The sequence below is a fragment of the Cyprinodon tularosa genome, unplaced genomic scaffold (assembly GCF_016077235.1).
Source record: "Cyprinodon tularosa strain WSP-4 unplaced genomic scaffold, ASM1607723v1 ctg150, whole genome shotgun sequence".
NCBI classification, from domain to species: domain Eukaryota; kingdom Metazoa; phylum Chordata; class Actinopteri; order Cyprinodontiformes; family Cyprinodontidae; genus Cyprinodon; species Cyprinodon tularosa.
Window position 1 is genome coordinate 578,177 of NW_024038332.1, and position 121,896 is coordinate 700,072.

Sequence of the window (121,896 nt, forward strand, 5' to 3'; positions counted from 1 at the left end):
GAGCTGAATCCTGTGTACTGTTGAAGGCAATATGAAGCTTTGAAGACCAAAACAGGTTCCTAAATTGATTAAGTAGGCTACAATTTCATTTTAAATCACCTTTCACAGCAAAAAATCACAAAGAGCTTTACAGAACTCAGTGTTTAGACAGAAAGTTAAAGACAGATTCATTAGAGCGGCACTAAGTTACATTTTTACCTTAATAACTCCTCTTTTAAGTCCCTGTGAGTCTCTGTTAGAATTTATTAGACAATTGAGTGGACTCTCAGTTCACCCTACTGATTGGAAGCCTTTCTAAGGTAAAAGCTAGCATCAATAAACTTCCAATGAAGCTAGCTTCCATTCACAAAAAAGTGCTGTTATGCTGGAAACTTGGAAATTTAAACTGCTTCTATGCTGAGTTTAACACTGTCATAAACTCAAATCTGGCTGCAAACACCTCCTGCATCCTTGTCCAACAAAATGTTTCTAATGTAAGGGCAATAGAAATTTGTCCGCTCCTCATTCAGAGGAAAGCCCACCCCCAGAAGCAAGGAGAATATGATCCGTAGAGTAAAACGCAATTTGAAAAAGAATGAAATTTCTAAAAATAAATCTGAGGGGGGGAAAAGTACTTAAAACTTATAGATGTGAAAATATAAAATCTGTAAAAAAAAAAAAAAAAAAAAGATTTTTTTTGAAAATAGAAAATTAAGTATACAAAAAATAAAGAGAAAAAAAGGTTTCTCTCAAAACATTTTTCATCACGTTTTTCAAAGTTTTATCATTGAATTGCATTTCTTTAAAGTCCATACACAAAACGTGTTCACTATTTGCAATAGTAATAGATCGAAATTTCCCTCCAACTTGCATCATTAACAACCACTTATCGGTTTTCTACTTCTGAGCAACAACATTACTAACAGTCTCCATGGTGACCCCTGATCTTTCTGTGCTCCAGTCTTTAGCACTGTAAAATCTTTTCTGCATGGATGCATGTGGGACAGGCGTTTATAATGGCAAGAGCAGCTTCTTAGGACAGACATCCCTGTGGATGAAAAACTACTTTGTCTTTGTTTTCTTTTCTTGAATATCTCCAAAGGGAACATTACTTACTCTTACCCACACTGTGTTTTTGTGTACATGCCTCCCCCTACTTACTGTCATTCCTTCTCACTGTTATGCTGGCTGTAAGTGCGAGCCTCCAGGGAATATGAGGGATCCATCTCTCACAAAATACCAGGACAGTCGAGACTTCAGCGGTGGATCCAAGGATCTAAAGGAAGAAATAAGACTCATTGACATTTCTTCCTCTCACTTTGTTTTTGATGTCTCCCAGGAAGAAGCACTATAATTAAAAGAATGACATGAAGGCGTGCATGCAAATGAGAACAGACTCTTCTGTGTGTGGAAGACCCTGCTGAGAATCAAATCCAGCAACTCTAGAAAGCATTACAGTACTTCAAATGGATATGTGGAAAGGTAGACAACAAAGGGCCGAGATGGGATTCAATCCTCTGACTCCCGGATGAAAGTCAGGCTCGCTGACCAGTCAGCCAAAGGGATATTCCCCATGGCCAAGTCGCCGAGGCACATCATCAGTCTGAGGTGTAGGACCCCACACTATCACACACACAACTATTCAGAGAGAATTATGCTTTACTTTTGGTTTTATTAAGGCAACATTGAATTATAAATAATTACTGTCAGGTAAGTAGTAAAGGCTAACATCTGGTTTGTCCTAATAAGAAAGTGCTGTACTTAGTGTAGATTTATTTTACTAAATGCAAAAAATAATGTGAGTTAGGTATGTAGCTACAGTTTTATGAATCCCAGATGACTAGCAGAGGCAAAACTTCAAGCGCTGAATGATCACTGTTGCACTTGCACACATTGAGAATTAGTGTCAACAAAGTCAGCTGTGACCTGTTGGTGATCAACCTTATTCTATATAACCACGTGACATCATGAGTTCAGTCCCTAAATATTCTTGGTAGCCCATCTGGGTTCATAGAACGATAGTTATATACGTAACTCAAGTTCTATGTCATCCTTAACTGATCGGCATAGGCAGTGCTTCAAGCACTGAATGACTTATGGCAACAGGGTCCCGAGGGATGCAAAGAAAACCACCCACCAGAACCTGGTAGTAGCAACAGCACCTACCTCAGCAGGACGCATGATGTGGTTGCTGCAGAGCACCATGAAGAGGATGAGGTGTGGCCATGTTCACCTGACAGAACCTGGTGAAGGTGCTCGTCGCCAACCAGAAGGCTGCTTCGGGATGGACTCCAGTGGTGGCCCCGTAATGGCAGCCCAAGACATTGACAGGCCCCTTTGGCCTTGTGTTTATTTAAAAAACTAACAAAAAAAGATAGGCAATGACAAATAAAATAGACCTACAAACATATTTATGGTACTTATATTGACATTGTTTTATGAAAAAAAAAAAAAAAAAACATGTCTCTAAGAAACATGCTTAAGCTTCAAAGATTGGTATTTGTTATTTACTATATTCTGGCTTATTTATCAGTTTTAGCTACTATTAGGAGCCACGATAGAGGGTCTAAAGAGCCAGTTGCAGCTACTGTACAGTGCAACAGGTTTTGTTTTGTGCCCCATGAAGAAACCCCCCCCCCCCCCCCCCCCCCCCCTTGGTAAATTTTTTAGACAACTACCCCTAGATTATAATAAAAAAATGTAATCTTACTTTCCCTGTAAAGATGTTGCAGCCCTTAATCAAGAACAAAATAACTTTTGTCCTTGGTTTTAACCACCAACATCTATAGAAAGATGCTTGTATCACATAAGCTGAGGTGCATTCCTTAATTAACAACAATTTAACTAAACTTCTGCTGTAACTATGCTGCAGCTGATCATTAAACAGATCTATAACTCCAGAGTCTCTTTTAAAACCTCTTATCCATCCATATCCCACACTAATTCATAACACCTCACACATCTTTCCAGCCCCATGCTGTGATGGTAGTGCCGGTCTCCTAGCAACCAGCCCTCTTGGAGGAGGTGACAGCATTTGAGTGGGCACCCACACCTCTCCACATTCAACCCCTCCCCCTTACCCCTCTAACCCCCCAGTTGACTACGACCACCCTCACCATCCGAAGGCTCCTTGAGCCGAGTAAACACCTCGCTGTGCTGCGTTCTGTTTCATGAAATTCAAACCCGCCACCAGACAGATAATTAGGCTGAGCTGAGAGATCAATTTTTCAGGATCCGATGGGTTTTAGTTTTAAATTGATGAAATCAAAAACTTTCTGACCTCACTGCAGTTAGATTTTACCATATCTGCTTTACTGATGTAAGTCTTTTGGGGTTTTTCTCTAGCAGTCCTCCATACTGACAAGGCAAAAAGTTTTCACCCATTTCTCTTTTCAAAAAAGCTTAATCAGGTTTAGAATAGGTGGGATCTTTTTGGCCTTAAATTTCTGATTACATGTAGGTGTCACTGAAATATAAATCTGGTATATCTTTAAACTTCAGACTTTTTAGATTTTTTTTCTGATTTTCCAGATTTTATTATTATTATTTTTTTTGTTAAAATCTCTTAGAACATTTTTATAAAGCTAAAAGTTAATAAAAGAATTGCAATGGTGCATATTCAGTTCATTTTTGTATTATATCCAATTAATTCTTCTTCTGTTTCAGTTAGGATAAAAAGCATAGTCTCCGCTGCTCTCTATCAAACTATGTCACTTCAACAACTGATTGGTCCCTGATTGGTTGCGGCAACGATATTTCAAAGAAAAGTTCAGATTTTTTTTTCTTCAGCAGTGATTGGTCTGACCATATGGAATTGTTTTTTACTTCTGCATGTGTGGTGTTGAAAGCTAGTGGTTTGTGCTGTACCATAATGTTATATAGAGAGGAAAAGCTGCACAGAGTATAAAAAAGATGCAGACATTGTTTCTGCATGTCTTATTTCTGCACAGAACTTAGGTGTGTCAAGCATAACTGAGCTGTTACCCACTGGGGCGACAGTGGCGTTGGATGTTGGAGTTTGCCCTGAAATCGAAGGGTTGACACTCAAGCCCCGGCTCTGACTTTCACTGTCGTTGTGTCCTTGGGCAAGACACTTCACCTGCATTGTCTGCTGATGGTGGTCAGAGGGCCCGGTGGCACCAGTGTATGGCAGCCCCGCTTCTTTCAGTGAGCCCCATGGCAGCTGTGGCTATAATGTAGCTTGCAGTGTGTGCAAGCTACATTATCAGTGTGTGCGTGAATGGGTGAATGAATGTAGTGTCAAGGCGCTATATAAGTACATGCCATTTACCATTATCAGTCAAGAAACGAGCTGCTCAGCCCTATTTCTAAGGTGAGATCAGGGTCAGCAGAAACAGGTGAGAACCAATCAGATAACTCCAGATGTATTTAAAGATGTTAAATCAAAGCTGTTATAACAGCAAGTTGTTGACATTTCTTTAAAATGTCAACCTCATTCAGGACATAATAAAGGATATAAAACATCCATCCTTTAAAGCTGCAAGCTAGACTGTTATGATTACAGAAAAGCACTGTTACATTGTGGATTTCTGGATTCCTCTCCTGTGATTGGACAGGTTACAGTAGTTTTAGGCTCTGACCATCCCCAGACTGACAAGCTTTGTGTTTTGAATACACATTGACCAGTTTTATTCATTTACTTCCCCACAGTGCACTAGATTCTTAATTTTCTGGTACTTACAGTATTTTGAGCATTTGTTTCAAAACCTACATTACTGCAGTTTTTTGCGGGTCTGTCAAAAAAAAAATAAAAGCCATTCAAATGCATCAAACCTTTCAGTTGAAACAAGTAAAATGTAAGAAAAACTCAGAAAGGATAACTTGTTCTGTTGCTCCAAGTTTGAGCTGTTTTCAGAAATATGCTTTAGGTATGTTTAGCCTAAACTGTAGACCTGTGCTCTCTGATCCCCCACACAGAAGTGAATGAGGATGGCACCAGGGCTCTGAGTGTAACTAGTTCACAACTCTTTGTTGGCAGCTTTTATACAGAGAAGGATAGCAAGATTTTGGAGCAGCATATGCTGCCTCCAAGACATACTTTTTTTCCGCAGGGACATTCATATATTTTTGATGAGTCAATGCAAAGAAAAAACAAAAAGCAAATGCATTGGACAGAAGGCATGAACTGAGGAAGAACAGGGTGTTGGTGGTGAACTTTATGGACTGCAGCCCTTAACAATACATATTCTAAAGAGATTTGCAAAATGAAGTGCTGAAACACTGACCCTGCACTGCCTCAAACATTGTAAATCTCTTGCTGCGAGTGATAGAAGATTATACAGTGACATTAAACCTATTTTAATTAGGTTTCCACATTTGTCCTGCTTATGGTTGGGACTTCCCCCAGCCGTCAGAAGGGAACAGGTAAGGTACACCAGAACAAACATGCATACATGCTGCGGCTCAATGTATCACATGGTTTTGGATTAACAGGTCCTGCTCTCATCAGCAGCTAATATGATTAGAAATAAAGTCAATGAGTGTTAAAAAGGACATCTTCGCTTCACCTTTCATGAAGGTCCTGCTTTCCAAAAAGTTTTATTATAATGTGAGATTAGATGTGTTGTCCTTACATGTCAAAATTTAAAAAGCTTTTTATTTCAAACATGACTTTTGTCCAGTACTTATTTCATCTAGGTGAGATTTAAAGGTGATAGCTGCAAGTTTAATTCAGTAACTAGTTCTCCCTCGCTCTCGTACTGTACTCTTTGCCAGCTGGTTGCCGAATCTGCTAATGCTAAAATCATTACTAACAAATCATTAAACCTCTGCTTGACTGGTGAGCCCCTTGCTTCTTTAACTTGGCAGCAATGCTTAAATTATGTTTACTTCTTTATTTATTTTTAATTTTTTAATTTATTTTAGCTTGAATCTGAGAAATGTGACACAAAGATCAAGCAATTTCTAAGAGATATTACGACGCTATAGTATCTGGCCATGTCTGAACTCTGCCTGACATTTCTTTAACCTATTATTCTTATTGGTTTCTTAATCCTTTTGTTTTTATGTTGTCATCATAACCAGAACAAAATATCTTATATTTTGGACCTGTCAAAATGTATAACACTATTATTTTTATACTTCATTTTTTTTGTTTGTTTGTTTTTTTCTTTAAAATTTAAAGTAAAATTTATTTTTCTACATCAATCGGGACGTTCTGTGGATGTATTATTTTTTTAAAGGGAAGCATTTTGATTTAAAAAAAAGTTTAACTACACTGTAAAAAAAAATCCGTTGTTTTTACGGTAAAAAACTGGCAGCTGTGGTTGCCAGAATAATCCCGTAGAAAATACAACAAAACTGTTAACAACATTACGGAACAACTTGTACATTTTACTGGGATTTAATGTACAATAAATTATGACAAAATGTACATTTTGCAGTTATTCAATGTACAATAAGCAGTTTTAGGACGTGAAATTTACAAGTTGTTTTGTAATGTTGTTTACATTTGTACTGTATTTTTAACGGGGTTATTCTGGCAACCACAGCTGCCAGTTTTTTTCCGTAAAAACAACATTTCTTTTTAAAGATGTTTACATTTGTACTGTATTTTTAACAAAATCATTCTGGAAAAACAACAGGATATATATATATATTACAGTCTTACTATCTACATTGCTTCAAATTACTTCTAAATGAAAAGTCAGGCTGTAACAAACCACTCGTCAGACAATATACAATTCACAATAATGCAAATTTATTGTTGAAAAAATAATGAGAAAGAGATCATTAGTGTGTGTGTGTGTGTGTGTGTGTGTGTGTGTGGTCGCACTTGTGTTTGTGAGAGAGAGGGATTGTGAGTGAATAAATGTGAACCTTGTTAATATAGAGCCACGAAAAAAGGTGATATAGGTGTTCATCGGCTCCATCACTTTGAAGGAACACCTAGGGGAATAGAGAAGAGAAACAAACAATAATCTCCACTAGTTTCATTAGCAAAGTCAGCAATAATCAAAGATAACAGTAGCACTAGCACACACACCTTTTTAAACAGCTCGCCATTCATGGAGAGCTTGAGAATCACGGTAAAGGCTTGATTAACATGCAACTGCATTGCTTCTAGAAGAACATCTAGAGAAACATATGGGTGTTCACTGTCGCGGTGACTTGAACAACTAATGGAATAGAGAAGAGAAAGAAATACATAATCTCCATTAGTTTCATTAGTAAAGTCAGTCAATAATCAAGGACAACATTAGCATTAGCACACGTACACTGAACACGTGGGAATTATGTTCAATGCATCCAGAAAGTATTCACACCCCTCTCAATGTTTCACAATTTGTTGCATTGCAGTCATCTCCTTCAGTCAAATAAGTTTATTTTTTTCTCCTTGATCTAGACTCAGTGATCCATAATGACAGCTAGGGTGTGAATACTTATGCCCATGTGGATATTTCAGTTTTTTTAACGATTTGCCAAAACTTCAACAATTCTGTATTTTGCTGTCATTATGGGGCACGGATCCTAGATCAGGGAGAAAAAATAAACTTATTTGACTGAAGGACATGACTGCAATGCAACAAATGCTGAAACATTGAGAGGGGTGTGAATACTCTCTGGATGCATTGAACATAATTCCCACGTGTTCATTCATAGTTTTGATGCCTTCAACGAGAATCTACAATGGAAATAGACATGGTAATAAAGGAAACATTGATTGAGAAGGTGTGTCCAAACTTTTGGCCTGTACTGTACCTTTTCAAACAGCTCGCCATTCATGGTTGAAAAGGTCATGAACCAAGTTACAGAAGCTTAGATTAACATGCAACTGCATTGCTTCTAGAAGAACATCTAGAGAAACATATGGGTGTTCACTGTTGCGGTCACTTGAAGGAACATCTAATGGAATAGAGAAGAGAAAGAAATACATAATCTCCATTAGTTTCATTAGTAAAGTCAGTCAATAATCAAGGACAGCAGTAGCATTAGCACTAGCACACATACCTTTTTAAATAGCTTGCCATTCATGGTCTGAGAAGTCCTGAATCAAAGTAAGGACTCTTGGATTCACATGGAGCCATTTTGTTTTTGTTTGTTCCACTTTCGTCCCCTTCTCCGGATTAATAGAGAAGAAACATCTAGGTTAACAGAAGAGAGAAGAAACACATATACCACTATAAATGATACAACCATCTCAACCAGTCAAATCAGTACAAAGGAAAAGACAAAAAAGGTGAGAATATGGGTTACAGTTTTCCATTAATTAAAGTTTAACTGGTAGGCGGGGAGCTAAGGGGCCAACCGTGTACCCCCCACATAATGCAACTTTAAAAATATATATATATTATTAAAGGTCTCATCATGCTTAACATGAATCAGAATGTTTACATTGAAAATTTTGCACTACATGTTTCAGGTAGTCAGTGTATTTCCAAACATTGCAAATTGCATTGCATCTTCCCCTAGTTCATGGAGAGTCATGTTCCTGTAATACGTTTCCATTGCATTTTCAATGTACGGAAATACATTGACTACCTGAAACATGTAGTGCAACCCAAAATGTTCAGTGTTAACATTCTGATTCATGCTCAGCATGGTCAGACTTTGGTCACCAATTTAGGTAACATTTTAACATGTCAGTAAGCCCAGGCTCACACCGACTCCTGTCTTACCGTTGCGGTGCGGTGGGTGCGGCGCCGCAGTGATTCCAAGTCATTAAAAAGACGTAAACCTCTCTCACCGGCTGCTGAGCTGTCCGGCTGCGGTTACCGAGACACTCCGGCGCTGCAGAAAATTCCGCAAGAAAGCTATCCTTGCGGCGTGCCGGAGCCCTCCGCAACAAGCTCTCGCAAAAATCCTTTATTTGGGCCGTGTTATCGCGTGAAGTTACGTGAACTCAAGTGAACTTCTGTTAAATCTCCGGACCTGTTGCCGGAGCCGCAGAGCCGCACCGTAGTCAAAAGGGCGGTGTGAGAGGGGGTGTGCGGGAGTTGCGGTCTCCGTCGGCTCGGTAACTGCACCGGAGCCAGTGTGAGCAAGGGGTGACTCGTAGCTCAAGTGTAAAAACAAGTGTGTGTACTATATGTATGCAAATGAAAAAAAAAACATCTGAAAAAAACTGAAACAATTAAGAGATAGAGGTCAGTGTGTGAATGAGAGAGCATGTGTTCAGTCTTTGGAAGGCAGGTGTGTGTGTGTGTGTGAGAGTGTTCATGTGAATGTGTGAGTGAGTGTGTGAGAGAATGAGTGGGGGTATTTGAAATTAACAGCTGAGACAAAAACAATTACAGATGATGCATGAACATAATTTAAATTAGAAATGAAGAAATTTGGGATATATTTGTGAGTGAGGGTAACTTACCACATACAACAATGGTGGGAGTCAAGGGCACTCTGTTCATGTCCACTTCTCTAGCCAGGCAAGTGTCCTCCACATAATGGAACATCACAACCCTACAATGCAACACAGAACCTTTTAACGTGTGCAATGTTCTCCCGCAAAAATGACAATGAATCATGTCGTGGGGAGCTTGAAACAGGCTAAATAGCTATTAGCTGCTAGCAGCCAGTAGCAACGTGAAGTTCGCCTATCAGCCAGTGAAATCAATAAAAACGCGCCGTTTTGTTTCACAAAATTGTCTTTTGATTTAACCTGATGCTCGAACCAGAGACATTACTTACTGAATCATGGCGTGGGGAGCTTGAAACAGGCAAAATAGCTATTAGCTGCTAGCAGCCAGTAGCAATGTGAAGTTCGCCTATCAGCCATTGAAATCTATAAAAACGCGCTGTTTTGTTTCACAAAATTGTCTTTTGACTTAACCTGATGCTAGAACCAGAGACATTACTTACTCAAACTTGGTGTCTGTTAAGTGCCACTGCCACAGAGCCGAACACGCACGTGTTACCAACCTAGCTAGTAGCCACTGCGTGGGACGCTGACGCTGATGCGCAAATACAGCCTGTGAATGGGCGGAGCTAACATTTAACCAAAATAATTTGATATTCTCCTGCAAAGAACAAAGTATTTGTAAAATAAACTAACCTACATAGCAGGAATAAACAGAAAATAGAATTGTTTACTTACCAATGATTGGTTCCATGAAAAATTCCAATATATGTAGAGCAGCGAATCAATTCAATAAGTCCTCTTCCAGATGGCCATGGTTTGATTCAGCTGTGTTTTCCATTCAAATATCATGGATAGGCATCCCGTGTTAACTAGACCTACATAAAGCTTCCCTTTCCTAATTTATTCAAAAAAAAAAAAGTATTGTCTTTTCAACACATTAACAGTTTTATTTGGTTTAGAGTTTTACGAAATGGTAAACAAAATTAGGTTAGGGATCAGTCGAAGCGCAGCCCAAAGACCCCTTATGATGAGTACCATTAATGGACTCAGTGCTCTCTGACTTTGGGATTCCAGAGGTAGCTGATTGGTAACGGCAGTCCAAGCGACAAGCGGCTCGGGCGGTTGCCGAGGCAACAACTCGTTTTATGAAATGTGCCAAAGGGCCTAGGCCACTGACTTTTATTTAACAGGGCAATGATGTAATTTTAACTGTATGACTTTTTTTTGACATTACAGTTAATTTGTGTTTAAATTACATTAATTTGCTAATTATACAAAAAATTCTGATCTATTCAACATATTCTTACTGTAAAATGAACAGTTTTATTTGGTTAGGAGTTTTACAGTTTATCATTGTAAATTACACAATGCTTCATTGTTTTTGCATCTACAGTTTTTTTATGTCATGATTTTACAGGAATTTACTGTTAATTCTACGGATATTATTTACAGTGATAAGCCCTTTAAGGAATGCATGATCATCATCAGTCTAAGGCAGTTTAACTTATTCAAAACCAACTGTAAAGATTTAAAACAGGGGTTCTCAAACATTTCAACCTGTAAAAAAATGCAACAGCGTGGCCACCACCTAAAAATATGTACACTTAAATGCTTAGTTCCTTATGTATTGCTCCTTATGTATCCATCCATTTTCCGTCACGCTTATCCCAGGCAGGTCGTGAGGGGTGCTGGAGCCTATCTGAAGGCTGTCCAAGGGCGAGAGGAGGGGTACACCCTGGACAGGTCGCCAGTCTATTGCAGTGTTTTTATATATAAATAAAGTAAAGTCATTCATATTTTAATACAATTTAATCACTTAGTTAACTCACATAGTGTATTTAAAAATGTAATGTTTTAGATAAATGAAAGTAACATTTACTTTTATAGTACATACATAGTACATACAATGGTGGTGCAGTCCAATTTATCCCGTGACAATGATTTAAAAAAAACAAACATTTTATAGCCCTCTACTTTGTGACCCCCCAGGGGGGCCCCACTTTGTGAACCCCTGATTAAAAATAACTGCCAGTTTTGGTCCCTTGTGATGTATAGTCAACTAACTATGCTTAATTTATAAATCAGACTCATTAGGAATGGTGTATTGGTTTATGATTGGTCCATCGGCTAATAACAACTAACAATTGTCATAAAAACATGACTCCTCCACCTGAGCTGTGGATCTCTGTATCTCCTACAGTGTTATGCATGCTTGCTTTCACCCTGTTGTTTCACTCATGAGAAACATTAAAAAGAAAAACTCTATGCCAGAACAACTGTACTTATAAAGTTTTATTTATACATGTAAAAATATGATATCTATTTATCATCTCCTTCTAAATAATGTGCCAACTTGTCTCTAGCAGTTTCATGAAATAAATAAAAAACATAAACACATAAATCTGATGTTGCACAGTGATGTATTTCGGAGTTTTAAAGATGTACAGAATAGTGTGTGAGCAGAAATTCCTCTGTGGTTGGAGTGTATCTCTCAGCGCGCTGCGCTCGCTTTTATGCGCGCTGCAGCCTGGAGTCACACTGATAAAGTGACGTTAGTGGTTGACGATGCTAAATGGCAGCACTTGAAATAGCCCATACCTACCAGCCTGCTCTCCCACTTGCTTTTTCGATCGCGACCCCATTTGTAGCGTTTCAGCACTGCGGCGCGCTGGACAGCTCCTCCAATTTTGTATTTAGAGAAAATTCAGATTTAAGGAACAGAATTAAGTTTCACCAGACTTACTTGGATTCATTTAGGAGGAATAAAAAAAATAAATAAAATAAAATAAAAAACAGATTTACACGAGATGGATATTGATCGACCGGCAAATGTGTCTTTTTTTGATTTTGTTGGAGGAGTTCAACTTCTCCAGGGAGAGGACACCAGGACGGTCATGCCGGTCCTCCTGATTGGGATCTGCATTTCCGGCGCCCTGTGCAACTTGTTGGTTCTACTGATCTTCATCCGTGACTTCAGGGACGGAAGGGGCTCCGAGGTGAAGGCTCTTCTCGCCTCTCTGGCTTCCACTGACCTGGTGATCCTTTTGCTGTGCGCACCCGTGCGCGCTGTCACCTACTACAGGCAGACCTGGACCCTGGGGAATTTTGCGTGCCGCACTACGGACTGGTTCCAGCACTCCTGCATAGTCGCGAAAACCTTAATCCTGGCGGCAACCACCAAAGCTAAACATAATTTAATTCCACGCACCGCCGCTTCGGGGCCCCTCTACAACCCGACATGGATCCACGGAGCCCTGGCGTTCATTTGGATAGTGTCCATGATGTTTCCTATCCCGCAGCTGCTCTTTGCGTCGTTGTTGCCGCGTGGCAGCGACTTTGTCTGCGTGTCCGAGATGCCAGCGTGCGCGTCGGACTTTATGAGTTTATTCTACAAGATATACCCAACCGTCACATTTGTGGCTCCTGTCATCTTCACTATCGCTTATTATACCAAGACTCTTTACACAGCGGTGAACCACGCACCAAGTCCGCGACACCAGAGCAAGGTGGTTCTGGTTCTGCTGTGCCTAAGTGGTGCCCTGGGTCTGATGCTGCTGCCCGAGTGGGGCACGTTCACCTGGATAAGACTGGGCTACAACAAACCCCCGGTGGGGCTGCTGATGTTCGCCCAGTTCCTCCTTTACGCATGCAGCTCCCTGTCCCCGGTCATCCTTATGATCATGTACGACGACGTGCGCCAAGGCCTGGTAGCGATCTGGTTCATGGCGACCTGCAGGGGCAGAAAGCGCGCGCCAGCTATGAAGTCTCCGCAGACTGAGGGAAACGGGGCGGAGGTCGGGGCGAACGCTGTGGGTAACGACGTTTCACAGATGAAGGAGGCGAAGTTCCCCGACGTGGAGCACTTCTGGACAGGGCGCAGGAACACGCACGTAGAGGACGAGCAAGATCCAGTTCCGTGGGAGAAAGAGGAAAAGATGTTGTAATAAACTTTTTTAGCAAAAGTTTTTTGTTTTGCTTAGTTTTACTGGCTTTGCGGTGTTTCCATCCACCACTCAGACCGTCTTCAGTCGCCAGTTTGGTATTTTGCGCATGAATAAATGTCACTTAAGCTCATACACTGACATGTTTTTATATTGAACAGAGCCGGCCCAAGGCATTGGTGAACTAGGCAGCTTCTTAGGGCCTCCACACCAGCAGGGGACAGCACATAACACTAGAATTGTTAAGTAAACAAGAGCTAATTTTTTTAGTGTATGAATTGATAAACTTTGCTTAGATTGTTATTTTAAATACTAAATTTTCAGTATCTAAAATCCTAAACCATAACCAGTGCAGTCTACGAAGACATCATTTAGCAGTAAAATAGGTTCTGTCAATTTGTTTTTATATTATTTAACTTTAGACTTTTTTTACTGCTTTTTTTTTTCTGCTCCTTTTATTATTATTTTCATTACTGAGTCAAATTAATTTAACGTGGTAACTGAAAATACAATTTAAATATTTAACGGAAAAATTTACATGTTTTTATTACTTATTCTAATGCATAAATATACAAAGAAAATTCCATAGTGAAAGGGTTAAAAAAGTGAAAACAAAATACATAAAGCCTTATTTTTGTCAGTATATACATTAGGCAATGTTCCTCTATACGAGATATATTTCTAAGTTTGCAATTTATTTATTTGCTTTTCAATGCATACTGAGTTTTAAAACAGTCTCTATTTTACAAATAAAAAAAAATCTGTTTTTTTAGGTCTGCATTAATTTTTTTCAATGGATAGTCCTACTGAGGATATCTAAACGTGCATAGAAAAGGGTGAAAATTCCCATTTATGAGCTAAAGTAGCCACAAATAAATAAATAAATAACCTTAAATGATTTGTTTTAGAAATGTTGGACACATATACTTTAAGGTACAATTTATTATTAATTAATAAGGTTTAATTTTGGAGAAGAGTATGAATAATCAAAATATTTCTATGACATTCTTCATCACTGGTTAGATATTGTTTTTACTATGTGAAGTAAGTGCAATTCAAGTGATGCAATAATCTGTCAATCATTGTAATAAATAGTTTGATTGAAGCTTTTGTGGTAAATTATAAGGGTTATTTTATATAATGCATAATATAGGGGAGGGTATGTTAGTTTAGCTGCAGGGCCCCAGATGCGGATCCCAGGAAGCCTTGGACTGGCCCTGTTTTATTCAATGTTTTAAACATTTGTTGTAAATATTAATTCATGCTTGAAGCTTAGATGCTCTAACAGATTAATAGTCGGGGCTGTTTGTACAGAAAGAACGACTGTAAATATGGAAGCTCCAGAGATCAAGTTGTAATTCTCATTGTGTGACACATAACATGAGTATTAAAACAGTCTATATCAGGGCTGTCATTGTCTGTTTTTTGTTTTTTTCTTTCTCATGGCTATTAAAGGTTACTTTAATCAGAGATGAAATGTAATTCGACATGGATCAAATCTCTCCATTTAATGGAGAATGCTCTGAGGTCACATGTACAGTTCAGAGATCCTTTTTACCTTATTAGATTCACAACTAATCCACTGGTGCAATTTGGGTCACGTCATATATACTGTTTGTGTGAAAGCATCATTTCAAAGATTTGCTGAGCATGTGAAAGCTGCTCTTGCTTCCTCCAGTTTCAAACAATAGAATATATAAATATTTTCATTCCTTTTATTTTTATATTTTCCTTCATTCATTCTTTACTTTTAATCAGCAAACACACATGATTTATACACAATTTCATATTTTGTTGTATTTATATTTTTTTGTTTGTGTTGTAGAATTTAACATTTTTTTTGTTTGTTTGTTTTTGTGAGGTTAAGGGGGTATTTCTTTTAAAAAGTTCTAGCTTTTAACCTGTGATATTATAATAGCGCTACTGCTGGTCTGTGAGGACATTACCTATAAAAGCCTGTTAATCATTTGTAAAGAAATGTCTCATCCCTGCAGCTTCATTTGCAGCATTACAAGATTTTATTGAAAGGTGGAAGCTAATAGTTAATTGGGGTAGCCTGTTGGGGTAGCTTAGTGACATTATTTTGGATTTTTTATTATTATTATTATTATTAATAATAATAATAATAATAATAATAATAATAATAATAATAATAATAATAATAATAATAATAATAATAATTATAATAATTATAATAATAATAATTGAACTTTATTGATCTCACACCAGAGTAATTTACCTCTGCATTTAATCCATCCCCTTCGGGAGCAATGGGCTGCCATTGTGTGGCACCCAGGGAGCAGTATGGGGTTAAGGGTCTTGCTCAGGCTTTGGGGACCGAACCGGGTACTTGTAATCTTCTCAGAGCACGATCGCACTGCTCTAACCACTAGGCCACCACTCCCCCTACAGCGTCTTCCTTTTTTTTCTACTTTATGTAGTGGATCAGTGGATCTATTTAGGTGAAATCATCTGGCAGCAGGTGAGGATGTCTAAAAATGTTGCTCTATTAGATATAATGCAGTCATTGTCTCATGGGATGCAGTTTGATTCTGTCTCTTTTTACATGGTAAATACCATGTGTCTGTTTCCAGCTGCTTCGGATGTTGTCATCCCAATAAACGGTCGTTATCCCACAGAATGGCTTCAGATTGTGACAGTAGGCTCATTTGGTTATCAATGAATCCTAATCCTAATTCCTTTCCCCCCACATAATTAATTAATCTACTTATGTGTAATCTGAAAATAATTTCAGTAAAATTAAAATGATCCACATCTCGCTCATATTAAACAAACCAAAGACAAACCAAGAGCAATCTCATGCCCTATCAACTGAGTTGTAGAATCCTTTCCCTATAAATATTTAAATCTGAAAAAAGTGCTGATCATTCTTTAATAAGAGCGTCATCAAGCGGACATGCAATGTTTGTTTTTCAAAACTAATACGTCTAGCACAGCGTTTTTCAACCCTGGTCCTCAAGGCACACTGTTCTAAATGTTTTGGATGTTTCTGAGCTTCAGCACACCTGATTCAGATGATTGCAGTTTATCAAAGCCTGATAATCTGCTATTAATTGATAACAGGTGTGTGAAAGCTGGGAAACATCTAAAAGATGCAGGACAGTGTGCCTTGAGGACCAGGGATAAAAAACGCTGGTCTAGCGGACCTAGTGAATGATTTGTTTCTTTCTTTATGCCAAATTATCGGATAAAATCAGAAAATAAAATAGCGTGACTGGCTGTAAGGAGAGCAGAGACAGATGGCACTCTGAGTTTCCCGAAGAAAACCTGCAACCAATCAGGTTAGCTCTGGGGAGAATGTTACTACGGTGACTGAAACAGAGGTTGAGGAAACTCTCTCTCCCTCTCTTTTCCCATATTTCAAGTTTTGAAAATTTTAGTTTTCAGTAGTGTTGCACCGACACCGATACCAGTATCGGGTGGAGCCCCGATCCAGCACTAAAATGGTGGTATCGGCGAGTACCAACAAATAGGGCACCGATACCATGTTGAGAGATAAAAGTTTATTCAACTATTGTCACCCATTTCAGGTAGGCAATGAAAAGTTCTACTGGATTCACTTTGTATTAGTCTTTTTTCTTGCTTCATAAAGGCATACAGCAGCGTGTAAAGGCATGATGGCAATTATTTTGCATCCAAGTAGTATGCAATTCTTCATATATACACACTCACATAAATTTTTCAAACAGATGGTATCGATATAGTATTTGTATCGGCCAATACTGCACAGCCAGGTATCGGTATCTGGGCCGAAAAATGGCATCGTCACAACACTAGTTTTCAGTAAACCGGCTTTGTGAAACAGACTCCAGGTGTACAGCTAAATTTTTCTCAGAGCTGCTGGCTCTCAGCAAGGCGCAGCACAGGAGGGAAATATTAGCACACCAGTTACAGACTGCTCTTGTATGAGCCAACAGAACTGACAGAGTCCTGGATAGGGGATAAAACTTTTTTAGAAAAGCTGAGCCAGCGTCGGGTTGCGGCTGTTTCAAACCTATTTTGTGGTTGCCATGACCCTAATGACTGAGACTTTGCACAGACATTGTTGCAGTAAATGAGTTTCTACAGTGTTCTCTAGTACTGACTTTTTTAAAACACATTGCTTTTATTTTGAACTTTGTTGTTAAATGATTCTTTGGTGATAGGGCGATAATGCAAATGATGTTGCATTGGTAAAAAAAAAAAAAAAAAAAACCTTAGGAAACATCTGATTACTAACAAAATATAACTAGAAATATTCTGGATTCAAACTTGCATAGACAGAATCATTTCTTCCTCATCTCCTTTTTTCATTGCTTTCTGGCAGACTGTCAGATTAAAAGGTTGTGCCCACACCACTCCGTGCAGTGGTAGGAGGTCGTCTCAAAGCACCCAGACCTCTGTGCTCCAGTTCACAATCCACCTCCAGGATCCAATTAGAGGTAATCTCTAATGGTTGCTCTAACACACAATATTATGAACATCTAAACACACATCCAGGTTTTCATAGACTGGGCTATAATTAGGTCCAACAGTGAATGTCACTGAATAATGTTACAGCATTTAGATCAGTATTTAACATTCTACCTACGCAAGAAGGACATCTGATACTGTAGCTTTGCTAAAAATGTTTTACATATAACTTGTATGCTTTGTTCTTCAAATGCTGGTTATGATTTTCTATGTCACTCCAGGTGTGTTTTATTAGCTTCAGTTGAAAAAGCATGAAAAAGTATCAGTTAAATTTAAAATTTTCCATGTTGAAACCAAAATTTTCCCTTGTTTTAGTCTGAATGTATATAGAGAAGGCCAGATTTGAAGGCGATTACATCATGGCGTTGTGCCGAGGTCTGGTCGGTTTCCAAATTTCCTTGTTATGCAGCCAACAAATGCGTCCTTCTTTTTGCCCAATCTGAAGGGTGGGTCCTGTGTATCCTATCTATCCTTGGTTATCCCAGAATTCATTGCGTGACCAAGTAGGCCGGCTGCTCCCTGATCAGAGGAAAAAGGTTCTTGGCGCCGAACAGAGGTAAATATTGGAAGTTCAGTTTAATTTAATACAAGTATGTGAATAGTTCCCTCTGAAATTAATGAAAATAGTTGCTTTAAATGTTTATTGAGTCATATATGTGGCAGTAATGTTTGATTTATCTAAAGGTTTTTATCTGTTACTGTTTAAATGGGGTTGGCTGTAATTTAAGGACAGATTCTAATATATCTGCACTATGAGACTATAAATCTGATATGATTTGTATATTTTAATTGCTATTTTGCATAGTTTGCTTATCTGAATATTTTTGTTGTTGAATATAAGAGATTTTGCAAATATATTTTTTATAAATACATTTAGATTTACTTATATCTTCATACCCCTTTTATAGAATAGAATAGAATAGAATAGAATAGAATAGAATAGAATAGAATAGAAAATCTCTTTATTGTCCCACAATGGGGACATTCTGGTGCTTCCAGCAGGAAAAAAGATTATAGGAAAAAAATGGTCAGAATACTGCAATGTAAAGTGTTTTAACAATAAAAACTGTGCACCTGGAGAATAAATAACCAATATACAGGAAAGTTTGAGTGTAGACTTTGTTCACTTTTCAATAAAAAAAAGAAAAACATTTTTAAAAAGTTACAGTTTTGAAAAGTTTGAAATTCATACTTTTCCTGCTTTGTGTGTTAACTGTCATGGTTGCTAAAGGATTGCCGAAGGCTAGATCGGTTTGAATTCATGGCCAAAACTCTTCCAATCTCCTTATTTTAGAGGGCGACAGCGGCGTTGGATGTAGGAGTTTGCCCTGAAATTGAAGGATTGACGGTTCATTGTCGTTGTGTCCTTGGGCAAGACACTTCACCTGCATTGTCTACTGATGGCCCCGCTTCTGTCAGTGAGCCCCAGGGCAGCTGTGGCTATAATGTAGCTTGCCACCATCAGTGTGTGAGTGCGTGAATGGGTGAATGAATGTAGTGTAAAACGATTTGGTCAAGTCTCCTGACTTGAAAAAAGGCGCTATATAAGTACATGCCATTTACCATGCCAATTATTTTCACTGACTTCGAAGGATCCAGTCCATGTAGAGTGCTCCCTTGTAAAACGAAGCTCATAAATTTGAATGCACCCAAAATTTTTATTTAATTAATTTCACTCTCTAATTGTTCCTTGTTTTCTGTTTCATTCTTGCAGTCACGTTTAATTGTGCTTAGAGTTCTGACAATACGAGGCATAGTTTAAGAGAATGTGCCCATTTTAAAGAAAAACTGTATTGGACAGGCATTAGGATATAAAACTGTTATTTTCTAAAAAAAATTGTGTTAAATTTTCAGCAAGACAGATGTTTAAAGCCCTACAATGGAAAAAATAAAAGCCTATGCGTATTTTGAACTGTGAAATCAAAGTCCAGACTAATATTCAATTAACCGTAGTGGCGGAGCTATACCTGAAAAAAATGGCAAACTAGATATTTTCCCAAAATGTATTTACTCAAAAAGATTGAATACAATTTCTCATGGTGCAGCCCTTGGGTTCATTGCTGTGGCTGAATGGGGCTTTAGTAACATAGTCTCCGGGTTCTACCAACAGGGCTATCATCTGCCCATCAAGAGAGGGTTCTGCTGTCACCGTTTCTGCCCTCATTGTTTCCAATAACTATGGGGTCCTTTGGAAACCTGAGTATCCGTTGCCTTCTGTATCAGCCCTTTGCACTTTGGTGCTGGTCTGGGGCCCCTCACACCTGCTATTGAACAAACCTCACTGAAAGAGCCTTATAAACCTAATATACAGAAGCACACTCATGCATATACAGATCTAAATTACATTGTGTAATCTTCATAGGCTTTGCTTTCAGTGTTTGTATAGATGTATTTACTGAGCGTACATGGGATACTCCCTCTTTTGTGTTACTTAGTGTGTTTTTCTGTTTTTTGGGGTTTTTTTTTACCTTCTTGTTTCTTGCAGATTTGGAATCTGGCTTCTCGGAGTCGTTCTCTATTTTGTTTTTTTATCCTTTATTCCCTATCTCTCTCTACCTTGTGTTCTCTATCCTTTTCTCTCTTCCCTTAATTCTTATCTCCTCTTCCTTTCTCACCTCCCTTTCATCCCTATCTCCACTGCATATGTCTTATTTTTGTTTTTTAAAGCCACCTCCAATAACGTTTCTTGCACAATTACCATGTGGAACCTTATGGCAACACTCATAATGCTCTACTTGTGAAAGCAAATCTCTTGGGCTATTATGACATTGGTGCTGTTATACTGGCAAACAGGAAATGTAAAAAATATTCACAACATTTTTTTTCTGTAAACTATCCTGAAATTATCAATTATTTCCCCAGCCGTTCACAGAAAATCTAAATAAGATACATGGAAGTCTGTGGTTATTATGTCCTAAATGTGAATAGTTGGTATGACCATACCTAAGATATTTCTTTATATAAATTAAAGTAAAAGCATGTTTTAAATCTTTTAAAATTCAAAATGGCAAACCATAGATGACTTTTTCACTAGTAAATGGAAGTAAGACCTCAGTACTATAAAAAGAAATGCATGATAAAATAAATAAAATACAATACCTGCTGCACCTCGATAGCCAAAACCACAAGTATACACTTATCAGGTCTCTTATGAAAACATTTACTGTGTGAGGGAAAGTCTGTTACATAATGTGATGTTCTCCTCGTTGATGAAAACACTAAAAATAGAATGGATAATAATGTTGAAAAACCAAGTGACCAGAGGGCAGACATTCGTAGAAAGGGTCTATTCTTAATGAATTAATTATTTGTAGAAGTGAACTCATGCTGCAGAGCTTTGGAGGCCTTTTTCCCCCCTCTCTTGAACTGGTAACATTTCCATTCACCAGGGTGGACTAAAATGTCAAATCTGCAGGGGAGTGAAAGCCATAGGCAGCCGCTTCGCTGGTAATCACAGCTATTAAAGGAGATGGGTTCTTCTGGATTTTAAAGGAGGTAAAAGGATCTTCAAATCTTACTGTTAGACAGCTACTGCTGCAAGTGTTTTCTTAAGGTCACCAAGAACCTCTATAACAATATGTGATTCCATTTTAATACCAATTGGTTTGAGAGTCATGCCAGGAAAAAATATTTTTCTGTTTTTATATTTCAACTGTGAACACCTAAGGTTTGCTTAACTCTTCTGTGGCTTTCAAAGTGTGTTTTGGTGATATGAGATTAAAATCAGGCTTTTCTATATCAAACAATTGAGGTTAGTTTTGCATAAAACAAAGGATGGCCAGTAATTCTTCATGATTGATCTGTGAAGCTGTGGGTCGTATTATCTTCCAAAGGTCCAAATAAACTTGTGTTGTGCAACTTTAACACATTTATTGTGCATCCAAGTAGGGATGGTAAATATGTTATTTAATCAGACTATATTTGGAATGTCTTATATCATTTGTGTACACACAACCTAGTGACCATGTGTTAGAACAACTAAAGAAAGTGTGAATCGAGCTCAAATCATGATATAACTTTGCATACTGTATGTATGGAATAAATTCACCAAAAATTCTTTTCGAAATGCAGGTGTTTATTAACAAATCCTTCAGCTCTAATACAGCCATGTAAAAACAAGTCAAACAGTAGAAAACTCTTCACTAAACTAGTGACACTCAGCTAAACTCACATCAGGGGAAGGTTTGCTCTTAAAGGAATAGTACACCCAAAACATGATTAGCCTTCATTTTCTACTCACCCCCATGCTGATCAGCTCGGCAAAGAACTCATGCTCTTCCTCAACACTGAAGTCCTCAGACATTTTTCTTTCGTTGTTTCTTTCTTTGCACAGGTAAACAGCACATTTCTTCTTCTACGCTTGCATTATTGGCAGAGCAGACGCTGAATGCGCACTTTCATCTGGTTTGGTCTGCCGGCTTCCGTAGTGTCATGAACGCGCCGGCGCGCGCTTTCAGGAAATCCTATACACTAAATTCTGTATGCTACCCACTCAGGACACTTGGTATACATTGGACGAGCAGTATGGAGGAATATTGACACGTTTTTTGTGGACTTTTATGGACCTTTCTGCCTCGGGCGCTGGGCACCTCCATTATTTGAATGTCAGCAGACAGCAAGAAGCCTCCCAGATCTCCAGATGCATTTGAGATATCAAAAAAGTACTCCAGAGTGTTGTTCAGCATGGGGGTGAGTAGAAAATGAAGGCTAATCATGTTTTGGGTGCACTATTCCTTTAAGTCTCCCACATTCAGTGTGCATCTGGAAGTGCTGAAAACTCAGAGAGAAATTATGAAAATGTTTTTTTTTTTGTTTTGCAGCATGTTGGTGTTGAAGTAAGCATTTAGGTCCACTTAGCCTTTGTCAGGATGGAGTTCTGGCCCCTTGGCATGGAGCCATGATGGAGGCTCCCATGATGGGTTCTTCTCTGATGTAAACCTCCCAGAACCTTACAGAAAAAGAAGAACAGAAAGGTAGGGCAATAAGTGCATTAAGTGTGCATGTCTGCAACACACACACTTATTGCATGTCCAAAAAAACCCTGCAAATACTATTTAGTGTATCTTAATTGGAATATTGGAAGATTAGGCACAAAGTCACCTCAGAGAGTGTCTTTACATTTGCATGTATTTGGTTTCGCCGTCACTTCGTTTGGAGGAGCTCATCCATCTGATCAAGAAGTTTGGTCTCCAAAACCTACGCTTTTGTCAGCTCCTAAAGGCAGAAATGGCATCTTATCTTAGCTCGAAAAGCACTGGCCATACATAGATTAGACCCCATTGAAAAAACATTCAGCCACCACAAAGCTAGATTAGGCGCAAATCACAGGATCACTAGTTCTTCTCTACTCCAACACCTCCTGGTGAAGGCCAAGCCCTGGACAGCAGCAAGATGACCCCAAAGGCTTTCTGCCCATTGAGATAACCAGATGCCACCAGAGCCCACCTCAGTTCCACTCACTCATGGGCCGGATACACATCCAGAAAGTGACATCGCAGCAGGAGCCCCCAAGGTCTTCCCACCACCTGTCCCTATTCGACCAGTACATGTGCAGAGGTGTAAAGAGAATGGTTCTTCCACAGCGCACCCAAAGCTCTACACCCCCTTAACCTTGTGATCCCTTTCATGTAAAGTTGTGATTGATTGATTGTGATTTTCTAAAACCTGTTTGTGTAGCTAATGTATCATAATTAAGGATTTCAACCTCAGGTCCCTTAGGACCAGTATCCAATAGCTTTTAGATGTCTTCCTGGTTCAACACAGTTCAATCAAATGGCTTAATGAACCTCCTCCAGTTTTGCATAGACCTGCAAAGGACCTATAGTCACTGCATTTGATTCAGGTGTGCTGAAGCAGTGAAGCATCTAAAAGCGGGAGGACATCAGGCCTCCAAGACCTGATTCTGACATCCCTGCCATACAGGAGAAATGATCATGAAGGTTTTTTCGGTTTTAGCCATGAAACAGAGGGAAAAATGTGAGGAAGAAACTGTATTAATTCATTTGTTTAGTTCACAGCAAAGTCAAAATCTGAAAATGCAAACTGAAATAAGATAAAGTAACATAAAGGAAAGGAAACCACTGACTGGTAATGTCAAGAGTTTAAACCACAAAAGTGTCTGTGTGATATTAACGCATTATAATACTGACCTCAATCGTTTAACTCCTCTGGTAATCTCTTAAAAGGACTTAAAGCAAATCCTGGGAGCTGATTCCAATACTTCCAGGATAAAAAGCAGATTGTGTGACTTTCAGTATAATCCATAAATCATAACTAAGTCAAAGGTAGCTTTGTATGAGAGAGTGATTTCACTCTAAATCTAATTGAAAAGGAAAAATAAACATCTAAGAGCTGATTTTTCCTTCTTTCCAGATAAAGTGATCCTGGGTCAATATATATTTTTAACCAGTTTATAACATAGAATCCTGGACGTTGCTGCAGCAGCTCTTCAGAGTGAAGATCTTTGGCTGAAGGCTGAAAAAAACTGCCACAGGGCAACAACTCTGACCCCTCACATGTGTTATCTAAATAAAACCACAAGAATATCAGCAAAAAATACATCAACTGGCTCTGATTTAAAAGCTTAATGCACAGTAAGGATATGGTTTTATCTGACCAGTTTAATCTAACCAGCACACTACTGTTTAGGAGGCGGTCAGCGCCACTTGTGCCTTTAATTCTCAAAAGTAAATCTTTTTTTTTTTTTTCTTCATCACAAACAGTCATCTAGAGTTCAGGCCATCCTTACTAATCTATTATTTCTTCTCCTGTTTGTGCGTACAATTCAGTGCAAACATATTAAGATGTATATATAGAAGGCATGTGTACCTATTTGACTCCATTGTAAAAATGCAAACAGTGCCAAACGTGCCATTGGTTGCACATGCATAATACATACGCTATATGGTGCAAATATGCAGTATTTTTGGTTGGTGTTATCAGTGTGGTGCTGAGTCTGTGACATGATTTTGAGTTTTTTTAACAGTTCAGCTCCTCACCAGAGACACTGTAGCCTCCACACCACACAGTGAGACAGCTGGTCAGAACGCTCTCTATGATGCTTGTGTAGAAGGTTGTGAGGATGGGTGGGGGCAGGTGGGCTCTCCTCATTCTCCGTAGGAAGTACAACTGCTTTTGTGTCCTTTTGACCAGTGAGGTGGGGTGCACAGTCCAGGTGATGTTGTCTGTGTTGTGCACCGCCAGGAATTTGGTGCTGCTGATCAACCCCACAGCTGAGCTGTTGATGAGCAGTGAAGCGTGGTTTGGCCAGTTCTTCCTGAAGTCATACTCATATCATAATACATACTCATACTACATATGCGTGATACATACTCATAATACATACGTATGATACATTCTCATATGATAATATATACTTACAATACATATGCATGATACGTACTGATATCATAATACCTAACACATAATATGTATGCAAAATACATAATCATAATACATACTCATATTAGATACTCATAATACATACATACTCATATCATAATACATATGCACAATACACACTGTTTTTATTTCCTTTTATATATATATATATATATATATTTAAATTTATTTTATTTCTTTTATTTCTATGTATTTCTTTTTTAATGCTTTTTTAAATGCTTTTTTTTTGTAGCACTTTGAGGCCTTTTTGGTGAAAAGTGCAGTATAAATTAAATGAATTTTTATTATAAAATGAACTATACTCATAATACATACACATTATACATACTCATATCCTATTACAGACGCATATTACATACTTATATCATGATACATACGTATAATGCATATTGATATATCATAACACATATGCATAATAAATACTCATATCATAATACATATACATAATACATACTCATATCATAATTCATATACATAATACATACTCATATCATAATTCATACTCATAACACATACTGTATGCATGATAGGGGTACTTTTTAGGATGGCTTTGATTAGAGGCTCAGTGTCCTTTAATGTTAAATTTTAACTATGAAAAAAAGATGCTTTCTGAGTACTAACAATATAGCCTCTTAGTCATTTCTCATCTAAGTTTTAAGTTACTACCACTAATAATGAGTAAGATTAGTGTTTAAGATTTGTAGTTTGTTCATTACATTCTCTAAGTCAACACTTCTGTCGCATACATTGGAAAAAGTCAGGATTCTAAGATACAATAACATTTAGTTCCAGTTTGACAAATACAAAAGCAAAACTGGAATGGTTAAGTTTATGTTCTAGACTCAAAAATTAAAGTGTAAGCTGTGGGCATTTTATGAAACACATACAGCTTTGCATTTGTTTCTTTTCAATCTTGATTAATGATTTCTGACTCCTGTTTTTCTGCAGATAACTTCAGTTTTCAGGTTTTCTTTTGGCGAATGAACAGGTTCTGCTTGCCTGCTACTCGTGTGAATATTGTGTCTACTGGTGCGAAAACCCAAATGCTCAGTCATTACGATTTGTGCTCTAGGGGCTGATTCTTTGGTCCATGGAGTGATGTTTCACTCCTTTGGGTCATGCATGTTACAGTCCCCAGTCTGTCTTATATTCACGCACCCTTGAATCTGGCCTTCCAAAATCCTTAACTAGTTGCAGACCCGGGTCAACATTACAGTCTGATAAGAAAAGTGTTTGTTTCACTATTGAAAATAATTGATAAAATGCTAAAGAGCTGGAGTTTTAAGGTTAAAGCCATTGATAATAATGCAGTCTTCTTCCTACAAAGCAGTTCCCTTTTTTTCCTTCGTCACTGAACCATGATGCACTGGTGATGCTGCCTCAGGCTTTTGCCTTTGCTTTGTTGGCTTCTGTGTTTCCTCTGTCCCACAGAGGAGGGCTTGCCTGACAAGTTATAAAAGATTGTTTTATAAGCCTGCTTTGGGGATTTGTATTAAAATCTAGATTTGCGTGAAAGGAAATCCGGTTGCATGAAAAACACCTTGTTATATATGCAGCATTATGATGTTTCATGTTTCGAAGTAGATCGGATGAGAAAGGAAAAAACATCACCACATTTCCAATGAAATTTCATCAAACCTTACCAAAAATATCTTTAATACGTTAAAAAAAACAGGTGTTCTACCCTCTGCAGCTAAAAACACTCATCTGTGTTACATTCTGCAGCCAGCTCTTCCTCTTGTTACTTGTTTCCCATGGGGAAAAAAATCTGTTGGCTTTGACCTGTTTTTCTATTTACACTTCACTTGTTCAAATGAACACTGGAGACGAGTGATGGACCCTGTAGCTGAGCAGAAACGCAGCGCCACCTTCTTCGAGATGCAGCACAAAGAAATAGACAGTGCCTGACTCCAGAAGGTTTGTCTGGCTGAAAAGCAATGAGTCATGCCGTAGTACCGGTCCAGAATTTCATGGATAACCTTTGTGCAGTACATGACAAATCAAGTTTTGCTACATGTTTTAATTAACAAAATTCTGTTCCATTATTGTTGAAAGTAAAGAACATGTTATGTAGACTACATTTTCAAAAAAAGTGCAATCATGATTTGAAACTTTTAAAAACTTCTTAGCTTAATATAAAGTTTTGAGAGTACATTTTTCTGTCTTCAGATTTTAGTTTTTCAAAATTGTGTTTTTCAGACCATTTTACAAATTACATTCTTTTCTAATTGATTTTCAAAGATGACATTCTATTCATCTCTGGTCTGCATTGATGTGGAAAAACATTGGTCAATCTCCGTGTTGAGAGAGAGTTTGTATTGGGTTTCAAGTGAAGAGAACGTGATTTATAAAATGCAATTTGAAAGGAATGCAATTTGTCAAACTTAAATGAAAAACTGAGATATGAAAAAAAAGATATTTAAAAATATAAAATCGTGAAAAGAATAAGACAAATTAAAATAAAAAACTGAAAAAATAAATTATGAGAAAATAAATAACATTTTATTTTCTAGATTGTATTTTCTTTTTTTCAAATTCCCATTTACTATGTTATTTGCCTGAAACAGTGGAACAAATTCACTGCATAACATTGTTAATGAAGCAATCAGTGCTGTCCTACAGTAGCTCTTTTGACAATGCTCATACATCTATATAACTTTTATGTGCCAGAAAAACATCATATTCTTACTATCTGAACAATATATGAGACATTAAACATTGCTGTGGGTATTCAGTTATTGGTAAAATAATGATACCTTTGTAATCTTGCAAAAAGATAAGGGATTTTCACATTTATATTGTTAATAATGTTGTAATGTTTCATAATTCTGTTTGTTCTAGAATGACATATCAATTTAGAAGATCACAAGCCTAACAAACAAATATAAGATTATGAATACTAAAGCTACCTGCTTGTATCTTTAGCTGGCCTGTAAATGGATTTGCTCATAGTTAAATTGTGGCCAAGGGGTATATATGCATTGCAAATAAATAAATGCACAGAAAAAACTAGAGGTACTGCTAAGAGAAAAGTAAGATAATGCAAACACAATTATTAGACTATAGACAAACACACAAACATGCAAATGAAAAATACTGCAAAGGGAAAATGATGCATTTACAGAAAAAAGAGAGCAGCAAAGTGGAAAAGCCCTGTAAGCACATAAGCAATGCTAACAGAAACACACAAAAATGCAAAGGAAAAACGAGCCATAACTTATTACTTGTCAGGCAAGCTCTCAACTGCGGGACAGGGAAACACACGGGCAAACAAAGCAAAGGCGAAAGCCTGAGGCAGCATCACCAGTGCATCATGGTTGAGTGAAGAGGGCAAAAAAAGAGTACTGCATTGTAGGACTGCATTATTTTCAATGGCTTTAACCTTAAAAATCCAACTCTTTAGCATGATATTAATAAAGCTGCAAACTAGCTCCTCCTATCGGATGTACTCCAGATGACTAGGGGGACATAATCCTCACTTTATATGGGGCAAGACATAGAAATTGCTACAAATAAAAATAAATGTCTTATATCTAAATGTTTTTTTTTTTTTATTTAAACCTCTCTAATGTTCTGTTCCCAGTTAATTATCGTCTCCTCTTATTGGTCTGGAGCACTTCCAATGTACGGAACTAGTTAGTAGCTATTCTAAACTTGCAGTTTTTATCTGCAGCTTTTTTTCCTTTGCATGTTTTTCATGTATCTGTGTGGTGTTTGCATTTCTTTTTGTATTTGCTATGCATTTATGTATTTATAGTTATTTTACACCTGCCTGCACAAAAGACTGATTGGTTCAGCTCTAAGTCACATACAGTACTGTATCTGGAAGCACACCTCCCCTGACTAACACTTTCTTTGCTGTAAAGCATGACATTGGCAGAATAATTTAATGTAGTTTTCTTTTTGACATCAGTCTAGTCTCCCAGAGTTCTTCCTTCTGCCTCATATTTCATATTATCTCCATATGAGGTGTCATTCTCTACTTGTCCCTTAGTATTTAAGGTATTGGTTGGTCATTGTTCATTAGTGCATTGAATTGGAATTTTCTCAATTACATTTTTTTTTTGCTCTGCTAGTCTTCCACAACCTGCTTCAATACTCTATGTAACTTTTACTTTTTATTTTTTACCTTTTTTGCCACTGTCAAGCCCTTTTCAAAGCATATCATGACATGTGCAAATCACTGAGGGATACAAATACACACTTCATATCCTTTGATATTTTCTTACATTTTTATGTGATATGGTTCTGTTAACTGCCTCCTTTACTTTAGAAGGCTATATCATTGAACAGTTTAATGTTCCATTGTTATATAAATATTCTATTGTTGCTTTAGAAAACACCTTTAACTTTTTCCAAGCATCAGATTAGGAATAATTGCTTCTTTAAAGTGTGAAAAATGAAAGTGGCATAGTTTTCAAGGTCAATATCTTCAATTTATTGTTTACTACATGTTGGATTCGCAAGTTATTTTCATCTTTATTTTTTCAAAGGTGAAAAAGCACAAGGGGCAACTTCCAACACCGCCATGCAGGGAAAATTACATTTGTTATTACAGAGTTGATAAAGCTGTTATGAGAGCCATACAGGACAAAATGAAACTGTTTCACAGCCCATGAGGATTCCCTGGAGGAGAAAACTGATTCCAAGGTGTGAAATTGACGACACTTTTACTGCAACCATAACAGGTAAGGATCAGTTTTAGTTGTATTGTTGGATCTACTTTTGGAAAACAATCATGAAATGCAACTGAAAATGTATTAACTATGGACATATGAGAAATTAGGCAAGACCTTCTATTATAAACATATTTTATTGATCACTAACATAATAATGAATATACTTGAATCCTTCTATTTTTTTGCCAAATTCTTGTCTTTATCTATTTTACGTTTCAAACATGTAACTTGATAGCAGAGTGCTTTAGATACATAATACATGCAATCGCACTTTGTTAATAAACAAAAAGGATTCTAGGTTAACATCAGGCACATTTGAGGATTTTAACAGGAAATGGCGCCACCTATTGGTTAAATCGGTATTGTTTTATTCATATTTTCACTTTTGCTTTCCTGATGGAAACATGTTTTCCAGCTTTCATTTTCATTTCCACATCAAAATAGACTGTTGAGCCTCATGTTGATTATGGACTAAGGAAACTGGCACTTTCACTGCTGAAATCTGCAGCTACTGTCATCGACAGGCCAAATACCAGCGGATAAAAAATCTTGTAGTTGGATGAGGCAAATATAATCCTATTCAACCATAATAACAGAAAGAGTACCAAATCTAAAGCATAGAGATGGCTGTATCATGCTAATGGGTAGTACCTAAACATTTTTGGTTTCACTTCAAAATAACATTATCAATTGGAAGAAAAGAAGGTTAATCACCTTTTCATTGTTGAGTTAAAAAAAAAAAATGAACCCAAATAAGAACCTCTATTATCGTAGCTAACATGAAACTTTCCAAATGACCAACACCTAAGCCCAAAAACTAATTTTAAATGAAACACATGTGCAAGGAGAGCAAGCAAATTTCATGAACTCAATTATATCTGATAAGAATAGGGGTCACAATTCTAGCCAGTCTCCAAATGTTACCTAGGATACGTGGACAATGAGATTCCTTATATTAGAGCATTATGAAAAACCTTATTTATTTCAGAAACCAAACACAATAAATTGATAGATTACTTTCAAACTTTATGTTTTTGGATCTATATTTCTGTTAATTATAATCATTTTCAGCTTGCAGCTAATAAAACACAACATTTAAGATATATAAATATTGATATTACATAAAATCTAAACAGAAACAACTTTTTCTATCCCATAACTTTTGTCTTAGTAACATAGTTTAATACCTGCTTAGGGTTTTGTGTTTGTTTTTTAATCCAAGCCTCATCAGAACGCATCATTTTGTAGATCATGGCTGCATATGTATCTTATTACAGAATACCAAACATATTAACAATAAATTCAATCTGGCAATTTCTGTGTCAAAAATAAATATTTTGTTGTTTAGTTAATAATTTTAACATTTTATCAAATATCTTTAAACTCATTAAAGACATGATAGTCATACTCATCATTTGGATCATAGATAAACAAAGCTTACAAACTGTCACGCCTTAATATCTACTGTTGTCTTTCTGTATAGGTTCTATCCTCTAATTACTGAAGCCCAGTCTCCCTTTTTGTCTGTTTTGTCTCTTTTTGCAGTTTTTTAAATAATGTATGAAATAATTATATGACCATTGGCATGTATTTAGGTCTTATTCATCTTTAATTGTCCTTTATTTTTACAAAACTGAGATAATCAATTATTCTTTTTTTCACTTTATGTCACCCTGCCCCCTAGAGGCCTATCTTGGAACTGAAGAATAATCTGTAAAATTTAGTGCTGACCTTTCTATAATATTTTATCATAATATAATAGTTTAACTCATTTGTTGTACAATTTGTTGTAGATGAAGAGAAAAGAAAATCACATTTCAAATTAAGTATGTGAATCAAATTCTAAGTATAATGCAACTATTATTTTCTTTTTATAGACTGAGATGGGAAAAAAACACTGAATGTCACAATTATTTATAAAAGAAAAAAAAGCTGCAGTGGTTTGAGTTGTTTGTTTTGCTGTCTGCATTACTCTGGCAGTTAAAAGATTAAAAACATGAAAGGAGGATGGGACATGTGGTACAGTATGGATTATGAGTAAACACTTGACATAGGCCAATGGAGAGCTTGGCATTTGGAATCTTCTGTGAATTATAACAGATCTTCTTACATGAAAACATAGATGTTTAGGTAAGCGGGATGCTTAAAAAGCATTAGCACTCTTTGAACTTTTTAAATTTTATCAACTTTAGTGTATTTCATTGTGATTTTGTTTGCCAGACCTAAAGGAGAACATCATTGGGGAGGAGGGATTTTTTTCACAAGGTTAGACAAATGGCAAATTTGTTGTGTGAAACAAAAACCTTTGTCTTTGTTTTACTTAACTGCCTTCAACAACCAAATGTATAGATTAGAAAAGGAAGTACACTAATCACTTTGTGATTATGAATTTTAAAAAAATCACCTTTTTGGTCAAATAGCCCATCATTAATAGCTAGAGTTTTAGAGAGATATGCAGCATTCCAGAGGTTGAGTGGTTTCAAAAATGAATATATAAATATGTATTTTAAAAAAAGGCTTTGGTATAGGCTCCCTTATGGAGTAACCAAACATGTGATCTAATTTTTTATTTAAAAAATATTTAATCAAACTAACATAAAATCTTGGCAAATTCTAGTATTGTAAAAACCAAAATCGAAACTATATAAAAATAACATTCATGCAGGATAAACCATTTTCTGAATGTTTTTCCATGAGAGCATGAGACCAATAGTTACGAAAAATCTTGGTTAAAGCAAGATTTCTCAATTTAACATAAATAAAGCTGAAAAGAAATTTCATCCAGAACCAAAGCTCCAGCCAATCAACATCAGGGCCGCACCCTCCCCAAAGCAATCATTGTTCAAGATCTCCTTGTGTTCCTCATCCAGCCCCAAATAACCTATTTCCTTCGTGTCAATAAAATGTTTCTGATTCTCGTGAGTCTCTCCTGGTAGAAAAGTGTGTGTATTCGGTGCATTTTTGGTTAAAACAAATCAGTTTAAATTAAAAAAAAAGGCTGAGTTTCATGTATCATCATCGTAGTGGATGTATTTCCTCTTTAAAACTTTTAATTAGATTACAATATGGGAAATTAATAAATGATTTAATATACATGAGCATTGACCCTCTAGGCATATACCATGTATGCTCAATGGCCAGCCCAGCCTTGTGTGGTACACCTGAAGCATATTTTCAGCCAGTTTTAATATGCCTCAATACTCCTGTAATACAAATTATGGAGCACTACTGCATATCATACAATATGCTGATGACACTTAACTTTTCACCATGAAATTAATACAGGTGATGCTAAGCTGGTGAAATTCGCACCACGTAAAATCCCTCTCTACCCCCAACAGGAGGTTTCAGAACTTCTCAAACAGAAGATTCATAACATGACAGTGCCCCTTTGAGTTTAATATACTGAGTTTTGGACTGTGTAATAGCACAAGTACTATTCAGAGGCTGATTGAGTTGGTGTTGGCAGATGTGAGGTGGATTAAAAGCTTGGTGTGCCTAGATGACGTAACTGTGATTGGTCCCCCCTGTAAGGACCTCCTGTCTAGGTAGGAGGAATTTCTGATCAAACTGCATCAAGCTAATTTCAAGCTTAAGCCAGCTAAATGCAACCTGTTGTCACCACAGATTAAGTATTTGGGGTACATAATCTGACCTGAGAGTGTAGGGGTGGATCCTACACCATAGAATCAAACTGAGGTTCGGAGCATTGTGGGGCTCGCTTCTTAACATAGAAAGTTTATGAGAGGTTTTGCAGAAAATTTCTCTGCCTTAGCACCAACTTACAGAGAAGGGAATGGAATTTTAGCGGACGGAGCAGGATCAGTCAGCCTTTGAGAGACTTAAATTGGGCCAAATGATAGCCTCAATTCTGGCATTTGCATATCCTCACAAAGCGAGGATCTTGGATGCTAGTGATGGCGGTACCGGGGCAGTATTATCAAAGGAAAAAGCTGTATAGGAACAGGTTATTGCCTCCACAAGCAGGGCCCCGACAAAGCAGAATAGAATAGAATTCAACTTCAAGTACAGACCAACAAAGAACTCTGTGCATTCAACCCATCCCCTTGGGGAGCAGTGGGCTGCCATTGTGCTGTTACTGGGGAGCAGAGTGGGGTTGAGGGTCTTACTCAGGGACCCAGAGTAGTAGTCTGTGGGAGTGTGTGGGGCTTGAACTCAAAACTTCTTGGACCCAAGAGCAATACTCTAACCACAGGGCAACCAATATGCAATCACCAAAAAGCAATTATTGAGTATGGTGAGCCTTACCAAACATTTCAAGCATTTATTCCTGGGTAAAGAGTTTGTTCTGAGGACAGATCATAGTTCTCTGAGGTAGTTACATAAATGGGGTTGGGTGGGCAGTTGGCCTGCTGGTTGGAACAGCTAGTCAGTTCCCAGTACAAGATCCTGCACTTACCAGTCTGGGTTCATTCTAATGTAGATATGTTTTCTCGACTTTCTGTGTTTCTGCAGTCATCCCTTCCTGTGGCAGCGACTGGGGTATCAGAGCCACCGGCAACTTCAGTTATAGGTGTGGTTGTTGATGGCATATGGGAAAATGTGTTCATTTTCCTGTTGTAGATTGACCCTGAGGTTCTGGCGCCTATCCACTTTCGGCCACCTCCCAGCATACATTGGTTATTGCCTGGCAACCCTTACTAAAATGCTCTGGCTACACCTCTGGCCATGCATGGATGGATGGAATTGAAGCTGTGTCCATAATAGGGATGCATGATATATTGATGTTGGCATCGGATATCAGCTGTTATTCGTCATTTTTTATACATTAATGTTTTTGAGCCCTTAATAAATAATGCACTAAAGGCAGGCATTTGTCTATAACCTAAATATCAGTGCATTGTGGTTCTCTTGTGTTCTCAAAAATAGGAAAGCACTTAATAAATATATGTTTGAGCTCATTTTTGGAAAATATAAACCCTATTGAAATCCTATTCGTGTTGAGTAGCTGTAGGTCCATCCTCTTTAGAGCGTCCCCTCCAACTTTTAGCACAAAATTACACCCTTATTTGGGTCCAGTAAATCCTCAGGGTCAACTTATCAAGGTACAATCAATTTCAATTTAGGATAGACTGTTATTTTTGTTGTTGGTTTTGTTAAACGTGACAAAAGGTTACAAGGTGTATCGTTTTTTTATGCTTTTATGTAACGGCCATTACCTCCAAGACATGCTGTTCAGGTGAATAGCACATCTGAATTTATCTGTTACATTAAATTAAAACTGTGCTCCATTTTAGCAAACAGCCCTTCGCTTTGAGGTCACACAGTTGAGTGCAGGGTTCATCACGCCCCGCAATCACTCCGCTCGCTCCTATTAGACCGTTTTCTAACCGACGTCTCTCTCGTCCAATGAGAAGGCGAGGAGGGAGGGCCCTCAAAGCGCTACGCAGCTGTTAGCAGAGCTCAGCGCAGCAGGATCCAGTCACTAAAGGAAGAGCACTCGATAAGGAGTTCTTTATTACAAAGTGTGTCAAAAATCAAGGTGAGTTTCATTTTAAGTTTTTATTACTGTCATTTTAACAGCAGAAACAATGTTTAATCGTGTTGTTATTTGACTTCCTGGTAGGAGTTGGGTTGTGTCTTTATGCACTCATTCGTCGAACACCTTTTTGAGCCAATTCTTTTTAGCTAGCTATCCTTTTTATTCATAGCTACACGTCTGCAGTTTGTTCGACTTATGTGTCTGTTTTGTGCGTGCAACAATATTTTATGAACGCATAAAATTTGGGGGGTATTTCAACCCCCAAATCTGCCTTTCTGGATGAATAAAGTTGACTTAACTGGTTTTGACGAAAAATTTTTTATTTTTGTTCGCCTTATCTGTCACTCTAACATTTGTTTGATTTTTTGTTACCCTCAAAAATCTAACTTTTAACAAAACAACTAACTCAATCTGCCGTTTTAACTTGAAAGGAGTTTGATAGGTTTATTTCCTGATTCTTCTCTCCTGCCATGTCCCTCTACTGTCATGACACGTTTATAAAGCAGGAGTTATGCAGAAATCTGATCCAGGCTAGTGGACAGCCAAGGAGACTGGCAAGAAATGACATGACCTGGCAGTTTAGAGGTCATTCATTTAATAATTTGTCCTTGTGTCAAAGCTGCACTTTTGTCCCCTCTGGCTACCCTTACCTTGCCCTGTTAATCTGCAATCATTCAGCACTTTACACTTAAATGCTTCTTTGAAAATAATGCCCACTCTCCTATTTTTTTTGGCCTGCATACCAAGTATTATTGCTGTCAGACACTGTAAGGTTGTAAGGTAGATTATGCCCTATGTTGGCTAATAACACCAGGAAGACTTTGCCCCTGTGTTCTTCTAACTGCAGGTAAAACTACTTATATCAAAACTGAAAACTAAACATTTCATATATATATATATATATATATATATATATATATATATATATATATATATATATATATATATATATATATATATATATATATATATATATATACATTTGTAGATAATAAAACAAAAGTATTTACTTATATAATAGAGTGAATAATGAATGCATAGATGACAAGAATAACAAAAAATTAGTAATTAATGCACCAATATGGCTTTTCCCCAGCTGTTACTTATGTTCTGATGTTTAATGTATTACTTACCCTTTCTTTTTATGCAACTATTGAATAGAAAAAAATAAAAAGAGTAATGATTGGAGGATAGGAGGTGTGTAATTCTGATGTCTAGGGGATTTATGGGTGCATATTTCTGAATGCAACCAGATAAAACATTTAGACAAAAACAGTTATTTCAGTTGTACAATCTTAAAAGCAATGCAAGGTGAGACTAGGTTGAGGCAGAAAGCTGGATATCAGTTAGTTGTTATCAATCTAATGACAGCAGCTCAAAAACTTCATGTAAGGCTGCTTTTTGTAAAAAAAAAGAAAAAAAAAGAAAAAGATCCTTTTCAGCTACCCTCACTATCTGCTTCAGAGGACTGTTATCTGTAGGTTGTAGATGCAAAGACACTGCTAACACAGCTTAATTCAAAATGTCAGCTCTATACCAGACATTTCATCAGATTGCGTAGTTATGCTGTTTTACATACAAACAAACAAAGGGGCTCAAAGTGTACCCAATACAAAGCTTGCTGTCAAACTCTTGTCTCTGACCTTCTGGGTGTGTCTGGGAAGGAGAGTGGAAACTTTCAGCTGGGATAGCACGCCGTGGACATAAGAAGACTTTTAATAAGTTACCAGCTGAGGCTTTGACTTCTTGTTCTTCTCCTTCTAGATCGCTGTAACCTTGAACAATGAGGCTGTTTGTTTTTTTGTTTTCTATCTGAAGCTTAAAACTGTTTAAAGGCCAAGGAGCCTGCGCTGTTTATGCTTTTCTTTTCAGTCGGGGAAAAAAAAAGCTGTGTGATCTTCTCTTTCACTTTCAGTTTCCTTGAATGGAAAAAAGTCGCTTCTCCATCTTTGCTTTTAATCGATGTTCCTGATAAAAGGTTGCTTATGTGAAGTCATTTAATGAATGTAAATCAAGGCTAAACATTGACGTTCAATTTTAACCTCTTTTTCTCTCTCTTTATTTACCTTCCCAGATGCCCTTTGCCAGTGACAAACTTTATGACGTTTATTTGCGGCGGAATATGCCGACCATTGTGAGCAGGGTGAAAGTCAGGGAAATAATGCCCCACCTTTCCTGCCTGACGTCTCATGACAGGGTAAGTTTAATGATGGGTAATCATTCATGGCCGGAGGTGGAATTTTCTTCTTTGTTGTAATTTAATCTACTATAAATTATTATTATTGATTTTTTTTTTTTTATCATTGTCGGTATGTTCTAAAAAACACACACAAAATGTTTAGTAGAGTATTCACACCCCTTAACCCTATCTTTCAAACATCAGTGTATTTTACCTGCACAGACGAATGTGAAGTACATGTTAGTATAGAGGGAGAATATGTTTAAATATCCTACTCAATATAGATCTGGAAAGTGTGGCAGGCTTATAATTTTGATGTCAGGACGTCTGGTTATATGCAAAGTTTAAGGGAGGTAGCATTAGCGTCCTGAGATCCTGCAGCACTATCAGAGTGTCTGGAGCAGCGAGTCCTGTAGCATATCAAGCACTGGGAGTAGGGCTGGACATTGAATTTGCCATATAATCTAGGCCTGAAACAATTAACCGGATTAATCATGATTGATCGATTATTGAACTGATCGTCAACTAATTTAGTAATCAATTAATCGTTAACTGGAGTATAGAGACTGTAAAACATTCCTTTAGCTGACAGAGCGATCCAGTTAGAGCAGCAATTATACCAAGATTGTAAAAAGAAAAGTAAACATTTTGCATTTAAGATTAAAAAAAATTTTTTTTATCTGTGTGTCAATCGATCAGAAAAGCTTGTCGAGGAGCTTTCTGGGAGACAGATTCCAACTCATCAAAGCAAATAAAGTTTAGCAACTTTAAGTTTAGCAACCTTCAAATTATCAAACTTGAATCCTTTTTTAACTTTAAAAAGCATTCAGTGTGAACACACCCTAACATGGCGCATTACCCTGAATATGTCAGCCCCACAGAGACACAAGGTGGTGGCAGCATCATGCTGTGAGGAAGTTTTTGCAACATTCACCCCCTCTCTGGCGTCAAGTTGAAATGACAACAGGGTTTTGCATGAACATTAGAGAGAGAGAAGGGGAAAACACCTTAACCTGCTGCTGCCACTGCACAGGTCTTTGTGTTAGAGGAGTAAGGTCATCTTTATGTAACATGGTAAGAAAGTTATAGATCTAAGCAGAGCCTCTCCAATATTCCATCCCAATTAGATTTTAAAGTAGACAAATGTTTTGTTTTTTTGCTTGAAATCTTTGATAGGGCAGGCGTTTGCAACATTGACTTCAATTCAGCTAATAAAACTCATTGCATGACCCTTTTTTTTTTTTTTTTTTACAAAAAGACAACTTGTGTTTTTTCACAGTAGATTTGTCATTTTTAGACAAGCACTGTTCCATTTCAACTTTTAGGTTTTAAAAATAAGGAAAAAAACTTGTAAAAAGAGAATAAACAGATTTCAATTGGTTGATTATAGTTTGAAAATTATGTTTAGAACCAAAAATTTCCCTTCTAAAAAGATGGAAAAATAGTCCACTTTTAAAAATCCTTTTTAAGCTTTCATGTAAATGCTTTGTTTTTATGCACCTATAGGAAAACATAGAGGCGAAGCGGGAAACGTCTGGGAACTACGACGGCATGGTGCTTCTTCTGGATTGTCTAAAGAGAAGAGAAAACTGGCCGGAGCAGTTCATCCAGGCTCTGGAGGCGTGTGAGCATACAACCCTAGCAGCTGAGATCAGAAAAGAATACGAATCTCTGCAAAGCATTCAACGTAAGACACCTAATAATCTATCCTTCACTGCTTTCTGGGGTTTAAAGCATCTTTCATAATTAATAAAGATAATTTAATCAAACAATTAATGTCTTTCACTACAAAAATAATTTCTCTAAAATAAGTGTATTTTCCCTTTTTTTGAGCAGGTAAGATAATTGCCAGTTTAATAAGATCATTTATATCTAAAATAAATTTAAAAAATCTGTTGCATTATTTCAAGTAATATCAAAAAAATTTATTTCAAGGGCAGAAATTATCAATCCCTTGGCCAATCATGTTATTTACCTGCTTAAATGAAGGGTCAGTTACATTTATTCAAAGAGATTTTTTCCTAATTTTTAGATCATTTTTTGCAGAGTATGTTTATGTCTTGGAATATGTACGTCCTGCAGGTCATATGGTCACATGACATTAACTTTTGGCTCCTGTGCAATAAGGAAAATTATCTCCTAGTTTGGGAAAGAATATGAACCCAAGCACATTCCTTTGTTGTTTTTCTGAGCTCTTTTCTTGTTTTCCATCCATCCATGCATCCATCCAAGTGTTGGTCTGACTGTCTCTCCATCTATTAATCAGATGTATTTTCTCTTTAATTCTTTTCTAACTCTGAGAACCTGAATCTGAAAATTGGTAGGACATATGTAGGAACCCTGTCAATCAAACTGGAAGCTAGAAATTCACCTCTAATGTCTTTTTTTTGTTGATAGATGTTTATCAAAATTTGTCATCTTCTGAGGGGGAAAAACATGGTTCTGTGATGTTAGTAATTGTGAGAAATAATGAAATTTCTGTGTGATTTCAGGGCTAGCTGCATTTCACAATCCTCTTGTCATATACAAAGACGAATATCACTGTTTGCTTTGTCCTAGATCCCAGTGCTGACTCAGCTCCAAAGACTGTTGTCAGGGCTCATGTCCACCCAGCACCAGCTGCCAGTAAACTCCCCATTTCAGAGAGCAGTGGAACTGGTCAGGCTGCTGCTGCTCAGCCAGCAGAAACACTCCCACCTCCTGTCCACACTCCTGCACAGCAGCAGGTCCCCCAGGTGGCAGCTGTCCAGGCTTCACAGACTGTTTCCCCGCCAGAGCCCCCGCAGTCAGTCCTGCAGGATGAAGTTCCACCTCTCCCCTCCACACCTCCTCCTTCCCCTGAGATTCAGCACCCTCAAGTATCTGATGTCTGGCCGCTACTGGGGAGAAACGCTCCTCACCAAGAGCCAGAGGAAAACTCTGAATCAGATATCCGGGATGCTTCCGGCGATGCTAGCTCAGTCCCACTGGAGACGAGTTTGGGAGAGGAAGAAGCCGTGGTCGGTGTTGTGACCTCCCCTCAGCAACCTTTAGTCCCACACAGTGAAACAGCGACATTACTGGCTCCAGATCCTCTGCAAACCGGCGTCACTACAAATGACAAGCAGCTGCAGCAGCCATCTTTAACACCAATAAACTCTGACGAATCGTCTCTTTTTACTCTGACACCAGAGAAACATCCTGTCCAGGACACCACTCCACCAGTCCACCAGGTTCCTACAGCTGCCCTGCACCCTGAGGAGAGCCCAGAGCAGGCAGCTGAGCAGGTGAGAAAAACAGCACTTCTACATTTCTAATAACTTCGGTGTATATATGCGAGAAGAAAACTGATGATGGAACAGGTGTCAAAGGAAAGTGTTGCTTTCAATAACCAGTTTGCCTAGTCAATCTTTGTTTAAACTGAACCACTCCTCTGCTTTAGGATTTGTTGCCAAAGCAGACTAACATAAAGCTTCCCTCTGCTCTACGGCTGAAAGCTGTGCTGTCAGAGGTTTAACGTTGGTAAACAGCAATTAGCTTTTTCACTGTTTTAATAAGAAATCCGATGGACTGACAATGGATTTGATTCAGTACCTGTAAACATCTAAATTTATTTTTTAAAACCTAAGCAGTGTTTAATTTGTTTACTCTGTTTTAGAACTAAAACCCCTTTTGTTTATTAGTAAAATTAAAAACAAAACCAAGCCTGAACCACTCAGAGAAAATCTGATTGGAGAAAAAAAAAAAGTCCAGTGCAGCTGGAACAACCAGCTGCACTTTAAACAGGTGCATCTTCAGCTTATTTAGTTCTTTATAGTGGAGGATGTTCTTTTTCCGGGTGGATCATCAAAATAAGTGATCCTCCTAATTGTCAATCATTGTGGTGATATGACTATGTAAGGCCGTCCTACGTCCCCATTTTCATTTACCTGTAGTGGAAAAATTGTACTGGCGATACAAACAGCAACTTTTAAACAGAGCGTGCACAAGGAGAAATGGGCATGCTCTCCCATGCGTTTACTGGACGTTTCCTTTCGAGAGCACGTATGGGGTTCTGCATGTGCAGTGTTTTTTAAAAGTAGAGAGGGCGTTCTTATCAAAAAAAACGCAAAAATCCTCGACTATACCTTCAAATAAATCCGGCTTGCATATCCAGTCTCCAGCAGGTCAACATAACTTGTTATAGCGTTCTTAAAGACAAGATGCTATAAGAGCAAAAAATGAAAAGAAAATAATTTTTATGCATTTGCTATTTCTCTATTTTTTTAAGTGTATTCAAGTATGTTATGGCAAAGAGGAAAAAAAGGGAAGTTTATTATTTTATGAAATTAATTTTAAAAAAAATGTTTCTTGAATTTTCAATAATGAATGATGACAAGAATCCCCAAGTCTCAGGTTAAGAATACAGTTATTAAGAAATCAAAGAAAACATTACAATGGATAGGCATGTCTGCTTAATGCATTAATGAATCCATCACTGCATGCCGATTGAAGAAAAATACGCTGTTGGTCTACCTCTGAAATAAAAACTATACTTCTGAGAAGAAAGCGTTTAACATCTAAGCATTTGTCTGCAGCTCTTTCTAACGTTCTAACATTTTATTTTAAGTTTGAGTGTTAGTATCAGTGTTTGTTCCTCTAAACAATTTTCACAAACTGTACATGAAGATAGAAATTGAAATAAAAATGACATCTGTTATGCCCTTTTTTTCTTGCAGAGCGTTAAAAGCAAACTGCAGGCGGATGCTGCAGTTGGTACCTCTCCCGAGCCGCGTGTGGAAAGGAGGAACAGAGTTAATGAAGATGATGTCGAGAACACAATGTGCCTGAGCAAACCCACCCAACTCCTCAGCGTCTACCCAGAAAATACCCCCTCTCCTTCTGCTGAGGCATCCAACGCCCTAGAGCAGCCTTACTCCGGCAACAGCGGGCGTCTAGAAATAAGCGAGGCTGCATCGGACGCTGCCTCCACTGCTGTCGGTGCTAACCTTGGGAATGCAGTGTCAGTGCAGGAGAACGGGATCGCTCCCGACCTCAGCCAACCAGAGGAGAATCACTACGAGTCTCCCAATCAGAGCTTTGAGGTGAGGGAGAACGTGGTCCATCTGACAGAGATGCCTTCAATCCCTAACCTCGACGCTCCAGTTCAGCAACCTCAAATCGTCAACGGAGAACCGGCTAAAGCAGGCTTTTCTTCAACGCCGACGTCCGCCAAGGCTGCAGATGATTCTGAGGCAAGTTTAAGGAGCCATCACAGTGAGAGCTACACGCCAGCGGGTGCTGGTGCTTCTGACAGCGTTTCAGAGCAAAAATCAGTACCAAATCCCACTCCTGACCATGCAAATAGAAATTACTTGATTGGGGCTGCTGCAGGGGTTGCAGCCTTGGCTTTCTTTTTGATGAAGCTTAAGAATTGAGGGGTTGAATATTGTCAAAGACAGAGAATAAACTGTAAGAATACAGTCTGATACTCATCAGGGCTCAGTCCCTTCCTGTAATCCCTGCACTAAGGGAGCAGGGGGGGAGCAGTTTAATAATTACCAAATGATAGCTGACATGCCAGACCTTTGATCATGTCATTAATTTATATTGTGGTGTTTGTTGGTGAAAGACTTTGACTTTAGGTTAAAAAAGAGGAAATCCAAACTATCGACCGATGCATCTTGGGTTATTTCTGAATGTGCTCCATAAATGTTCACTTACCGTATTTTAACGACCATAAGGCGCACCGTAATAAAAGGCCCAGTCTCAGTTATGTGTCCCATTTCTGTATTTAACACACACATAAGGCGCACCGGACTATAGGGCGCGTTTTTTCTATACAGGTACATGTCCTTTACTACCTTTAAATACCTCTACTGCGTATTTAAAAATACAGCGGGCCCAAAACTGAGTATGATTGTGCTTTATTCATGTATTTATTACAAAGTATTAATCAAACCTGGGAGCTGGCCGTGAGACAGACACATCACAGATGACAGAGCGCTGTGATTACTCCTAAATTAACTTAAAATCCTGAAACCTGCCGACGGAATATGTTCGCTTTTATTGCCGGTATCCTGGTGCCTGCAGTTTAAATTATTTAGATGAAAAACACCTGCCAGCCACCGCGGTGAACCCGCAGGCTACCCGGCCTAGAGGCTGCTGCTGAAGGGATTTCTACTGTCGGTGCACCGCTGGTATGTCGGGGTCTGAGCGCCTCCGACAGAAATAGTAGCCTATAAGCAGGATGATAATCTGGATGAACTGACTGCAATGATTAAGTTTTCAGGTGGACTTTCTCACTTAAAAACATATTAAAACTACTTTATTCCCACTGATCACAGCAAATATAGCTGCAAGATTTAGATAATTTAGATGAAAAACACCTGCCAGCCACCGCGGTGAACCCTGCCCAGATGCTGCTGTTGAATTAAGTTTTCAGGTAGAAAAATAGAGCGGGAGCAAAACTGAGTATGTTTGTGCTTTATTCATGTATTTATTACAAAGTATTAATCAAACCCATCAAAGTCACCATCCTCTGTTTCTGAATTAAACAGCTGCGCTAAATCAGACATGCCAATTTCCCCTTCTTCGCTGTCAGAGTCACTTTCCGTGCCGGGCTCCTCAGAAATGATGCCGGCTTTTGCAAAAGCTTGAACAACAGAGCCAGCAGACACGTTAGCCCAAGCATCTGCAATCCATCCGCTAACGTGGCTTAACTTGCCCGGCGCTGCCTTCCACTTATCGTAAAACTGTGGTCTCCGTCTGTCATCCATCACTCCCACGCCGCTCGCAGCCTTACTTTGAACGGCCGGTTCACACCGATGTCGAGCGGTGGAAGTTCCTTTGTCAGACCCCCGGGATAACGGCGAGCACAGCTTTTATTTTTTTTCACCATGTTTTTCACATCAGCTGTGAGATGGGCACGCATGGAGTCACATATTAAAAGCGATGGTAATGCGTGGAAAAAACCACCTGTTCTCCTCACATACATCTGCCTCAGCCACGCTTTCATCATCAGAGCAACATCAGAGCGATGTGTCTGTCTTGCTGTCAGCTCCCAGATCAGCTTCTCTGATTGGTTGATGCAGCGCGTCCAGCAGCAAAACTTCAATTTTTCCATCTCGAGCAGCAGCAGCGCGTTGCCGGCGCGCTCCCGACGCGCTGCTTCTGCTGCACCTGCTGCGTCCGGTTCACAGCGAGCACAGCATTAATTTGTTTCACCATGTTTTTCACATCAGCTGTGAGATGGGCACGCATGGAGTCAGATTAACAGCGATGGTGTGGTGATGAGTGGAAAAAAAACCACCTGGTCTCCTTACATTCACCTCCCTCAGCCACTCTTTCATCATCTCCTCAATGAGGTGGTCTCAAAAGTCGCAGTTGCAACACACATAGGGCGCACCGCACCAAAGGGCGCACCGCACATTTTGAGGGGAAAAAAAGACGTTTATGTGCGCCTTATAGTCGTGAAAACACGGTATTTTGAATTGGTCACATTTTGAAACCTTATGACCAAAGACTTTTCTCTGATATACAAAAAAACCTGCATAACTGTATGTAGTTTCCTAATGAGACTCTTCACAGAGAAGCTGGATGTGAGATCCAAAGCATTGTTCTCCCCTGGAAGGTTGTTCTGCAGCCCTGCAAGGACCTGTCTTGACATTTTGTTGCACCAGCTTAAATTTTTATTTTTCAATCATGTTTTATTTGCCTCCCCCCCAAAAATACATGAGTGTTCTTTTCTTTTATTTTTGTTTTCTTCTAACTTAAGAAGTAGAATTAAGGAAGTTAGGTGTGGATTCTTTTTGCAAGCCACTGCCTGTTTTATTTTAATATTTGATAAACAGAATAAGGCCAGAGGAAGCGAGGTGGAGAGCTTAGTTTATAAAAGACTAGAGGTTTCTTTGAATTCACATTTAAATTCTTTTTTCTGTCGTTTTTTTTTTAAAGCTGGGTTGCAAATGTGCCTGCCGGACTCAATATTTATTTGTATATATTATAATTGTATACGCTAATTAGGTACTTTCCTACTTTTGGAAAACAAATGTGGTTTAAAAAAAAGGATTTGTAAAAAGCCTTTAAGTGATAAAGAATCTAGTAATCAGATTTTGCACCGAATGCTGCCTGAATATTTTTAACCAAGTGAATTAAGTAGAAAGTAAAACCTAGGATAGATGAATTGTAACTGCAACATACTGATATTTCCATTATTTTTGTAATCTTAAACGTTTTTCCATGTATTATAAAATGTTGTTACTGTATTTTTAAAAAGGTGCCTCCTTTGAAATGGGTAAATGAGGATCCTGTCTAACTTGGAGTATTTTTAGGCCACTGTGACAATCACTGGTTTGGTAACTTGTACCTTATGCCACCTGGTGCACATATCTGGTACTACAGGAGCTATAGATCACCCTCTTGTGTCTTGATGTACTGTGAAAGGGGAAATATGTAAATATGCTGGAGGTTTCTTCCTGATAAAAGGGAGTTTTTCCTCTCCACTGTTGCTACAAGCATGCTAAGTGTGAGGGATTGCATTCGAGTCGATGCAATCAACTGGTTTTCCTTAGATAGAAAATCTGGTGAACTTTAAAGTGCCTTGGGATGACGTGTTGTGAATTGGCGCTATATAAATAAACTGAATTGAATTAAATGTAAATAGCTTTTTGAGGAACAAAGCACACTTATAAAATAGTTAATTAAATGTTGCACATAGCTGGACATAAAATGTAATGTCTTAATGAACCTTATGTAGGTTTTGATCTTGTTTTAATTTCTGTCTGAAATTGCACTGTCTGTATCGATGCACTGTAACAGTCAAACATTAATAAAATACATTCATAAGATTGAAACAGTTTTTCTCTGTACATATTTTATGTGAGAAGAATCATAACTCAGTCTTTATCTGGTACTTGGGATGTGTTTTTCTAAAGATTGATGGTATGTAGAATTCAAATTGAACTACACGTATTGATCTGGAAAGCCTCCTGTAGAAGGTGTTCGCAAAAGGGAGAGACATTCAGTCAAATTCATCGAGCTGATTGGGTATTTATCGAGTTTTTTAGCCAATCAAAGCAGCAATAGCAGCTTGATTTATTGATTTTTTTTCACAACTTGCAGAGTTAACTGATAAATCAAGATCCTACCATATCCATTCAGGGGGAACGTACAACCATCTTCCCATCCACAAAGGCAAAAATGGTGTCCTTTTGCCAGTTTTTCAAAAGAAATAAAGGGTATAACAGCTAAAACCAGCGTGGTCATGTTTGTTTTGCTTTTGGTAGAGGCATTTCCATCATAGACATTACTGCATTTCAGTGGTCCAAAACATTTCTGTATCCAGGCTAGGCATCTGCTGGCTCCTGCCAGATGTAGGTTTGACATTTTGAATTTTCAAATCTCGCAACAATTCATCTTGCTTGCAAGGTAAGTGTTTTTCACTGTATTTTAGAAAAGTGAGAAGAGATCTTTGAAGAGATATATTTACTCTGCCTGATTTGTCATTTATTTTTTTTATTTTTATTTTTTTTTATTTATTTTATTTATTTCGAACAGACAGTAAAAACAATCAAGAAAGAAAAAAAAAAATTTGAATGAAACAAACTTAAGAATGAAAGTATAAAACAAATTATTTTGCCCATGTGCATGTAAATTTTATATTTTCTGTTCGAAAAGGAGCAGGTAGAAGATACATCTTATAATGTCCTGCCCCTTTCCTACTTGTCAATTTATCCTCAATTAAATCTCAAAACATCAAAAAACCAAAAAAAAAACACTTGTTTCCATTCCACATGATGTTTAGCCATGTACAATTATTTTAAGTTCTATTTATGTCATCAATTACATTATAGACTATTAAACAGTCATACAGTGTATTTTGAAATGAGCTCGGTTTTAATCAGTTTATTAAATTGGTTTGCATTTTGAATTTTTTTAAACTCGTCATTCAATCCATTCCAGATATTTACTCCACACACAGATAAACAAAAACTCTTTCTGGTTGTTTTAAAGTGTTGTTTTTTAAAGTATCCTTCACCTCTTAGATCATAACCCCCTTCTCTGTCACCAAACATTTGATCTGATCTGAAATATATTTTTAATAGGATTTGGTATGATAGACCAATAAAACCATCACGGAATCGTAAAGTAGCTGAAAAGGATAAGACATTCAATTATTCTTCCTACAGTAGCAGGAGCTGAGCTGCTCAGTAATGACCTCTAGTGGATTTGTGGTGGTACTGGAGGAGGGTCTTTTTGGAACCTTTTATTAAGCATTTTCTTTTGTTTCATAGTTTTGTCTTTGGATAAACATTGACCTAAATTTACATATATTCTGCAACATGCAGCAAATTGGAAAATTAAGGCATAATACTCGTTGCAGTCAGAAAGCATGACTACAATGCTTTATAAAGGCACAATATAAAATATTTTGAGATATACATCTTGAGCATTTTTTGTATCGTAAATCGAATAAAAAATGCTTAATATAAAATATTCAAAGGCTTTTTACAGTAGTCATAATAATGAAATAAGAAACCTGATTTTGTTTTCATGTAATTAGACTGAAACCAATGTGCTTTTGAAACATTATTTTTTCCAAAAAGTGCCCTCTATCTAAATTCTAATGTTTTTAAGTTCCAAACATTTAATTTGAACAAATTTTACATTGCACAGAGGGCTGCACAACATACAGATTCATCCTCACAATATTGCTATACGCGACATCAATATTTTAAACAAAATGCTTTAATATGGATTCAAGGAAAGAGAACATGCTGGGCATTTGATATTGGTTTTGTTATGAGAAATGAAACAAAAACTGAAAAAGAACCATATCTTGATTTCCAAATAAAAATACAAAATAGAAAAACCAAAGAAACAAGCACATTTTTTTTTCTTTTGACATTCCAGATGGATAACAGAAAAAAAAAAAAACGAGCTGTTACCGTATTATTCCAAAATTTAAAAAAAATTAAAAAACAAATTTAGATTTCCTCTTGATTCAGATACTATGCAATTGAATAAATAATAAATCATCTTATTTCATTACCAAATTGTCTGACCTACCTGCTTAAATAAATGTAATACAACTATTTCAAGAAAAATAGACTTTCATTTATTTTTTCATCAGTTTATGTTTTCAGTACAGGGGCCAAAATAGGAGCAAGGACAAGTTCTACAGGGGCACTGGCCTCCTTGGCCCCCACCTAGAACCGCCCATGGGTACCAGGATGTTGTTTTGGAACTTCCAAATAAAAAAACAAATTATTATCTATACCTCTACTTGAGTATAAACTGGAATACTTTTGACACCTCTGAATATTGTGGTAAAATCTAAGGAAAGTATAATTAGCTTGTTTGGCGGAGTCGCAATTCTATTGGTTGTAGGTTCCATCAATCAATCTCTTGACCCCGCCCACATCTCGCTTGACAGCCAACATAAAACGGACATGCAGCTCAGCCATTTATGATTCCAGTTATCCAGCTAATTATCTTAGCTGTCAGGCGTCTGTTTATACTTTCCCCATAAACACCCCGCCTTTTTATTTCCTACCCTCTATCAACAGAAATCATATGTAGCTAATTGGCTAATCCAATGGCGTTTAACGGCCGTCAACAAGACGGTGATGTCGAAGAAGACGAAACGCCCTCGAAGCTTCCGCGGTGCAACAAGGAGATGCCCGCCGGTCGCTCCAGCAACGAGCCCCAGAATGAGGCAGCAGCTTCCGCGGGGAGAGCCGCGTCCGAGCGGCGGAGCTCCAACTCGACTGCGAGGCTTCGGAAAGACTCGGTGAAGAAGACGAGGCCGCGTAGGTGTTAACAAAGCTAACGGGTATTTACTGAGGAAAGAGGGGGGGTTGCTGCATGTACACAAAATATAAGGCGCTCCCTTCAGAAATGTGTGATTAAATTAGGTGTAATTACTGCTGCTATATTGTGGGATGTTTTATTGACGTGGATATGTGTTATTAAACAGTTCTGAAGGGGAAACCATCGTATCCTTCTGGTTTTGGGGTTTGCTATAATATAATTGAGCCATAGAGGCAGTAAATAGCCAGAATCTATTTTGCACAAGATGGCGATCTCAGTACACACTGTACTCCTGGTAGCAAAGAAGCTGCTTATTGCTTCCTATGCCAGCTGCATCACATAAAAACAATCCATCCCCTGTGACAGTATGTCAGTCATTGGTTTATTCATTTATTTTTTGAAATAAAAATGACTGAACGAGTGTTTTATATCTTTTATACATTTCAGCCTTTCCTTGGTTTGGAATGGACATTGGAGGTACCCTGGTGAAACTTGTCTACTTTGAGCCCAAAGACATCACTGCAGAGGAGGAGCAGGAAGAGGTGGAGAATCTGAAGAGCATCCGGCGCTACCTGACCTCCAACACCGCCTATGGCACCACTGGCATCAGGGACGTCCACCTGGAGCTGCAGGACCTGACGCTCTGCGGACGGACGGGCAACCTGCACTTCATTCGCTTCCCCACTCATGACCTGCCTGCCTTCCTGCAGATGGGCCGAAACAAGCACTTCTCCAGTCTGCATACCACTCTGTGTGCTACAGGAGGGGGGGCGTTCAAATTTGAGTCTGATTTCCTTACGGTGGGTGGGTTGCATCTCTTTTGCAGCGCAAGCAGATTGCTTCTTTTTTAATACTACTTTCTCAATAGCTTCCTTGGTATTGCAATCATTTTGTCTAGTAGACAAATATAAAATGTTGGAGAAAAAAAAGATTTCACACATTTTTAAAATGAAAATAATCATTTTCAGTTGTATAAAGTTCCTGTTTTCAGATCCCTTCCTCTTTTTTCCCCTCCCCTGAGTTTCCTGCTTCTCTGTTCCCCTGACCAAGCTTGCAGATGGAGTCACAAGGTCTAAGTGATGGGTACTGACCTAAATCTGAATTGTTTAAATGTCCTTTAACAAGTTAAGAATAAGCCGGTCATAAACTTGTAATGGCTGCATCTTTGACCACTAATTTTATCAGAGTTTTTTAGAGCTCATTTAAACAGTCTCCCTTCCTGGTAAAGACTTCGGACTTGGCAAAGACCATGAATTTTTAATGGGAAGGAGTCCGTTCTAGAAGCTTAATTTTTGCTCGATCCGACCCCAATTAGGTTTAAAAGTATTTGGAATCCTTATATTTAAGACAATTTGTTGCACTAATCAAGCCCATAAATGAAGCCCCTGCTCCAAAATCATCACCATCTTCTAGGATGAGCCACTATTTCCCAACAGAATAAGCCAGCTGCCCCTTAGAGAAAACTTTTACAGGTATGAAAGGAGGCCAAAATGAAAAGAAGTATGATCTCATTCTGTTACTTTTTATTTCTACACCAGTAGCATACAAAAGCTTTACAACAATTTAAAAATATCCTGTTTGCTTCATATATTTTAGTACTGTGTTTTACGCTTCGTTTTGGTGCATTCGTTTTCAAACAAGCTTTTTGGGCATTTATCATCAAAACACCATGTAACCAGAGGCATGATATTGCTCATAAGCACATTGAATAAACAGGGAACTTAATCCATGGTGGAGTTTTCTAAATTAGAAAGAAAAGTCCAACATTAAGTGTTAAAAAAGATCATAGATAAGAGCGGAAACGATCCGTCTCTGTGGATCTAAGTGAGATTTATAAAGACATTGGTGGAAGTGTATTAGTGCTTTTTTATTATTCTAAAAAGGAAAGCTTTCAGTAAATTAACATCTCAAAATAAATGTTTTGAATTTAGAAGAAATGGCTGTTATTCTGCATGTTATATGGTTTTAAATGGCAGAAACTAAATATAAACATGTACATTTATGTGGTGAGATATATAAGAAACAAAGGTGTTTAAATTTAAATGGAGAATATTATTTTATATGTAGTGTTTTGTCTCATTTACTGCTGTAAGTAGGTTATTCTTTCAGCCTGTTATCTAGACTGTACTGTTATTCTAGACAACGGTTTGATTATGAAATGAGTTCATGATTATTTTAATAATTGATTAAATGGATTAATTCTTCCTGCACATATTTGAGTCTGCATATGTAGAGTATTTGTAAATTTGAATCTCTAGTGGGATTTTTATTTACCCTGAATTAATAATAGTTTTGCCCATACTGGATGTATGTTGACCCCTTTATGTCTCTTTCACACCAAAAAAGATGGCGGACCTGGAGCTCCACAAGCTGGACGAGCTGGACTGTCTGGTTCGGGGTGTGCTGTACATCGACTCGGTGATGTCCAGCGGCCCCTTGGAGTGCTACTACTTTGAAAACCCCACCGACCCGGACCAGTGCGCTGAGAAGCCCTACGCACTTGAGAATCCATATCCTCTGCTGCTGGTCAACATCGGCTCAGGGGTCAGCATCCTGGCTGTCTACTCAGAGAACAACTACAAGAGAGTCACCGGCACCAGGTGAGGCTCTGCACTTGTGGTGTTCTACATTTTAATAGGTTGAAGTGCTAATTTTAACAATTAAAGATCCCTACATGGAATAAACGAAACACTAGATTTAAACCTTTGATAAATATCAGGTAAATGTGTTTCCAGCCTCGGTGGTGGGACCTTCCTGGGCCTGTGCTGCCTTCTCACCGGCTGCTCCACCTTCGAGGAAGCCCTAGAGATGGCTTCTCAGGGGGAGAGCACGCGTGTGGACAAGCTGGTCCGGGACATCTATGGAGGAGACTACGAGAGGTTTGGACTGCCAGGCTGGGCTGTGGCCTCAAGGTGCGGTTTGCAGCTGCTGCTGCTGTTCCTGTTGTTGGCAACAAGCCTGTTTGTGGTGGATTTTACCATCAGAGGGACTTCTAAGCATCGTTATATTTGGTTTAATCTGTGAATAAAACAACAGTTTGGAGACTTAACATCTTATAGTCGCCCTTAGTGAGTACTAAAGATCAACCGATGAAGGATTTTACATTTTTTTCCAGGATGATCCAATGCAGATCATAGTCACGTCATTTGAACCAGTGTCAGATATGTGTTGCTGATTTTAATTTTTTAAGTGGGGGAAGCGGTTTTTGAGAGCGGCGTTCCTTTTTCCTCCATTTACATGATTAAAATCGCACAATGTTGAAAAGAAAATTACACAAGCCTCAATTTGACGAAAAAGAAACCTGTTTGAGTGAATTACTTTGTCTTTAATTATTTGTTTGCAATTAATCCAATTTTAATTTAAAACCATAGATTGTTCAACTCTATAACTCTTTTTGCTCCTAAATTGAATAAGTAAACCAGTGACTCTTTATTTGATTATTTGGGTCATTCAACCTTCAGATTGGTGGAAAGTTATCAGTTATTCTTGTTTAGAATCCTATATTTTATACAACTTCTTTGAAAAACAACTCCAGAAGCATGAAGAGTACATGAACATAAGTTATAGCACAAATCCATTCCATTTAATATAGTAAAAATATACAAGACATAAAATATTGTAACAGTTATACATTGAGGTTAACAGGAGTTAAAGTTCTAAAACTGACAACAGAACTATGACAGTAGATGCATCTTTTTTTATTTTCTAGTTTTGGCAACATGATGTCAAAAGAAAAAAGGGAGTCTGTGTCTAAGGAGGATCTGGCCAGAGCGACGCTGGTCACCATCACCAATAACATCGGCTCCATTACCAGAATGTGCGCTCTAAACGAGGTCAGTAATGCGCATGTTAAATCGAGCCGTTATCTCAGACCCTGGGGTTGGTTCTTTCTCCTGGGAAATGAAGGAGAATCAATAGAGATGAATCAAGATGATTTTTGTTTTACCAACATCCCAGCACCTGTTTTTCGATGGAGGTGTGACCAACCAGTTTTTATCGTTTACTATGCAGTATGGGAACGTTACAGATGTTTTCCCCTTGTGTTCGCACTATGATCTTCTGTCTTTATGGTGGAAGCAGAAACAACATCACACTGTGTTGTAACAGGGTTGTAACACTTTGAGGGGAAAAAATAGGAACATTTTCTGGCTCAGCTTCACCTCCTTCCAGACAGTTAGTGGATGGAAACAAAATTGGAGTAGGTTAAGACTCCAGCCACCTGTAAAACGAAGAGAAACCACCTTTACCGGCCAGCATATTCCACTTCATCAGTTTCCCTTTCATATGAACACAGAAGGTTTCTGAAGCCTTCATCTCTAATAAAGGAGTGCAGAACTGTCTCACTGGACAGTTTCTCAGAGAATCCAGACCTGTTCTAAGATGAGTTGGTTTTACTACGGTAACTAGGAAGCTGAAGTCAAACGGTTTGATTTAGGATGTGTGTTTAGAGTGGTTCTGTATAAAAAGACAGGAGAACAGTGTTATTCCTCTCTGCTTTCAGCCTCTTTACGGTGCTGCCTTGTGCCGTCTTGATCAAGCAGCATTGTACAGGGCTATGAAGGCGTAGAGGTCCTCACACCGGATAGCTTTGTTTGAAGCTGAGGTGGGGGCTGCTAAGAATACTGCCAATGAAATATAAAAAGAACCACAATTGTCCCCCATGTTTGTTGCTGCTTATTAAAGAGCATCAGTTTTTTTGTGAATGCAGATTCTTAGTTTCTTGTGTTTGTTCAGAACATAGAGAGAGTTGTGTTTGTGGGGAACTTCCTGAGAGTGAACACCCTCTCTATGAAGCTGCTGGCCTACGCCATGGACTACTGGTCCAAAGGCCAGCTCAAGGCCCTCTTCCTTCGACATGAGGCAAGTAACACCTGCAGGCTGTAGCATACATTTATTCTTCAGCACACAGATGCAGAGTCAGAGTGAACATTCATGTATTCATTCTTGCTGTTTTGGTTTGCCAGGGTTACTTTGGTGCTGTTGGAGCCCTCCTGGAGCTTCTGCATCCATCCTAATCTGCGGACTGAGGGGAAAAAATAAGAAATCTGCTGCAACAATCAGAAGCACTTTAGACTGTTCATTTCTAAAATCCCTTGTGAGCCACCCAATCCGCTGGTACATTTAGGTTATTTAAGTCAATGTTTGTTGGTTAGATGAGCGCTCCTTAAAACCATGGCTTCGGCTGGTTTCAGATGTTCAGGTTTGGTGATTCTGAAATCCAACGTTGCCTGAAGTACTTAATTTAAAAAATACCTGTGATCAGGTAGCTTTGTCCTTTGGAAGGTCTTTACCCATTTGTTGGTATCCGGTTCTGGGCCTGATACGTTTACTGAAGTACCTCCAGGCTGTTTGAAGGTACAATGATGATAAAAAGGATTCCCTTTATTAATTTTAAGCTTCACAGAGAAGATAAGTGGGGAAACATCAAGGCTTATGTTTGAAAGCAAGTTAAATCATAGCAACTGTCACTACAGGGAGACTTTATTTTTAAATAGTGTTTCCAGCTGTATTTATTCCCTTACTAAAACCCCTGTCTACATAGTCTCTGTTAAAGCTGAAACACTATTAACATCGGCTTCCTGTATGTGGTTAAATCAACTGGATGGCTTTAATAAAGAGGGGAAAATAGGTTTTAGTATGGAGAGAGCTTTGTTCCATATTTATTACATGTTTTGTGAATTGAAATAAAAAAGAAACAACTATATCTTAGAAATTGTAATTTGAACAAAAATGCAATCTGGAAATTATGCCTTTAGAAACTTTTTAACCAAAACTACGTTTTTTTTTAAGTTACCGGTATAAGTTTCTTCAGAATTCATTAAAACAATTTTTGAGATATTGTTACATTTTTCCACTTATGTTGCATTTTACAGATCAGATTCTTTTAATTTCAGGCTCGATACAAATGCTCGCTCTTAACTCATTTTATTGACCAATAAAATGTTGTTGCTAACGTCCATACGGGCCTCTAGAAATGAGTCTTCCCTCCTCACTTCCACCATCTGGAAGTGAGGATAATAGGATCTGTAAAACGCTATTTGAAAATTATGCATTCTGGTAAACTCAAAGCGAAAAAGTAAGTACAAAATCTTTTAATAGTGACATAAATACATTTTTTTTTTTTTTGTTCCAATCTTTGTGTGGAAATAATGGAACAAAATTCGCTCCATAGCTCTAGCAGCTTCTGCTGCATGGCCCATTCATTTTACTCAGAAGCTCCTTAAATATCACTTTTTTTTTTTTGGTCTGTTACTGCTTCTCCTTCATGGACTGTAAATGTGGGTGAAGTTGCTTACATGAACAGATAAAGTTATGTTCTTGAAGTGCCTTCAGGCCATTCCATGTCTGTCAGGAGAAACTAGAACACATTGAGAAATGTACGGTAGTCAGAAAGTCCAAAGACCGCGTCACTTCTTCTAATAATTTTTCTACGGTGAACCTCAGTGCTTTCCTCCAATGGAGGGGTTCTTCACACTTGTTCTGTTTTAGTGATCTGTTATTTACAAAAATCTTCCTGTTCGTCCATCTGTGATCGCAGGGACCAAGATCCGTCTCATGTTTGTAAGTTTGAAAACTAGAATAATGAGATTTGAAGTGCCTGTCTTGCTTTTTTTTTTTTTATAAAATCTGTTCAGTGTTACAGTCATCATTTTTTGAGATCTTTGTCATGTTTCTCATTTGCATTTTACCTGCATAGAATGTATTTTTATCTTAAAGAATTTTCATGTTGAATCTCCATTAAAATATTTTTTTTTCTGTACTCTATGTGGGGCTCGTCTCTTTTCTAAAATGAGAACTTTAGAAAGTACGGTACAAATATCATGAAGGCTAAGCAACAGACTTCAGTATCGATCAAAATTTTGCATCTAAGCATAAGATTTTTGCCTTTTGTTAAAATATATGTTAAAATATTCATCAATTTAATTATTTATTCAGAAGTACCAGATTGTGGTCACTAGAATTCCTTCCAGAAAGTAGAGGTTGGTAGTAACCACCTGCATTTACCAGTAATTTTTAAAAGAAAATGTGATTTTAGAAGTAGTTGCACTTCAACGTACTCATTGTTTTTTCTGAGACTATTGCTACTTAGGAGTACAATTTCTGATTACCCACCTAAAGTAACATGATCTACTGAAATGAATATGCAGAAAACTCATTGCTGAAATGTCCTTATCCCAAGACTTAAAGATACTTAGACACAATTATAATAAATAACATGAGCTGGATTTTAAGTTTTAATCATGAGACAGTACCTGATAGTCATATTAGTTCCAACTTGAATGACATGAAATATTGAGGTTTGATTAGCATCAATGAAGAATGAGAGTTTCCACACATGTGGCAACTGTCGGAATGAAGCACAGATATGTAACTGAGGAAGGAAAGGGGGGGGGGGGGACATGGAGTTTGGCTGGAAACTTTTCTCAGCACACGTGTACTTCATCAGATACACGTCTGTCTGAGAAAGGAGCAGATTCCAGCTTTTTAGCGTTTCGTAAGGAAGAGAGAGCCCTGTTACAGAACCAGACGTGAAAAGAGTCAGTGTCTTTCCAGGGAATAAATCCAGCCCCTTCAAGACTCAGCCTCCTCCTCCCACTCACTTACCTCCTCCTCCAACTCCTCGGTGAAAGCTGCACAGCTGGCAATTTAAAGACAGGAGTTGCCATAAGGAGTAAAAAGGGTGACCTGCTGCTCTGCTAATTGTACCAATACTTAATGGAGAACAAGAGTCTAACCAGGCACTGAGTTATTAATCAATCTTCTTTCTGTGGGGGTTCGGTCCATAAAGCTGTGGATCAGCACATCAAGCAGCCAGCACCCCTCTCTCCACTGGAACCATTATAACCTCCTTAATACTGCAAGCATAAGGTAAGAGGATCCAGTTCTATCGGTCTGTTAGAAGAATAACAGGAGAAAATCATTTCTGGTTATTATGAAATTAACATTTACAGCACTAGTTTGATTCAACTTTCATTTTTTTACTTGATAGACTAAGACTTAGATGTTTTTAAAAACTAATAAAAGTTCAAATAATTTTCAGTGACCCATTATTTTAATTATGGTCTTAGAATGGTGCTTAAGGGACTCATTGTTCATTTTGTGTGTCTTTATGCTGAATGCTAATCTGATCATATTAAGAGATGTTTAGATTAAAATATTTGCAAATTTAAAGAAATACTTTAATTAATTATAGAAATATTTCAATTTCCTATTTAATTATTAAAAAATATATTTAAAATTAGGAATTAAATGTCATGTTAAAATATGAATGCATTTAAAAAGTATTTAATTGCTTTACTCTATATTTGTATATAAATATAGTGTGAATATACTTTTATGGGGTCACAGGCTTAAAGATTTGGGAATAGCAGTAATAGAAAAATGATTCCACAAATTTGGGTTGGTGGCCCCAGTCGGGGTCCTTGATCAACCAGTATGAGGTCCTGGGAGCTTCTGCAGAAATTGAACTAAACAATAGTTATCTTAAAGTGCTGAACTAATAGTTTGGGTCATGAGTCGACTCTGGTAACATTTTGTGGGTCCAAAGCTGAAAAGTTCTGGAATCTCTGCAATAGATCAACGCATATCTGCCCTGCTGAGTCAATGCTGTTTAGAATGTCCTTTCACTGCAGTTACAGCTGCAGGTTTTCCACTGCCACTAAAAGCTGTGCATTTCCAAAGCAGCTAAAGCTCAGCACTTTGGATAGAAAATGTTTTTGTGCTTCAGTTTTCAAGTCTAGGCACTAGACATGAAAATTAGATTCATATGTAAAGTCCTGGATGATTCAACCATGTTTGTTTCTTTGAGTTGTTTTGAATTCTTTCACAACTTTATTCGTCTCTAAGCAAACATACTCAGGTTATGGGAAACAGGTGGTTTGTTTCAGAAAACTACTTATAGTTTGAAAAAAAAATGTTTTTTGGTGAGAAACATCTCCCAAGATTGAGCCAAATTTTGAGCTTAGAAATAGATGTTAGCATTAAACATTACTTTAATTTTAAGGATTAAAACTTTGCAGATCTGATCTGATAGCAGTAACAGTTTTCTGAATAGAAGAAAACTTATCTTTATGTGCATAAACACAGCAATTAGACTCAAACTGTAGCCTACAAACTGAAACAGTAATGAAAAAATTGCAGCACATTTAAACTAGATCAGTTTCCTCTTATGTCTCTGAGATCTACGGCTCTACTTAAAAAAACAGAAGCATTTTTCTTTGATGTTTTTTTGTTTATTTTCAGATATGCAGTTCTAAGTCACAGTAGCTCTACCTCTGGAAGCTGTTCCACACCAAAGCTTGTTGAACATATGTCTTTTTCCAAACGCAGTGAAATCAGACTCAGGCTATGTATTCAATCCCATACTGTGTTTTGGAAAGGCTAAATCTGATATGCGGTTCCTGTTCAAACACATCACACTACTGTATTTGTGCCATAAACTTTTTACCACTCACTAAAAGCTTAGGAGTCCTACTTCAGTTATCAATAGGAGTCCTATATGGTGCCCAGTTACCAACCTGCTACTAATGTAAAAATGGATGAAGAACATTTATTTGAAATTATGTGAATACTTTTCACCAACAGTAAAAAAAAAAAGAAATGTTTGATATTTTCTATTCAAGTTTTTAAAAATTAACTTCAACAACAAAACTCCGGAGCGTTCTTTGTTTTGGTTGGGATTCTGTATATACTGTAAACTCTCCAGAGCTGATGCAAATAAGCCTGAGACTGGACAAAAAATCTAATCACCAGGGGAGATCTACACTGGATTTTATAGATCAAATCCTATTCATGTGACAGAAAGGTGCAATTTTAATGTTTTTTTTTTCTTTTTAAAATCATCGATCTCTACCTAATTCTGCACATAAATTAAACTAAAGCTGAATGCAACAGGGAACCAAGACTTAAAAAAATGATCTCCATTAACACTGTGCATACATTTTGACAGTTTTGCACAAAAGAACAGGCAGAAATTTTGCACATTGACATACAGTCAATTCCAATCTACAGTAATTGTACTTGTACAGTAATGCCCACAAGTGTTTGGCCAGAGACATTTGCTTATTGTTTTGTTCAAATGCAGTTGATGTTTAGAGCAGATTGCAGAAACAAATAGCATAACTAATGCTTCTTTTAAACACAATCCCTTCATTCCAGGAGCTTAAATTGGACAGCCCTACGTGTTCGAGTCATCTCACTGCTTCGGACGTGTTTTACAGATGATGCTTTTTCAATTTTATTATTCATATGCTATTTTTTTCTAATGTTAGTTTTTCAAAATATTTTTTTGACATTCTTTTATATATATTTTATACTTGCAATAAATGCACAAACACAAAATAAAGACTTCAAGAAATGTATAATAGAAAATCAGTGGGTTCAAAATAAGTAAGCATAAATGCAGGAAGAAAATAAGAAATAAAAATGGAAGTTAAAATCTGCATTTTTAGATGAATAATTGATTAATGGACAAATTTAATATTTTTATTATTTTGTCTAATTTAATGACACACAAATTCATATAATTACCTACTTTTTCAAGCAATTTTTATAATATTCAATCCTTCATTTATATCTGTATGTATTTTTAATTATGGCAGGATTGGTCCTCTATAAAGAATGCCCTGGTTCTCCTGTAAAGAGAGCTCATTTGAAAACATGTTTCCTTCACAGGAAATTCTCCTAAATCTCACTAACTTCAGGCCTTTTATAGGCTTAATTCCTTTATTGCACAATAAAGGAATTGCTCACATCCTCCCATGAAATAAACTTTAATTGGATTGTTCTGTTACTTTTGGTCCCCTTAAAAACAGGGTGGCACATGTTAAGGAGCTGAAGCTCCGACACATTCATCCAACTTTGATATAGATAATTAAAGATAAACTTCATGTTCATAACTATAACTTTAATATGTTTCAGTAAATAATAAAGAAAAATTACATAGTGTCATGTCAAAATGCATATGGACCTGACTGTATACCCTGACAAAATGTTATTTTTTTTCTTGTTTGTATTTTGTTACTGACTGGAATTAAAAGGAACAATGACTAACTATATTAGAGTGGTGGTGGGGGGGAAACCTTATAACCACAAAGACTTGGAGCTCATTACAAAAAATACATAATCAAAATTAACAGAGGAAACATGCAAAAAGGTGTCCAGTGATCATTAGAAAGGTTGATTACAGTAATGCTGATAGATATTTAGACATTAAACACTGAGAAGAGGGCAGATTTAAATGACAAGAAGCCTGTTAACTCTTTCTTTCCATTTCATGTTTCATACAGCACTTTAGCGATATGTGGTTTTGTAACATGGCGGTATGTGTTCAAGGTAAAGCGGTTTTAGCAGGCTACAAATGGACTTACCACAGAATTGTTTTATATGTCTTCTTTAGGCTGAATTGTCTTTGTTTGCCTCTTCTCAATTTAAACCAAATTCAGATCCTTTAGGGTAATTTTGCAGTCACTCATTTCTCTTTATTAAGTCACTTTAATATTCTCTTTCCTTTCACATGTTCTGTTCATTTAAATCTCTTTGAAATGTCTTTGCCTTGCCTTATCCTTTTAAATCACCTCAACAGTGACCAGATGGTACGTATTAAAATGCCTAAGTAGCTTGACTCACTCACAATAACGCCCACACATGTGCTGGGCAGGTTCTTGCTCTATTCCATTCACTTTTTATTTTTTGTTGTTGTTTCTTTAAATAATTGTATAACACAATTTAAGCAACAGTGGTATAACTTTTTGGAATCCACTTTGAACTGAAGGCATTTGGTGAGGAGTGCAAAGGTTAAGTTAAGAATGGTAAGAATTGGAGTCTCATCTTTCACACTTTATTTGACGGAAAGTGGTCTCCTCTCCTCTATCTGACCCCTTTCCCTCACTATTGATCACTGAAAAAGATGTCAATAGACCCTTTTAGCATCACGGGTCGGGTTGCACTTTATTATTTACGAGTCCGTACCGTCCCGGACAAATTTTAAATGGGGATAATTGAGGGTAACATAATGGGTCAGGTCTCGGTTCTGAACTCTGCTGGTATGGATAGATGCAGTTTTGAAAAATCAGACCTGTGCAGAGTACTGTTTACAAGCATCAGCCACCACAGAGAGAGTTTTCTGAGATTTAAACATGTGTCCTCACCCTTCTCTTTTTCTTATCCTTCCCTGCAGTTGAAATAATGGAGAAGTCGAGGCACAAGCAGCAGCTGGCGGTCATTCTTCTGCTGGGGTTGTGGTTTCCTTGTTGTCTAACCCAGACCACACCGCCTACCAGAGCCAACTTGGCACCTACTCCATCTGGGACCCCTAAGGCTCAGACTGCACAGCTAAAGGTCAGACTGGCTGGATACCCCCGTAAACACAACGAGGGGCGGATAGAGCTGTTTTATAAAGGAGAGTGGGGAACCATCTGCGATGACGACTTCTCAATATCCAACGCCAACGTGCTCTGTCGTCAGCTGGGCTTCGTCTCAGCCACTGGATGGACTCACAGTTCCAAATATGGCAATGGCCAAGGTCAGAGATGCTTTAGTCAGCCACATTTTGGGTTGATATAGATTGTCTTTTCTGTATTTAAATAAAAAAAATGAATACAGAAATTCCACATTCCACAAATGGAACACACTTGTAATGAAGCCTAAACTGATATGATATGCTAAACACCATTTCTGGCAGATCACTACAACTGAACACACCCTCTGTGGAGGAAAGCATGGTAGCAGTCTTGTGACATGCAGAGGTGGATAATGCAGGTCCACAAAGTAAAAACTGTGCCTAGTTTCCCTACATCCTGTTCACTTAATGAAGTGATTAGCCCCAAATATGTGTTGTAGACCTAGAAATGCAAATGTTTGGAACCAAACAACACAATTCTAACTTTCTAGACCTAGATTATCCGCCCCTGTTGGGCATTAATATCCATTAGGGCCCTAAAAAAGTTTGGGCTAACCTTTATTAAAATGCAAGGAGGAAGATGTATGCAACTATTGATGGAAAAACCTGTTTCCCTCCAAGCAAAATGAATTTTCTGAAAATGCTTCACATTTGGCTTTAACATTAAGTGTAAAAAAGAAACGTAAGAAATTCACTGTAACGTCAGAAACATATTGTTATATCTAATTATTTCAGTTTCAATGTTTTTCTTGATAAAATAATGATATCATCCAGATGTGAATGGCTTTCTCTCCTTCAGCCTCAGAATTCACTGGAGCCTCAATTTCCTTTACTTGTTGCCTCTACAGGAAAGATCTGGTTGGACAATGTGATATGCAATGGAGGTGAGAAGAGCATTGAATTCTGCAAGTCTCGAGGATGGGGAAACAGTGACTGCACTCATGATGAAGATGCCGGAGTTGTTTGCAAAGATGAGAGGATTCCAGGCTTTGTGGACTCAAATATTATTGATGTAAGTTCCTTAAAATTAAAACAGAGGAGCCTCAGTTTCCAGATTAATTTTAAGGACAATTTGCACTTTATTAGCATTGAACATGACCTCTGCTCTAGAATATGGGTCTGATCTTCAGAAGGTTTGTGCATTTTAAAACGGAGGTGAACATGTTTGTACTTCTTGAGCAGATATTCAAAGAAGGTTCACAGTGATTTGCATTTGGATTTTTTTATTTGTGCCTACATTAGGTCATGTTCACGGGTGGAAGATGTGCAAATATAAGATGGAAGAGATAATCTCTGCTCCTGTAAACATATTTTCTCTGCTTGTTTTACTGTTTTTTTTTCTAATGAATATTATGGGCATAGTTGTGTTTGCAGTATATACGGTCAAGCTGCTGTTAGAGTAGATGGTGGAGATAAATCTCTTTTCATGAATAAAATGAGTGAGGGGCTTTTCCTGCTTCTAACAGTGGAAACATACTGTAGGATCAATGAGTTCTGCTATTTTAAAACATAATGTTTGAAGAAGTTGAGCCTGTAAACATATGAGTGTTCATCTGAAGTTACTGTAAGGCAACAGAACCTCAGTTTGACGGGATGCAGACTATGTCGGAGATTTATGTTCACATCAGGTCTAGCTATGTACAGTTTAGTCTGATCGCATATCCATACAGGGCTGTGCAGACACACTCAATGCTTTCAAGATTTCTCTTTGGTATTCACTATGAAACTTGTCCCTATCTTTGTCCCTCAATGTGTCTCAGCCAAAAACATTTTTTTGGGGGGGAATAAAACCACAGTGGAAGTGAGTCATCGCACAGCTGGCTTTCACAAGAGCAATGGCCGAGCTGTTAGTGATTAGAACTGATATTACTTTTTCATACAGCTATTACTAACTGTAACATTCTTTATTGGCCTTGTTGGAGAGAATCTGGGGTAATGATATTTAGTTATGAAGATAAAGAACTATAAGTTTTGATGATGAGATCCCTGTGAATAAAGAATTGACAATTACTTTGACTTCAACTTATTTACAGCACAAATTCAATTAAATTAAGTTTATTAATACAGTCCTGTGTCATCTTAAAGTTCTATACAGAAACAATGTCATCAGATCATCCAGACAGATTGGTTAAAAGATTTCTATTTAAGGAAAACCAGCTGATTGCATAAAGTCATTGACTGCTTGGTTGGTTCTTCCTGGATGAGCGTGGTGTTGGTAGATATTTGATTATGTGTGTTTGGGATGGGGGGAGGTGTATGGGTCTGATTGGAGTAACTGTGGCTTTGGTGGGGTCAGGCTCTGGGCCTACTGTCTTCTGGGCCGCCCGTGCTGTTCCTGGCTTTGGGGCGGGCTCCGCCCTGACTTTCCCCATCTTATGCTGATCAATATGCACATGATAGCCCCTGGGGGTCGGAAGTGTTGGGGGCCCTGCTGGTCCACTGCTTCTGGCTGTCTGGGGCACCTGGCCCCTCTGGGCGCTGCGTGGGTGGGCTCCTGCTTTGGGGGTTCGATGGTGGCCGGGCTCTCGGCCAGTGTCAGGGGGACGGGGCCTGGTGGCGGTAGGTGTGCTGTAGCTCGTGATTCCTGGGGGCCTCCACCCTACAGGGATGGGGGGGCTCCTCTGCGGGACTTCCCTGGTTGCTATCTGGGTTGGTGCCCAGATGTCTCTATGGTGTTCTCCCTGGGATTTGGGCTTGGGTAGCCGCTGCGGGACCGGGTCTAGGGGTGCTCTCTGCCCACTTTGAAGCACTGAGCAGGGGGGCTTCTGCTGGTGGCTCTTCTGCACCATTACTGAGTACAATCTGGAAACCAGGGCAGTGGGTTATCATTCTTTCATACACACACACACACACAAACAAACACACACACACACCCACACACACATCAGTTACTTGGACATACGGCTCCATAAGCTTCTGTACAGCTGCTGCATAATTCTGAGAAGCTCACTAACTTCTCTGCTACCAGTATTTTTGTGCTTCAGTTTTCAAGTCTAGGCACTAGACATGAAAATTAGATTCATATGTAAAGTCCTGGATGATTCAACCATGTTTGTTTCTTTGAGTTGTTTTGAATTCTTTCACAACTTTATTCGTCTCTAAGCAAACATACTCAGGTTATGGGAAACAGGTGGTTTGTTTCAGAAAACTACTTATAGTTTGAAAAAAATGTTTTTTGGTGAGAAACATCTCCCAAGATTGAGCCAAATTTTGAGCCTAGAAATAGATGTTACCATTAAACATTACTTTAATTTTAAGGATTAAAACTTTGCAGATCTGATCTGATAGCAGTAACAGTTTTCTGAATATAAGAAACTTATCTTTATGTGCATAAACACAGCAATTAGACTCAAACTGTAGCCTACAAACTGAAACAGTAATGAAAAAAATTGCAGCACATTTAAACTACATCAGTTTCCTCTTATGTCTCTGAGAGCTACGGCTCTATTTAAAAAAACAGAAGCATTTTTCTTTGATGGTTTTTTGTTTATTTTCAGATATGCAGTTCTAAGTCACAGTAGCTCTACCTCTGGAAGCTGTTTCACCAAAGCTTGTTGAACATATGTCTTTTTCCAAACACAGTGAAATCAGACTCAGGCTATGTATTCAATCCCATACTGTGTTTTGGAAAGGCTAAATCTGATTTGCGGTTCCTGCTCAAACACATCACACTACTGTATTTGTGCCATAAACTTTTTACCACTCACTAAAAGCTTAGGAGTCCTACTTCAGTTATCAATAGGAGTCCTATATGGTGCCCAGTTACCGACCTGCTACCAATGTAAAAATGGATGAAGAACATTTATTTGACAATATGTGAATACTTTTCACCAACAGTAAAAAAAAAAAAGAAATGTTTGATATTTTCTATTCAAGTTTCAAAAAATTTACTTCAACAACAATCTCCCATGCATGTTTTGTTTTGGTTGGGATTCTGTATATACTGTAAATTGTCCACAGCTGATGCAAATAAGATCTAAGACTGGACAAAAAATCTTATCACCCAGGGAGATCTACACTGGATTTTATAGATCAAATCCTATTCATGTGACAGAAACGTGCAATTTTAATGATTTTTTTTTTCTTTTTAAAATCATCTATCTCTACCTAATTCTGCACATAAATTAAACTAAAGCTGAATGCAACAGGGAACCAAGACTTGAAAAATGATCTCCATTAACACTGTGCATACATTTTGACAGTTTTGCACAAAATAACAGCCAGAAATTTTGCACACCTGTTAAAGACATACAGTCAATTCCAATCTACAGTAATTGTACTTGTACAGTAATGTCCACAAGTGTTTGGCCAAAGACATTTGCCTATTGTTTTGTTCAAATGCAGTTGATGTTTAGAGCAGATTGCAGAAACAAATAGCATAACTAATACTTCTTTTAAACACAATCCCTTCATTCCAGGAGCTTAAATTGGACAAATTAAATCATTGTTAATAAAGTGTTCATTTCTAATACTTGGTTGAAAACGCTTTTGTGGCAATGGCTGACTTAAGTCAGGAACTCACAGACATCCATGAGTTTTCATTTGCTGTTTTCCTTTATACCTTTCTATTTTAGTCTTCAACAAGTGAAAAGCATGATCATTGGGGTTTAGATAAGGTAACACATTTTTTTCCATCTGGGTTTGGCTACCTCTGAAAATGCGTTATGTCTGAATGGATAATGCAGGTCCACAAAGTAAAAACAAAGTTGTTGTTGTTGCTCTTGCTGCTTGTTTGTTCTTTTGTTTTCCCTCTGCAGACATAGAAAAGGAACATAGATCATGAAGACTTTCTATGTCTGAAAATTAACTATTGTAAATCCAAAAGTGGCTCTGTCTAGGATAGAAACAGTTAGACAAGTTCTGAGCCACTTTTCACGCCAAAAGTGATCAAAGACAGCACATACAGTTAGTGACAGTAAAAGCTGAGCCCATAGCTATGACCAGAAGAGAAACAGAAACAAACACTGAAAAACAGCCCCAACTCTTTAGATTTACTTAATATATTTATGTTTTGTTTATGGTTTCTTGAATGAACTAATCTATTAATGGCTTTCACTTCTTTCCAGCCCCAAGTCGATGAGAAGAAAGTGGAGGAGGTGCGACTCCGTCCTGTTGTTGCGACGGCCAAGAAACTGCCAATCACAGAGGGTGTCGTGGAGGTGAAACACAAAGACGGCTGGGCGCAGATCTGTGACTTGGGATGGACGATCAAAAACACCCGAGTGGTCTGTGGCATGCTGGGATTCCCGCACGAAAAGAAGGTGAACAAGAACTTCTACAAGTAAGAAACTGGCTCAACCAGACCTTTAAAACTCTACACTGTGATAAGTTTTTAAAAAAGTATCAGAGAGGATAAAAGCTAGATTTAGTAATGGGTGGAGAAAGAAAGTATGACCTTTCTCTCCGTTGGTTTTTAAGGATCAGGAGAAAATGAAAAGGATCTGGCCTTGATTTCATCTGTGAAAAAAGATTGGCCTACGTCAAAAAGCTTTGCTTCCCTTCATTGAGCTTTTCTTTTAATGTCTCCTTAGAGGATTTCTGTCTCGATAAGAACAGAACTTTTACTGGATCGTTTCCCCTCTTTAAATTGTTTCTTCTGTGCATGGGAACAGGGCAGTGCTACACAATAAAAGGTTTAGCCAAACTCTGTCAGTTGGACATTAACATTTCTTTCTGGAGTATCTCCATAAACTAAAGCTGTTCTTGTCGACTCACTGACGGTTGTGTGGCTACAAAACAGGCCCATATCATGAACCCTCCAGTGCCATGCTTTCTAGTCAAAGAAGTACAGTAACAATGTCTAGTAAAACATTTGAAACTCTGTATCATCTTTCAGAATGACATTGTTCCCGAAGTCTTGTGGCTTTATTTAGATGAAATTTGCAATCTTTGAATTTGCTGCCTTTCTCTTTGTCTTTTAGAAAGTGGACACTTTCTCCTGTTGACCCTATAGAGCAGGGACAACTGTTCAGTCCCTAAATAGTTTGCAGATGTCTTTAAAACACATTAAAGCTCGATGAGCCGTAACCATTTCATCTCCAGGGACAATGAACTGGCCTTTTTATGGAAGTTGTCACGCTTTACGATTATCTTTCGAATTGCTCCAACTGTAAATATTTCACGGCTATTTTGAATACTGATTCATTTCAAACCATGAAAGGGTGGACAAAGTCTTTTCCAAACCCAGTTTTTCCATTTGGCTTAAATTTTATTTAAATGTAAATTTTTATTTAATATGACACAGTTGGATTTTGTGAATGTTTTTGAGGACTGAGGTTTGATCTTAATAACTTGAGAAGCTTAATTCAATTAGGTCCTGATACGGACACTTTGCTTGTATTTAAAGGTTTCTTTCCATTCAGCCTGTAAACAAGGGAAAATTTACTAAAATTATTCTTTACTGTTACATACTTAACAACAGGTATTTAGCACATTGTTATCTATTCATATCAGCCTATTTAAATGAAATACACAAAGGATGAACCTTGCAGTCGTAATCATCTTATAACAATGTTGACAACAGCTATTGTCCTGCTTGGGGAAGTCTTTGGGATTGTATCATTCTCTCAGGATGGAACATTTCCTTTACTTTTCATTGTCATTCCGGTAGTTTTCATCTACCCAACCACAAGCAGGACCTTCTCATCTTTTTTTTTTTTTTTGCTAGAGAGTGGAGACTGTGGAGGCTATTGTTTACTGTGGCTATGAAGGGGAATGTCTGAAGAAGACAGTCTGCAGGGAGTGTTAAGTGACAGCTGCTCTCCCGGGGAAAGTTAGTGTTTGCAAAAGAGTCTGACTGTTGATTTCAGTCTCTTATATTTTCTATTTGTGAATGTTTATGTTTTCTTTCTTACTATATATAAAACTTTTTTGTTGTGAGGTCACATAATTCATCCTCTTGGCCTCTTTGGTTTGCATTGGAAAAGCAGCTTTAGACTCACTTTAGCTGCTGTCACACTGTTTCTTGTTTGAGAAATATTATGTCTGAAAAAGACTCATATTTGTTGAAACATCAAGTCCTGTCCCATTTTCAAGTGCTGTATATGTGACACATTTGATATACCCCTATTGGGCATAATAAACATGTATTTGTTTATTAATGTTTAACTCAATCAGGATAGGGTACATTGTCTCATTCTTATTTTTCTCCCACATTTAAGAATAAAGTAACTATCTGTGAAGAGGAGGCCATCTAAATATGGACAAGTTGAATAAATTCTAGCTAGAATAATGGCCTAGTGATAAGGGCATAGAACTTGGAATCCTGAGGTTCTTAGTTCGAGCCCCACTCCCTCCCCACTCTCTGAGCAAGACCCTTAAAAGACCATTAACCCCACACTGCTCCTCCCAAGCGACCTGCAAAATTTGTGCATGTGACTCTTATGTGACACATAGATGTGCACGCAACCAGTCTGTGAAGATTTAACTCACCTATTGAAGAAGAGATTGCTACACACTGCAGACCTCAACCACTCTCGACATGGAGGAAAATGCTTGATAGTTATGGACTACAGATGTTTTCATTTGAGATGCTAAGGTTAATTGGTACATAAAACATGATCTTTTGGCAATAGTGATATTTCTTTCAACAAATTGAGCTGTAAAAAAATGATGAATTTCTTGTCAAACTTTCCGTAGAGTTCAGTAACTGTAATAGTAACTGATAAATACAAGTTTCCCCACTCAATTCAGCTAACAAATAAATTATAAAGTGATTATTGTCAGTAAAGAACTGAATCTTTGAGGTTCTGGTATTTTTCTCCTTGATATTCTGTTTCAATCTGGTCCTTGTTGAATGACTGCACACATTCTGGTTCAGGCCTCCTCATTCTCCCTCTGCAGATGGTTCACAGTAGCACGAGGGGAAATGTGTGTTTTCTCTCAGGCATGTGTGAGGCTGTGAGCTGGAGGAATCTGGTTCTCTGGAGAAGGTCAGATTCTCTTAATGAAAACGGTCACCATAGAACCAAATGGAAGAGAGGAACCACTCGGTATGAAGCACTGATGACCTGAGCGCCGTAACGTGATCTGCTTCAGACCTGTGGAATCTCAAAAATGTCCTTCACCACTAAACATAAAAAATAAACAGTTTTTTGCAGGAAGTACTCATGGAGCCAGTTAAAATATGTGTTTGCATGTAGTTTCTCTCCCGCATGTGATGGAATTTGACTGTCTCACTGTTACAGACATCTGAAAAAGCGAGCTGCTGAGAAGGTCTCCAGTCCAAAGGTTAATGTTTCAGCTGGTGGAAGGTACTATGTTGCAGGAACACCCACTCTAATCAGTGCTCTAATGCCTGTATTTTTGGGCAGTGGGTTTCCTGTTAGCTTAGAAAATAGACATTCGGCTGTCGATGATATGGCCCTTTTTTCTTTTTTTTCTTTTTTTTTGCTTTTTAGAACTTCCCATTCATGCAAACTTTATGCTTACCTTCCTTGGGAAAACTTCCTATCTTTATTTGTTACACCACTGCACAGATAGAGACTGTCAAGAAAATAGCTTACATTTTATGACCGAATACATCTTCTTTACACTAATTTTAGTACAAATGTTAAATGTTCCCAAATAGAAAACATTTTTCTATCTTTTCCATCACCTTTTTTTGGAGGATTTTGTAAATGACAGTTCCCGTCTGTGCAGTGCATGTAAATTGGTGTATTATTCCGTTCATAAGTGCTTTTTATCTGTTATAGAAGCTGGAGATCTTTCATCATTATAGCATGTTTTTCTGAATAGGTGCTGGGTTCTTCAACTTAATTACTTGCAGGCCTTTGGGTCATGTGTCAGAATGCCCAGAGCTTGTTTTTGTGTGGAATCTGCAAAGAATTGGGTGTGCATGTACTGTATGAGAATTCAAAGATTTTCCAACCTACTAAGTTTGACTGTTAGTCTAAGAAAATAAGCTTTTTCATCTCATTGAAAGAGTTTAATTTGAATTAATTAAAAGTTGCAGTAAAAAAAATAAAAAGGGTGTAAAGTACTGAAAACTGCATGAAATTGCAAATAATCTGCAAACACATAGATTAGTTAGCACACATGAACCTGTGCTGCCTATGGTATGGTAGCATACGTGTAACTTCCAAGCACACACGCAGTTGATTTTCTTTAGTCTGTTGGAGATAAAAATTAAGGTGTATGAATGGACGATTCAAAAAGTGTGAACTGATTCCTTTCCATTTGATTTTAACACCACATTAAGACACATTTTGCTTATTACTAAAAATATTTTTGCCTCTTCAGGATGATTGTGTTCATGAAAATATTAAGTCTCTTTATGAAGTTAAAGGGTTCGGCTTTTAACAAACTTTCTACAACTTTATTTAGCATTTCTTTTTTATTCAAAAGTCAGGATCAGAATTACTTTATTAATGCCTAACTGGAAATTCTTTTCTTGCACTGCAACTTTTTACAGAAGTATCATAGAGCAAAATAGAAATATAATATTACCGTATAAGACAGAATAAAATAAGCAAGTAAAATAAGTAAAATTACAACCCACACAGTAAAACGAGATATGTAGACTGTCATGATGGGTTCAGAAAAGCCCAATATGCAGAACACAACGGAGTCTGATGAAAAGTTTGACAAAGTTTATTAAAGCACATGCACATGGAATATAACACTGGAACTGGTTCAGGCCGGGGGGCAGGTTCACTGGAGTCTGTAAGGATGACAGTTCAGTTAGCTCTGGAACTGAAGAGTTTGAGTTTGAGAGTTTCTGAAGAATACCTTGAGGAGTCCGGGTTATACTTTGAGAGAGGAACTGTTGGGTCCAGAGACTGTTTAGTTCAGCAGAGTCCGATAACCGCTTCAGCGTCTTACTTCTGACTTGAGGGCAGACCTTGGTTTGGGTTTCCAGCTCTTAGCCAAGAGCTACTGGGGAATCCAGAGAAGAGTCTTCAGGTTTGGCTCAGAGGGCAGGCTTGGCAGGTTAAACTCATCCAGAGCTTCCAAGGGAAACAGGATTCCTGTGAAGCAGAGACAAGGAGGAATTAGAATCTGATCTCAACAGAGATAACTAAGATTCTCAGGTGTTTGCTAGGCTCAGGTGCTAACCAAACTGGATCAACACTGCGGCGTTGAGGCAAGGTCTGAAGGCAGGTTATATACAGGGGGATCCTCTGATGACGAGATGCGCCACAGGTGTGTTGGAGGCACAGCTCAGGAGGATCAACGGCGCACTCTGCTGGAGAAAGGTGGTACAGCTCCAGATCCCAACATAGACAAAGATTTCTCTAAAATAGCTTAGGCCCACGCCTGATTTAATTTGTATTGCTTTGTGTTGCAGATTCCACTTGATTTAGCTCTTGGTCTAAATTAAAAGATGTGAAGTTGGATTCAGGGAAAACGAGTTGATCAACCCAGCATACTGCGATTCAGTTTAGTCTCACAGTCCTTTTACTGGTGGATGTTCTGGGTTGCACACAGGTTTTTCATGCAGCATAAAGAGGATCCCAAGAATTACACAAATTATTTGCCAGATCTTGAAAATTTAATTTCATATTGACATTAAAGTGTTGCTTCTTTCAAAGTAATTTGATTTGTACTCACTATGCATAATTGACTATCCTCTACTATATAATTCTCATCAGAATTATATAGTAAAAAAAATGTCCATATACTGTTCTTTGCACCTATCTCTATTTTTGCCATAGTATATCATACTGTATTTGCATGTCTAGATCTACTTACCTTGAAATCATCTTTACAAAAGTGATGTTTAAAAAGAAATGGGCCCATGTCTGTGTTCCATTTCTTTAAAACAGTTGTGTTTCATGTCACTCATGTTTCAATGGTTTCTTTGTCCCTGTATTGCTTCTTTTTTTTGTGTCGACTCACCCGCATTTACCTTGCAGGAAACCACCCAAAGCTAAAGCTAACTCTAAGTCTAAACAGAGCAACCCTGACAAAAGGTAATCAAGGATAGATAATTCAGTTTAAATATAGCTGGTGTCTGAAAAATAATTTTTCTTCCTTCACAAGTAATTCTGCCAATTAAATATATAAATATCTAATTTTGCCAAAGACAAATATGACATATTGACATATGACATATTGTGGCTTGATGTAATAGAGCAGTTGTGATAGACTTACAGTGTTTACCAATGTAATCTAATAGTTATTTCAAAATAAAACCTTTGGCCTGCAAATGTGATTAAGCACACAGTAATACCCTGCAAGTATAATCAGTAGGATAAATCTACTTAAACAAAAAAACACCCCTTATGCCCATAAAACACAGCTAGCAATCCTCATCCAGTCTGACTGAACTTAAGCTTTTTGGAAAGAAGGCAAAAAGGTTAAATCAGTAAATCTACTACAGTATGTCCTGCTTTGCACTGATCTGTCATTGAAATTTCCCCTAAAATGCAATGAACCTCATGGGTGTAAAGTAACAGAATGAGTCTAAAGGCTCAAAACTTGAAATCTTCTGTGAGGGATTGCACAAAAATACCTTTTCACCAAACTTCAAAAATATAAACAATCATAAAAGATAAACATTTAAACAAAACAAGTCAAGAAGCATATCTGAAATTATGGTCAAGATATAAGGATAGATACCTACTTCACATCCAAATAAAAACTAGAATATGTTCATAAACATATGTATGTAACAAGCGTAAGAGAAAGCTTGTTACATACTTGATGAGAAGGGAGATGATTTTCCGCCTTAGGTTTTTGGGTTGGAAATCTGTGTGTTGATCTGTTATATAGAGAAAGCAGTGAGGAAATAAGAAGATTTGTATGCTACATAAAAAATACAAAAGTGTCTTTCACACTTTTTAACATTTTACACCCTGTCACCACCTTCCCAAAGTCAAACAATATTGTATGTTCCCACTTCTATTGTAGCAGGGACTAAGATCCTGTAAAGTAATTAAATTTGGGGCCCAAGGCGAAGGCAGGCGTGGGGCCCTCTGAAATAACAAGACAACACACAAAACAATAGTTCAGTTACATGGATAGAAACATTTAGCAGACTACAAATGCATTTTACCTTTTTCCTTCTCTCCCTGTTTCCCATTCTCACATCGTCTTTCTCACTTTTTACTTCAGACTCTTTCATTTGTTGCATTCCTCTCCTTGTTTACTTTCATCTTTTTGTCTTACTATCTTTTTCTCAGTGCTTATATTTTTCTCTGTTTGATCCTTGTTTATTTCAAGTGGTGGACAGTAACCGTGTACATTAACTTGATAACTGTACTTCAGTACTTTATTTTTGTGTATCTTTACATTACTTATGTAATTTTTGGAGAGGGAACTTATAACTTTTACATTTCTACACCAAACCTCATTTCAAATTCAAATATTGTACTTTCTACTCCACTATATTTCTAGGAAGCTGGTTGTTGTTCCTTTGGGCTTAGCTTATCTTTGTAATCCCCTGTTGCTGTTTTTCTTTCTTGGAATATGATTGGTCACATTATGTTTCTGACAAAGTTCAGAGTTCATCCTTAAGAACAGGTATCCTGGATGTTTTAATTATCTCTCTTTGTTCAAAAAACCTGGCTCCAATGGTAGCTTTTTAACAGCCATATGCAGAACTTTGACATGCTGAGGAGGAAATAGCTACCTCCAGGGAGAATAACTAAAACGTGTCAGATACCAGAACTGGAGGACTGAATTTGAAGACCACTCTTTTAGAAATTTCAATGGCATTTTTAAATGTGAGAAACTCATGGCAGATATCATTAGTAAGGCTTTAGTTTTTTCCATGTGACCAAGTTGTTCATTACGATGAGTTTTTAAATCAGGGTTGCAGTTTCTTTTTTGTAATAGATTTTATCTCAAACCTATATTCCACAGTGAACATGTGAGGAGAATTGAGACTCTCCTGTTTTCTTTTTGGTTTGTTTTTAAATAAAGAATAATAATAAAAATAGCTGTGATTATTTTTGTGGCATTTTTATGCTGAAGTTATTTAGAAGTGGAATATATGTGTAAAAACAATTGATTCATTTGGCGGTTGACTTTCCAATGTCCGTTTCCCATCTCTGCTCTCCTCAGGTTGTACTTGGAGCGACAGAAGAACTCCTACCTCATCCAGTCTGTGGCATGCACAGGCACAGAGGTCCACCTGGCAGCCTGTCAGCTTGAGTTCAACAAGCCAAACGCCACATCATCCTGCGCCGGTGGCATGCCGGCTGTTGTGAGCTGCATGCCCGGCCCGCTATTTATGCAAAACAGAAGTCTGAAAAAGAAAGTTAAAACCTCGGTAAAGTTTTCTACAGTTATAGAAGATGGCAAAGGAAAACATGTTTTAGCATAATTTGGCTTGCAAAGATATTCATACCTGAACTTTTCCATATTTTGTCTCGTTGCAACCCTGAACTTCAATGTGTTTTTCTGGGATTTTGCTTAAAAAATAGAAAAAGGAGGCTCTTTTTTTTAAAGCTATTTTAAGCCACTTTGTTAGTTTCCTAGAAGTCCTGTAGCAAACATTTTTTCATCAGATGAGATCAAAACTTGTTGACAAATTAAAAATTAATAAATGAAAGAATGACTACTAGATATATATCTGGTGGGCAGACACTCCTTTTTGAGACGGCCCAAGGTGTCATAGTGGTATCAAAACTGTATTTATGATTTGTTGTTTAATATATCACACTATATTAAATAACTTATCAATTTACCAAATCATTATCCAATCAAAGGATTTAAAAATTAATCACCTATATCCCTTAATAAATTCAGAAAAGGCTTTCCGCTGTATGATTTAGACATTTTTAATATTTCTAATTTTGGTCTTTGCAATGCCAGAATTTTCCAACCATTTAATTTTTGTTAGATTTAATATTTCTTTTAAAGAAACAAATCAGAGGATATGATCAGTTACTCAATATTTAGGTAGGCTTTTTACCAAATAGCTCTTTGGTTGCAGGCCAAACTCTTTGACCTGATGCAACTGTCGCCCCACGTCTGAAAAGGGAAATGGAGAAGTGAAAACTATTTGTTAATACCCTTACTGTAAAAAAGCTATGAGAGGAAAAACAGTGACACTGTCCATGAACACACATTGAACACACACCATGCATACAGGGCTACATAGTGGTGGCAGCATCATGCTGTGGGATGCTTTTATTTATTTTACACAAGAAGGCTAATTAGGGCTAATGGGAAATGTAACATATATTATACAGGGTGAATAGATAACATGAGAAAACTAGATATGCACGATATATCGGTACCTGCCAATATTGGTCATATTAAATTTTTTTACAGCAATAGTGGCTTGTTTTTTGACAGTAGGCTGACAGGAAAGGGGGTATGAGAGAGAGGGAAAGACATGCTGCCCCAATATTGGCTATGTTTAAATATATTTGTTTCGGACTAAAAAATTAAAGTTGGGCTGGTGCTAAAAAACAGTATTTGCTTTCATGTAGCTGCTGCATTTGTTTCAGGAGGGAGAGGAGAGGGGAGGGGATTGGTCATGTTTTTGTGTGACAGTAGTTGCATTTAAATTACAAATCAGATCAAGGCATACATGGGCAATGTGGAGTCAACAAGCCATCTCCATGTCATGTATTTAATCTACCCAGCAAATTAACCAGGTGAGTCCAATCTGCACAGGTTAATTCACGGTGAAGTTGGACTCACCTGCTTCAGTGGCTGGGTAAAACAAATACATGACATGGAGATGACTTGTTGACTCCACATTGCCCATGTCTGGATCAAGGGTATGCCGATATTCCGCTAAATTCCACAATGCAAAGTTTTATAATTCCTTTATTTTCTTTAAATACAATTAAAATTGCACATGAATATGTTTGTTAATGTTATACCTCTGAAAACAACATGGCAGATGCAGATGAAATAACCACATGAAATATATCCATATTTCAGCCTCTAGTAGGCTCCATCATCTTCCACCTACTTCCTGTCTTTTTCCTGTCTTTAAGGTCTAGATGCAGATCATGTGGTATGTGATGGAGGAAAAAAAGTGCTTTCGATTGCAGTTTCGCGAAATATAAAGATTTAAATACAACCAAAAAACTATTTCATCTAAGTGTAAAAACTTTTTATAAAACAGTTTGTTTGTTGTTGTTTTCTTAAAAATTACACTGTTTCCATTTTGAGAATCTATTTTCATAATTACATTTTTTTGCAATTTGATGGTTAATGGAAATGCAGCTAATGATTGTGATGCAGCTCAGGATTGTGTTTACCTACAGCAGCAGTGTCAGCAGGTAAACATAATATAGGGTGTGGGTAAAAACGGGTTATTGACCATAAAGGAAACATTAACATCAGACATCCATATTGCCCCGATTTTAATATCCGTCCATTGTCAGAGAAAACCTATTAAGGGCTGCAAAGGGTTTAAAATGGGGCAGAGGCTGCAGAATTAGGATTCACTTAAAGCAAAACATGCAGCATTCACATTTGAAGACGGCCAACTTAAAGTACAAATATAAATGGAGTTAAGAATACACTGGTATAAAATGGAAGGTTACAGCTCAGCACAATTTTCATCCAGTGCAAAAATTCACGTGTTTCAGAAGTCTGTGGTTGTATGGTGGCAAAATGTGGCGATGATCACAAGTAATGTTTAAACTGGATTTTTGCTTGCTGAGAGACTATGCCGAAAGCAGGCTTGGGTTTCCTAAACAAATATAGATAAATGTATGTTTCTTTTCTTTTTTCTTTAGAGCAACGTGAGGCTGAAGGGTGGAGCCAGGCTGGGAGAAGGTCGAGTGGAAGTACTGAAAGGCAGCGAATGGGGGACGGTGTGTGACGACCGCTGGAACCTGCAGTCAGCCAGCGTCGTTTGCAGAGAGCTTGGCTTCGGCAGCGCAAAGGAAGCTCTTACTGGTGCCCGCATGGGTCAAGGTGGGAAATCACCCTTGTAAAAGAGGCCTTTGTCTCAACAGGTTTTACACCAGGTTTAATAAAGGATAAATAAGATTTCACTGGATCTCGTTCCAAGTTATGAACACCTGTCGTCAATGTTTTATCATCATCTGAGAACTAGAAGGAAAGACTCGAAGCTAATATATAAGCTTAACTCCTGTGCTGCACTACAACCAGGATCTCTCTCCTTAAGCTCATCAGAGCAGCGATTTTCACCAGGGTGACAATGTAGAACCGCACTTTATGCAAACTGTTAGTGTCTAATGAGCTAAAAATGCCATTTTTCCGCAGCATAATGATCTACAAAGCGTGTAGGTATGTTTAATTTAGGTACAAAATTCCAAAAAAGAAAAAAAAAAACTATCCACTAGACATTGTTTCCAAGTTTAAAGACATTTCACTTCCCATCCAGGAAGCTTTTTCAATTCAAATATCAGAATTACTGTGGAGTTCTAGGCTTTATAGAGTGGACCAAAACAATGCCTTGTTTTGGCTTAGAAAACATGCAAATTGAACCAGGAGCACGGGTCCGCCCCTTAAGAATACTGAGCCATTTGGGTTCTTTGTTGGCCTGCAATACCTGATACTGGTCTATGCCTCTGTAAGGGGGGTCGTTAACGGAAATCGTTGGCCTGGCTGAACAGGCGAGATGGTTCGTCCCCTGTATGGGAGTCAGGGTTGAGATGATAGCGGGAAGGAATCCACTCTATCGCTGCTTTGTAGGTTTTTGAAAGCTGAAACCTGAGTTCACACTCTGTTTAATTTTGATTTTTCTTTCTTAACATAAATGGCTTCCTTCACACACCTTTCAAACTACCTTTCTTCTAAAGGTACAAAATCAACTGTGTTCCCTGGCTGAAATGCTCTGGAGAACCTTTGGGGTGAGCTGAAGGCAATAGTGCATAAAGGAGGACCGAGGAATCAGACTGATCTACTAAGGTTATGCATGGTCAAAGATCTGTCTGTGTACTCCAACTTTATGACATTTTACTGGACAAGACTAAGTGCTGTAAAAAATAGGATTATACATAAGCATTAGTACCTTGATATGTTTAATACAATAATTTGATAACACTGGATTTGCTTTTCTCCACAAATAAAAAATCTGGAATCAGACTATATTAATTATATTATTTTAGGACTGTTCCACTAATTTACCAGGAGCTCTAATAAGGGCGACTAAAGCTGTTCTTCATCATCTCTGATGGGGGAAACTTTTCAACCAAAAGGCTTTCGTGACGTTGCATAGTTCTTCATGTGGAAATGTGTGTTTTTCTCATTTGGGTATTTCCTTTACAAGGTACAAGTGTGGGTATTTGGCTAAACGGGCGAGAAATTCCGTTAGGTAAGAAAACAGGCAGCCTTTTCAGCACCGGTTCTGGGAAATGCCAGGAAGGAGTTCCTCTTCTTGTGTTTGCATATTATAATCAGCACATGGGAGTAAGTTGGCTGATGAGGTTTAGCATGGATCCGTTAGATGAAGCAGCATAGCCGTGATGCGGTTGGATGGGTGTCTGACCACCAGCTGCCTGGATTAGCCAGAAACATCCATGTAGGTCAGAAGGAAGAGCACCTAAATGGCAGCCATTTATAAGAAATACATCAAGCACTACATGAAGGAGTCATGTTACATTCTAGAGTCGGATTCCTAAATTTCATTGTAAAAAAGAAAACAGTCGATAGCTGAATTAGTCTAACAAGAATGTTAAAAGTCAGACAGCTTTCTTGGTAGATCTATTTATTGTGATCCTGCATTAAGTTTTCAGGATATCAACACAGGCTAATTTAAAGGAAACATTTGCAACTAAATAAAATAATAATGTTAGAAAAGTAACATTAGGAGATAAAAGTACTACTGTAAAGAAATGTTAATTTTTTTTCCAAAAAAAAAAAAATATATATATTTGAAGGTCCTCCATAAAATTCTTTAGCTAGTTTGACTCCAGATCTCGTTCTTTTTTTTCAGGAATAGGTCCAATCTACATGAATGAGGTGAAGTGCTTTGGAAATGAGAAGTCGATCTGGAACTGCCCGTTTAAAAACATTACATCTGAGGATTGTCAGCACATGGAGGACGCTGCTGTCCGCTGCAACATCCCCTACATGGGCCTGGAGAACTCGGTCAGACCTTACCTCCTTACTGAAATGTTCACATAACTGTTGGTCTTAATAATAATTTAAAATGTATTTAATTAGTTTGAGCATAAGAGATTGAATTAGTTCCAGATTTTAATCAAACAGTGGGAACACTGTGTTTGTTTCCGTGTACATTTAAAACGAAATGTATCTTGAAAAAGTTCAATAAATTTTGTCACTCAGACAGTAAAACCAATACATTTAGATTCATCGCACATTGAGTCTGAATTTCAAAAAAAGCTGGCGTGTTGCAGGTGATCTACAAAGATTGCTTTGTTTTTGGTTTTGAGTCATTAAAATAAGCATATTGCATCTTTTATTGGCAGTTTGAGATTATTACAACACATTTTTAAAAGATAATAATCATACTGCCCATCTCAAAGTGCTACAAACAAAAGTTGGAAATAAAATGATGAGAATGACTTAAATTGAAGTTAAATATAAAAAAAATAAATGAAAAGGGAGTGTTGTGTTTGTTTGCTGCTTAAAGAAAATCATGAGAGGAAAAAAAATCTGTGTTTTCTATCTGTAATGTTGTACGCTGGGCTATTATTATTATATATTTATTTATTAATATTATTCTATGCTTGGTTAATATTACTATTTATTTCTACTACTATTTATTCATATTATTCTGCTATTGCTTCTAAAAGTCCTCATATGGTTACATGTGCAAAGTATGTCTGTCATTCATGGGCGTAGGTTTGCATAGGGACCATAGGGACATGTCCCTACCAAAATTTTGAACCGACCTAATTGTCCCGACCAATAATTGGATGTGAGCAACATGTTTATAATTTACAGTAGTTGTTGCAGCAGTGGCTTCTTTTCCTCTCGCAGCTCCTCTGCCTGGTCTCTCCTGTCCCTTTCACGTAGCAGCGCATGGAACTGTGCTGCGCTGTTTAACTCCACTCTCATTGGTTGTTCTGCCCTAAGTTCCGCCTTCTCTCTCTCTGATTGGCTGTTTACTAGTCCGCGTGTGCTTGGAGCACAACATTGAAAATTTATTCACACTAGAATGCAGCGGTTACAACAATTAATATTAGGCTACAAAACTAGTCCCAATAAAAAAAATGAATATCATGTACACTAAAAAAAAAAAACCTTTTTTTTTTTATTTTATAAAACGAAATATTCTGAGTCAGCCAGGAGTTCTGAAGGCTGCTGGAAAAATGGGCAAATAAAGGCTGTAAGCCATCAACATTTCTGATTCTTAGCCACAGCCAACTAAAAAAGAAAATGTGAGGGTTTCCTTTTTACTGATATTTAGTTGATATTACTGTTTTCATTTTTTTGTTTTTATTTTTACAATTTTGCTTCATTACCAGTAAAGAGCGAGTATCCTTCTATCAAATGTGTTGTGGAGTGGGAGCTGAGAGATAAAGACAACAAAGACCTGTTCTGCATCCGATTCCCAGTTCAGATTGTGAGCTAAACCACCATAATAGAAGAACCTCAGATGAGCTGCTTTTAAGAAGGGATTCAGCTTTGAGTAAAAAAAAAAATAATAATACAAAATCTAATATCCCTGGTTCTTGAGACTTTTATCTAAGTGGGTTGCTCTGTGGGGAAAGGCACATTTTACATTTATATTACTGTATGTTTTAAAGTCTCTATACTCCAGTTAATGATGAATCACATACTAAATTAGTTGACGATTATTGAAATAATTAATTAATATGATTCATTTTTTTCAGCCCCAGATGAAATACATGAGATGGGCTACACAGAGTAACTACAGCCCAGATGTTCAACTTTTATAGTGAAGTTAATATTTTAATGAATGTATTATTTTGCTTGATACAGAGAGAGAATAGTAGGTACAAATATAAGAGTGGGGTTTAACTCTGCACAATTGTATATCTTCAAAAGAAAATACTGTATTTACCTTCTCTCTTAGTCGTTCAAATGAAACCGTTTTCAAAGTGGAAAACAGTCCTAATTCCACATTCATCAGAGCCGGTAATACTTCAAACATTGATAAACAGCATCTAATGAGTGTAGAGCTTATAACATTTTTATTAATGGAGCAAAATATTGCTTTTCTCTTTTAACAATGAATTCCTCTTATCAGTACGGATGCTCACATCCAGCATAAAAAAGGGCATGCATATTGCATAGCACCAATGACACCAGACCAATAGTGTCCCTACCAAAGTTCAAATCAAACCTACGCCCTTGCTGTCATTGTACCAATGCCTGCTTTGTGGAAACATGGACCACAAGTCAGTTTACTCCGGAAACCTCTTCAAGTGCTTTCAGTTATTTAGAACTGTTAGGGTTCCAGTGTCTGAAGTCAGAAAATTATCTGAACTTTCTCATGATATTCTAATCTTTTTAAGTGTACCTGTACATGTATGTGCTACTCTAAGACACTTCTTTGGTTATTAGTGTGAAAAGCTAAGCTTAGTTCAACTAATACTTCTTCATTATTGCTTCTTAACTGTGATTTAACTCTATTCAGGTTATGGTTCTAGAAAAAGAGAATTTGTGAAATTGTTCTCTTGAAGCACTTTTATTTTTTTTCAAACATGCAGCATTAGTGCTTGAACAGCTTCATGTTTTCTAAACTCCTTTTGCTAGTTTAACCATATCTCCAGTACAAACAAATGCTTTGTGTCAATAATCCATTAAAACCTACCCTTCATCCAATACAAATGATCATAGATCGAGGCATGAGGGTGGATTTTAATAAACTGTTGGCAAAAATAGAGCTTCTGCATATTTCAGAAGGATTTGTGAAGAATCTGGTCCCTCTACATCTATGCTTTGCTTTGTAGTCCCCTAACCCATCAGTCTCACACAGATCCGAATCACAGGAGGACGAACTCGCTATGAGGGCCGCGTGGAGGTGCTGAGCTCCGACTCTAATGGGACTGAGAGCTGGGGTCTGATCTGTGGTGAGACTTGGACCACTAAGGAAGCCATGGTGGCGTGCAGGCAGCTGGGGTTGGGCTACGCTAACCAGGGCTTGCAAGTAGGTTACTAACCCTACCAGAACTAACTTACTGCTGTAAAGCAAATATTTGCATTCTTATAGTATATATTGCACATTCAAATTCAATATACTGTCAAGAAGGGAAACAGTGTGAGGCAAACTTTTTTGGTCAAGAAGTTCTTTAAAGTTGTCCTGTGTACCTCTTACAGAACCAGTACAAAGCAGGTTTTGGGTCTGGGCTTCTCTTTTTTTAAGATATCCAACAAACTACTGTAATGATTTTTAACAACAAGAATTAGATATCTGAATTCCCTGCATATTTGCATAAAAGCATACAGATGGTGCATGTCCAGGTATATTTGGTCCCATATCAATAATACTTTCCGGTTGATCCACATTATAATCCAAATTATAATCGTTAATAAAGGACTAAATGCATATGTATTTAAGTAGTGTATTGCATTTCCAGTGTGTTGCATATCCAGTCCAAACTGATTCATTTAGAAGTCAAAATATTCTTTATTTTAAAATGGAAAATAATTGATAATAATCGATTTAAATTAGAATAGAGACATATTTGCAACCATAGAAAAGAACAAAAATTCCATACTTCTGAACTTCCGGTTATCTAAATTTACTGAGGTAGGTTCCTGTAGAACGTTCTTAAAAAGATAAAATTCAATCCCTTAAGCCTAATATCAATCTGTTGTGAATGGTTACAATGATTTTATGTAATCTTTTTTGCACTGTCCAAAAAAAACATAGGTCTTCTTCTTTGCAAATTATTTTTGAAAAGAAAACTCATAAATCCATTTCTGAGGTCAAACACAACAATAAAAAACTAAGTCAACTGTTCGTGAAATGAGTGCATTTTCCCTTGATTTAAGCAGAAAAGTAAGCCAATTTTTTGTTGCAGTAATTTAAAATAAGAAATAATTTTGTAATGCATAATATCTAATTAACTTATTTCATGGAGATAATTAATTTTCATTTCATTGGCAGATCATCTTATTTATGTTCCCAAATTAAGGCCAAAAACACCTATTTTAAGAAAGTCTTACTCTTTTTAGATCAGTTTTTGCAGTGTGGTGAATCCAGCCTCTTTAGCAGCAGCATTTCGAGAGTGTTTACTGTCATGTAATAATGTGTCTGGCTTGGCAGCAGCAACTAAAAAGCCTCTCTCAGTTCAGACACCCAGGGGAATCAAATGGTATGAGCTAGTAACGGTTTATGTCTCTGCATTTATATGCATATTTACGACAATGGAAGTTATGTTGTCTACTAGTTTACATAAAGACTTTTTAGTCCAAACATTGAACTGGACACAGTTGCATTTTATTCCAAGAAAAATGATCAGGCATGAGCATTAGTATATGTCAGTATTATTGTAATTTTATATGCAATATATACTTTTCCAAGCATGCAACATTGTTTCTCAGGCCTGTTATGTGTAAAAAAAAAAAAAAAAAAAAAAAAAAAAACTAAAACAGGGATCATAAAAAGCTTTTACTCCAACTGAGTGTTACTCATCTCCATAGCTACGTGGTGACCTCATCTGGAAACCACGCTGATCTCCTGGCCTCATAAAGACTAACCAAAGAGCTGCTTCCACAACACATTTTCCACTGCCTGAGGACTCCATATAAACACTGGGTAGTCTGAGTTTAGATAGTTCGCAGACAGGACAGGAAGTGTGTCCCCAGTCTAACTCCCAGCAGGACCTTTCTGCAGATCCGGATAGTGGGCGGCAGAAGCAGTTATGAAGGCCGGGTCGAGGTTCAGGTTGGGTCCAAGTGGGGCACAGTGTGCAGTACAGGCTGGACCACAAAGGAGGCCATGGTGGTTTGCAGGCAGCTAGGGCTCGGCTACTCCATGCATGCTATCACTGTAAGTAGGACCAAAATATCAACCTATAAAATGTGTTCTATTAATTTATTCATGCTCCACTAGAGGAATCACGAGTAAAACGGCAAGATAAAACAACTAATAGAAATGGAATGGATCAATACCGGTACTTTTTTTTACAGCCGATTATATTGTAAGAAAACTAAAGATCTGCATCAAAAGTTCAACAAGGCGCTATGTGAAGAGCTCTGATATTTAGAAATCCTCTTTTGTTTATGGTGATTAAACAGCATGGAGGGGAAAAAAGGCATAAGGCTGCCACAATATTAGAAAAAAACATGTTTGATTTGAATAAATACTGTATGAATTTTGTGACAGCAACAATAAAGAAATCTAACAGTCTGGGTATTTGTGAAAATATAAACTTGGATTTCTGATTCCTAAAATGGCATTTATCATAATAAATTACACTTTAAATCCTCAAAATAAAGTCAAATTGTAAAGGCATGAAAACAGTGTGTGATACTCTCTGACAAAAATAATCACACCCCTTAAACTTTTTACGTTGTATCCATTGTACATAATGGTCTAGCATAAGAAAGCACATAACTCTTACGTGGGAAGGAAAGGAAACATGCTTTAAAAATACAAATAAAAAAATGCTGAGTGAACATGTGCAGGCCCTACTTATTCATTAGCTTGTAAAACTGACTTTTCGTGTAATAACAATTAAAAGGATTTTAAAAGTTTGTCTTAACTCCAAAGGCAAACATCCACAGACTGGATATTTTTAGCCATTTGTAAATCAGAAACAACTTTTACGGCCAAGTTTTGGTGCACAAACCAACAATCTGACTTTAGTTTTGCACAGCTTGTATCTTTATCAACTGTACAAACAAAAAACATGGAATATAAACAAATGATTAGAAGAAATAAGAGTATCAGGTTGAAAATAGGATGATAGCATTTAGAAGAAGCGTGTGACTTCATAACGTCTTTTTCTTTTGTAAAAAAAAAAAAAAAAAAAAAAAAAAAAAAGAGGACACCAGTTTAAACAGTGCAAAAGATGTTGGTAGGGAAGCGTCCATCTACTCTAGCTATGAGATGTACAACCATAAGGTAAAAGTTTGAACAGCCTCGAACCAGGATGTGTGGGGCCAGCAGAAATGCTAGCTGCTCAAGTTTTGGCCCTAGACTTGTACAGGACATGGATGGAGGGAAAGCTAGCCCCAATAATCCTCCCTATAGACCTAATTTTATCTTGCAGTTTGACCTGTGTTGTTTCATAGATGAGCAAAACCACAAGGAGATGGATGTGCGCAAAACAATCTAAATGTTGCCATCGTAGAAAAACCACCTCAGGTTAATAGAAAGGGAATTTTCTAGGTACCCACCCTCATCTCCACTGTTTTTAGGGGGGGTTAGATCCAGATGGTTCTAAGCACAGTTTGTCTAGTTCCCAGATCAGACCAGTAACAATGGCGTCTTCTCCAAACCACAGGAATTTCCTCTATGCAGAGTCTTTCTTGAGGTTCTCATCAGAGTATTTCCTAAACATTGACAAAATCATTCTGTCATTTGAACCGAAAACAAATCGCTCCTGCTGATTGTTTGTTTAAAGACTTTTTTTTTTGTTTGAGAAGGGGGGGAACTTCTTCATTAGGTCCTTTGCAGCCACTATCTTTCATAATAGCCCATGCGATTTTAATTCTCATCAAAGTACATAAGTATTTTGCATTTAGGGCCAAAAGTTCCAGTCTGGTTTTGTCTGACCAGAGCAGCTAGCTCCACATGTTCTCTGGTTCTCCCTCTTGGCTACTGATATTCTACATGCAGAGCTTCTAACAGCTTTGTTTCATTGACAGTTTTCTTATCCCATTCTTCTATGAAGGCACAGAACTAATAGTTGCCATATTGGACAGATTCTCTTTTAAGAGCTGGTGTTCTCTTTGCAGTGTTCTTCACTGGAAGCTCTGCTCTAGTGTGATAAAGGGTTGGACTTTTGAGTAAAGCCTCAGTCCTCAATGCAGCCATCTGGCATCTAAATCCAGCACTGAAACATTTGCAGAATGCTTATCTTTATTTCTTGTTGCATTACTTTGAAAATAAAAGCCACTAAAGCCAAAACAGACAAATGATAAGAAGTTATTTTTGCAAGACATTTTCGGTTTAGACACAGTGCAAAAAGGGGTGTCCGAGTTATTGTAGTGTAAAGTTGAAGACTCTAAGAAGTTACCTCTCAAACAAAGTAACAGTTACCTCCTTTAAAAAACTTTATCAAAATATTCCTTAAGTTACAAAAATAACACTTAAATGGGTCATTTATTCAACTAATTTCTACCATGTGTACATTTGTACCCCTGTAATCAGAGTTTAAATCCAAGATTTTTTTTTTACTCTTGGTAAAAATCCAATAAGTACCAGTATATGAAGAGATTTCTTTGCAAATTTTCTACTCCTGCCACTCACTAATTTAGACAATGTCAAGATTTCAATGATAATAAAAAACTAGGATGTTTTATCAATTTGGGTTCCGAATTTATGGGGTGTATTTGGTTCCATTATTGTTGCAAGCAAAGAGAATGTTTTGTAAATAAAAAATTTGGGGGGAAAAATTTATGAAATTAGAGCATTTTGCTGTTTTCTCAGAATTATTCTTTTTTCATAGTTCAGTTTTTCTCATTTTTTTTTGCACAAATTTAGTTTATGTTTTTTACATTTTCTTATGTATTGTTATTCATGTTTGTCACATTGAGGTTTATTGATTGCATTCCTTTCAAACTGTGTTTTACAGATCCCGTTCTCTATAACTCTGGCAAGCGGGATTTGCTCTGAATTAAGATGCATTTCTACTGGTCTATATGGACATTAGAAGCAACATTTTTATTGTTCAAGAGCAATCGTTGGTATTGGGCTTGAAGGGATGAGAATGTGAAACCCACTTAAAACCGGAGAGACTCACATAGTGGAAAGTTGCAGCTAGAACAGTTTTTACTAAGATGACTGAAAGAAAGTCTTTGGCGCCCGGACCCCGGCAGAAGACTTTGATGCTGTAAATTGACATATGATTGGAATTTTCTCATGAGCTTAATTTTAAAAAGGATACTATTCGTTTAACTCAATCTAAAAACAGAAATTCAGAGGGATAAAAACTGTTAAAAGACACTGAAAAAATACAATTTTAAAAAATGTTACTGTAAAAAATACATTTTTAAAAAATTATTGAAAAAACTAAATCTGAGAAAAGCAAGAATTTACTCCCAGAACCCTTTAGTCAATTAAATGCTTTTCAGATGTCTTTTCTGGAAAGTTTTTTTTAATTTTATTTCATTTTCCAAAATGTGTTTTTTTTTTGTTTTGTTTTTTGTCTTTTGCTTAGAACAGTAATGAAACTAGATTCACTCCATAGGTTCTAATTAAAGCAAATGGTTGAGCTGGCATTTGTTAAGACACCTCAGGGGCAATGGGCTGATTATTAATGTATGCACCGCTTTGCATATCATTATTTGTAAAGTGCTTTAAAAATTCTGTTTCCTTTTTCTCCCACTTCCTGGTTGATATATTGTGTGTTGGTCCATTGACGTAAAACCACCCCAAAAAAATGCATTAATGTTTTTGAAAGTATTGTGTAAAAACTTAAAGGGATGTGAATAATATTCATAACTTTTAGATTATTATATTAAGAGAGAATAAGTGGTTAAATCAAAATGTTTCATCAATGGGTTATTTTTCAGTATCTTTTAGTCGGAACAGGTTTTATTAATCCTTTTTCGTGATCAGATCTGAATGTTGTCTTCTACAGTGTAGCCAAGTCCTGCACATCTTTCTAAATTACAGCTACACTCAAACTCAACTCCCAGAAGCTCCACTTGTGAATGATTATGTCCTGATTGCTGGGAACTGTTTGATTCTCTTTCTTCTATTCGTTTCTGTCTTTTTTTTGGTCTGCTCCTCTATAAGGAAACCTGGTACTGGGATAGCAGTAATGTCACTGGCATGGTGATGAGTGGCGTGAAGTGCATAGGAAACGAGATGGCTCTGAGTCAGTGCCAGCATCACAAAACGGTCAGTTGCCAGAAAGCAGCCGCCAAGTTCGCAGCAGGAGTCATCTGCTCAGAGAGTGAGTTGAGGCAGCGGCAAGAAATAGATTGTTTTTCAAGTCTGTCCTACATTGTTTCATTGTGAAAAAGATGAAATAGCTCGACAAATGCTTTGAGAAATAAAACTAAATGAGTTGTTTTATATCAATGTTAAGATGTCAATCAATTAAATTAAAAATAAGCATAAAGAATTTAACCTTTTGGGTTTTTTTTTCTCAAATGTATATTTTTAAATGAATGTTTGAAATCCAACATTAACACAACCCGTTGATGGTTTCTCCCTCTGTGTCCAGCGGCCTCCGACCTTGTCCTGAATGCTTCTCTGGTCCAGCAGACGGTTTATGTGGAGGACCGTCCTCTGCACATGCTCTACTGTGCTGCTGAGGAGGACTGTCTGTCTAAATCTGCAGCAAAAGCCAACTGGCCGTACGGACACAGGCGGTTACTCCGCTTCTCCTCTCAGATCCACAACATCGGGCGAGCTGACTTCAAGCCGAAGGCAGGGCGGCACTCGTGGGTCTGGCATGCCTGTCATGGGTAATTATTGATGGATAATTCCAAACAAAATACCAGAGGTTTACAGTTCTCTGGTGGGGGTTAAAATGAATTTTTTAGGAGGTATTTTGAAACCTTTTAGTATCATTGAATGTTGGGATTTGTGTTTACTGTTTTTATTTATATAAACCAAAGAAGAAAACATTGGGTAAAAAAAAAAAAAAAAGAAATATTTGGTTTAAAGTTGTTGATTTATACTGAATAGTAACACTACTACCATAAATACTAGACTTTAGAGAGATTTTATTTGTCATTTTGTTTACACAAGTGTAAAACAAAAAGAAATTTTGTTTGGAAACAGCTCACTGGACAATTTCATCTTTTAACAGTGCAGCCTTGAAAAATAGTAAAAATGACTGTAAATTTACAGTTCTAACAATTTTTTTTATTTATATGAATAATGATAATTATTTATATTAATAAATTGTTGTACTAATAATAATAATAATGATAATATCATGATACTACTACTGATATGACTACTTCTATGATTATTAGTATGAATATTACTATTACTGTTATGACTACTAATTATTCTACTACCACAGCTACTACTAAGACTGGTAGGCCTACTACTACAACAACTACTATAGCTAATGACTGCTAATACTATGACTAATGCTGCTATTAAACCCTCTACTACTTCTATGACTACTAGTACAATTATTACTATAACTACCACTGTGACTATTAATATGGCTATGATTATTACTCTGATTAATACTATGACTACTAATTCTTCTACTACCACAGCTACTACTAAGACTGGTACTACTACAACAACTACAACTACTATAGCTAATGACTGCTAATACTATGACTAATGCTACTATTAAACCCTCTACTACTTCTATGACTACTAGTACAATTATTACTATAACTACCACTGTGACTATTAATATGGCTATGATTATTACTCTGATTAATACTATGACTACTACTAATAAAACAACTATGATTACTTCAGCTAATGACTAACAAAACTATAACTACTAATACTATTAAAACTAGAACTACTTCTATGACCACTTGTACAGTTATTACTATAAATACTATTGCTACTTTTACTACGACTACGATTATTACTATGACTAATACTACTATGACTGCTAACATGTTTACAAATAAAACTGCTACTGCTAGAACTACAATTACTACAAATAAAGCGTACTAATACCATGGCTACAATACTACAAATAAAACTACTACCCCTCTACGACTACAACCATGACTAGTACGATTCCAATTATTACCTTGACTACTAGTGCTATGACTACTAATACCACAACCACTACTACTATTACTGCTATTACTACTATAACTACTCCCACTATTGAGACTACTTCTACTTCTATGACTATAACTAGTACTACTCCAGCTACTACTAGTACAACTACAATTTTTTTCTGCTCAGTCAAGGAAAATATAAAGAAACCCTTTAATACATTCTCTTTCATAAACTTATAAAAAAAGAGATACAAAAATTAAAAGTTGTTTTGTTTGTAGAGATGTATAAATGCTATGTTTTTATAAAGACTTTTAGGACTAATCTAGTCTGCTCAGTGGCACAGTGGGTAGCACTGCTGCCTTGCAGCAAGAAGGTTCTGGGTTCGATTCTTGGCCCAGGGTCTTTCTGCATGGAGTTTGCATGTTCTCCCTGAGCATGCGTGGGTTCTCTCCGGGTACTCCGGCTTCCTCCCACAGTCCAAAAACATGACTATTAAGTTGATTGGCTTCTCTAAATTGTCCTTAGGTGTGAGTGTGTGCATGAATGGTTGTGTGTCTCTGTGTTGCCCTGCGATGGACTTGCAACCTGTCCGGGGTGTACCCCGCTGGATACCCCTCGTGACCCCACTCGGGACAAGCGTGTAAAAAAAATGGATGGATGGACTAATCTAGAGGAATAAGTCAAAACAGTTTGTGTCCAGCGATATTAAAAGCTTATAATGGACCTTAGATCTGTACTAAGATCCCTAAATGAGGGAGAAGCAGCTCTGGCCATAGCAGAGCTATACGAGGCTCAGTATCAGGAAGTAGAGAAACTCAGATTTACAGTTTGCAGCTGTAAGTAGTAGTTTACAGCTCAGATGACAGCTGCTTGTCATATGTCATATATAGGAAAAAAAGTGCCAATGTGTCATGGTTTGGTTATTTATTTAGTTATACATGGACCACTTTTATTCTTCAGTTTCATTCTAATGCATGTCATTCTAATTTTTTTACAGCCACTATCACAGCATGGACATCTTCACCCACTATGACCTGCTGAATGCCAATGGCAGCAAAGTAGCAGAGGGTCACAAAGCCAGTTTCTGCCTGGAAGACACCGACTGTCACGAAGGTGAGTCTTTTGGTTTACCTTGTTTAACTTAAATTAAAAAAAGTCATTATCTTATTATTTGTAAACAAATGTTTGTTTGTGATCGGAAATTCTGAACAAATATATCTGTTTTTATGTGCATTTCTTTCAAAATAGTAAATGGATATTATTTATAACCTTCTCAGTAATTAAAAAAAATCTTTATTTGCTTTACAGCAATCAAAACCTCACTGATTGTGGACTATTGTTTTCTGCTGGTATTTTGGTAATGAGCACCTAGGCCATCTCACTATCGTCAAATTTTTTTTGGCAAGCACGTAGAAATGTTTTGCTTAAGAAAATTTGCATACAAATTTAAACATTTTAAACCAGAAACAAAACTTTTAAAATATTTATTTAAAAAAAAAAGGGTTTATAGAGTAACTTTGCTGTTTTCTCAGATTTTGTTTGTTAAATTTTTTGTTTTCAAATGCATTCTTTATATAATTGTTTTGTATTTTAATACAGATTTACATTTTTCAGATCTTACTTTTTTAAGAAATTATTTATTGATAATTCAATTCATGAAACTCAATCTGAAAAACTTTTTCTTTCAAACGATCGAAAATATAAAATCTGCATTGAAAAAACTAAAACAAATGTTAATTATATGTTAAAAATATATATATTTTTGGAAAAAAAATATTTTTCATAATAACATCTGAGAAAACAGATGCAAACTTTTCACTTTCATTTCTGGATAGATTTATTTTTTTTTTTTTTTTCAATTTATAAAATCTGTTTTTTCAACAGTCACTGATAAATAAATAAATCTTCAGCTACATCCAAATATTTCCAATTAATTTTTAGGCTTGGGCTCTACTAAAAACCTTAACATTAATACCAATTTGAGGGAAAATGCACACAGAAAGCAAAGATAAAACCTAAATCTGCCAAAAGTATTAATAGTTTGGGGCTTATGGGTATTTTAAAACATTTGATGTTTGTGAACAAGTTTAATAATTTTGTAACTAAGTGTTTTTAAATAAAAATTGATTGAATTGATTCTGCTTTAACCCTTTATTCTGATGATTTCATGTACATTGAAACCTGAACAGAGGGAAACTAACTTTTAAAACATGCAGGGCAGTGTGCCCTACAGGTTAGGTTTGGAAATCCCTGTTTTTGAACAACAGTTCTAACATCCAATGGATTCAGGCCAATTTGCTGTAAATCCAGCACAGCAAGGCCACAGTCATTAAATCAGGTATTAGTAACAACAACCTTGTGGTATAGTGCTGGAAAATAAAGCATAAAACAGAGAAGACATTGAGCTGACACCAGTACATGACATTGCTAAGTAAGGTGGTGGGAACATTTACTTGGATCTTCCTATTAACTCCCACCATTTCTCTGTATTGTTAAGGTGTTTCCAAACGGTACGAGTGTGCTAACTTTGGTGATCAGGGCATCACTGTCGGTTGCTGGGATTTGTACCGCCATGACATTGACTGCCAGTGGCTTGACATCACAGACGTCAAACCTGGAAACTATATCATGCAGGTGGGTACATCAGTCTAATTGTTTATAGAAGTATATGTGATAAGCTCAGCTTCATTGCTTCAAGGAACTCAGAGCAAGACGGAGAACCACAGAGGCTGTAGGTGTTGCTTACCGGAGGCGGTCTGGAACTGAGCGGATGAGGAATTTTAGAAAGTCAGCTGCTGTTTCAAGATTACTCTCTGCTTGGAGTGTTTATCGAATTAAATAGTAGGGGTCTGAGTATTGGAGCTTGATGAATCCCACAGGTTGAGATCATCCTAAATTTAATTATCCAGTGTTAAAGTCACTTTTGATGGTGTTTCAGCTTGACGCTGTTAACAAAACATATTTTTTTTATTTAGGGTTGTGCGAATACATCCCAAAAAGTCTGAAACCTAACAGAGAGTGAACAGAATGTTTAATTTTTTTAATTAATTTAATTAAAGTTACAGTGTTAAAACTCTCCTTATCCATCTTTGTGTTTTCCACCCACTAAGGTTGTGATCAATCCAAATTATGAAGTAGCAGAGAGTGATTTCACAAACAATGCTATGAAGTGCAACTGCAAATACGATGGACATCGGATTTGGCTCCATAACTGCCACCTCGGTAACTAAAAACAGCCAATAACATTCAAACTTAATGTCAGACTTGTTGAAATTTATGAATGCTGCCCCTTGTCTGTTGTTCTTAATGTCTCCAGGGGATGCATTCAGCGAGGAGGCAGAGAGGAGATTTGAGAAGTACCCTGGACAGATAAACAACAGGATTTCCTAATTTTCCAGGACTCACTGCAGACCAAAATGCCGACGCCAGCTGATTGATATAAATAAACGTGTCTAGTTTATACAGAAACACACAATCCCTTTGTTTACAGGTGCTCACATTGATCCCAGCCACCATATTTCTTCATAGTTATTATACTTGAAAATTCAAGTGGTAATGATAATGTCCTCAAGTGTAATATGGGTTATACATGTTTTTTTTTACAAATTAAGTTTTCATAGTCACAAAGTCTAATTGATGTACAGCTTTTGTTGAGTGTTTTAGTTGCATATCTGAATGAAGCTTTCATTTTCATTTTTTTAAACAATAAGTAGGTTGATTTTATTTGCTTTTATTACTCAATTTCCAGCTATTGACCTTGATAAAGTTTAATTTGCCTTCAGTAATCTGAACAGAATCTAAAGGTTCTGATATTTTCCACTGTCTTGAAAACTGTTTTAAGCCTTCACTTTTCAACAGTTGGCACGTAACATAAAAAGTTTTAATATTTTATATTGGGGTTTTATTGATGGACCAACTGACAGTGTTTGCTGTGAAGCACAGTAGCAGCAGCATCATGCTGTGGAGTGGTGGCTCTATAACATTAAAAGTTTACTTTTTTTTTTTTTTATCAAGCTAACGGGGTATAAAGACTGCTCCAAGGCATTGTTCCTGATTAAGAGAAGACATTTAATGCAAAAACTGGTCTGAATATAAGAAAAATATTCTCAAGATAAGTGAATTTCAAGAAAAATTGACTTAGATTTATTTTTTGCTGTGTAGATTTCTCAAACTGTGCATAATGTTTTTTTTTTCTTTTATTTAAATTAGAATTTTTGCTCTAATTTAAACAAAACAGTTCAAACACCTTTGAAAAACATCCAGGTTTTACCAGTCTGCCATCCTACATTTGTACTAGCAGTGTTTTACTACTTTGTTGGTGAGGACAGCTGCAATATTTCATGAATGTATTTATTTCCATTATAAAGGTGCTCATAAGCAGTTTGTGTCTATGAGCAGTTCTTTTAAGCTAATAAGCCCCTGAGTTTATTTGACCCGTCAACGTCTCTCAGCACTCCCGAAAAAGGAAAGACTGCCTTCATCTGACAAAGTCTATCTATGATGATATAATAAGCACATATAACGATGCTCTGAGTGAGATATAAACCTGCTGCCAGTTGGTGCCAAGGGGGTTCAACCCAATCCACTGCTAATCCCAGTCTTCAATAACGTAGATTGGTAATCCCATTAACCTCTTCTACCAATCACATTATCCACGGGCCCAGATTTACACCAGATTACTCACACAAGCTGCCAATGTTTCATGTTTCTATTCTCTGCCCTGCTGTGGCAGATGTCTTGAGTTTTACTTTCCTATCACCCTTCATCCCCTAAACATGCTAAGAAAGAAGAAAGAAAGAAGAAAACTTTATTATTTTGAAATAATAGGTTTATAATTGCGAAATGCACTAAAAGAAGATGTGAAGAATTATGAGAGCTTCAGAGCGTGTCTTCTGGAGCTAAAACAGCAGAACTGCAGGATGTGATTGGGATGTGGTTCTTCGTTTATAAAAAATTTAGTAAGTGTCTCATTATTGTTGTAAGCAAATAACACATTTTGTAATGGAAATTTGGGAAAAAAGAAATGAAACTTTGAAAAACGTCTTAATTAGGAAAAAAAGGTTTTAAGAGAAACTCTTCTTTTTTGTCATATCATATCTTTTCAAATTATATCTGATAAAATTTCTGTTTATTAGACTCAATTTTTAAAATTGCACTGTTTCAAACTGCGTTTTATTAGATCAAACTTCTTCACTTCTGGAGGTGAGCTTTTCTCTGATGTGAGCAGCAAAGACGCATCTCTATTTGCCATAACATTTATATTGTTTGATATGCTTTAAGGGTGAGCGTTTTTTTATTGGGCTTGAAGCATAGATAACGAGATCTGTAAAAGGCATTTGAAAAGAATCTTAAAAGCAAAAATGGAAGAAAAAAAAATGTAATACCCAATCTATAAAACAAAATTTCAAATAAATATAAATTGGTGAACATGCTTAGTGTTTATATTGTGTTTTAAGTTAAGAGAATGTGATCTGTGAAACACGATTTGAAAAGAATGTAATTTGTAAATCTGAATAAGACATATAAAAAAAAGAGTAACGTATAAAAATCGGCAAAGAAAAAAATATATAATTTGAATAGTCAGCAAAGCTACTCTCTTACAACAGAGTATTATGAAAATAAAGTTGTTAGATTAGGACTTTATTTGCATAATATTACTAGAAAAAAAGAACTCATAATAGGTGATTAAAGTCATGATAGAATAAAGTCATCACATTATAAGTCCTTTCAGAAACAATATTTGAAGAATTTCTGAGCAGAACAGCCAAACTACCAAACAGCAATCTGAGCTCGGTTTTCAAACATAATAGCCTAATAATTTGATGCTAAAAGGTTTATTATTTCCTTATTTGTAAAACTGATTTGAAAGTGTAACTTCACAAGATTCTCAACAATCATCATTTCAATCCAGGGGATGATGCCGCAGGACTTCTCATTAAATAATATTGATTTTACTCTCATAGCATTACGACTAACCTCAGAATGTTACAACTTTAATCTAGGAATATTATGACCTTTTTTCCCATAATTCTACTACTACTGCCTGTCAAAAATGGGGAGAGTGGCAGCCTAGTAGTTGGGCGATGTAGCTTGGAACCCTGAGGTTCTGAGTTTGAGCCCCGATCCCACAGACTGCCTCTCTGGGACTCTGAGCAAGATCTTTAATCCCCAATTGGTCCCCAGGCGCCCCACAATGGCAGCCCACTACACCCCAAAGGGATGGTTTAATGCAGAGGTCAATTTCTCCAATGTGAGATCAATAAAGTTTAATTATCATTATTATTCAATCATACTCTCTAAAGCATTTTTTTTTTCAAAACATGTATCCTGGATTGCCTGTTTTTCAAATTTCCATTTACAAAATATGTTCTTTCTTTGCAACAGTAGCGGATTAAAGCTCACTCCATAATGGATTTTAAATAGCTCGTTTATCCCCTGCTTTGTTTTCAAGTTGATTAGAAGCAAGATGTTCAAATGTTGAAACCATGTGGTTCCAAAAGAGAACTTTCTGTTTTAATGTTCTCTCCATTGGTGTGATGGACTAACATCATATTTCAGCAGACAATTACTTTGTAATTTAAATAAAAACTGTTTTCACATGAGGATATAGCACATTTAAATGGGATTTAAGCCTGGATTAAAACAGGGCATCATAACTTCTTTATGGTGGCCTTTGGATCACTAATTTTAATTGTCATTAAGTAAAGAAATAACAGCAGGGAAACAAATTTAGTGTTTTTTTTAACAATGGGTTAAATGGGAATGTTTTTATCTTTAGTGAATTAAATCATTTATAAAATATATATATATATATATATTTATATATATATATATTTATTTATTTATTTTTTTAGTTACCCAGGTTATATTTGTCTAGGGTTTGTTGTTTCATATGGGCGTAATTCAGCACCCTCAGAAGAAGCAGTTACCGTCTAAACCAGAGTTTTGAAGCACTGACGACCTCAAACAGAACATCGCAATTTTAAATGTTAGTATATTAATCATAAAGTAACAATAAAACACTGTGGTTAATTAGTCGCATGAACTAACATTTAAGATGTAATTTACAGAAATAGGTTTTTAGAGGGGAGAAGAAAAAGTGTCGCTGCAAGTCATCTAGGAGTCCCATAAGTATTTAGAGATAAACAACTAAACTGTTTAATGTAGGTCTTAAAGTAAGTATATATTATTTATAGGGCTGCAACTAACAATTATTTTGCAAATTAATCTGTCAATTATTTATTTGATTAATTGATGGATTAATAATCAGATAGCAAAAGGTTGCTTAAAGATGTTTTTTTTACTAAATCAAACCAGATGAAACTAAAACATTTCCACTTGAGAAATTCTGGAAAGGGCATGTGGACAAAAAGTTTTTATCTTAATTACAAAATGTTTATATATTTTTTTAGTTTTTGGTATAATTACTGCTCTAAGTAGGTTTCTCTTTCAGCTGAAGGCATGTTTTACTGTCTCTATAATCCATTTAACGATTCAGCGATTATTAAATTAGTTGATTAATCATAATTAAGCCGATTGTTTCAGCCCTAATTATAAGTATTAAAGGTTGGCATGAGGGACATTGTTTTTTATTTTAAGAGGAGGACCACATGTTGATCAGTTTGCTAATGTTGCAAACTTTAAACTTAAGCCATAAATCCTTATTGATGACCTCTAAACGTCTGTCAGCCTATAGACAAATATTTACTAGCAGGTTTAAAGTTGTGTCATAAAAAACAATGTATACTGTATAAAACCTGATAATTAGGTACTTTGTTAGAAAAACAAATAAAAAATAAATAAAAAAACTAAAATGTCATAAATATGTTGCTGACAATTCATTCTGGGATTTCATACATAATTAAAAAACAAAATAAATACAGTCTAGCATTTTGGTTACATCTCAGGTTTTTATACTTTAATTCCAAAAAAAGAGTCAGCAAGCTGCACATGTTTACAATAATAAACCCAGCATGAATGAGGGAGCTGTTTAGATGATTGTTTTGTGGTAACAACACAAGGTGGATAAAAAGAACTACCCAGAGAGTTGATGTGGAAACTATTAGCTGGAGGTCCAGATGCGTTGGTTGCCAGAATTCCCAGGGAGTTTTCTCAGGATTCTGGTCCATGAAGCATTTTTTTGCATTCAGGTTCTGGATGGAATGAACCACTGAAGTCCCAAAGGAAAATAATAAACACCACGAGTAAATCAGCTGGATCACTGCAGCACTGTCCTTTTGACTACTTTGCCTTCTTTATCAACGGCAAAGTTATAGTTCTTAGGATTATCCAGTGCCTCTTCGATTCGCTGATCCAGGTTCTCCAAGGTGATAAAGTTCTTAGCCTCCTCCTGGTAAAGAAAAAGACATAAAATAAATGGTGAGATTTAACTGACAGGTGGGATTCTGACTTTGAGTGTGTTCCACCATCTACAAATATACCTGCAGCTGTAAAATCTCCTTCTCTTTTTGCCTAATGAACTCCTGTAGTTCCTCTTCACGCTGAACGGCAGCTTCCATTTTCTTGATCTCAGCTTCCTCCTCCTCCTTCTGGATCCTTGAAATTCTAAAACAGGAGAAATGAAGGAAGTCGTTTGTTACAACGAGGCAACATCCCCATCTTGAATACTCAGTATGAGGTCGTCCTCACCTGGCTTTAAGCATCCGGAGGTTTTCCTGGTTGTTCCAGTCCATCAGAGCTCGATGCTCCTCCTCCTCCTGCCTCGCTCTCTCTTCCGCCTGCGAACCCGTCTCCTCTTCGTATTTCTTACGCAGCACCTCTTCCTTGAACTCCAGGCTGGCAAAGGTAGAACAAGCTGAATGTTTCAACCACAGTCAAGACCGATTTAAATCCTAATATTAACTAGAAAAGCCTAACTGATCCTTCTGTATAATAGCCACTAGTGATAGACTAATACATTAGCCGATACCTGCATGTGATTCATCAGTGCATCCAGTGTCTATGCCTTTAGACCGATTCCTCCATTTGCTATCCAATGTGAATCATTTTCCTTGACTTGTTAAGAAATATTTCTCTTTTGTTTACACTGAGACGTGTTTAACATCAAGGAAGTAAATTGAAGAAGAGAAGAAATATTAGACTAAATAATCAGCCCAAAAAAAGAAAAGCGGGAGCATATATCTGCATCAGTGCTTCTAGATGAAAATTACAAGGGGGGGCCAGGATTGGGCCAGCATTTATTCATGGGGGCAAAGAACACAACAATAAAACATAAAAATAAACAAAGAAGGCAAGATTGCACCATTTAGTGTATTAAGTAAGCCTCATAACCAAGGATGCAGACCCCTCATCTAACAGATGAAAACTGTGATCCTATCTTGGTGATGCTTAAAGCTAACTGCTATTTCTAAACAATCGCTAAAGGTAAATTTTAAAGGAGTAATAATAAAATTGGTCAAAGAGATGAATCAGCTACAGTCTCTTCTGTCAGCACATATCATATTGATTTAGTGTTACCCTACAAAGACTGATCTTAAAAGCAAAACATTCTTAAAATAAGTGTATTTGCTATTAATTTGAACAGGTTATTGTGAGGATCTGCCAAATATGCGAGTATATGCTGATAAAAATAAGATAAATATTATGCACTTGAAATAAGTTTACTTTTTCTCTTTTGTTATTTTTAAACGTAGATCATCTTATCTTAATTGGCAATTTGTCTAAATTTCCAGCTGAAATCAAGGGGAAATACACTTATTAGAAGAAAAAAATGTATTTATTTATTTATTTAATTCATTTTTTTTTTATTATTATTATTATTTTTTTTATGTGTAGTTTATGTTTCCAGTGCAGGGGCCAGGGCCAGCTCTTCAGGGGCACTGGCCCCTGTCTAGATCCCATGCATATCTGCTAGATATGCATATATAGGTCATGTCTAGTAGATATGCAGGGGGAAAAAAACCTTTGATAAACTGTGTTTTTTTTCCCAACGCAATATGCAGAATATATTCATTTTCATCTCATTAACTTGTAATTCTTAGTAACAGTCAGGACTGAACTTACCGCAGTGCCCTCATTATCAGCTCGTACTCCGAGTATCTCTCCTTGAGGACCACCATCTCCACCGGATCGACGGAGGGAGGCACTTTAATCCGTCCTTCTTTGGACTTGGCCACCGGGTCAGTGCGGGACTTTCGTCCGCGTACAGCCTCCACGAGCACGGCCGTCCTGGGCGCGAGGAGCCGGGCGGCCTGGAGGCTCCTCCCACCGAGAACCTGGAACATGTCCGCAGCTATAAAGACCTGTTTGGCAAACGTTGCTGGAGTGAGGAGTCGGTAAAGCGGCGAAGAAAGTTAACATTGAGGAACAAATGTTACAGAAGCAACATGGCAGCCATTTTTGTGACCTATCACAAGCGGAAGTAATAAAAGAGGGTCATTTTATCACTTTACTGCCACCTGTCGGCAAAATGGTGAACAGCGTTTCAAATCGTTAAGACATTGGGCTGCCAATGGAGGAAAAATTTCATTTTTTTTAGGAAATAAGTGTCTTATTGTATTTAAGTTTAAGTCAAATGTTTGAACAATTATTTAATGCAAAAAAGACATAAGACGTTGTTGAAGACAATGCAGTGCAGTGTTCCTATTCTCAAAGAAATTGGCAACACTACTTGACAAACAATTATTTTAATCCTTTTTCCCCATTCCTTTAGGAATTTGAGCATAATGTGTATATTCTAAGAAAGAAAAAAAGTGAACACACAAATTAGTAATAATACCTTAAACCTACAGTATTTTGTATTAACTCCAAGTAAAATAGTTAGTTTATGTAACATTAAAACCACATGCACCCATGCAGGCCTATTGGTGTTGGCATTTAATGTGCGTGTCCAAAAAGTAATAGATAACTGCATAATGAGAGGAAAATTACACACTCTTTTTTTTTTTTAAAGCAATCTAAATGTGAGCAAACAGAGAGTACAGTAAAGATTAAAGAACACACCAGATATTTCAGAGATAAATTTGTGGAGTAATTTACTTGTATTGTTAAATATGTCATGGAAACCCTAACAAGAAATGTGCATCCATTGGAAAAGAGTGACTGACTATATGAGAAATTAACCAGTTGAGGAACCAAGAGGTCGATGATGCCTCCGGAAGAACAGCAGTGATCCACAATTCAATCGATCATAAGAGAGGAGTTTTTATGCAAGGCTATTAAAACATAATAAGCATATTGAGGAAGGTGCCGTTTGGAGATTAAACTAAAGCTGGACTTGTTCTGCAGTATGCTGTATGCATGGAGAAAACATAATCTGGAAACATCATGTTGTAGACTTGCCTTCTTTATTCAGTCTTGGAAGAAAACCCATTTGTGGCTGCAAAAAGCTGAGACTGCGGTAAAAATGCACCCTCTGAAAATTCACTATAAAACCTATCCCATCATGGCTTAGAAAGTCCAAGACTTTTAAAAAGTATGTTCAAACATAATATATTTTGGGATTTAACAAAGAGGGACCAGGTGTGTTGTATTTTTTAACTATAAGATAATGCCTGTCTGTTTATACATATACTTAAGGCGTTGGTAATACAGATTGTTTCTATTTTTATCTTATCACTGAAGGCTTTTTTTTTTCTATTTTTAGAAAAAAAACCTCGGTGCAAGTGCATTGGGTTTATAACTCCATAAATAAGCTTGCCGCTTTAGAGGCTTTTTTCAGAGTATGCTTTAGACCGAAATAGCTCAAAAAGACCCAGATGGAATTTATAACCTCAAGACTGACATAATTTCTCTGGACTTGTCACGTATTAGTTTATAGTTATCATACCCCAAAATATACAATGCTGTCTATTCTGTTTCATTCCTTTGAGTTGAAAGTTATTGTTAGAAGTAATTTATTATGTTACAGGCCATCAATCAAGTCAGTACAAATACATCAGTCCTTTGGTGTCAGTCCCCATAATAAAATATATAATTGGAAAGGCCTGTGATTTTTAATAAGTCTGACACATACTAAATAAACCTGTCAGGTGACAAACAGAAGGTAGCCATGGAATATTCCATCTTTATGACTTAAATAAGCATTTAAATCTAAAATCAAACTTTAGCCTCTTGCTCACATATACTTAAGAACATCTTGAATGCAAATTAATACACAAATACACTGTAGCAGGTCAGTTATGTGTTTATTTAACTGGTTGTTGGTTGTTACAAGGACACCGCTTAATGGTGCCAACTTTGTACAGGTTTCACAGGTGTAAAGTACTAATTAGATCCAAAATCAACTGACAGTCACAAAGCTCCTGTAGAGAGATTGGTCAGGCTGATATTTTTATCTTTGAATGACTTTGTAGAGCATATTTGGCCCAAACGTCAATGAGACAAATGAATCCTACAGGGAAAAGCCTCAGAATTTCTTAGAATTTATTGGTCTTGAAAACTGGTAGTTTATTTGAAAGCCAAAGAGCCAATTAGCATTAATAAAAAGATTTGCCTAAGTCCTGCCATATCATTGAACAGAAATGGTTGATCACCATTGGCTTAAGAAATGTTTTAAGTTTACCGGATCTACATTATTACTGCAGAACCAGGTGCATGGCATTGTTTGACTTATTGGTTGAGTTCCAGGTGAAAAGATAGATAAGACCCAAACATTGAGAGACAACTGGAATTCTTTCCTCCTCCTTCACAAACAGTTGGTCAAATGTTTGGATACAGAGGCATCGAGAACGTTCAGCGGCTAACTCAGCTGCTTGGATCTTAGCATGATCCACAGAGAGAAACTCAACCAAAACGATACAGCCACCTGCCATCGTTACGTAACTAATGCAGAGCACCAACTCTGCCTTGAACAGGTTACTGTCTTCATGATGTGTGGTGTCAGAACGTGTGTAGAAGAAGGGGGACTTCTTATGGACCTCTTGTTAAGCACAAGGGCACTGCTGTCTTGAGAGAGATGAGTTTCTGAGTTTGGTCTGTTTCTTGGGAGAGTTGATGAATGGGTGTTTTGGAGAGAAGGACATTAGAAGAAATGTCAAGGGAGAGCAAAGAGAGTAAATAAAGGTGGGGAAGAACATTTTAAGGAAGAGATCAACAGGGTTTGAAGAAATAGGTATTGCGCTACGCTGACGACATCCAGGATTAATTTATAGCTGCGAGGGAAGGGTAGGTGAACCGAATCTCCTCCCCCTCCAAGAGTTTCCTGAGAGAAAAAAGGCAAAACAGAGGATATGTATCGGTATGTATCCTGACTAAGTTTGCTTAGAGCAGACAAAATTATTTCTCACCTGTATGCAGCTATTTCAATGTCAAGGGCCATTTTCACATTCAGAAGGTCTTGGTAATCTCTCAGGTAGCGAGCCATCTCCTGCTTCGCTTCAGTAATGTCCTGCTCCAGCTCACTTATCCTCACCTACAAATAGAAAAAAACACAACTGCACTTTTTAACATTCAATTGGAAAGTTGGAATACTGATGACAACGTCATCTGATTGTATTATATGGGGAGGAGCAGGTTAGTTATCAGTTTTACCTGGTATTTTTCCACCTCTTTAGCCTGTGTGTCCTCCAGATCCTCCAGCTGCTTGTTCAGTGAGTTGATCACATTTCGCAGAGCTTCAATCTCTGAGGAGCGGGACTGAAGGAGCCTGCGGTACTCCATAGTCTCCTCCCGGATGGCGTGCACAGCTTCGTTGTTCTTGCTGGCCATCTCCGCCACACTCGCAAACTTGCTCTTGTACCAGTCCTCAGCGGCTTGCATGTTCTTGTTGGCGAGCCGCTCGTACTGCACCCGGATGTCACGCAGGGCGGTGGAGAGGTCAGGTCTGGTCAACTCCACGTCCACGCTGATGTTAGCCACCTGCAGCTGAGCCTGAAGCTCTGCTTGTTCTTCTGCAAAGACTTTCTTCAGGAAGACTATCTCGTCACACAAAGAGACCACTGTGGCCTCCGTGTCACAGTTGTAGAGCACGGTCCTGCTCACCTCCTCCCTGGCTCTCTGCAGGCCCTCCTCTGCATCCAAACGGCGCCTTGCCTCTTCTTCATAGCGTTCCTTCATTTGCTCGTACACGTCCCGCAGGTAGTCCCTCTCTGCCTCCATCTGCAACTTCTCGTTGTTCTCAGAGTCGATCATGGCTCTCAGACTCCGAGCTTCCCCCTCATAGACCCCCTGCAGCCGGGATGGATCATCCTGCCTTCTCCTTAATGCATCCAACTCGGCCAACAGGGCTCGATTCTGCAGCTCAAGGTGCCTCACCTTCTCGATGTAGGTGGCGAAGCGATCATTCAGGTCCACAAGCTGCTCCCTCTCTTGGGACCGCATTTCAAGCAGCTCTGTGTTGATGGAGCTTGCCTGAACAAGATGCATCCTCTGAGGGCCATCTGACAAGGAAGAGGAGGGCATCTTTAGGATCCTTTTTCCAGATGGGGGAGCTCGGGGAGAGGAGTACAGAGAGGAAGATTTGATGGTAGGTCGGGAGCCTATGTAGCTGTCCCAAGGACGTCGGTGAGAGAAGAAGGACTCGTAGCTCATGATGATTTTTGTTGTTGTGGATTTTTAGGTTTTTAAGGAAAAGATGTATGTTTAAGTTTCAGGTTTTTTTTAAGTCCCCCTTGTTCTGCACACCATCAGTGAGGATGTGTGTGCGTTTTGCACTGCACCAGTTCAGTGATGCTGCAGATCCCCAGCCTTTATAGAGCGAGGCTGCTCCCCCCTCCCCCCACAGGGAAACATCACTACTGTCAGCATTTGCCAGACCAATCACAAGCCTCTGCAGTGAAGAGAGGAGGATGGTTTTCAGACTCTCTCTCTCTCTCTCTGCAATGTGTCAGAGCCTGATATTTCAAAGTGGACTTTGAAAACAATGAGTTCTCATTCTTTGCTGGTTCTTTCATTTGATTGTGTTTTTCTCTTCTCTCACTGCAGGTTTTCATAACAATACCTAAAATGAGAAAGAAATAAAATTGAAAAGCAGGGACTAATTTTCACTGCAATCACAGACGCAAGTCATTTGGAAGCATGTGTGTAATGGATTTAATAGACAAATTGAATGAAAACTGTCTATATGATACAATTTCCATGATTTAGTAAAGTTTATATTTGGATTTGGGTCTGTACTTTGACTGGGTCATTCTAAGTCATGATGTATCAGTCAATCAGACAGACAGACAGACAATCAGACAGACAGATCCTTCCTGCCAACAGCTATCAATACCTACAAAACCTGGATTAAAAAAACAACCATGAGTTACTGCAACATTTAGTTTCCCTTAAGGATTAAAAAAGTATAGTATGTTTCAAATAAAATATCAGAAATCTATACCAGGGTCATCAAACTGCAAACCTCAAGAGCCAATGTCATGCAGCTTAGGTCCCTGCTCAACACAGCTGAATCAAGCAGCTGAACATCCACCTCAGCACCCTATCTCTGATTGAAGCATCATTCAGGGAAGGATGAGGGGAGCAGAGAAAATTATTGACGCACCTTTTGATTTGATTCAGAACGTTAGAAAATGAAACTGGCTCACTAGAGTCCAGAACATTGCCAAGGAAAGCTGTCCCCCACATAACATAACACAGATTCAGTCACTATGCAGATCCTCGTTAATTCTGCCTTTAATAAGACTTTGAAAACAAACAACTTAAAGGACTTCAGGCTTTTCTAAATGCATATCTGTTTGTTTAACTCCCTCGCTATAGGGTTACATAAATATGGTAGCCCCAAGGTGAAGGGATGAGACAGAAAAACCTATCAAAAATGTTGTGAATAGCTGCTGTCCTATAACGGTGAAATAAATTCAAATATCACACAGAAAGAGTTAGTTTACATAGATGTCCCACCATCTCTTTAACCGTTCTTTTGGCAAGTTGCAAAGAATTTGCTATTAGCGTATCCTCAATCTTCTTTGCTCTTTATGTTGCTGTAAAGGGTCCTTCACAGATTGCTTTTTTATGGTCTGTTTCCTGGGGGTCTCTATATATCTGATTAGGTTGCAATCTGATGAGTCATTGACATTCCTCAGCTGTCCTGAGTGATGGTGTGTGAGAGGCACTACTGATGAAGGTAGTGCTTTCTGTACCTGCTGATACACAGAAACTGGGAGTTTACACATAAATCACTGCAGGGAGAGAAGCGTCGGGCCAATGTGGCTAACATCTAGGACTCGTTGAGGGACACAGATTTATGGAGTTTGTTCATACTGATGGATCTGCATGCAGCTTTGCCAGCAACATAAACATCTGATCCTCTGATGCAAATGTTGGTGCTCTAAAAGTGGAAAAAAAGAATAATATTTTATTCACGCAGGTCTTGATGTTATGCATATGTTATGTTATGCACATCAAGCTAATAAAACCAAGAAACCCGAAATTGTTTGCACAACATTTTACAGATAAAATATTCTTATGTTACAGAGAGAAGAACCTTGAATGTCTTTGTAATATATTCATTTTTTGTGCTTTTTTTTATTTTGGCCAGCAGGTGGCGCCATTATACAGGAATGTGCTGTTGCCTGGTCGGGCTTGTGGTTCCAAAAAGAGGGTTTTATTGTGCTAACAATTGGAAGCCCATTTCCACCACATGAAAGTGAAAAAAGGGCATATGGTATTTCATAGCCTAGTTATAAAATTTTAGGTCATTATTTAGACTTTCCTTAATTAAGAGATCTAAATTTGTAATTTTGAGATTCAATGTCATAGCTATGAGATATAGTCATAATTTCAACCTTCAAAGCCTCAGTTAAGAGATACTAAGTCATAATTTGAGATATAAATTCATAATTATGGTATAAAAGCAGAATTTAAACAGTCTAAGTTTCATTTATGAGTTATAAAGTCATAATTTTTATATTTAAAGAATATAATATATTTCCAATGTCATAATTATGGGATATAAATTCAAATTTATGACACCAAAAGAATAACTATGAAATAGAAGTCATAACTTCACTTTCAAAAGTAAGTAATTTTCTAAGATACTTTGTATCTATTGTTGTATGTAAAAATGATGTATACTTTGTACATTGAGCATTTAAAATGAATTATAAATGGCAAAAACATGTTATGATTACAATTACATATACATGTCATTACTTGTATATAGAAAAGGTTTTCATTCATGAATAAAATGTTTTTTGTTGTTGTCAAGTTTTGTCACAATCACTGCTGTTAGAGTGTTCGTAGGTTGTTCTTTCGGCAACTGGCATATATTATAGAGTATGTGCACTAATAGGTAACACTGCAATTCTATTCGATTACCAAATGAATTCAGTTATTTCAGTGATTGATTAATCCAGTTTAATCAAAATAATCATTTTAGTCCTACTGCAAAGTAGTGTGTGATTTTGCTACTGCACTAAACAGAGTTCATAGTAACTTGTTCCATTTAGTTTTTTTAATCGTATATGTACTATTATTATGCATGATCACTGCTTTTACTTATTGAGTATATATCTAGGCTACTTTACTCTGTGAGTAACTTTACACAACATAGAACAAGATATTTTAACCTAAAAAGCACCAGACAGACAGATGAGGCTTGTATTTCCAATACAGTAATATTATTTTGTATTAATATAATAACACAAATATATGAATATACATATAAATATGCTCATAACAACAGAATAGTCTGTCTGATTTACATCAGTTTGAATAGTAAAACAGTTCTTTTGCTTTTTTCATACCTTTTTACTCTTACTTGAATAAATTATTGAATAGTTGCTTATTTTCTATTTATTAAGTAGAAACATAATGCTGCTTTTACTTGAGAACAGTTTTTTTGTACTTTATCAGCCTTTAGCAAGCAAAGCTAAAGTTATTTCAAGGCTTTTTTTTTACGCATCTTCTGCAGTATTGCTGTTGAGAGCTTTGAACACTAGGGGGCGCCCTTGTGCTGTTCTGTTAATGAGCGCTTCAGACGCTTCCTCCCATGCAGTTCATAAAGTAGCATGTAGTGAAACTTATCTGCAAATCACATCTTTATTTAGAAGTTCGTAACAATGAATATATTCCCGGCGGTACATAAGGTAAAAATAGGTACATAAAACATTTTTATTGACAATTAAAGACTTTGGAATGTCAGGCTTTTTATCTCTAAAATTATTTTTTTTACATTTACAAGAATCCACAAAAAAGAACAAACTTTTTTTTTTCTTGGACAAAGGGGAACTAGTTTGGGCAGATTATTTCTTCCTCTAATATACAATTAGGTGACATTTTTAATCACTTCATCTCACATATAGAATATAAGACATTCAACATAGAAACAGTTCAGGAAAATCCCATTTCGCTTTAATTTTCGATATAAAAGTGTTTTACTTTGGTAGAAAACGTTTTTATCTCATGAAAATATGTGCTGGATATAAGGACGTGTTTGCATCTAGGCCTGTCAGACTTCTTCCATCCACAGAGCAGTGGACAGCTGACATTCACATATAGGAAGAGCTGCATATTTATTAATGAGCTGGGTGCATGCACAGGGCTGTCTGCATGGCAGCATGGAAGTGGTCATTCACAGGTCGAGCTGTACAGTACTTTGGTTCTTATCTTTAGAGTGCTGGGGGGGACTATGACGCACACTGCGTCCGAGTGTAAACTATGTGCTCAAACAGTTACAATAAAGACCAAATCATTTACAAACAAAGCTGTGACACATAGAAAACGAATATAAATCAGGTTTGCTTTCTTCAAGTCGTTCTCTCCGCATTAGGGATTTGGAACAGTGCAACTTCAGCTTTCTTTCTGCTCTTGCTCAGAAGATCTTCAGTCTTTTTCCAAACGCTCTGCCCCCCTTGGGAACCCTCTGGCTCGCCTGGTCCTTGGAAAGCGGGCAGTACTTGATGGTGTGCGCGTTGTCGCCGTTGGCGCTGCACAGAGGGCAGGTGTACGCCCGGAGGATCGGGCAGAGGACTCTCCCGTCCGCTGTCTTCAGGATGTGGGTCCCGTAGACCTCCTCCGGGGCGCCGTTGTTCCGACAGAAGACGCACACCTTCGGCTCCGGTTTGCACCTCTGCGTCTGCTTGCGCCTCCTCTCCGCGGAAAACAGGTCGCAGGCGGTGAGGCTCCCACCGTGGGAGGGGGACTCTCTACCCCCGAGCTGCTCGTACGGTCTAAAGAGTGAAATGCGCTCTTTCAGGTCGTAGATGGAGATCGGTGGGGAGCCAGGGGCCGCCCCGCAGCAGCAGCAACAGTCCAGGGGCCCCTCTCTGCCCTGCCCGACCAGGCAGGAGCAAACCGGAGAGTCATCCTCCAAACCCAGGGTCGCTTTCAGAGACTCTGTAATAGAGTTTGGGTTGCAGGACGGGCTGTTGATTTTGTTTTTAGCGACAAGAGTAGACAGACCGAGATAGTCGTTCCAGAAATTAAAGGTGTAGTCGTAAGGAGAGCGCATGTCCAAGAAATCCATCCTGTCAGAGGTGCGAGGGTTTAATGTCCACAGGAGTGAAGAAACAGCTGGGATGCTGCGTTTGTGAGCATGGAGAGCCTGTAAGCTTCCTCTGCTCTGCTCTGCTCTGGTGTTGAGTCTGGATTGCAGAGCTCTCAGCCTGTTGGATCTGATAAATTCCCCAGAATGAAACATGTGGGCGTGGCTTAGTTTACTCTTTAGGAGGGTCCACAGCTTCACAACCTGCCTGTTACAGTTCCCTGAAAACTTCCCTCTATCTGTTATCTTCTCCACAAACACACATACATTGTCTTTATCAGATCTAACTTTAAAGAGAGATACGTTTTTTTTTTTTTTTTATGTGAGCCTCTGTTATAAGAAACTCACTTTCAGATTACCTGAACTATCCTTGGATCCACATGTAGTGGGTTAAATCTGGCTCATAGGAGGCAATAAAGTATGTATACATTCATTACTGCAAAGTAATCCTTATTTATTATCAAAATGTGTAGGTAAAGATACAGTGTAATGTTATTGGATTTTTTTTACAATGATATGCAAGTAATTTGCCTGGCTGCATTTACATTTTAATGAAAATTTTACAGCGTCCCTCTGGTATAGTATTTGTTATTTTTCTATTTTATGCTTTGAGGTTGTACAGTTTGCTTGTAAGTATTGCCTTTCTGTGTATATTTACCATGGAGACATGATGTATTTCACCATTTGTGCGCATTATTGATCAACAAGGAAAAGCAATGGAGGTAAGCAAGTTTGGAACTCCAAGTGTAGAAAAGTTCAAGGTCAAGGGTAAAAGGTACAAGCATATTTTTGATTCCAAGTAGGATAAAACTTAAAAATATGCTGGGAGCGCAGTCTGACTGTTGGTGTTCACAAAAGCTTAGGAACCGTTTTGATATCGCTGCAAAGATAGACACGTGAATACGGGTCCTCGCTTATAGTGCTACTGCTGTTAGCAATGCTTTTAAGCCTTGTCCTCAGAGCTGTCAGTTTTCTGTATGACATTACAGCACAAAGGTGAGAAACTTATTTAGTAGCTGCGTCAATGGCCACCATCTAGCTTTCGGGTAGTTCAGTGCTACTGTAGGTAGATGACACCATGTCTGCTTGTGTCAGCTTATCACTGCTGACATAAGCAGCACCCGTTGCTGGGATTCTATTTAGGCTCAAATTGGATCGACTTCAATCTTTTCGGTACAGGCATATAACTGCGTGCACTTAAAGGTGCACTGACTGTGCACCTTTAAAGCAACTCTGCGTAATTTCTGACCCAGATATCAGCTCAATTTAAGATATATGAAATGATTTTCTGGTGTATATAAATGCTCCCTATTGGCTCCCTTTTCCCAAAAACGTACCAACCTAAAAATATTTTTAGCTGCTCATCCTAAATGCTTCCAAAATGCTAAGGTAGCTGCTATTAAACCACTACCGCACATTGCTGCTTCTGGGGCCAGTTTATTCTTGAAGCATCTCTATTTCGAGTGGAACATTGTCTACAAAGCATTTGCGTCGTTTTACACCCCTATGAAGTTTCCTCTCAGTGCCTAATGTCCTTGCCTACCCTGGGGTTGAGTATTAGGCTTAGGCTAAGGTCTAAAGGCTGATTTATTACACACTCTAGTGCACCTCTCCAAAATTGTAGGTCACTGCAGACAGGAGGCCTCTGATAGGTCAAACCTGAATCTGCTCTACACTATGCGTATTTCCTGTTTGGTACCTTACCGGTTGTTTTGTTTGTATGACCGCCATTGTGGAAAACGACTTGTGAAGATGGACCAGCTAGAAGAGCGAGGAACCTTTTTCCAAATGGATCCCCTATCTTTTTCGCCCTCATGTCCCTACTGTACGTTGTCGAACAAACTTGCCCCACTTCCTCACCACCTGGGCCGTATCTAGACCCACAGCCAGTTCGTGATTGTCCCTCTTGTCTTGTGGTGTAGAATAACATAGCGCAGACCCAATACTCAATATTGGGCATAAATCAAAAATATCTGTGACAAGCTCATTGCGACACACTGCTGCGGGAGTATAACCAGCCCTTAAAACAGACAGAAGCAATCACAGCGTGGGAGGTGGGCTCATAATGCCACAGCAATTTTCTGTAACCATACAATCAAGACTAAAACGAAGCAATGTTTAACAATGTCCTTTATTATGAGCCTCAAGAGCTGTTTATACCTTTAAAATGTAAAAATTGTAAAGATAATTCTGAAATCAGGCTCTACCTGCTCCTTTGGAAACTAAGATGTCAGGTACTTGACTTTATTAAGTTAGTCTGGCTGGCTGGGCTAAGGGAGGATAGAGCACAGGCTATTAGCTTACAGCACCACTTTACATATACTGTCATGGTCTTGATTGTTCATTCCATTCACCTGTCTAATCTGCCCGGTTGCTCATTACCCTTCATCTGATTCACCTGTTTCAGCTGCTATTTATGCTGCCTGTTTTCCTGCCATCGGCGCCAGATTATTTAAGCTGTGAGAGCTTTCTAGCAGACTGTGAGTTTCTGTTTTCCTGATCCTGACTAGTTTCTGTCCCCAGACTTCTGGGTTTTCGTTGCCCCTGTTTTGCTCTGTTGCCTGATCTGTTTTTGGACTGTTACCTGGATTCTTTCTGCAAACTACCTTCTGACTCCAGCTGGATTATCCCCTTGGTACCTTTGAATCTCTCTGATCTTCTGGTCTGAACCCCGGCTCTGGATTCTGCCTCTGGACCCACCTGCTCTTCAAAGTCTGCTGGCTGCTCCTGGAACTATCTGTAGAGAAGTCATCTGACTTACTCCCACTCCTTCCTCTGCACACGAACTAGTTATCACTAACCTGAATGTCTGTTTCTGCAGAGAATCCAGCAAGCTGGTCCCAGCTGAGGCCTTGCAAATCCAGAGCTAACCTGTTCTGTTATGAAGGTAGATTTGTTTCTTTATCATTCAATCAAAAAAAAAGTTTGCTTCAATCACAAAATATATTTTCAATTAAAAGACTTCAATCAAAAAATTATTTGAATGCAAAAATATATTAGAGACTCAAAAAAATACATTTGAACACTGCTTTTCTTTTATTGAAAATGTTTTATTTAATAGAAGTCCAGTCTTTTTTGTTTAAAGCAACTTTTTTAATTTAAGTAATATTGTTTTTTTGATTGGACCATATAATGGATAGGAAATTTGTGTCTTTGTTATTCAATAAAAAAATAAGTTGCTTTAAATATACAACAAAAGAATCATTAAAAAAGAAACTTCAATGAACAGATAAACATTTCCAATCATAGATAATAGTTTTTGAATGCAAATAAAATATTTGAGACTCCAAAAATGGCCTTTAAACACTTTTTTTTATTATTGAAAATGTTCTCTTTGGTTGAAGTAATCTATTTTGTGTGTGGGCCATACATGGGTAGGACATTTGTGTCTTAATCATTCAATTCCCAAAAAATTGTTTCAATCAAAAAAAATTAAATCAGAGGAAAAGCTGTGCAAATGCAAAAACATAAAAAGTATTGAAGAGAATGTGTTTTTCGTTGTTTTGTTTTTTTTTTCAGTGTAAAAATACTTTTTTTGTTGCATTTGCACAGTTTTTTCTTTGATTTAATTTTTTTATTTTTATTGAAACAACTTTTTGGGAATTGAATCATTACTTCAACTACCATATTCTGTCTGCCTGAATTCTGGGTCCAATTGTCTAAGCCTTGACATGTATAAGTAGAAAACATATTTGTTTTTTGTTTCCAACATTTTCTAGTCTCCATGTCATCTAATGGTGACTGTTAATTCTTCCAATTATTTTTCACAGTTGATAACAATGATAAATCCCAAGATGTCAAGAGATGTTTATATTTGTAAACACTTGCTAGTACCGCCATGCTTTTCAGTGCAAAACTGTCAACATAGCTATAAAGTTTTCCAGCTGTGCAGTGCGAAAAAATTCTGGCCCCACAGAGGGAGGTGGATGCTAAAATGATGTAATTTGACCATGGTACACAGTACAGAACTTGCAGAATCATAAAGCATAAATAAACCTTGAGCTCTGTCCCTCAGGGTCTGTTGGCACTGACCAGTTTGGTAGCATTTGTCTGAACTGTCATGGGTCAGGCTTATATTGCTACATGGGGGGAAAGTTACACATGAACCAGTCTGCTGGAGTTCTTGCTCTATTAAGCTACTGTGCTTTTCGGAGGTAAACTGCAGCCCCAATCTCATCTGTTTTTAAGCTTCTTACATGTTTCTTCAGGATGGTGATATATTCATCAATTATCTTGCAAGCTTTCCTGTTCATGAGGAGAAAAAATCACAATGCAAAAAGAATCAAAGATGGTACTACAACTTTTGTAAATCAGTGTAGACAATATGAAAAATTATTAACTGTACAAATACTGTTGTTCCTATATGTCTTTTGGAAATCATAATGAATTATTAGAAAATGTATTAAACAGTTAAAACAAACCCAAAAATATCTTTTCAGTTATTCTTCCTGCACTGATAGATGAAACCTGCACATGTTCTGCTTCATCAGAGCACATGGTTTTGTGCAGGCAGCCCACCCTCCTCTCCTCCATTGTCTGATCTCTACAGTGGGCCGTTTAACTTCATTAATATGCATTAAAACGAAGTGTGCCACATCTGTGTGTGTCAGTCACACAAGGCCTGTATAGACAAGACCACAAAATAAAAAAAATAAATAAAAATAAAAGGAGTTAGATGTTTGACCCAACTGCTGTGGGGGTGAATTTTTTCTGCTATTTTCATTCCACCCTCAAGTGAGATATTAAGACCATAATATGTCTTTTGTATTTCTCAACTGAAGATTTCTATATTATGGATAATATGTAATTTATTTGTGGTTGTAAGAGTAAAATTAGGAAATATATATAAAAATATATTATGATTTAACTCTAATGTTTTCTAAAATGTTACAAATTTTTTTTTTGCATGACTTTCTTTACATTAAGGTTTACACCCAGAGCAGAACATCTTCACGGGGAAAATCATGTAAGCAGCACAGCTTTCTCCATGTGCATGAATACATTTTCTACACAACACGCCACATGGGTCATTTTCAAGGTCACCTCCGGCTTTGCATTCACAGAGGAAATCATGAGAGAGCATTTCAAAGATGAATGGCTGCCGTATCACAATAGATAAATTGCATTTGGGGGGGTTGGGTTAGACCCATGGCTCTGCTGCTTCAGGGAAACCTTTATGACTGGAAATGCACAATTTGTTTAGCAACTACAAAGAAAGTATTGATGAATAGTATGGAATGTCTTCAGGTTTACAATAACGAGCTGAACAGAACGACAGAAGCAGCAGAATGGATTTCTGTCAAAACAGTCAAGGCAATTTTAAACTAATTCTATAAGCACAAACAAACAAAAACAGCTTGAAAGGTGACAAGCACTGATAAAGAGAACTAAATGTGTTTGCAGCTTCAGGGAGCCTACATTCCAGTGATAAATTACCCCCCAAAGTTAATAAAGAAAAAATAAAGTGCAGTAGAGAAAAACTGATTACAGATGCAGGGGAAGAAGAATATTTTCATTAAAGGAACTGCAGTTGTAGCAGGCGCACAGACGTGTTCACATTTTTTTAAATGCGAAAACCACAGACGTATGTACTCCATTTGAATTTTACATCATCAGCCAGTACAAAGTAGTTGGCTACATCCGTATTAAAGCAAAGGTAGGGAACCTTTTTACAGCACCCCTCAAACCTGGCTATTTACGATGTAGGAAACAGGAAACGTGTGGGGGAAAAAAACAATAATCTGGTTACTGTAATTCAGTTTTGGGGGGCATTTGTGACAGACAACCAGAACTACATATCCCACATGAAAAACCCCAGTGAAACATGGCAGTGGTGGTGTCGTGATGTGAGGCAGGGACAGGAAAGCTGGTCCGAGGTCAAAACAATGAAGACTCGGGTTTAGGTGTATCTTCTATTAGTAAAACTATTTTATTCAGTTTATTTTTATATCCCCAGTTTACAGCTCATCTCATCTCAAGACTCTTTATAGAAATGAGATTGGTTAATATTTTATCTAAGCAAAAGTAGCTGATTACATCAAGTCGCTGACTTTGCAAGATTTGCTCCTCCTGGATGATCATGTAGCAACAGCAGACATTAGCTTGCATTGTGTCAATGACTCTACAACAACCCCGCAAGCCAAACATGTATGTAGCAACAGAGGAGAATAAAAAAACCCTTTTAACAGTAAAAAACCTTCAAGGAGGAGACACACCAAAGGAACACAGTAAAATTATCCATATAAACGTATTATTTTCGAAAAAATATTGTAAACTACATCCATATTATGGTCTGTCTAGGAAAGAAACAGTTAAACAAACGAGTTCTGAGCCAGTCATCATGCCAAAGGGATGAAAGATAGCAGATACAGTTAGTCACAGTTAAAGCTTAGCCCTCAGCTTTAAATAGGAGTGAAACAGGACTAAGCACTGAGGAAGGGGCATAATTCTACCATCTACAATATAAGTTGTTGATGGAATCAATCGAACAATTTTTTTCTATCCAGGATAATGTCATGGACAAACAGGAAACATGAGATGAAGCTAGAATGGTGAGAAAATGCAGAGAGAATACAAAGTTAGGAATTGAACTAACAAGTAACACAGAATTGGAGAATAGAGATAGAATCAAGCAGCAAGAAAAGTGGTATCTTTGTCCTCCTGTCTAAACCTATAGCAGAATAACTATAGGGATAGCTCAGGATATTCTGACCCACACCAACTCTATGCTTAATTAAAATGGAAAGTTTTAAGCCTAGCTTTAAAAGTAGACAGAAGTACAACTACAAACATACAATATAGATGTACGCAAAAACTTCTGCTGACAGTTGTTGAGATAGCAAAGAAAATAAGTCTTAGTTATGCAAAACCAATAGAGACATATCTGAAGGATTTGCTGCTGTAATTACAGAATATTGATTCTACAAACTCCTGACTCAAGAGGAGGGCTAAATGAAAATTGTGATTTTTTTTTTAAAGCATATATATATTTTACTCCCACTTCACAATTATGGGCTCTTCTTTCTGTTGGTTTATTCATCAAATTTCTAATAAGATGCACTGAAATTTCTAGTTTACAACGAGATTCAGTTATGCCTTGTAGCTGTCTATGAGAAGGTCTTACCTAATATTGCAGATAAACATTTTACATTTTATTATATCTTATTGCTTAACATTTTTTATAGAGATTGTGTTCTTTCTAAATGTATGTGCTGGGTTTAAAGATGTTCTCAAAATGCTCATGCAAGGTAAGAAATTAGACATTTTAGGAATTTAGGAATACCTAAGAGAGAAGAAGGCCAGATAAGCCTGAGCTGGGCACAAGCCAAGATAAGAACTAATCTCAACTGTAGCCAAACAGCAGAAACAATCCTTGCTTTGTTCATAAAATGTGGCCATTGTCTATCTGTGTTTACTCACCGGCACCATCTGGCCTCCTCACAGGCTTCAGGCTCTCACTTCTACATTTTTTTTACCTTCAGGAAAAGCAGGGAGATACTTGTTCTCAAAGGGTTAAAAGAGATAATGTGTAAATTTGGCTTCAGAGGGTGGGGATGGCACCCAGAGGCCTTCCAGGCAGCTCTGTCTGTCCCAACAGCCGTGGCCAAGATGGGCAGGCTCTGCGTCCTCATTCATCACTGTCGAGTTGAATGGGAAATTAACAAATCCCTTAATTAAAAGACCTTTCCACACTCTGGTGAGTGTGAGTGTGTGTGTAGTACTCATGCCAGCTGCACTGCTTCACGATCCAAGCCACAGAGGCTTAGCACAAAAAAATACAAACACTCTTAAAAAACACACATGTAACTCAAAACACCCACCCTAACACACCTACCCATTCGCCCATTTTTGTCACTGAATTAATTGCGAGCGCTGCATAATGTGAACTGCCTCAGCTTCAAGTTCATTCCGGATCCTCTCCGGGACGCATCGTTGCGGCTGTGAGCCGGCTGGGGCTTTGATCTCTGACCTCTGCTCCCTCTCTTGAGAATATCAGACGGCATCCCCAACGGTCATCCATCTGCACACACACATACACACACTTTGCTGAAGCAAGACCCCAGTCAACCCAACGCCTGACACGTGGCTTCGTCACCAGTAGTAATAGGCAATGCTAAACAAGCCAAGGTCAGCTCCAAATTAGGGGGTGTTTTTCTGCCTGTCAAGTGCTTTGTCATGAAAAGCGACTTTCTAAAACCAGCCAGTTATTATTCAGGCTGAACCTCCACCCCCACCACACAACAGCCACACATTTATATATTCACCCACATATACTTAATATCCTCTTGACATGATTGAAGCACTAGAAGGGAATAAAATGTGCACGGGTGGCCTGAATAAAGGATTTTACTCAACCTACAGTATAGAGCTGTGGCAATGTCAGAAATCCACAGATAATCTTTTTTGAATGTCAGTGTATAAAAAGAGCGAATAACAAGCAGATTTAAATACAATCCTTTAAAAATAAGCGCAAACAATTATTTTTATTGAATGTGATAGCTAAAAGTTTAGCTACTCCCAGACAGTAGGTGGTGCGCTTGCACTCGCATGCTCTCGTTCTCTACTGTGAACCAGCAAGTAGGGATACTTTTCTCTCAAAAAGTAGTGAGAACTGCTTCGAGCTCCTCCAATGCACGGAAAGCGATTTAGAGTCAGTAGCAAACTTTGCCTGCAGTCAGAGATAAAAACAAACCACCCTTTGTTTTTCCCCATAGAAAATTTCACTGATCCTGCATAAAGCGTGATGCAAGTGTAATATTTTATGTATTATTTTCTTTGAAACTGTTGAACTTAAAGACACACTATGTAAGTTTTGGCAACTAGGGGCTCTACACCTGTAACTTTTACATCTAGCGCCCCTAGTGGCCACAAGCGCTGCAGTACTGTCACAAAAGTCAGCAAACAGTCTGCCGGACAGCCTCCCATGTCTTTTGATTACCAAGAGCAAAGTGTTAACTTTCCAGTTGAATAATAAAGTTTGGAAAATAAAATTGGTTTTTCATCCAGTGTCTTCTTTCAGCCTGCTCCAACGAATAAACTCCTTTTTCAAGATTGCTCGTTTTTCATCGCGAATGATCCCTTTCACGTTTTCTCTTTTTATCCTCCTCAGAAGGTTTAAACTTTTTCCTTGCCATGACCAGTAGTTGAGCAGGTGGAAAAATAGTAGAGCAAAAGCCTTAGCTCCATGGCTGTGTCCGAACGTCCGCTCTAACCCCTAAATCCCGCAATCACTGTATAGGACGGGGACTATATAAAGGATTTTATAGTGAACTAATTTAACTGACCATTCGGACAGATGATCACTGCTTTTTGCTTCCCGTTGGTCACCTGACACAGCCTACCGGCACAGGGCCTGCACCATTGTACCACTGTGACAAAAAACTCCATAATGCTTTGCAAGGAGAGCTATTGTACTGTAAAGTATTCCGGGATATATTTGCTCTTCTAGTGACCATGGATGATCACTTATTTTCAAGGTGCATTGTAGGATATTTAGAGTCCACTACTTTTTCATCCACTGGACATTAAGACACTCATCAAAATTGGCATTACCAATAACCACTATATAGTGGCCCTATATTGTGGTGGTATATAGCTTTTATATAGTGCCCTATATAGTGGTTAGGGCAGACATTTAGACAAAGCCCATGGCTATATAAAGGCAAGTGGCTGTAAAGTGATACGTTCTTCCAGGTCACATGACCTGACCAAAGATGGTGAGTCATCTCCCAACTTAAAAAGGCAGTATTTCAAGGTGGAATCCCTCAAGCAGAATCTATTTCTAGGCTCTATCACAGAGCAGGTAGGATTCAGGAGCATCTCAGCTCTGTTTCTAATTAAGCAGAGTGATGTTAAACGTTGTAGCGATGAGCTTTAACATTATTCTATGCAGTATGTACAGGGGTAAAAATGTGGTATTTTTTTCTTGCCTTGTGTTTTAAACCTGATAAAGAAATCTTATTCTGAAAAAAAACATTAAATTAAAATTGTTCAGGATGATGACAAAAAAGCAGTTTTAAATGTTAAAATGAGTACCAGAAGGCTACATATATAGGCAGTTAGACAGCAATGCATTTAGTATGCAATGTTGCACATCGGATAAAAAAGTATGAACCACTGACTGACACCATCCAATGGCTAAATTGGCTGTTGCATAAAGAAAAGTGGCCACAGCCACTGATCTTGAATTTGAAATTCATGCAATAAAAAAAAAGAAAACAGTAAGAATTGTTACTTCCCAAACTGTTTAATTTAATAACAGCAGGGATGCATCCACAAATGTACACAGTATCTGGCTGTGGCATACTGTATATCACCCACAAGCTTACTTTTTTATTCAGTGAAAAAACATGAGCCCTCATGGAGATAATAAAATTCAAGTCTTAAGCATAAATCAGAAGAGTTGGCAAGTATGCTAACTGACTACGCTTCTTTAAAAGAATTGTTTGGCTGAAGGTGGGACAAGTCTTCTTGGATTGTCACAGTCTCAAAACTTTTTTCCTTACTCAAAAACCATAAAGAGTGTCACTTAGGTTTTTTTAAACTAAAAATATATTGAACTGAAACTGTTTGCTTTTGCTTTTGGTAACTCTAGAAACCGAACTTCACCATGAAGAGCAGACAGAATGGAGGAGGGGAACTGGTGGGCCCAGCGATCAAAAAGTTGTTTAACTCACCTAAATCTGCCAAGATTAGAGCTGGAAGTAGTCAAAGGGCTTAGAGTGTATCTGTACAATGGGCCAGAGGGGATTAGAGGTGGATTCACTGAACTCCCAGGATGCCCTTCATCTCAGGGGGTCCACAGCCAGAGCACCTTTGTTGGGTTAACTAACAGTACTTCCCATAACACGGAGAACACACCAATCCCTTTTTAATGATGCAGGGAAAATTCCATTGGCCCTGATAATCGCAATGCTTTCGAGAGCCGCCATTGTGCTGCACACCATGTCAACCTTTTAAACTGTGCAGCCAGGCGAGTAGACTGGGAGTCATTTTAAGTCCACATGTGGGATTTTAGCCTGTTGGAAATAACATTGACTAAAACAATGCTAATTTTCGGCATACATTTTATGGTTTTTGCATGTTGTTAAACTCTAAGGCTCCAATCCCCCGAATACCCACAGCACACATGCAATGCATATACATTAAGTTCAGTTTATAGAAGCCATTTAACCTAACAGTCATTTTTCGTCGGCTGTTGGGGGAAGCCAGAGTACCTGGAGAGAACCTATGCATGCACATGGAGAATATGCAAACTCCATGCAGAAAGATCCTTGCCAGGGAATCAAACCTTTTGATGCAAGGCAACAGTTCTACAATCTGTGTCACCATGCAGCCCTAAGTGCAACAACTGTTAACCCTTTCAAATTAAACAAATTAAGAAATCTTCACAGAAAGACAGTAATTATAAATCCTTGAATTCGATATGCAAAACACTTTAAACTACTTGTAAATTCCACGTGTAAAGTAAACTTTTTGGGTTAGGGCAACAAATCTGCTCTCAGTTCAGAGATCCACATCTACTGTTTTTTTTTTTTTAAATATCTTAAACATGTACTATGCAGTTTCCTTTCATATAGTTTTATGTGTTGTGACTTTTTACTATCTGCCACTCCTTTTCTGCAAAAAAATGCTCTATTTTTCTATTCTCATAACATTACAATACAAAATTGTATTTGTTTATTTCATGTTAAAAATTTTCTTATTTATTTATTTTACTATTATTATTATTATTTTTTTATTTTTTTTATTTTTTATTTTTTTTCTTTAATCAATATTCTATATATATATATATGTATAAGTACGGGTATATGTAGGTGTGCATGTATACATGTGTATATATGTATATGTCCCCTATTTATTTATTTATCTAATTTTATTTATTTATTTATTTTTTTATTTTTTTTTAGCTATTGTCTATTTTTGTATTACTTTTAACTATCTACTCCTGCTAGATTGGTGTCCAAACGGTTGTCGGGATGGGGGGGTTAAAATATAAATATGAGTATCATGCCTCTTGTATGGGAATTATAGATTGTACCACTGATGCTCAATAAAAAAAAAATGTTCTCATTCATTTATGACCTCTATCTCTGTCTATTTATGTCACAAAAGCAAATTCCTGGTTTGTGTAAAACTCTACTTTTCGAAAATGCCTTTTCTGTTTCTGAATAGCCTTTCAGTGGATCACCAGCTATTTGGCTGATCCACAACAT

The 121,896-nt window shown here is 37.5% G+C and overlaps 7 protein-coding genes and 1 long non-coding RNA gene across 13 annotated transcripts; 4 read left to right on the forward strand and 4 right to left on the reverse strand.

Moving 5' to 3' along the window:
• Positions 1 to 6,745: 6,745 nt before the first annotated feature.
• LOC119779729 lies at positions 6,746 to 9,929 on the reverse strand. 2 transcript variants are annotated; one of them, XR_005280272.1, is made up of 7 exons: positions 9,799 to 9,896; positions 9,628 to 9,704; positions 9,308 to 9,399; positions 7,951 to 8,084; positions 7,702 to 7,845; positions 6,986 to 7,118; positions 6,746 to 6,888 (listed from the first exon to the last, which is right to left on the reverse strand). It is a non-coding gene; the product is annotated as an uncharacterized LOC119779729 (long non-coding RNA). The 2 variants fall into 2 exon arrangements; XR_005280271.1 differs by lacking the exon at positions 9,628 to 9,704 and having other exon boundaries at positions 9,799 to 9,929.
• Positions 9,930 to 11,883: 1,954 nt separating this feature from the next.
• Positions 11,884 to 14,962, forward strand: LOC119779726 (G-protein coupled receptor 151). Its single transcript, XM_038279503.1, has one exon. The coding sequence runs from the start codon at positions 12,106 to 12,108 to the stop codon at positions 13,240 to 13,242; it is 1,137 nt and encodes a 378-aa protein (XP_038135431.1). The 5' UTR covers positions 11,884 to 12,105; the 3' UTR covers positions 13,243 to 14,962.
• A 20,234-nt stretch (positions 14,963 to 35,196) lies between these two features.
• mavs (mitochondrial antiviral signaling protein) lies at positions 35,197 to 43,083 on the forward strand. Its single transcript, XM_038279498.1, has 5 exons — positions 35,197 to 35,295; positions 37,370 to 37,492; positions 38,981 to 39,161; positions 40,034 to 40,740; positions 42,172 to 43,083. Exons 2-5 carry the CDS (start codon positions 37,370 to 37,372, stop codon positions 42,868 to 42,870), a joined length of 1,710 nt encoding a protein of 569 aa, XP_038135426.1. The 5' UTR covers positions 35,197 to 35,295; the 3' UTR covers positions 42,871 to 43,083.
• Positions 43,084 to 48,849: 5,766 nt separating this feature from the next.
• Positions 48,850 to 54,276, forward strand: pank2 (pantothenate kinase 2). 2 transcript variants are annotated; one of them, XM_038279454.1, is made up of 7 exons: positions 48,850 to 49,245; positions 49,694 to 50,046; positions 51,593 to 51,846; positions 51,982 to 52,158; positions 52,956 to 53,079; positions 53,981 to 54,106; positions 54,211 to 54,276. In XM_038279454.1, exons 1-7 carry the CDS (start codon positions 49,032 to 49,034, stop codon positions 54,259 to 54,261), a joined length of 1,299 nt encoding a protein of 432 aa, XP_038135382.1. In that variant the 5' UTR covers positions 48,850 to 49,031; the 3' UTR covers positions 54,262 to 54,276. The 2 variants fall into 2 exon arrangements, with proteins under 2 accessions (XP_038135382.1, XP_038135383.1); XM_038279455.1 differs by having other exon boundaries at positions 49,129 to 49,268.
• A 2,568-nt stretch (positions 54,277 to 56,844) lies between these two features.
• Positions 56,845 to 94,712, forward strand: loxl3b (lysyl oxidase-like 3b). Of its 4 annotated transcripts, XM_038279460.1 has the most exons (17): positions 56,845 to 57,115; positions 61,425 to 61,769; positions 62,495 to 62,658; positions 66,713 to 66,927; positions 69,833 to 69,898; positions 72,503 to 72,559; positions 74,655 to 74,862; positions 77,297 to 77,477; positions 79,465 to 79,619; positions 82,441 to 82,611; positions 84,304 to 84,459; positions 88,378 to 88,537; positions 88,811 to 89,054; positions 91,298 to 91,413; positions 92,798 to 92,934; positions 93,411 to 93,522; positions 93,617 to 94,712. In XM_038279460.1, exons 2-17 carry the CDS (start codon positions 61,433 to 61,435, stop codon positions 93,688 to 93,690), a joined length of 2,553 nt encoding a protein of 850 aa, XP_038135388.1. In that variant the 5' UTR covers positions 56,845 to 57,115; positions 61,425 to 61,432; the 3' UTR covers positions 93,691 to 94,712. The 4 variants fall into 4 exon arrangements, with proteins under 4 accessions (XP_038135388.1, XP_038135385.1, XP_038135384.1 ...); XM_038279457.1 differs by lacking the exon at positions 82,441 to 82,611 and having other exon boundaries at positions 56,846 to 57,115; XM_038279456.1 differs by lacking the exon at positions 84,304 to 84,459 and having other exon boundaries at positions 56,847 to 57,115.
• A 3,478-nt stretch (positions 94,713 to 98,190) lies between these two features.
• Positions 98,191 to 100,681, reverse strand: mrps26 (mitochondrial ribosomal protein S26). Its single transcript, XM_038279463.1, has 4 exons — positions 100,324 to 100,681; positions 98,950 to 99,096; positions 98,742 to 98,865; positions 98,191 to 98,650 (listed from the first exon to the last, which is right to left on the reverse strand). Exons 1-4 carry the CDS (start codon positions 100,542 to 100,544, stop codon positions 98,519 to 98,521), a joined length of 624 nt encoding a protein of 207 aa, XP_038135391.1. The 5' UTR covers positions 100,545 to 100,681; the 3' UTR covers positions 98,191 to 98,518.
• Positions 100,682 to 102,427: 1,746 nt separating this feature from the next.
• si:dkey-33c12.3 (uncharacterized protein LOC335380 homolog) lies at positions 102,428 to 104,940 on the reverse strand. Its single transcript, XM_038279461.1, has 3 exons — positions 103,792 to 104,940; positions 103,548 to 103,672; positions 102,428 to 103,462 (listed from the first exon to the last, which is right to left on the reverse strand). The coding sequence occupies exons 1-3, from the start codon at positions 104,788 to 104,790 to the stop codon at positions 103,402 to 103,404; spliced, it is 1,185 nt and encodes a 394-aa protein (XP_038135389.1). The 5' UTR covers positions 104,791 to 104,940; the 3' UTR covers positions 102,428 to 103,401.
• Positions 104,941 to 108,218: 3,278 nt separating this feature from the next.
• On the reverse strand, positions 108,219 to 109,861 carry LOC119779700 (nanos homolog 1-like). The gene has a single exon (XM_038279462.1). It carries the CDS (start codon positions 109,835 to 109,837, stop codon positions 109,010 to 109,012), a length of 828 nt encoding a protein of 275 aa, XP_038135390.1. The 5' UTR covers positions 109,838 to 109,861; the 3' UTR covers positions 108,219 to 109,009.
• Between the last annotated feature and the right edge of the window lie 12,035 nt (positions 109,862 to 121,896).

What these genes read in the sequence shown, in the direction of transcription:
- mrps26 (XM_038279463.1), bottom strand. Translation starts at nt 100,544, where the DNA reads ATGTTCCAGGTTCTCGGTGGGAGGAGCCTCCAGGCCGCCCGGCTCCTC. An exon ending in CTGATAATGAGGGCACTGCG is followed by an intron (nt 99,097 to 100,323) that starts GTAAGTTCAGTC and finishes TACCTTTGCCAG; the next exon opens with CCTGGAGTTCAAGGAAGAGG. An exon ending in AGGAGATTTTACAGCTGCAG is followed by an intron (nt 98,651 to 98,741) that starts GTATATTTGTAG and finishes TTTCTTTACCAG; the next exon opens with GAGGAGGCTAAGAACTTTAT.
- LOC119779726 (XM_038279503.1), top strand. Translation starts at nt 12,106, where the DNA reads ATGGATATTGATCGACCGGCAAATGTGTCTTTTTTTGATTTTGTTGGA.
- loxl3b (XM_038279460.1), top strand. Translation starts at nt 61,433, where the DNA reads ATGGAGAAGTCGAGGCACAAGCAGCAGCTGGCGGTCATTCTTCTGCTG. An exon ending in AATGTTTCAGCTGGTGGAAG is followed by an intron (nt 69,899 to 72,502) that starts GTACTATGTTGC and finishes TTTACCTTGCAG; the next exon opens with GAAACCACCCAAAGCTAAAG. An exon ending in ACTCCATGCATGCTATCACT is followed by an intron (nt 84,460 to 88,377) that starts GTAAGTAGGACC and finishes CTCCTCTATAAG; the next exon opens with GAAACCTGGTACTGGGATAG.
- pank2 (XM_038279454.1), top strand. Translation starts at nt 49,032, where the DNA reads ATGGCGTTTAACGGCCGTCAACAAGACGGTGATGTCGAAGAAGACGAA. An exon ending in GAATGTGCGCTCTAAACGAG is followed by an intron (nt 53,080 to 53,980) that starts GTCAGTAATGCG and finishes GTGTTTGTTCAG; the next exon opens with AACATAGAGAGAGTTGTGTT. An exon ending in CCCTCTTCCTTCGACATGAG is followed by an intron (nt 54,107 to 54,210) that starts GCAAGTAACACC and finishes TTGGTTTGCCAG; the next exon opens with GGTTACTTTGGTGCTGTTGG.
- si:dkey-33c12.3 (XM_038279461.1), bottom strand. Translation starts at nt 104,790, where the DNA reads ATGAGCTACGAGTCCTTCTTCTCTCACCGACGTCCTTGGGACAGCTAC. An exon ending in AAGAGGTGGAAAAATACCAG is followed by an intron (nt 103,673 to 103,791) that starts GTAAAACTGATA and finishes TTCTATTTGTAG; the next exon opens with GTGAGGATAAGTGAGCTGGA. An exon ending in ATTGAAATAGCTGCATACAG is followed by an intron (nt 103,463 to 103,547) that starts GTGAGAAATAAT and finishes TTTTTCTCTCAG; the next exon opens with GAAACTCTTGGAGGGGGAGG.
- mavs (XM_038279498.1), top strand. Translation starts at nt 37,370, where the DNA reads ATGCCCTTTGCCAGTGACAAACTTTATGACGTTTATTTGCGGCGGAAT. An exon ending in GCCTGACGTCTCATGACAGG is followed by an intron (nt 37,493 to 38,980) that starts GTAAGTTTAATG and finishes ATGCACCTATAG; the next exon opens with GAAAACATAGAGGCGAAGCG. An exon ending in CAGAGCAGGCAGCTGAGCAG is followed by an intron (nt 40,741 to 42,171) that starts GTGAGAAAAACA and finishes TTTTTCTTGCAG; the next exon opens with AGCGTTAAAAGCAAACTGCA.
- LOC119779700 (XM_038279462.1), bottom strand. Translation starts at nt 109,837, where the DNA reads ATGTTTCATTCTGGGGAATTTATCAGATCCAACAGGCTGAGAGCTCTG.